This window comes from Malus domestica, chromosome 16, assembly GCF_042453785.1.
Source record: "Malus domestica chromosome 16, GDT2T_hap1".
Taxonomy (NCBI): domain Eukaryota; kingdom Viridiplantae; phylum Streptophyta; class Magnoliopsida; order Rosales; family Rosaceae; genus Malus; species Malus domestica.
Genome location: NC_091676.1, coordinates 19056099 through 19199007, shown reverse-complemented (window position 1 = coordinate 19199007; position 142909 = coordinate 19056099). Strand labels below are relative to the sequence as shown.

Here is a 142909-nt window from a genome sequence, read left to right as displayed (position 1 = left end):
GATCTTTTCCCTTAGAATGAGTTTTGACTAGAACAACAAAAACCTTGAACAGTGAGTTAACCAGTCAGTGAACAGTGAACAGCGCTGCTAGATATCAAGATATACTAGACTACTAAAATGAATAATGGCATTCAATGTATCCAAATTTCCGATAGCAGTGAGGAGAAGCATAATTCAGGACGTGGGAATAAAGGGTATAGAGTTTCCTTTTATGGTCAGAAGTTAGAAAGAACTGTAAACCAAAAATCCTAGGTTGAAATGAACTTCTTGTTGTTAGACAAGTCTTTTCCTAACCGGATAATGATTTTCCAATATCCTGAACATAAACATAGCTGACAATATGAAATATCTACAAAAAAAAAAAAGGAATTGAATCCTTTATACCACACAACCAACAACCGAGATTTAAACGCGTCAGACCAACCAACCAAACATCATTGCTTAGTATAGGATGTTAGCTACTCACTTTTGTACGATTTTGAGGACCCTTCTCATCTTTTGGAGGTAATGGTTCCAAGGCAGCCCTCTCAAGTAGCATCAGAACATCATCCACCAATACAAACATATCTTTCTCTGCACGAACAATTGGCGCTCGCACTTCTTCAGTATCCAATAGTTTCACCTTACTTTTCTTGGACTTAGTTTGGCCTTCAAGAGCCTTTAAACCACTATACAATGAGTCCATTACCAACGTAGATGTAACTTCTTTCTCAATAAAAAAGTGCTTAACAACTACTTTCAGGACTGCATCCATCTTCTCCCTTGACATACGACGCCTAGCATTTTGTTCAATTCCCACCCAGAAGGAGCAGAAGCTGCGACCACATCAAAGGAAATGTTATCAAGAAATGAATTACATGTAACCACTAACCAAGTAACCAGTAAGTGAATAAATGTACAAACATATGCAGACATACATGCGTCCAAGAACACACATGAACCCAAGTGACCATGTTACTAAAAATCCAGCAGATAGCAAAAATTTCATTAAAGTCCTACCAAGTCACATTTACAAGAACCATGAAGCACGGTAAAGGTAAGCTCAAAACATTATGTCTTCCAAAATAGGGAATTGTATAGTTAACTCAGTCATGATCATTCCAAACAGTAACATGATAGAAGTTCCAAAATCAAAGACATACCTTGACCATCTAGCTTTATCCTCTATCAACTTTCCAAGTTTACTTCTTTTCTCTTCCACAAAACGACGGCAAATTTGCTCTACATTTGTCAAGTATACCCTAACAAGTTCTCTCCTATATTGACAATCAAGGCAGCGAAAGGGCCGGTCTGCTTTCTCCCTACAAAACAAGAAGCAAAGAATAGGAACACTTACAAAGACGAATAAATTCCATGCAAATGAAAACACCGAAAGCAACATGATAAATTGCCAAAACAATATTCAGCCACCAAAGGTCAAAATGTGAGTTTAAATGGGGAGCTTTATAGTAAAGCTGGATTTAAAAACAAAATAGGACAACATAAGAGGATGCACTTCAATATCAAAACAGAGGAAACATTAACTTACAAAAAACTATAAATAAAAAGTAAAAACTAGATAAATAAAAATCCATAAGAAGTGGATTCCCTTCAATAGACAAGATATAGTGCATTCTTAGCTATAACGTATCCTTGAATTTGCAAAACAAGTGGTTATGTTGAGACCTAACTATGATACTCTTTTTCTGATTATAAGTCAAAAATACAAGATTGATTCTTCAATAAATCAAATTATAGCTTAAACAATCATAGAGCACCTGATGACTTGGACTTGCGCCTTTATTATAAGAGTGTCAGCATCAATAAACCCATCTAATACTTTTGACAGCTCCATGAATTTTTTCCATCCCCAGTCGTGCTCTTTCTTCCAAAAGCGATGTAATGTATCTACAAAAGTTTTATGCGCACTCAAACTTGGTAATGGATAAATTAAGAACCCACTGGAACAAACAAAAAAAAATTATTAACCAACCAACCAGAATATTTCGACTTCTTAGGGTCTTTATTTACCACAGCTATAGTAAACTGAGCAAAATGGCTCCAACCTGGTAGACAGACAAACAAGAAATTCCATAATTATACCCCAAACATAATTGATAATCAAGATAATTCAACAAAGGAAATAATAACACACCTGGAAGAAGTTTGTCATGATTAGCTACACAAAGAAACAAAGAGAGATGGTTGCAAACATCACAACCCTGGGGATAGATCAAGATATACCTGCCACAACAAAAATTTCAAAACTAACTCATCTTATGATGACTGTTTGCCCAAGCCACATGCATCTATCAGTAAATATGCGCCAAACTTTAGGGGTAACTATGTCTCGTGGACATATACATTTCTCACACTGCAGCACTTATGCAACCCTTCAGAAATGAGTTCAGGCTACATTCCCTTGGTGGGTACAAAAGGAATCCTGAAGATGTACCCCCAATATGTTTGCAAAATAACCACCCATGATTGGAGCATTACATGGTATGTCAAATACATTCACTGTTAAGCATAAGGAAGAGGAAAAGCAGTCTGTAATAGTTCCACTAATTACTTAACTAATTATTCGTGGGTAGAGTCTTTGCATGTGTTGTGTGGAAAAAGGAGGACTCAATGATTATCAATTCGCCGAAGCCAAAAATTAAAAATACAGTACATGTTAAATAGTTACACAAATCTTTCAAACAGCCATTCTCTGTCCTACAAGCATTCAAATCACAACTTTACAGCAGCATGTGCATGTAAGAATTTTGTTCAAGGGGCATATCCTTCCCCTACATAAATAAATATTAAACAACAACAACAACAAAGCCTTATCCCACCAAGTGGGGTCGGGATGATTTGGTTTTGCCCCAACAACAAAGAAAATAAAAACTAACTGATGTCTATGAAAGAATACATGTCTCACCACATACACGGTGAATATGAACAATCTAAACAAGCAAACTAAGGTGATAGCATTTTTGTATGCTCAACATGCACAGAAATTAAGCATATTCAGAATTCATACCACTTGTAGCCGCCAACCTCAAAAGCATTACTACGAAGTTCCCTTTTGTTAATTTGAGAAAACTTCTCTATCTTCCACGTATATTTTCCATATAACTCTGATGGCTTTGGCCCTATAAAGTAAGAGGTTTGTGAACATTTAACAAATCATCCAAATAAAATTTGAGAGCAGAAACACTCACTAATAAATGACATGGGAAATGTAGAGTTTCTTATTTCTTACAATAGAATAAAGGAAGACTAAATTTTCAATCCATGGCGGAGTGAAAGGGTAATTAGAAATGAAATATACCAAAAGATGAATTAAACCTTTATATCAAATCAGAAATTTGGGAGGAAATGACATTATAAAACTGATACCATGCAGAGATGTGCAGTCAAAAGTAAAGTAAAATTATGCAAGGGCAGGTTTAATAAGATTTTGGAAAAAAAGAAACTGACTGAAGCCTGTGAAAGTATACTATGTTATTTCACATTTTCAAGTAAAATACATAAATGTATTTGGAAATAACAATATCATCTGTATAGTAGCTATAAAACATTGGTATCTAGATTTGGTATCTTTTTGATCCATTGATTCAAAATTTCCACAAGCCTGGTATTATTGAAAAAAAAATGGAATACACATTCTAACACACTAGGCAATTAGCATATGTAGTGCATAAAACAATACCACCGTCGTCGTCGTCATCAGAGTCCCAATAAGGGGGCGAAGTAGATGGGGTTCCATTTTCCACCTGCTCAGAGGACCGCCATTCTGCTAAGGCTTCCCCAGAGAGACAACGCTGCCCACTTGAAATCCCCTCTGTAGACCTTCCTGGTCCAGACTCTTCACTAGAAATCCCAGCCATTTTCCACTCCAAAACTCCTGTCCTCACACTTTTCCAACCCTGCTCACATGATAGGAGAAAAACAACCAACAAAGAAATTTATTCACATTAGGATTTCAACCAAAATTGCACGAACAGAAGCATGTGCACACTACAAGCAACTTTTCTTTTACTCAATTACACAATAATGCTTAAAGAGCCAATAAATAAAACAACAGACATCACAACTTTTGAATTTCAGGGGAGAAATGTTAACCAAATTCAAATTTAACAAACTGAATCACCCTTTCTGTCCTGTCTGGTTGCTAGCAAATGTGAGAAGACCGTAAAATTTAAAAAAAGAAAATCAATTTAATTGGGGCCTGACAAAACAAAAATCTCAGCTCAACTGATGGCTAAGAGGATGACAGTTTTACAGCAATCAAGACTTTAGGCAACATAAACGCAATAAATATTAAACTTAATCATAAATTTCCATGATTTTCTATGCAACCAAACAGCTTATCAGTTACCATTCCCTAAACCAAAAACCCACGTCCGAAATACCAAAAACCAATAAACCCTAAAATCGAAATTGCAAATACTTAAAGAAACCAAACTGAATTGAAACCAAACAGATTGAAAGCATGAAATTGCTAATCAAAAACCCTAAAAAGTCAGAACCATTTTGATGAACCCAATTGCAGGAAACTCAACCCAATTAAAAACCCACAAAAAACCGAACCAATCAAACTAAGATCGTGGATAATCAATCCCCTTCGACCGCGATCAAATAGAAACCCTATGGACCCTAGAGCGACGAAATTCAAAATAAAAATTACAGAAGGAACAGAAAACGGAATCTCGGAAACGATATCCAATAGATCGAATAGTGGTACGAACCTGCAACGAAGACTAGAGCTTATTCACAATGGCCAACGGAAGCCCTGAGATTCTAGAGAGAGAGAGAGAGGAAGAAAGAGAGAAAAAGAGAGATGGGTCGAAGAGCAGGAGAGAGAGAGAGAGAGAGAGAGAGAGAGAATTGGGCAAGGGCGGAACCCGAAAAAGAAAATCTAATTTTATTTAATTTAGATTTTTGGATTTTTCTTTTTATTGAATTTTGATTAATTATTTTTCTTTTTTTGGAAATGGAAATTTTACTTTTCTTTTTTCCCTCTGTTAATATGATTTTTTTTGTTTGTTTTGAGGAATTAATTTTAATTATTGAAATGTGAAAAATTAAAGGAATATATAATTGAGAAAACTAAAATTGATGGGGGTACAAATAAAAAGAAGGGGATGCAGGGTTACATAGGGTCGGTGACAAATGTGGGGGAGCACAACAGAGACTAGTTTTATTGGCCTTGCACCTTGTGGGGCCCATTTTATTCTTAAGATAACGAGGCCGTCTTAGGTTTAATTGCAGCTCCGGGTTTAACAGCATGGACTTTCTGGACGGTGTCTTACAATCAGGGTTGATTTGGGGTTGATTCAATTTTTTCAAAAACAGCATTTTTTTTTTTTTAAATAGGAACTTAATTGTGTTTGGTAAATAAAAAAATATTCTTTTCTTCAAAATCATAGGTCCAAAACAGCTGAAAGGAAACAACTATACACATGCTTTTGAATAAAAGCAAACAATTATTGAAGGCAAGTCGAATACCAATTAATGAAACTTTCATATTAACAATCCTATTCTTTTTTTGCTAAAAACAATTTTAGCACTATAGTTAACCAAACATTTACATGCTTCTTTTCAATTTTGACAAAAAAAAACATAGCAGAAGTAGTTTTGAAAAAAAAAAAACATAGCAATTCCAAACTAGCCCTAAGTTTGAAAAATAATTAATTACTATTATTTTTATGATAATTAAAATAAATAAAAACTGTATTTCTATTGGGTCATAATCATCATAAGAATATTGAACCTTAGACGTAATATGAGCACTCTTTTTGCGAAGGCACTAGGCTCCTCCTTCCTCGACGAAATTCGAGGAACAGGTTGCGATGACGGCCTTGAGCCACCATTCATTTGCGCCTAACGTCGTAGATTATTACAACATCTCTACTCTACATGAAACCTAGATTTACAACGAAATCCATACATTCCAAAATGATCGTAGGCCATGACCCTACACCCCACGCCACCACTTAACCTAGCCCAATATTGGGCTTAAGGGTTTCCATCTCAAGGTGGAGTTTTGGGATTTTTTGCCGACCAACCCATAATGGCTCTAAAGAGTTAAATTTAACTTGAAATAGAGAACATGATTAGAGATGCTCTAATGAGTTAAGATTAGAATACGTTTAAAACATGATTTCAATGTAAAAAAATAGTGGTTAGATTTTTTTTTTTTCCAAATATTTCCTTATGAGTATTATGATAAAAGTATGAGGTCTCTCAATTCATGAAGGTTTAATTAAGCCTCTTCAATACAATAATATTAGAGTTATTGTTACAAAGATGGCCCATAGGCCTACCAATGCCACAAATTTTCCTAGAAATAGTTAGACTTTATTGGAGCACATGTATCATGTACATTGAACTGAGTCAATCAAAGGCCTATAGTAATTGAACTAATTAATTTACCTAGTTGTATTCCTATATATTGTAACCTTTGATATCAATCAAAGGCCTATAGTAAATTATCTTAAGTCTTATTCTCTCCTAAGTCTTTTACATGGTTTCATTGCCTTCTAAATCTTCCACTGAAGTCTTCAATCTTCTTAGTTTTCTATCATCCATGGCCTCATTTACTTCTGCCTCTTCTTCCCCTTCCCTCCCACACCTTCCCAATATTAATACTGCCCATTTTGAAAAACTTAACCACACCAACTATTTGCTTTAGCTTCGTTAAATGAAGTTGTTCCTCATCAGACATGGCTTATGGAAATTTGTGATTGGCACTTATCATCCCCTTATTTCCCTCCTTAATGTTCCTGCTGATAAGGATCAACTCATCACTAAAGTTATGAATCTCGTTCATGAACTTTGGGTTCAATATAACCAGCTCACTATTTCCTAGCTCACCACCATCTTTACCAAGGAAATCTTCTCCCTCATTGTTGGTTGCAAAACTATTGAAAACGTTTGGGAGGCTTTTACAATCCATTTTGCCCATAAATCCTTTGCTAATGAAGCTCACATTCGAATCCAACTTCAATGTTATTCCGGTTCGTCTCCATTTTTGTGAAACTATTCCTCAATCAAGGCAGCCGATAAGTCATGAAAGGGTTTGTGTGAATAATGGAATGGTAAGCATTACTTATTTTAAAGTGTCCCAAGAGATACATAAGGGGCACCAAATTGTTGAAGAGTTTCTCCACACTGCAAAGTCGTTTTCTTACTCCCTTGCCTCTATTGGTGAACCTATCTCATCCTCCAACAAAGATTTGGTCTTACCAGTCCTTCGCGGTCTTGATCGGGACTACATCATGTTACACACATCGATCCTCAACACTCATCATCTCCCTTACTTATCAGAACTTCGCATTTTTACCTTCAAGTCCACATTCCCTCATTTTTAACTCTCATCCAACCTACTCTCATCTCAAAAAAACTTTGTTGCTTTTGCTTTCCTCTTATCAGGCTTACGCATAACACAAACTAATGAGTCGTTCTATTCCTTGTGTCTTCATAAGTTATAACTTCTACCACAAGGCTATCATTGTCTTGATACATCTACTAGTTATGTCTATGTCTCACGTCATGTTTACTTAACGAAAATTATATTCCTTATAGTGATTTGTAGGTACATGCTTCTTCATCGATAGTCCCATTTAACATCACTCATTTATCTCATGCATCGACCCCCTAGGGCCTTTATCTGTCTCTGTTCTGGCCCAAGCCTATTCAAGCCCAGTCTTGGCTCTAACTCATGTCAACCGCCCAAACTCTGTAGCCTTATCTTTTACCACCTCAGTTGTTGTAACAGCATTTCTCAACATCTACATCACACTGGATTTTGTCCCTCATAACTCTAGATCCATCTCTTCTGCCTATTTGCCTCTACCTCTTAAATTAGGCTAGCGCAATCATTAGATCAACCCCCTATAACACATGCTCCTCCACAACTATCACCACTCACCCAATGGTCACACGCATTTAGGAAGGCATCACTCAACTAAAAATTTATTTTTATGGCACCGTGTGGTACCCTCTTCCTCGTGCTGTTCTTACCATACTTGATTCTGTTGAACAAACATATTTTTCGCAAGTCTCCAAGCATTTTGAATGACGTGCTACTATGACAGAAGAGATCAACGCCCTCCTAAAAATGGACATTATAGTCTTGTTCATTTATTCCGATCAGAATACAGTTGGTTGTAAATGGTTTTTCATTTTAAAAGAAAATATGACGACTCCATTGACTGCTACAAAGCTTGCCTTGTTGCTAAGAGTTTCTAGCAATGCCCTGGCATATTATGGTGAAACATTTAGCCTGGTTGTCGAATTGACCACCTTTTGCACCGTCTACCTCTCATGGTTAGTTTCTTCGTCAAATTGATATGAAGAATACCTTCATTCATGGCTACTTGATAAGCTCATATTTATATATATTTTACATCAAATTCACTTGTCTTTTCTTAGTTAGTTCCTTATATTTTTGAACTATTTACTTTGTTTTTGTGTTTTGTAGGATTTGTCAAGCAAATAAAAGAAAAATAGCACAAGTGGGATTTTAAGTAACAAATTCGTCAAAAAAAAAAAGAAAAAAAAAGTATACAAAGCAAATAAAAAGTTTTTTTTCAATTTAGGGGTGTGGTTGGAGGTATTAGTAGAGTGGTTGGAGAGCTTGAGTTCTTGTAAATCTCAACAAGAGAATTGCTTGCAATATAGCTTGGAACTTGTGTTTACCTATCATTTCATTTCTATAACCCTCTTCCTAAGCCTCATTACAACCAATAAAAGTCCTCTTGATTTAAGTTTTGCAATTATGATTGTAGAGATGAGATCTTTATGCAAGCTTATGGTAGATCTTTCACATCTGATTCTTTGAGCGAAACACGTTAAACTAAACATATGTGTGATTGAGTGTATGTCCCGTGAGAATATCACTAGTTAGCATGTGGTGTTTAAAAAAAAAAAAACTTGAAATTGCATTAGCATGGCTATTACACACACTACACTTCATGAATGATTAAAAAGTTACTGCTAACATTTGAATAAGGAAGATGAGCTTGGATTAGCTTGTTTGGTGCTAGCTAAGGTTCTTGATGATTTGTTTTCTTGAATGAAATTCTATGAGGGTCACATAGGAGGAAGCTATTGTTTTTCATGTTGCTACTTTTTCATATTTTCTTCGTTTTGCTCGAGGACTAGCAAAAGCTAAGTGTGGGGGTATTTGATAAGCTCATATTTATATATATTTTACATCAAATTCACTTGTCTTTTCTTAGTTAGTTCCTTATATTTTTGAGCTATTTACTTTGTTTTTGTGTTTTGTAGGATTTGTCAAGCAAATAAAAGAAAAATAGCACAAGTGGGATTTTAAGTAACAAATTCGTCAAAACTGCCTGTGCAGGTCAGCTGACTTTGGAAGCAAGTTGGGAACAACTCAGAATGAATTAGAGAATGAGCCTTATATTCATGGAAAGCTACGGATGTCTATTTTCTGGAGCATTTCACGGATTGTTAATATCGTTTTTCTAGGAGAAGTTATGGCCGTTTTAACACTGAAAGGTTTCCAAGACGCTGAGCAGTTTGTAACTGCATTGAAGGCAATATATCCAATAAAACTAGCAGCCAAAACTGATGCAGCCAAGAACAAGTCAGCTGACACCTCTTCAAATATCAGATGAAATGGAATTAAAGATGAGGATTAAGTGGGAGTAATTGGCATAAAGGTTGCCCAAAAAGTTACAATTGTTTTACCATTTCCTCTCCCTTATTGTCATCACTAAATGGCTGTTAGTGGGGTGAGTTATGGAGCAGAAATGGGGCAGCAAGCATGGGCATAAAGGCTGCAAGTTGCAGCAGCAAAAGAGAGTTCTTTAGAGGAAAAAAAATAGAAAAAAAGGAAGGAAAGGAAGGAAAAAAGGCAAGGCCGCTGCGTTGAGAAAGGAAGGAAAGGAAGGAGGAAATCTTGGCATTCTCTTCTCTCGGTTTTATCTTCTCAAACTCATGTTTTTCTTTTGGTTTATTTTGAGAACTATGTGCAACTAATTTTTTAGAAGTTAGGGGCTGTTTTGAAGCCCCGAATATGATTGCAATTTTGTTATGATATTTCGTTGAATTACTTTTATGAATGGATGAAACTTGATTCACTACTTGTCTCATTGATGAATTCTTTATTTGTTTTCTATGGATGCATACGTAGTAAGCATATCTAGGATTCTAATGCTATGAATATGTGTGTGCCTGCCCTTGTCGAATGAGGACCTACATATGTTCTAAAGTAGTACTTGTTAATTGCGATTAACATGTGAACCAATTTCTAGGATAAGTAAGACAACGCCAATACTTACGATGCCTTGTGATGACTCAAACTCTTTTCGTTCTTAATGATTTCTACTTGTTAAATCTATGAACACGCCATTCTAGATTGCATGCTAGGGACTAAGTTAAGTTGAAAACGCCATTTTCTTAACATACTACGCAAGAAAGAGTAATAGGTTGAGTTCTAACATTGAGCCAACCTGAGCATCTTCATCCAGAAATAAAATAAATTTGAATGAAACATAACATGTTTGCATGATTATTTGGTGGTGGATAGCAATACCCCTAACTCGTTTTTCTTAATTTGTGAACTACTTAAAATTTGTTTCTGTCCTGTTTTTGTTCGATTTAATTTAAATAGCAAATCAACTCCAAAAATCTCAAACATTTGTGTGAGTGTAGCTTTCTGTGTCTAGTATCTGCATATAAAATTTCGTAGACTTTAGATAAGTATAAGTCGGTTTAATAATTACTTTTCGGTGGCTGGTCAGTAGGGACAGCAACGCAGTTTTTGTGACATTTTAGATAGTTAGATAAAACAATCTTCTGCGGGAAAGACCCTTATTTTCATATGCTACAATTGACAAATCTTAGTGTTAATAAGGAAAATCAATAGGACATTTGTGTGCTACTTTGTGGTGTGCTTTTAATCCTATCAAATTTTTGGCGCCGTGTCGCGGGGTATTGTTATTTCTAATTACTTATTTTTCTGTTGTTTTCTTTTCTTGTCTCATTAGTGTTTTTGTTTTTGTTTTTATTTCAGGTACTCTTCGTAGTATATGCATACTCGAAGGTCCAAGAGCATTGATCTAGCTTCGTACGATCCTGAGCTTGAACGAACACTTCGAAAGCTTCAGAGAAAAATCAAGCTGAAGCGTGCATCGGTGTCCTTACCACCATCTTCTCCACTACAATTGAGTTCTGAAAAGGAGGAAGAACCACAAGAAGGCATGGCTGATAACTGTACTTTGAGGGAGTTGGCAATGCCGAATACGGATCAACAACCATTGTGCATCACCTATCCAAATGCAGACGGAGGATTTGAGCTCAAGTCCGGCATGATTCACTACTTGCCTAAATTCCATGGCTTCTCAATAGAGGATGCCAACAAGCATCTCATGGAGTTTCACGTGGTATGCGCGGGAATGAAACCAGCAAATGTGGATGAGGAGCAAGTCAAGTTGAGGGTATTCCCATTTACATTAGAAGCCAAGGCAAAGGAGTGGCTTTACAATTTACCTCCGGGATCAATGAACACATGAAACCAGGTGAAGCAAGCATTTTTGGAGCAATATTTTTCGGCCACAAAAGCTGCAAGCATAAGGAAGGACATATGTGCAATCCGACAACAACATGGAGAACCCTTTGGAAATTACTATGAGCGATTCATACATTTGGTTGCATCTTGTCCTAATCATCAAATTTCAGAGCATCTTTTAATACAATATTTTTATGAAGGATTGTGTGGTACTGATCGTGTAATGCTTGATGCAGCAAGTGGAGGAGCATTCATGGACAAGACACCAACTAATGCTAAGGCATTGCTAAAGAACATTGCTAGCAACACACGACAATTTGGAGGGAGAGATGAGCTACCTCTTAAGAAAGTTAACGAGGTAAGTGCTAACTCTAGTATTGAATTACAATTAGCTAACTTGACTAATCTTGTGCAACATGTTATGGTGGCTCCAAAACAGGTGTGCGGTGTATGTTCAATGATGGGACATGCCACGGACATGTGCCCTTCGTTGATAGATCAAGGTGGTCTTGAGCAAGCTAATGCGTTATGAGGATTTCAAGGGCAACAAAGGCAAAAGTATGATCTATATTCCAACAACTATAACGTAGGATGGCGCGATCATCCACACTTAAAGTGGAACAATCAAGACAATGGACAACAATCTGTTCCCAACAACTATAACCGTCCGTCTGGCTTCTTTCAAGCAAGACCGCATGCACCATTTCAGCCTCAACAACAACAAGCTCCAAGTAAGTCTCTTGAGGATTTAATTGCTTCTCTAGCTAACTCTACTCAATCTCATCAACAGAAAATAAACAAAGCAATTGAAAACCTTGAGCGCCAAATGAGTCAGTTAGCAAGTTTGATGGGGCAACAACACCAACCAAGAAGGTTGCCTAGCCAAACCGTGGTGAATCCAAATGCGGAGCAGATGAATGTTGTGACTTTAAGGAGTGGAAAAGAAGTTTTTGAGCAGTCGAGGATGCAAAAGAGGACTAGAAAATACACAATTGAACAAGGTGAGCTACAAACCAAGAATCTTGAGCAAGATGAGGCTTCAACAGAAACTGAAAAGTCTCCTAAAGATACAGAATTGAACAAAAAAGATTATGATAAGGTAAGTAAAGAAGTTCAAAATTCATTTAACTCATGTGTCTCTGTTCCTTTTCCTTATAGGTTTATGAAGTCTAAGAAAGAGCAAACTGATAAGGAAATCTTGGATACTTTTCAAAAAGTCCAAGTGAACTTACCTCTTTTAGATGCCATAAAACAAGTTCCCAAGTATGCAAAGTTCCTTAAAGAGCTTTGTACGAACAAGAGGAGATTCAATGATCAAGAAACTGTGGCATTGAGCGAGGAAGTATCAGCTGTTTTGCAGAGAAAGTTGCCACCGAAGTTGAAAGATGCCGGTAGCTTTACCATTCCATGTGTAATTGGAGGGAAAGAGTTTGGGAGAGCATTGTGTGATTTGGGGGCATCCATCAATCTGATGCCATATTCAGTGTATAGGTCATTGAACCTTGGAGACTTGAAGGAAACAAAGGTAGTAATCCAGTTGGCAGATCGTTCAAATAGATATCCCAAAGGCCTATTGGAGGATGTACTTGTGCAAGTGAATGAGCTCATTTTTCCCGCTGACTTTTTTGTTCTTGAGATGGAACACGACCCTATGCCTACTGCACTTCCTCTTATATTGGGAAGACCATTCCTTAGAACGGCACGTACGAAGATTGATGTCTACGATAGTACCTTAACCATGGAAATTGATGGGGAAAGCATCAAGTTCAGAATCTTCAATGCTATGAGGTATCCTAGTGAATTAGAATCTTGTTTATCTCTTGATGTGTTTGACTATTTTGTGCAGGATTGTTTTAATGAAGGTATGGGACAAGATAATTTAGAAAAGGCGTTAGTGCATAGCATTACACATGGAAATTTTAATTATTCAGAGCACATTGAAGAAGAATTAATCTAAACAGTGGCCTCTCTTGAGTCTTTTTCGCCAATTTGTGGTAAGTGTTCTTCCTATTTTATTTCTCTTCCTACTTCTAACGAAAAAACTCTTCCTTCTGTGATTCAGGCACCTAAATTGGAGCTTAAACCGATCCCTGAACATCTGAAGTATGCATTTTTTGGAGAGGATGAAACATTACCGGTTATCATATCATCACAACTCACAGTAGAAGAGGGGGATAAACTGATCCGGGTATTGAAGGATCACAAAACTGCCATAGCTTGGAGCATTGCAGATATCAAAGGTATAAATCCAGCTACATGTATGCATAGGATTCTGTTGGAGGAAGGTGCAAAACCAACAAGGGAAGCTCAACGTCGTTTGAACCCACTTATGATGGAGGTTGTCAAGAAAGAGGTTATCAAACTTCTTGATGTTGGCATCATATATCCTATTTCGGACAGCAAGTGGGTGAGCCCTATTCAAGTAGTTCCGAAGCGATCCGGAGTCACAATTGTTAAGAATGAAGCTAGTGAGCTAGTGCCTACACGTGTGCAAAATAGTTGGCGAGTCTGTATAGATTATCGGAAGATAAATAACACCACACGCAAGGATCACTTTCCAGTCCCATTCATAGATCAAATGTTAGAAAGGTTAGCTGATCATTCTCATTATTGCTTTCTTGATGGCTATTCTGGATATAATCAGATTGCAGTTGCTCCGGAGGATCAAGAAAAGACGACTTTCACATGTCCATTTGGCACATTTGCATACCGGAGGATGCCGTTTGGACTTTGCAACGCTCCCGCCACATTTCAAAGGTGTATGGTAAGTATATTTTCTGATATGATTGAGAAAATAATTGAAGTGTTCATGGATGATTTTTCAGTTTATGGTGATTCTTTTGATACATGTCTACATAATCTGTCCCTAGTTTTAAAACGTTGTCAAGAAACTAATCTGGTGTTAAATTGGGGAAAATGCCATTTCATGGTTTCGCATGGATTAGTTCTAGGGCATATCATATCTGAAAAGGGAATTGAAGTTGATAAATCTAAAGTATAACTTGTTAGTTCTTTACCCATCCCTACTACTGTTAGGGAGGTTTGTTCTTTTCTTGGACATACAGGTTTCTACCGTAGGTTTATGAAGGACTTCTCAATGATTTCTAGACCCTTGTGCTGTTTACTTCAAAAGGATGTAACATTTGATATGAATGAAGAGTGTGTGGTAGCATTCAACAAGCTTAAGGAGTTGTTATCCACGGCTCATGTGATCATGCCACCAGATTGGAGTTTACCTTTTGAGTTGATGTGTGATGCTTCAGACTATGCTGTTGGTGCAGTTCTAGGGCAGCGTGTCAACAAAGTGCCATATGTCATCTATTATGCATCTCGAACACTCAATGATGCACAATTGAATTATTCAACAACAGAGAAGGAGCTTCTAGCTGTTGTATTTGCTTTAGAAAAATTTAGATCTTATCTGATTGGGACTAAAGTTATTGTGTTTTCTGACCATGCAGCTTTGAAATATCTACTCACAAAAAAAGATGCAAAACCGCGACTTATTCGATGAATACTTCTGCTTCAAGAGTTTGACTTGGAGATCAAGGATAAAAAAGGGAGTGAGAATGTTGTAGCAAATCATCTTAGCCAACTTGTGCATTCAAACACAGAGGAATATCTCATCCCTTTACGTGAAAGTTTTCCAGATGAGCAACTGTTTTCATTAAAGATTACTGACCCTTGGTATGCAGATATTATCAATTACAAGGTCATCAAAAGGATTCCAGATGATTTTACACGTGCTCAAAAAGATAAACTTGTCAAAACCGCCAAATACTACGAGTGGGATGATCCTTATTTGTTGAAATATTGCACTGATCAATTGATTAGAAGGTGTGTCCCCGAATCTGAGTTTAAATCTATTCTAACTTTTTGTCATTCTTATACATGTGGTGGCCATTTTGGAGCAAAGAGGACAACTCTTAAGGTGTTAGAGAGTGGTTTTTATTGGCCTAGTTTGTTTAAGGATGCGTACGAGTTTTGTGCAACATGTGATCGTTGTCAACGAACGGGTAACTTGGGCCCAAGAAATCAATTGCCACAAACCCCTATTTTGGTTGTTGAGATCTTTGATGTGTGGGGCATTGATTTCATGGGACCTTTTCCATCTTTAAATGGTTTTCTTTACATTTTATTGGTTGTGATTATGTTTCTAAATGGGTGGAAGCGAAAGCCACCAAAACTAATGATTCAAAAGTTGTTTCAGATTTTATTAAGACTAACATCTTTGCAAGATTTGGAACACCTAAAGCAATCATCAGCGATGAAGGGAGTCACTTTTGCAATCGAACATTTGAAGCATTGCTTAGGAAGTACAATGTCACACATAAGGTGTCTACACCTTATCATCCGCAAACTAGTGGTCAAGCAGAAGTATCAAACCGTGAGGTGAAGCAAATTTTGGAGAAAATTGTGAGTCCCAGTAGGAAGGATTGGAGCATGCACTTAAACGATGCATTGTGGGCTTATAGGACTGCTTATAAGACTCCTATTGGAATGTCCCCATTTCGGTTAGTTTATGGGAAACCATGCCGTCTTCCAGTAGAGTTAGAACACAAAGCTTATTGGGCGATCAAAGCCTACAACATGGACATGAGTGTTGCCAGACAGCATAGAAAACTTCAATTGAATGAGTTAAATGAAATCTGGAATGATGCATACGAGTCTAGTCGAATATACAATGAGAAATCAAAGGCATTTCATGACAAGATGATATCAAGGAAGAGCTTTTCCATAGGACAAAAAGTTCTTCTATTTAATTCTCGCCTTCGATTATTTCCAGGTAAACTTCGTTCTCGATGGGTTGGTCCATTTGTTATAACTAATATTTTTCCTCATGGTGCAGTGGAAATCCAAAGTGCAAAGACCGAAAACATGTTCAAAGTGAATGGGCATAGACTCAAGCCATATTATGAGTCTTTTGCGGAGCATGATGTGGAGGTTGCACCCCTCCAAGAACCATCTCCCCTTGGATGATTACTCTTAGTACCGTCCGGCTGCGGACATAAAAGCAAGCGCTTATTGGGAGGCAACCCAATGTTTCTAATCATTGTCTTTTTATGTCATTTTCAATTTTTAGTTTGCTTTTTCTGAATTTTCTTGCGTGCTAAGCTGAATTATTTCTTTTCTTTGTAGGAAAATTTGATCGTGCCCACCATTGGAGTTGATTGTAGAATTGGAGTTTAGGGGTCACTGCTTGATTTTACTGCAAATTGGGGAAGTTTTCAGTCCAAATGCTTTATTTTGTTTATTATTATTTATTTTTATTTTTATTTTCATTTTCTGACATTGAGGACAATGTCAAGTTTAGGTTTGGGGGTAAGGATCTAAAAAATGACCAAATTGAAAATGTTCATCCCTTTGACTAAGAATTGGTTTGATTTGTTTCCTTGTTGTTGCTTTTTGTTTTCTTAATTGGTTTTGGTTACTCTAAAAAATAAACCCAAAAAAAAAAAATTTAAAAAAATGTGAAAATCAAAAAAATATTGTCTTATTTTCTTTATCGCTTTGAATTAGATTTTTGTTAGTTTCCCGACCCAATGATATAATTGGATTGAATTTGAACTACAGGGATCAAGAATTTAATAAGCATGTGTTGTGTGAAATTCCTTATTCTCTTGTTAGCCTTGTACATGTTTAATCATCTTTGAAAAACCAAATGCACATAGCCTTGTTGATGTGAAACTAAAGTATGACTTAAAACTTCGCATGTGAATATAGTGACCATTACAACCTATGTGAGTTTTTGAGCCTATTGAAAGTGTGTGCATTTTTCATACACTGATATTCTTTCATGTGTGATGAACTTATGTGACTTACATCTCTAGAACTTGCGTAACGATCTTTCGAAATGTTTGTCATTTGATTGCATGAACTTGAAAAGGATAGAGGCATTAGGTTTATCACCATGGCCCAAATAAGCATGTTTCCAAAAGAAAAATAATATCATTAGATTGCCAATTTGAGCCGTATATGTTGAGCCTTTTATTTCTTATCACCAAATATGTCTATCCTTATACCTTAAACATTTTTCCTTACCCTTTCCAAGCTAGCTAGTGAGCAATGTGAGATTGTCTTATGAGAAATGTTTGTGAAGTACTTTGAAGGAGTTTGGAAAAAGAATAAGTGGGGGGGTATTTCATGTTTGTATTTAGTTATGTGCAAAATTGGTTCAAAAAACTAAAAAAAGAAAAAGAAAAAAAAAAGTATACAAAGCAAATAAAAAGTTTTTTTTCAGTTTAGGGGTGTGCTTGGAGGTATTAGTAGAGTGGTTGGAGAGCTTGAGTTCTTGTAAATCTCAACAAGAGAATTGCTTGCAATATAGCTTGGAACTTGTGTTTACCTATCCTTTCATTTCTATAACCCTCTTCCTAAGCCTCATTACAACCAATAAAAGTCCTCTTGATTTAAGTTTTGCAATTATGATTGTAGAGATGAGATCTTTATGCAAGCTTATGGTAGATCTTTCACATCTGATTCTTTGAGCGAAACACGTTAAACTAAACATATGTATGATTGAGTGTATGTCCCGTGAGAAGATCACTAGTTAGCATGTGGTGTTTTTAAAAAAAAAAAAACTTGAAATTGCATTAGCATGACTATTACACACACTACACTTCATGGATGATTAAAAAGTTACTGCTAACATTTGAATTAGGAAGATGAGCTTGGATTAGCTTGTTTGGTGCTAGCTAAGGTTCTTGATGATTTGTTTTCTTGAATGAAATTCTATGAGGGTCACATAGGAGGAAGCTATTGTTTTTCATGTTGCTACTTTGTCATATTTTCTTCGTTTTGCTCGAGGACTAGCAAAAGCTAAGTGTGGGGGTATTTGATAAGCTCATATTTATATATATTTTACATCAAATTCACTTGTCTTTTCTTAGTTAAATCCTTATATTTTTGAGCTATTTACTTTGTTTTTGTGTTTTGTAGGATTTGTCAAGCAAATAAAAGAAAAATAGCACAAGTGGGATTTTAAGTAACAAATTCGTCAAAACTGCCTGTGCAGGTCAGCTGACTTTGGAAGCAAGTTGCGAACAGCTTAGAATGAATTAGAAAATGAGCCTTATATGCTTGGAAAGCTACGGATGTCCATTTTCTGGAGCATTTCGCGGATTGTTAATATCGTTTTTCTAGAAGAAGTTATGGCCGTTTTAACACTGAAAGGTTTTCAAGACGCTGAGCAGTTTGTAACTGCATTGAAGGCAATATATCCAATAAAACTAGCAGCCAAAACTGATGCAGCCAAGAACAAACCAGCTGACACCTCTTCAAATATCAGATGAAATGGAATTAAAGATGAGGATTAAGTGGGAGTAATTGGCAAAAGGTTGCCCAAAAAGTTACAATTGTTTTACCATTTCCTCTCACTTATTGTCATTACTAAATGGCTGTTAGTGGGGTGAGTTATGGAGCAGAAATGGGGCAGCAAGCATGGGCATAAAGGCTGCAGGTTGCAGCAGCAAAAGAGAGTTCTTTAGAGGAAAAAAAAATTGAAAAAAAAAGGCAAGGCTGCTGCGTTGAGAAAGGAAGGAAAGGAAGGAGGAAATCTTGGCATTCTCTTCTCTCGGTTTTATCTTCTCAAACTCATGTCTTTCTTTTGGTTTATATTGAGAACTATGTGTAACTAATTTTTTAGAAGTTAGGGGCTGTTTTGAAGCCCCGAATATGATTGCAATTTTGTTATGATATTTCATTGAATTACTTTTATGAATGGATGAAACTTGGTTTACTACTTGTCTCATTGATGAATTCTTTATTTGTTTTCTATGGATGCATACGTAGTAAGCATATCTAGGATTCTAATGCTATGAATATGTGTGTGTCTGCCCTTGTCGAATGAGGACCTACATATGTTCTAAAGTAGTACTTGTTAATTGCGATTAACATGTGAACCAATTTCTAGGATAAGTAAGACAACGCCAGTACTTACGATGCCTTGTGATGACTCAAACTCTTTTCGTTCTTAATGATTTCTACTTGTTAAATCTATGAACACGTCATTCTAGATTGCATGCTAGGGACTAAGTTAAGTTGAAAACGTCATTCTCTTAACATACTATGTAAGAAAGAGTAATAGGTTGAGTTCTAACATTGAGCCAACTTGAGCATCTTCATCCGGAAATAAAAGAAATTTGAATGAAACATAACATGTTTGCATGATTATTTGGTGGTAGATAGCAATACCCCTAACTCGTTTTTCTTAATTTGTGAACTACTTAAAATTTGTTTCTATTCTGTTTTTGTTCGATTTAATTTAAATAGCAAATCAACTCCAAAAATCTCAAACATTTGTGTGAGTGTAGCTTTCTGTGTCTAGTATCTGCATATAAAATTTCGTAGACTTTAGATAAGTATAAGTCAGTCTAATAATTATATTTTTGGTGGCTGGTCAGTAGGGACAGCAACCCAGTTTTTGTGACATTTTAGGTAGTTAGATAAAACAATCTTCTGCGGGAAAGACCCTTATTTTCATATGCTACAATTGACAAATCTTAGTGTTAATAAGGAAAATCAATAGGACATTTGTGTGCTACTTTGTGGTGTGCTTTTAATCCTATCACTACTTATAGGAAGATGTCTTTATGACTCAACCTCAAGTGTTCGTTGATTCGACTCGGCACATGTGCGTCATTTATGCAAGTCCCTCTATGTTCTTAAGCAAGCTCATCATGCATGGTTCACTCATATTAGCTTATTTCTTTTCTCTATTAGATTCCTTCAAAGCCAAGCTGACAATTTCCTATTTATTTTTCGACATGGCTCATAGTTGATTTATTTACTACTTTATGTAGATGACATTCTTATACTAGAATCTTCCTTACTTTCAACATTCATCAACATTTTGGGCAACACATTTGACATTAAGTACCTAGGACCACTCAGGTATATCTTTTGATTACAGGTGATTTGTGACTCTAATTGTCTATGTATAAATCAAGATAAATATGATCATGACTTTCTTGTGAAGCAGAACATGATTGACTACAAGCCTGAGTACACTCCTCTTAAGGCCAAAGTTGCCTTAACAGCCCAGGACAATTCCTTATTGGCCTCCCCCACTACTTATTATGAAATTGTCGGCTTCCTTAGTACCTCACTCTCACTAAACTAGATTTGTCCTTGGCCATCAACATTATTACACAATTCATCGTACTTCTCACATAATAGCTATCAAGTGTATTCTTTAGTATATCAAAGGCACCATCGATTATAAACCAACATTCCATCTTCATTCGGTTTCTCTCAGTCTCTCTACTATTTTGATGCTAAGGTACTAAGGAAGTGTATTCTTTAGTATATCAAAGGCACCATCGATTATAAACCAACATTCCATCTTGATTCGGTCACTTGTCACTCTACAAGTGGCTACCTTGTTTTCTTGGGTATTAACCTTGTATCTTGGTGTTCCAAGAAACAACCCACTGTTTCTCACTCCAATGCTGAATTCGAATATCGGTTCATGGCCTATGCATGTGCTCAAACGCAATGGTTGTGTTCCTTACTTCGTGAACTTGGTGTCCCTGTTCACTTTTCGATTCAGCTCAACTGTGATAATCTTAGTGCTACAAATATCTGGCTACAAATTTCGTTCTACATGCTCATACTCGTCACAATGAACTAAATTATCATTTTGTTCGCGAAAAGATGGTTGTGGGTACTCATTGTGTTTGTTATAATACTTATGTTGATCAACATGTTGTTTGCTCACGAAAGCTCTTTATAAACCATGGCATGATCTCCTCCGTTCCAAACTTGTCCGCTTAAGTCCGTCCAGTTTGCCAGGGATGGGAAGAGTTTAAGAGACACCCATAGCCCAACCAATGTCGTAGATCCTTCTAGAAATAGTTAGACTTTATTGGAGTACATGTATTGTATCATGTACATTGAATTGAGTACATCCTTGTACATTGAACTATATTAATTTACCCACTTCAATTAGGCTCTTGTATTCCTATATATTGTAACCTTTGATATCAATCAAAAGCATCCAGTAAAGTATCTCAAGTCTTATTATTTCCAAAGTCTTCTAGGTTTATTTCCTTAAAGTTGTCATAAGTCACACAATGAATCAATAATAATATCAACAACAAAGAAATCAACAATAATTTGATATCTGTATAAGAATAGAATTCTATATTGGGCATATGAAAAAAAATATATATAGTATTAATATATGAGAGATTTTAATTTATAAAGTATATTTTGATTAATAATTTTCTCCTAACATCATTGAGACATTTTATGATAAAACTTAACACCTTGTAATAGGTCATTAAGTTGGGATATATCGGTGATGTTTAGTGATGTTCTTTTGTTAAACTTTTAAGGCCTAGCATGGTTCACCGCCAACATCATCGATATTGTCCCACCATCAAAGTGAATATGGATGTGGCAAATTTCTTGGTTACAAATCCTAATTATCGAAGGCTCAAAGTGAAATTTGAGTTTAAAAACTAAAACATGAAAGAAATAAAGAGAATCCACAACGAAGTTGAGAACTTATGAGAAAAGATTTAGAAAAATAAAGTCAATGTTGGGCTATTCAAAGGGGAGTGCCAAGAGATTAGTGTGTTCGAAAATCGAAGTCACTCGGTGATGCAAAAAGACCGCTTCTTGTAAAATGTACACAAGCAACATGACCTCCCTCATCATTGCTAGCTACGCGCTATGATTCTCGAGGCTGCATGTTTGAATCTAAAACATCAAAGTTTATGAGGCTTAAAGCCAAAATGCCACGCGTTAAAAAAGCTAAAGCGGTATGTATTACGACTTGCTCCGAAAGGCATGGTCGTTGGATGACACAAGTCCTTTCAGAGACATAGGGTCATTTGTACAACCATGATTGTTCAAAGCCGGAGTAAGGCGGATCGGAATACAAATACCTCAGAAGTCCTATTATGGACTCAACAAGAGCTGAATAAAAAGAGCAGAGATGCCACCATCATCTTGTTTTGGAATTAGTGGGCAAAGTCCAAGGACTTTGCTGAGATTAACCACACTTGTTTCGCAAGATACAGAAACCTAATCTTACAAGGAACCAACATGTTTCCTAAATCTTGGAATCCTTACAATCTAATGATTGATGTGCGTCGCAAGTAATCACACTCCTAAGAGAGCGCAATATCTATTTTCTAGAGCAACTCCAAATGAGATGCCAAATTTTAAACATAAACTTTGAAATTGACAGCTTACGTGGCACTTTGACATTTTTTAAAGTTTTGCTCTCCACCTGATATGTCAAATTAAATTATTATTTTATTACACTTTTTTTATTTTCATAATTTCTATTATATATTTTAAATTTTACATATATAAATAATTGATAATGATCCTCACCGAATTATATCTACCATGATCCCTTGGAGATGAACTGAAAACAAAAATAAAATATTTTCGATAAAACATTGATAAGGATCCTCCCTCTCTCTATCATCCCACCACTTCTTCAGTCTTCTACAACTAAGTCTCTGATGTTAAACTCACTTCACAATTTGAGCTTCCATCAACTGCACTCATGTCTACCAGAGCTCCACCTCCCAATCGAATCACAGTTGTTGGTTTCTCCCAGGTTACTTCCTTACTCTTCTCTCTCTCTAGATTTCATAGATTACAAACTCAAATTTATGAATTATTGATTTTCCAATGACTAATGGAGAGACAATTGTCGAGGCTGAGATCGTGACGTTCGAGTGAGAGAGGTTGGTTTTTGGGTTTGGTTCTGAGAAACGGGAAGAAGAAGTCAGGTTTGAGTGAGATAAGAGATTTGTAGTTTTGATAAAAAAAATTAATACAAATGCATTTAATAATTGTTAAAAAATAATTGAAGTTGCTGTCAAATTTAACACAAAGGGAGAGATGCTATTTTATGTCATGCCACATCAGATTTGGCTTCTTGGTTGGAAAACATTGCTGTTGTTTTTTCTTACTGTTATTGCTGATGTGGATTTTTTTGACATCTCCTTTGGAGATGGTCCTAGATATTATTTGAGATTTTCCTTGTTTAATAAGGATTCTACTATCTTAGAAGGTCACATTCTTGACTGGTATAGATACACCATTCTAGAGTTCCATCTCTAGCAACGCAATTATGACATACTTATTCTCTTGTCCACCACTTGACTCTTATTTGCTATCTAACTTGTCTGTCAGAGAACCTTTGACCAACATAGCCTTGGTCTTTGGCTAGCTCATAGTTGTTTGTTCTTTTATAGGTTACTTGGATTTATGCATCTCCACTTCCTATGATAGTCGACGAATTTGGTTCCAAACATAGGCCTTTGAGCTTGAGAATGTTGTAAAAGTGAAACTGACGAATGAGAAGCCGTTGAACCTTGTGAACTAGAAGTTTGAGATTGCCTTAAAGCTTGTTGTTGTGGTTGTGGATTAAGGGCCATTGTGGGATTGCTCTATGTTTTTAAAAACTGCTTCTGATGTGCTTTAAGAATAATCAGCTACAAAATATAGTAGTTGAGTGTTTGATAAACTGTATTTCTATTAAATTTATGAGTATGAAAATCAATGTAAAAGCGTTTGGTAAATTTTAATGTAGAAGTGATATAATTGGTATATAATGATGAACATGGACATGATTTTGTGTTCAATTATAACGACAACGGTGGCGATGACAATGGTTGCGATGATAGTGACAATTGTGGTTGTGGTGGCGGGTATGGTTGTGGTAGTGGTTGTAGTCGTGGTGGGGGTGATGTGATTGTGGTGTGGTAGTGGTGGCAATAATGGTGGTGGTATATGGCAATGATGGTGTAAGAGATTTAGGTTTGTAGTGGTGATCACTTTGTTTTCCAAGGGTAATTCTAGGGGTGGATTGTTTTGCCAATTTACTGGGTCAACCAAAATGCCAATCGTACCATGCTGATTTTGTGCACAATTTTTTTGTGCCAATCGATAATGGCACGGTTGTGACAACCCGTCCCAAATTTTACGATTTTATAAATCTTAAAATGTGAATTCATGAGAATACCCTAGAGGCGAGGGTATTGATTTTCGTTGATCGCTAATTCATGACGCGTATGAACTATTGCCTTACCGTATTTCAAAAGTACTTGGCGGTGCGAATGTGTAAACACATGCAAAAATTGAATTCAGAACTACGACAGAGGTTCTACGGAACTATAAATTTGAAAGTACGTTGGTAAGGGTTGTTATTTATTATTCTACTTATGTCTTATAGTTATTGTTATTATTATTTATTATTTTGAAGTGATTAGAAAAAGGAAGGAGGAGAAGAGTTTCAAGAGGGAGGAAATGAGGGGCTCGGCCAAGGGGAAGAGGAGAAAGGAAGGTGACTGACCAATGGGGGAGGAAAGAAGGGAGAACATGAGGGAAACGAGTGAGGGAGGGGATTTGGACCCCACGACCCGATTGGCTCCTTAAACCCGCGTGCGCCGACCTAGTTTTGGGTGGAAAATTCGACGAAATTCCTACCTAATCCCGGCGATTTGAGGCGAGCCACCACCTAGAAATGATTCAACATTGTCCCACCTACCTTTCTCATCCAAAAATGGAGTTGATTGGGCTCAGTACTGGAAAAACCGAAGCCATCGGCTTTGAGGATACTCGACGACAATTCGTCGTTTTCTATAACTATTCTCGTCGATCTCCACCATCAAACAACTTCCCTTGACCTCAGGAACAATGCCCAATCATTAGTTGGAGCGTCAAAGTTGACTTGAGGACGAATCAAGGAACACCCAATTCTAGGGTTCTTGTGGATCAAGGCTAATTTCAGGCGTTTACCGACTGAATTGGACTTGGTCACAGGTATGAAAGTTGCTTTACTCACTGAGATATTCATTTCTGTGAAGTTTGAGAATTTTTAGAAATACTTGAATTTTCCATGAGTCGGGGCGGCCGACCGCCACCCTCGGCGGCGCGTGGCCAGTGGATTGAAGATGTCGTTCTAAGTCATTTTAGATGCCTGAGCTCATAGTTGATATCCATGTGATGTGAATGGATTATTCTGAACCTAGTTTGATTTAGGTATATCACTTGGTTTTTATATGAATCGACGATCCGACCGTTGGATCGTTACTAAACTTTAATATGTGATGACACATAATATTTGAAGATTATAGGAATTGACTGATCGAGAATTCAACTTGCGGATCTTCCCGAATTGGATTTGCAAGTTCATAAAATAAATGTTAACCGCCACCTTGTTTTTGGCAATTGACCGAGACCCAACCGTTGGATCATAATGAAATTTTAGGATAATGTGTTAGAAGCATAATGTGGATCTTTGGAAGTTTTTGATCGGAAATCTGAAGAGCGGATCTTCCGGATCGAGTTATGTAGAGTTATGGATCATACCGTTGATCATAGACCAACGGTTGACTTTTGATCAATTGGTATCAAATCATTCTAAAACATCTTTAGGGATGTGTTTTACTAAGTTACATGATCTATTGATAAGGATTCTGAGATGTGGTTTGAAAATTGTCCTAGGCGCCGTTCGTCCGGGACGCCTCGAGGTACATGCTAGGAAAATGGTAGGGCAAACTCTAGGTGAGTAGATCTCTTCCTTTTTATTGTATATATATACATGATTGATAATTTCAAAAATACTCTTAAATTGAATTAAGTAATTTGTGCCATGTTATATATATTTATATGTTCTAAAGTACTACGAGATTGACACACCCTGATCCGGAGGATCCAGGTGTGCTGGCCGTCACGTGGGCGTGACGTAACCATAAGCACGACACGGAAGCGTAATAACAACATATAACAACAGAAATTCAACCCAAACTCAACATAACCACATACGGACATAACCGGACGAGTTACAAGTAAACACATAAGTTCAGAGCATAGGTTAACTGCAGTCAAGTAGGACTAAAATAAGAATACATCACCCTCAGGTGAGTCCTACATGTCCCCAAATCTGTCAGAAAGCCGGAGAGGACCTCGTGAGCCAACCACCGCTAAACTAGAACCTGGAGGGGCGCAAAACAAAATGAGTGGGTCAGTAAAACAAATTAGTTTTCCAAAACATTTCATTAAAACAGTTATATCCCCTCGCCGTAAAAACCTGTATACTTTCCCAGAAATATATAACCATATAAAATCTCAACATTTAAATCTCAAATCTTTAACATTTTCAGGAAAACATGCCATGACATAAATAAAAATATAAATCAGGTGAATAAGGAATCAATCGGAGACCCTGCAGTTGGTCCTGTACGATTAATTCAATAGCTCAAATCCCACTAAGCCGGAGTCACCACAGTGACCTATACGGCCCTACTCTGCACATCACTCGGAACTACGTAAGGTAGTCTATACGATGAAAGGTGTAAAAATACGCTCTAGTGCTTCTCTCATCATATCATCAGCGCGCATAACTAAGGTCACCCACTAGTCGGAATCACGCCTAGTGATCTGTACGACTAGCATGTCGGAACCCTCACATGGTCTGTACGACATCCACCTACTTGGATCCAAGACGAGCGTGCGGTGTGGTGAATAATATAAGCACTAACACCTAGGGTGCAGATTATGAGCTCAACTCATCTCAACAACAACAATTCAATGAATAAATGAACTCACCTGACTTACCTGTGCCTCCACAGCACCATGCAACATGTATGCATCATATTTCAATCATATAGTTCATAAACCAATTCATGATTTTCAAATAATTCTATGCATGGCATATTCAAAACATATTTTCATATAAACATTTTTCTGGGAAAAACAGTAGTATATAGGTAATACGAAAACAAAACTGCCCACTCACTGATAAGTCGACGGGTCGTAACCCCCGTGGCGTCCCTGGATGCGGTCGTCCTCGGGATACGTCTCACCTATATGCGAAACAACTATAAAAACATTAATTTTAAGCACATCACCAATAATTTGAAATAACTTCTCATACGATGCTCAATTTTGGTATATTAATATACCACATCGACCTACTCGACGTCACGAGCGTCGAGAAATTTTTAGAAAAATTTTTGGAAGCCCCACGCGCCACACGTGGCACGGGTCCACGCGCTGGCCACGCGCAGCACGTGCAGCGCACGTGTCGTCTTCTTCGCAGGTCTCGCCGGACTGGTTCTCCGGTGGCCGGACTCCGGCCGAACTCCGGCCGATTTTCAAACTCACTATTCTCCTTCGTTTTTCACCCATTTTCTTCGTATTTTATACCAAATTGAAGCCCTAAGAGTGTACAATCACGTTGGACTTGTTTTAGGGTCTAAAAACTACGAAATCTCACCTTGCAAAAACCAAAGATTCGGCCAAACTTGAAACCTACGATCCCGACGTCCAAAACTCTCCAACGAACGTCCCCGAGCTTCCTTAGAACCTCCTAAAGCTCACCACAAGCTTGAAATCTCCTGAAACACAACATTTTACGTTCGCATGAACAGTACCTCAAAAATGGAGGTTCGGGATCTATGTGAAATCGAAGGTTTCACTTCCTAAAACTAGCACCAATGAACTCAGGACGACGAAAGGATGAAGATGCATACCTTATTTGCCTCGATCCGTCGAGTTTTGAAGGGTTTTGGGTGAAGGCCGTACGTATAGGGTGAGGGGAAAGAGAGAGATCGTGAGGGAGAGGGACAGAGAGAGCTACGGGAGGGAGAGAAGACAGGGAGTGCGTGTGTGTGTGATTGTGTGGTCCAACACAATCCTCACCATCCATCCAATTCCCTAACCACAAAAATTTCCAAATTCCAAAATTAAAATCCCAAAACTTACAAAATTAATTCAATAATGTCGCACACACACGTACCCGAATGTCCGTCAAGGGTAGTTACGTCAATTCACGCCCCCGATATAGAAATCCCGGGACGGGCTGTGACAATCTCCCCTCCTTATAGAATTTCGTCCCCGAAATTCCCACAATCAAATAACCACTTAGTACCCATAAAATAACCTTGGGTACATCTCTCTCATCCGATCTTCCGTCTCCCAGGTGGCTTCCTCTACAGAATGGTTCATCCACAATACCTTTACCAAACTCACCGTCTTGTTCCTCAGAACCTTATCTTTCCAATCCAAGATAGTGACCGGTTCCTCATCATACGTCAAATCCGGATTAATCTCTAACGGTTGAGGAGGGATCACATGAGAAGGATCAGAAATATAATGCCGAAGCATAGAGACATGGAACACATTATGGACCTTAGATAACTCCGGAGGCAGTTCCAACCGGTAGGCAACTTCACCAACTCTTTCAATGATCACATAAGGTCCAATATATCTCGGACTTAGCTTCCCTCTTTTCCCAAATCGTACTACACCTCTCCAAGGCGACAATTTCAAGAATACCCAATCACCCACATCATACACTCGATCAGTAGTATGCCGATCCGCTAAACTCTTATGTCGATCTTGGGCTGCTTTCAGGTTTGACTTAATTACCTGAACATTTTGAGTCGTCTCGTCCACGATCTCAGGGCCTTCTAATACCCGTTCACCAACCTCAGACCAACATAATGGCGTTCGACACGCCCTACCATAAAGTGCCTCGAATGGGGACATACCAATGCTCGAGTGAAAACTGTTATTATAAGCAAACTCCATTAAGTCCAGACGATCATGCCAAGAATCACCAAATTGCAGTACTGAAGATCTCAACATATCCTCCAACGTCTGAATGGTCCTCTCTGATTGCCCATCAGTTTGAGGATGATAAGCTGTGCTATACAGTAATTGAGTACCCAGAGCTTCCTGAAAAGCCACCCAAAATTTAGAAGTAAACCTCGGGTCTCGATCGGAGATAATATTTACTGGGACTCCATGGTACTTGACAATCTTCGAAATAAACAACTTAGCCAATTTATTCAGAGGGTATTTCTCCCTCACAGGAATGAAATGCGCAGACTTGGTGAGTCGATCCACAATCACCCAAATACCATCAAATCCATTTCGCGTACGAGGAAGTTTATACACGAAATCCATTGTTATATTTTCCCATTTCCACTGGGGAACAGGAAGGGGTTGCATTCGCCCAAAGGGCTTCTTCCTTTCTGCTTTCACTTGCTGGCAAATAATACACCTGCTCACATATTCTGCAATTTCTCTTTTCATACCCGGCCAATAATAAAATGGTCGAATGGTATGATACATTTTTGTTCCTCCCGGATGCATCGCATAAGCTGAACAATGTGCTTCATCCAGAATTTCCTTCTTCAATTCCTCATTATTCGGAACATACATTCTGTCTTCTTGCATGAGCATACCATCTGATTCCCGAATTCTGAGGTCTTTCTTTTTCCCTTCACTTCTTAACTGAACCAACTCCTGAACTTCCTCATTCACCATCTGAGCTGCAAGTATACGGTCCACCAAAACTGGCCTGACTTGAAAACTAGCAAGAAAAGCTCCATCTCGGTCTTCAATTTCCAACCTTACCCCCGTTGTCCTCAATTCAGCAAGAAGAGGAACACGACTCGCATATAAGGCATTAAGCCTACCTTGAGGTTTCCTACTCAGTGCATCCGCTACTACATTAGCACGACCTGGATGGTATTCAATAGAACAATCATAATCACTTAACAATTCCATCCACCTTCGCTGACGAAGATTAAGATCATGCTGAGTAAACAAATACTGAAGACTCTTGTGATCAGTGAAGATCTTACACTTCTCACCATACAAGTAATGCCTCCAAATTTTCAAAGCAAAAACAATTGCTGCCAATTCAAGATCGTGAGTAGGATAGTTCCTTTCATGATTTTTCAACTGCCTAGAAGCATAGGCAATCACCTTATTATGCTGCATCAAAACACATCCCAAACCATTTAATGAAGCATCACTATATATCTCAAAATTACCGCTATCGTCGGGAAGTACCAACACCGGTGCATGAGTGAGGCAATACTTCAATTGTTGAAAGCTCCGCTCACAATTCTCATCCCACTCAAATTTAACATCCTTCCTGGTCAACTTTGTCAACGGTAAAGCAATCATAGAGAAATCCTGAACGAACCGTCGATAATAACCTGCTAAGCCAAGAAAACTTCGTACCTCCGTGACGGTTCGAGGTTGCTCCCAATTCTCCACTGCTGCAATCTTTTGAGGATCAACTTGAATACCTTGAGCTGATACAACATGCCCCAAAAATGCCACTTCAGTCAACCAAAACTGACATTTACTGAACTTGGCATACAACTGATGCTCCCTTAACTTCCTTAACACCAAATTAAGGTGTCGGATATGATCTGCTTGGGACTTAGAGTATACCAGAATATCATCAATAAAAACAATAACAAATTTATCAAGATATTTCTGGAATACCTCATTCATTAATCTCATAAAAGCTGCAGGTGCATTAGTCAACCCAAACGGCATAACCGAAAATTCATAATGTCCATACCGAGTTCGGAAAGCCGTCTTAGGTACATCGTCTTCTTTAATCTTCAATTGATAATACCCGGATCTCAAATCAATCTTAGAAAATACACACGCACCTTTCAGCTGATCAAACAAATCATCAATGCGGGGCAATGGATAACGGTTTTTAATCGTTACCCGGTTCAATTGTCTATAATCAATACACAATCGAAGAGTTCCATCCTTCTTCTTCACAAATAATACTGGGGCACCCCAAGGTGAAGAACTAGGTTGAATAAAACCTTTATCAAGTAATTCTTGCAACTGGATTTTTAATTCCCTTAACTCAGCAGGAGCCATTCTATAAGGAGTCAGAGATATAGGGTCCGTACCTGGAAGCAAATCAATAGAGAATTCCACCTCTCTGTCTGGCGGCAATCCCGGCAAATCATCAGGGAAAACATCCGGATAATGTCTGACCACACCAACTTCTTCTATACTAGTAGGAGCAACATCATTTAATACCACATGTGCCAAATATCCCTGACAACCCTTCGATAATAATTTCCTCGCCCTTATGGCAGAAATAACTCCATGTCTCACCCCACTTCTCTCGCCCACAAAAATAACCTCGGGTAATCCAGGACGATAAAAAGTAACTGATTTACCATAACAATCAATATGGGCACGATTATGGTGTAACCAATCGGCCCCTAAAATCACATCAAAATCCACAATATCTAACGGAATAAGATCAGCGGACATAATCACGCCCTCAACCATCACTGGACACCCCAGATACACACTATCCACAATACATTTATCTCCTCTAGGCATGGCAAACTCTAAATCAAATCCTAGAGGTGAAGGGTGAGGTTGGGTTATTTGAGCAAACGTATGAGAAATCACAGAGTGCGTAGCACCACAATCAATCAAAACCTTAGCAAAATGACCAAGAACATTTAACGTACCCATTATCAAGTCTGGATGGTTCTGAGCCTCCTGCAGGGACATATGATTAACTCGCCCCTGAGCTTGCTGACGTCCACCTCGGCCTCTATTGCCCTGATTACCTCGTCCCTGAGGATTACGTCCCTGGCCTGGCTGACTAGGCTGCCTGGATGATCCTGCACCACCAGTAGCAACTTCCCCCTGACGGGGCTGGCCTCCCTGATGCCACTGCGATCCACCAGCTGGCATAGAGGAATAAGAAGAATAACCTCCAAAATCCTGAGAATACCCTGCCTGAGGATAAGGCTCCTGAGAATACTGATAAGGTCCGGAAGCATACGGAGCAGCATCCCCCTGATAGTGGTAGGCACCACCACGACTCGGCTGGCCATAACCACCCGGTCCAAAACTCTGCTGAACTGGTGCTGGAGGTGGCATATTAGTCTGCTGCGGTCTCTGCTGACCCTGGGGGCACTGAGAAGCCCGATGTCCCATCTGCCCACACGTAAAACAAGCACCAGAACCTCTCCTACACTCACCATGGTGACGGGAGTTACAACGGCGGCACCATGGAGCGCCAGATCCACCAGCATCCCTCTGACCCTGAAATCTGGGTCCACCAGAAAATCTTCCACCACCTCTCCTCGGGCCAGTAAAACTATATCCCCCACTAGAAGAACTCGAACTCGCTCCACTCTTCTTAAAACTCTGTGTCTGTCGAGGTCCAGGAATAGAAATACCCTTACCCTTATCATTCTTCTTCTGACCCTCATTCTTGTCCTCGTCATCCTCACTGTCAGGAAGATTATCAGAGTCCTCCATCCTAACCAAAATCTCGAAATACTCATGATAATCAGCGCAGGGAAGTGCATTGGCAAAAGTACGCCACTTCTTCTTAGATCCCAACTTGAAACGTCGAAGCATCTCTCCCTGATTACCAGCTATATCAGTGTCATAACGAGACAAATCAGTAAACTTTCTATAATATTCATGTGCCGACATATTTCTCTGTTTCAACCTGGTGAATTCCTGCTTCTTACGGTCAATATACTCAGGAGGAACGAATCTCTTCATAAAATGCTCCTTGAATACTTTCCAGTCGGCTGCCGTCTCAGGTGACATGTACCTAGCCTGATTTATCCACCATGCTGCTGGTTCACGACCCAGAAACCAAGTGGTGGTCTCCACCCACCTATTAGCAGGGAGATTCCCCTGACTCTGCATCACCTGAAAGGTTTTCTCAATATGATCAAGCCATTTCTCTGCCCCCTCATGACTTTCATTACCCATAAAACGATCTAACTTCAAGTTGTACATGGTCTCCAGAGGTGTCCTCGGAGGAGGGGGAGGACGAATCACATTCTGTAAAGCCTGGGCCATCGCTTCCCCTAACTGAGTAATATCCGGGAAATTAGGTTCAGGAGTACGGCGGGACTCCCTACGCTCTCTACGAGGCGGCATGATTCTGACAGAAAACATCAAAAGATCGTTAAGACATTAACAATTTTACAGGACTGCAACCTAAGCTCTGATACCAAACTGACACACCCTGATCCGGAGGATCCAGGTGTGCTGGCCGTCACGTGGGCGTGACGTAACCATAAGCACGACACGGAAGCGTAATAACAACATATAACAACAGAAATTCAACCCAAACTCAACATAACCACATACGGACATAACCGGACGAGTTACAAGTAAACACATAAGTTCAGAGCATAGGTTAACTGCAGTCAAGTAGGACTAAAATAAGAATACATCACCCTCAGGTGAGTCCTACATGTCCCCAAATCTGTCAGAAAGCCGGAGAGAACCTCGTGAGCCAACCACCGCTAAACTAGAACCTGGAGGGGCGCAAAACAAAATGAGTGGGTCAGTAAAACAAATTAGTTTTCCAAAACATTTCATTAAAACAGTTATATCCCCTCGCCGTAAAAACCTGTATACTTTCCCAGAAATATATAACCATATAAAATCTCAACATTTAAATCTCAAATCTTTAACATTTTCAGGAAAACATGCCATGACATAAATAAAAATATAAATCAGGTGAATAAGGAATCAATCGGAGACCCTGCAGTTGGTCCTGTACGATTAATTCAATAGCTCAAATCCCACTAAGCCGGAGTCACCACAGTGACCTATACGGCCCTACTCTGCACATCACTCGGAACTACGTAAGGTAGTCTATACGATGAAAGGTGTAAAAATACGCTCTAGTGCTTCTCTCATCATATCATCAGCGCGCATAACTAAGGTCACCCACTAGTCGGAATCACGCCTAGTGATCTGTACGACTAGCATGTCGGAACCCTCACATGGTCTGTACGACATCCACCTACTTGGATCCAAGACGAGCGTGCGGTGTGGTGAATAATATAAGCACTAACACCTAGGGTGCAGATTATGAGCTCAACTCATCTCAACAACAACAATTCAATGAATAAATGAACTCACCTGACTTACCTGTGCCTCCACAGCACCATGCAACATGTATGCATCATATTTCAATCATATAGTTCATAAACCAATTCATGATTTTCAAATAATTCTATGCATGGCATATTCAAAACATATTTTCATATAAACATTTTTCTGGGAAAAACAGTAGTATATAGGTAATACGAAAACAAAACTGCCCACTCACTGATAAGTCGACGGGTCGTAACCCCCGTGGCGTCCCTGGATGCGGTCGTCCTCGGGATACGTCTCACCTATATGCGAAACAACTATAAAAACATTAATTTTAAGCACATCACCAATAATTTGAAATAACTTCTCATACGATGCTCAATTTTGGTATATTAATATACCACATCGACCTACTCGACGTCACGAGCGTCGAGAAATTTTTAGAAAAATTTTTGGAAGCCCCACGCGCCACACGTGGCACGGGTCCACGCGCTGGCCACGCGCAGCACGTGCAGCGCACGTGTCGTCTTCTTCGCAGGTCTCGCCGGACTGGTTCTCCGGTGGCCGGACTCCGGCCGAACTCCGGCCGATTTTCAAACTCACTATTCTCCTTCGTTTTTCACCCATTTTCTTCGTATTTTATACCAAATTGAAGCCCTAAGAGTGTACAATCACGTTGGACTTGTTTTAGGGTCTAAAAACTACGAAATCTCACCTTGCAAAAACCAAAGATTCGGCCAAACTTGAAACCTACGATCCCGACGTCCAAAACTCTCCAACGAACGTCCCCGAGCTTCCTTAGAACCTCCTAAAGCTCACCACAAGCTTGAAATCTCCTGAAACACAACATTTTACGTTCGCATGAACAGTACCTCAAAAATGGAGGTTCGGGATCTATGTGAAATCGAAGGTTTCACTTCCTAAAACTAGCACCAATGAACTCAGGACGACGAAAGGATGAAGATGCATACCTTATTTGCCTCGATCCGTCGAGTTTTGAAGGGTTTTGGGTGAAGGCCGTACGTATAGGGTGAGGGGAAAGAGAGAGATCGTGAGGGAGAGGGACAGAGAGAGCTACGGGAGGGAGAGAAGACAGGGAGTGCGTGTGTGTGTGATTGTGTGGTCCAACACAATCCTCACCATCCATCCAATTCCCTAACCACAAAAATTTCCAAATTCCAAAATTAAAATCCCAAAACTTACAAAATTAATTCAATAATGTCGCACACACACGTACCCGAATGTCCGTCAAGGGTAGTTACGTCAATTCACGCCCCCGATATAGAAATCCCGGGACGGGCTGTGACAGAGATGGTGGAGTTTAGACTATGTCATGGTATATCCATATGCATGTTACCTACAAATAATTGATGCGAACTACGAATGGCTTGATCTCTGTTTAGGGTACGTAGGCAATCTAACGAAACGTTAGATGCAACCATACCATAAATGAGACTAAATAATTGAGATAATAGCCTTGTTTGGGAAATTGTGAAATGTAAGGGACATTGGTGGAAAATGTAAGATTTAACCTTATGATTTAATGATGGGATGTTGGTCATAAATTATTGTGTGAAGGATAGAGAAATTGAAGTAAAGAATTGTAAGTATTGATAGTTAGTTAAATTAATGTTTAGTTGAGTTTGTCACCGATAATTATTCCCGAAAACTAATAATTCGGGAGTAGGGCGTTATAGATTGTACATTTTATGCCACATTATTGATATATATATATATATATATATATATATATATGGAAACACTACGATATGGTTAAGTTTTGGATTGCATCAGGGCAAGTCCATAAGTATATTTTTGCGCATAATTATTGTGAATGCTTTAAAGTACGAAGATGAACGCAAGATGCACAGATAAGTTCAGGTGAGTATATGTTGTGAAATGTGGGATACATGGTTATAATTACATTTTAATTGGAACGATTGAATGATGGCATGACTATCTTTATGTTTTGAGCAACTCCGACATTGTCGTACAGGTTGTCTATAAGTTGTACATGCCATATTAAATGCATTTAAAGCTCATAACCCTGCACTCCGGTGTTAATGCTCTCGCCCGAGGACAGAGTATAGCCTTTACGTGATCGTTCACCTCTTGCACCACACGCTCACCTTGGATTCAAGGTAGGTGCCAGTCTGTCGTACAAACCATATTAGATGGTTCCAACTTGTAGGTGACTTGCAATACTTCGCCCAGCCTTCACGTGATTGTAGCACTTGAGCGTAATTATTTACACACAGCCTGTTGTGCAAACCACAATAGGTGATTCCAACTCATGTGCAGGGATATGTGATGAGCTATGGGTTCAGCCATACAGGCCACAAGAGGTGGATCTGGCTGACATATTACTGGGATATTGATTGATGAGATATTGATAAGTCGTACAAGTCACTATAGATGATTTCGACTTATGTGCTAGCCTTGATTGATGAGATATGAGGGAGTCATACAAGTCACTATATGTGACTCTGACTTGTGTGCTAATATAGATTATTGAGCTCATGATTATTTATATTACTGATGAATTGCTGTGTCGTAGTATATTTATGGAATTAATGTTGATATATTTTTTATTTCACATTGATACGTGATAGGGTTTTCTGGAAACTATACAAGTGTTGCATTGAGGGGTTATAACGTTTTAGAAGGTTTCTATTAAAAATTTTATTTCTAGGGCCACTCACCCTTGTTTTGTTTTCACCCTCCAAGTTTTATTAGCTGAGCTTTCTTATCGTCGAGGATTCGTGGCAAATCTTAGTATTGGAGATTTCTTTTGAGGGTATGATTCTTAATCCACTTTATTGTACTTACTTATGCTCTAACGTCATGTGTGAAGTGGGTTCCTTCCAGCTCAACAGCGCACTCTGGTATTTAGTCACTCTTAAGTTTAAATTTATTCACATTTTTCCACATCATCATACTTTACGGCTTCGTCATCTTCTAGGTGTCGGCCAGCACAACTCGATTCGAAGCCCTAGTGGACATCTCGGGTCGGGGTGTGTCACGGTATTGTACAAACCCGAAATTTTATGGTACAATACTAGTGTTCAATACCATTACCAATGATATTATCGTACTGTTCGAAAAATATAAATTATATAATAATATTATTTATATATAGATCTATATAATATTTTAGTAATATTAAATGGTATTTAACTTTAATTCTTGTACTAAATGCTACTAATATGTTTTCTTTGTTTGTAATGTAGGTTTGACACAAACTCAACCTCTATCTTCTATAAGTTCAATGCCTACTCCAAATGCTTCTACATCTAAAACTTGAAAATTTGATTAATTAATATTTATTTTTTGAAGTTTAGATCCACTTCCAATTTTTATTTGGTTTGAATTTTTAACTTCTATTTGGATTATAAACCTAACTTCTATTTGATTTAGTTTGTAACTTCTATTTGGATTGTAACCTTAATTTTCATCATGAATCTTGATGCATCATTTGATTTATTATATATATGTGAATTGTGAATGATTGATGAAGTTAGACTACAGTATATGTGATAAAGGTACAAAAAATGTCTTGCCCTTGAATTGGGTTAAAAAAAAAAGAAAAAGGTTTTGACCCAAAAAAGTGGTCCATGTAGGCAATTAGTATTACTAGACCATGCCAACCGCACTATTTGACATATTGAAATTTATTACATCTAAAGTTTGATGTGGTAATGGTAATAAATTTTACCAAATAAAAAATTTGGTATGATAATTGGTATGGGAGGTTTGGTAACCATACTAAAACCCAGCCCTAAGTAAAATGTGCCTAGAAGGATAAATAATGTTATTTTTAAAAAATTAATGAGTTAAAGATATTTATTTAAAGCTCAGCCTCGTTTTTAAAGTATCTTTTAAGAACAATCATATGCTACTTTAAAAACTGTTATCTGGAGATCATTACTTTTATTTTTATAAACATTTTTTTGTTGTTTAACTTGAAAGTGGAACTTTTGATAAAAAAAGAAGTACCAAAGTGGGCCTACAAGTATTAAATTAAACTTTTTTATATTATGTGGTGTGGTTCGGTTCCAGAGATAAAACATTGAAACCAAATCCTTTTTTTTGAACTTGCAGTTTGGTTCAAATCGAAACCTTTCCAGAATTGCATAAATTAAAAGAAAAACTAATAAAAAAGACTTGAAAACTTTAAGTTTTAATGATAAAGACAAAATAAAGGGTAAAGTGAATAGTACTAGGATTGATTTTTTAGTGTAAAAATGTGGTTTTTCGTTAAAGTAAACGGTACCGGAAACTTTTTGTTAAAGTTCCAAAAAATCAAACTGTTTAGTGCGGTCCAATTTAGTCCGTATTTCGATTTCGGTTTTCAGTTCCAACTTCCAAATGTCCACCCTTTCTCCAAAGTATAGATACGAAAATAATCGGTTTTGTATATGGTAGTACCCCAAAACGAAGAGACGACGCCGTATAGACTGAATAGAAAAATAGGGTTGCAGGCGGCTGGTCTTCTCCCTCGGCGAGGCACGCGCCTCTGCAACTCCTTGCGCAGAGCTCAGTGAAATACAGGTCAGATTTTTCCAGAAATTCAGGCCTTTTCACAACGATTTTCCCGATACTTCAGGTTATTGGCGATATTAGGTTTGATATTTCAGACTATGGGCGATGGAGGGTGAAGAAATAGGCTTCACCCCCTCTCCATGTCGTTCCCTCAGATTCTCGATATATCGCCGAAATTGCCCATTTTTTAGTACTACCGTAGTGAATCGTTCACTATTATGTTCGAATCATTGTGCATTTTCTTTTTCGCCAAAAAATTTGCATGCAAGTCAGAAATGTTCATGTCACAGGTATATTGTTGTTGACGGATCATCATGGGCATGAATGGCCTACCTTTTGAAGCTGGCCAAGAGGTTGAATGCAGGTCGTTTATCCCGGGTTATCGCGGTGCGTGGTTCCGATGTAAGGTAACGATCACAGTTAATAGTACTGGCAAATATCCATTGGTGATCAATTTTGTTTTGCTCCAAGCGTGTTTTGAACTCGAAGATTTTACTTCTTACAATTATGATTACTAGTTTTCGGTTTCTAGTATTCGTCTCTTCATTTTCAGTGTTGATAGTTGTAAAATGAATGCTAAGCAGTTAATTAGGAGTATGGAAAGAGTCATCCATGTTTTTTCGGAAACATTAAAGTCTGTTTATGGAAGAGAATAAAATAGATTGTAAAGGGACAAAACTGCAGTTTTGAAGATTGAATTTTGACAAGTTATGGCCTTTTACCAAGGTATTGGTTGTTGTATTAGTATATCACGCCTTTTCAGATTCAGAGTAAAAAAATCTTGGTACTATTTGTCAACTAGATAAGATCGTTGGGAGGCAAAGAAACCAACACAAACATATGACCAACCTGTTCTAGATAGATTCCTGCGACAACAACTATCGGCAGAGATTTCAAGAACCGCAATTTAAGGTGGAGATACCAGAATTTAGTAGAGAATAACTAGGGGAAGTTGGTTGGTTAAATAAACATGAAATAAATTTTAAATTCATTGTTCTTCCATGTCATGCGAATGAGAAGTTGGTAGCATTTTAGTTGAAAGGGTATGCTTCTCGTTGGTGGCAGCAAGTCCAAATGACTAAGACCCAAGTAGGAAACTAGCAAATATATACATGGTCTAAGATGTATAGGGTTCCATAAGAATTATTGTTTTTTTGGGTTAAGTATATCGAATCTTTTCCAGATTTATCCTTAAGATCAAAGCTCGAACAACATCGGAAGTCTGATTAGTTCTCAACTATATATGAGAGGGGCTCGTTTATTTTCTGTTTAACATCATACACGGAGAAGTTGCTGACCATTTAGGTAATTAAAGGCCTTGTTCTTTGCTTAGGCATTTGCTTTCTCATTAGAAAAGATTCTGATGTTGGAAAGTTTTATTAAACAAGGATTATTCCTTATGAATGAGTGCTGAATGTGTGACTAGTCGTTTTCTACACTATACATTTTCATATGCTTGTTGGCCCTTCGCTTTCTTTCTCCGTGAACACTTGAGTGTTGCATGCTCTATGGCCTAGATTCTGGTGGGATGGCATGGTATTTTTTTCAAGAAGGCTAGCAGAGCAGCTGGAGGAAACCACTCGTATTTTATGGTCTATATTTTGGATGAATCCAGGGTATCCCCCGCACGTAGGCGAGGACTATTCCCTCAAGCCGGGTCGGACCCCATTCGGGGGGCAAGCTTTCCCAATGATGGCTTCTCCATTCACATGGCTCGAACTCGAGACCTTGCTTAAGGGGAACAAGCTCCTTACCACTTGAACCACCCAGCATTGGTATTTTATGGTCTATATTCATTATCAGAGAGAAATGGTAGTTTATTTGAGGGGCGGGTACAAATTGGGATAATAGGGAGGAGGGTTAGTTGAGTTCACTGCAGTATAGATTTGTATTCTTTGCTCACTTTGGGCTTTACTCTATAAAGATTTTAATGTTGTACCTTAGTCAGATCTATCTGGATTGATTTGCTACTTGCTAAGTGTTGTCAAGGATTGTTAAGATTTGGGTGTGTGTTTGTTTTTTAGCTGTAATACTGTTGATGGAAGTTGAATCCATCTTGTTATGTATTTCTTTCTTCTTCAATAAAAGTGGTGTTTATTATAACTTTGTAAGTTGAAGAGAATTATTGTGGTTGGTATTTTTTCCCCGTTTCTTTAAGATTTTTTTTTTCTTTGTATGTAGATTTTGTGTTGTTTTTACTTAAGCCTTCTGTGCTTCCTTGCATATTTTTATTTTCATGAAATCTGTACGTCTTCCAGTAATGAAGAACAGATTACTTTGCAATGTTAGGTAGCATTTTTGCAATTACAACTAAGCCTTTAGATATATGTGTTGCATGATTTACTTTTCTCAACCTTGAATTATTCTACATATACATAGTTAGGTTTTACCAATACTACCATCAATCTCCTCTTACTTCTCTTACCATTAGATGCTTTGCTGAAACAATTGGGTGTATGATGTAACTTCCAATGACTTATGGTTTAAGGTGTCCATCTGCTTTTATAAAGCCCATATTTGCATTTATATGATGTTTTCAGCTTGAGATTGTTTCCATGCATTTGGTTGAGGTTGGTTCCATTGTTTATGCTTGGTATAAAAATCTTTGAGAAAATGATACCATGCTCTCTGATAATATTTTTATTATCATCCAGATAAAGGAATACGGCTTGAGACAAGCTCGATTGTCGTCTAGCATGGAGTATATTGACTTTCCTGATGAGAGTAAGTGATATCTGTGGTTATATTTCCTTTATGAGCATTTTTTTGTGGCTTAAGTTTGAAGGAACCGTAAAACCAATTGGCAACAGGGGGAGTGACCCTACTCCTTATAAACACATGCAAGGTCCGTTAACTTTCTGATGTGGGACAACTTCACATACTTACACACGCCTTCACATGTGTCAACACTCAAGCCAAACACATGTATGAGGGGCTTAAGTTTGAAGGAACCCTAAAACCAATTGGCAACAGGGGGAGTGACCCAACTCCTTGTAAACACATGCAAGGTCCGTTAACTTTCTGATGTGGGACAACACTTCACACTCACACGCGCCTTCATGTGTGGCAACACTCAAGCCAAACACATGGATAACACATATTGGGTGACGTGGAGCATGTGCGGCCTTTGAGCTTCATACGGATATGTGGACCTACCTGCTTCAATACCATGGATGAGAAATCAGAAAAACCTTCATTGTAGAAAGCACGAGCAAGCAACAACAAGAATCAGAATTTCATTACTAGTAAAATGATTACATAAAGCATCTCCGTACTGTAGTGAGTATGTTTATACTCAATGATTAATACAGCTGACTTAATCTTCAACTAAGTGGACTATTTAATCATTAGCTTAATTACAATGTAGTAATTAATCCTGGACAGCTCAAATACAGCCCTCAATCACATCAAAGACCATGGACCACATCAACATATTAATGCTAAATGTGGCAATATCATCAGCTAGCTCCGGTATTAAAGTTCACTATGTTTTGGGTCGTGGTGTCTCAAAACAGTTTGGGCTGGCAATATAAACAACAGACTCTTATTCTCTTATGTTCTATGTTTGTTGTGTTTATTAATCGACCTGTTCTTTTATAAAGAAAAAAGTATTAATAGACCTGTACATTATCAAGTGCACATTGACCAATTCTTTTAAAAAAAGTATTTTAAAGTAATTACAATGTAAGAATTCACATACCAAAACAATATGGTATGTGAAATGCATGTATGATTCCTCGTTACGAGAGTGTGCTACTTTTATTGTTACTTGTTTTGAATGGAAAACAAAGAGAGAATATTACGATGAGCACTGGTAGTCATTGCCTAGTTTCTATATATATCTCTGAAGAATTATTTTCCTCTTAGTTATCAAGTTAATAAATATTTTAGTGAGGCTGATGTTTTTTATTTCTGCATATTGTTGCTCTTATCTGCAGAAGTGAAGTGGACAAGAGTATATCAAAAAATCCCTGGTGTTAGTAAGAAGTCAAAGTCATTAAAACTGCAATTGATGTTGCGTCCTCGGTTTCCTCCCATCTATAATAGAAGTACAATACCTGATGCCAATACCAGAGCAGAAGTGGTGGTTATTGTCAACGATGATTGGAAAGTGGGAGATTTAGTTGATTGGTGGAAGGATGGTTGTTATTGGTCCGGAAGAATAACAGAAATATTGGGGAATGAGAGCCTTAAGGTGGGTTTTGTATCTCTCAACATATTAATGCTAACTCTAGTATGCTTGTTCTCAATGTGTTCATTGTATGAGGCGTTAAGCATTTTCCCCCCTTCAAATTGCACACTGTTAATAAATGTTATAACTCCAATAATCACATACCCTATTTTATGACCTCTCATTCGCTTAATTGCTCTACATTGTTTAAACTCAACCGAGTCATTTAATTCATTACAAATCTATGCCATACACGATGTTACCTGAGCTCCTGAGTTAACTTACATAAAAAACTCTTGCATCGGGAGTAGGCAATATGTTTGTTTAGTGCAACTGAGATGTAGCTGCATTTTCTTGGTTCAATTATAGTTACTTTGATGTGAAAGAGAGAGCTTCTATTTACTAATTGGTATTCTCCATGTTTTTCCAGTTTGATTTGCCACCTCCTCCAGATGGTGAAGGATATTCCTATGAAGTTTCTTCCAAGGAATTGCGCCCATCCTTGGATTGGTCTCCAGAGAATGGTTGGACAGTACCCACACCCATGGTACCTGCAGCCCATTCATATTTCTGTATCTTTTTTTTTTCCGTTTAAGAGGAATTATCAGATATTACTGCCAAACTTTAAATTGATTAATAACTGAGTTGTTTCAAATACTACCTTCAATCAGCTTGAACTGTCAGAAACTGACAAGGAGCCTCCACATTCCCATCACCTGATGATGATGACGTGTCACTTCAGGAATTGGCATTTAAAAATGAATGCCATGCATGAAATCAATTGTGAAGTTACAAAACTCTTTTCTTTTTGCTGACAACTCTCTCATTGTTAATTTGGTGTTGCACTTTGGGTATTAACCCTCTAGCATTCCTTTATTGAAAAAAATACGTCAAATTTTTGTTATATTTCTTCTTCATTGGGGTTGAAACAATACCTCATGTCTTTCTAAAAATGAATGCCAGGCCATCATCCTGATTCATGATAAATGCTGCAATCCTTTGGCTAAACAAGATTCCATTTTGTCACCGATGTTAGTAGTGTTAGGTCAATTTTGTATTGATATTTTAAAGCTACTTCTACCTTGTGTTTAGGTGGTTCTTCTACCATGCAGGTTTTGATGCTTTCTGTCCTAATAAGTAATGAAAAACAATTCTTTTATCCTTCAATTTCTGAATTATTTTGAAATGCCTTTTTGGTTGCAGGAGAGTGAATGTGTGCATCCTTGTGCTCGAGTAATGAAGCCTGGTAATCAATTACGAATACATATTTTCTCAACAACGTATATACATGCATGCATATTATTATTTTCTATTAGCCTTCTGACCTCAACATCTAGGGCTTGTGACAATTGACTGAGATAAAATAAAATTGGAGCCATTGGAGATGCATACTTGTACATCATGTTATTGAACTTTTTTTTCTTTGGTAGGACTGTTGGGGCAATGGTCTATTTCTTTTGCTCCTAATAGATGGATCCTAAGGGAAATGATATTTTCCATACGACTATGAGGTGGTGATTTGATCTTATTAGTTATAAACTTATAGCTGGCCAGTTTATAACCTGGTAAATAATTTTTTTGAGAAGAAACAATTTTATTAAAGAATAGAGAACAGCACAGAAGTGGGTAAGAAGTCCACTAACTGTATAACAAAGAAAAAACCATTAGGATTTGGCTGCAGCAGCCATTTCTAGACCTAGTTCACTTAACTACTGCTAACAAATCCCATAGTATTTGAGATAGAGAAATATTATTAAACTCTTTAGTGACCGAGGCCCAAAGAGCTGCCCAATATTTTACTCTCCCCCAAAGTTCTTCTGCCCCCACTCCAGTATAATCTTCAAAGATCCTCTTGTTGCGTTCCAGCCATATATTCCAGAAAATTGCCGATACCAGACAACCCCACAAAACTTTGGATTTTTTCCTTTTTCCAAGTGCCTTAAAGTTTGTGCTTAGTAGCTCGAAACACCCTTTAGGAATGACCCAACTTGCTTTAACCTCCTGTAACAATTTCCACCATAGTTGGATCGAGTAGGAGCAATGAAGAAAGATGTGATTTACACTCTCCTCCTTGTCTTTGCACAAGCTACACCAATGTGGTGATAAGCACATAAGAGGGTTTCTCCTTTGAATTCTGTCGCATGTGTTTAGATTCCCGTTGGCCACAAGCCATACAAGTATTTTAACCTTCGGAGGAACTTTTGATTTCCAAATCTGAGGGTAGGGTGGAAAATAGTGCACACTCCCATTGTTGCTCAGCAATGAACGATAAGATTTGCATGAAAACAAACCTGAAGCCTCCAGATTCCACCTTCTGATATCCATCTTTAATGGAGACAATCGAACCTCTTCCAGTTTCTGTAATAATGTGGCCACCTCTGCTATCTCCATCTCATTCAAGTTTCTCCTAAAATCAAAGTTCCAACTCAAAGGATTTGATGACGCTTCCACGAAGCTCGAGATGTTTTGATTATGCTTCCTCGATAGTAGGAATAGTCTGGGGAATTGCTCCTTCAGCGGTCCCCCTGTTAACCACCCATCCTCCCAAAACCTCACCCTCTCTCCGTTGCCCACCTCAAACGTGCAACAACTGAGAAACTGATGAGAACCACTCGAAATGTCTTTCCATGGGCTTCGACTTGAAACCCTCCTTTGAGGAAGTGCATCCCATCCATTAGCTTGTAGCCCATACTTACTTCTTATCACCTTGTGCCACAGAGACTGTGACTCCCTTGGGAGTCTCCACAACCACTTAGCCAATAATGCTTCATTCTGATTCCTCAAGTTCCCCACCCCTAGACCTCCTTCCTCCTTGTTTTTAGTAACTAATTCCCACTTGGCCAAATGTGTTTTCTTGCCCTCCTCCATGCCTTCCCATAGAAACCCCTTCATTAATTTTTCTAGACGTCCTCTTACCCCGCATGGAATTTTGAACAAGGACATATAGTAAATCGGCATGCTTCCCAGGACTGATTGAATTAGAGTTAATTTACCCCCTCTGGATAGGAAAGCCTTCTTCCAACTTTGAAGTCTTCTTTCCATTGTTTCGACCACCGGATCCCAAAACTTTATTGCTCTTGGCCTTCCTCCAAGGGGAAGCCCCAAATACTTTATCGGCCAGCATCCTACCTCGCACCCCCAAGAAACTGCCAACCTGTTTAGTTTCTCACTCTCTGAATTTATCCCAGCCAAAAAGCACTTAGCTTTGTTGATTTTCAATCCTGAGACCGAACAGAATAAATTAAGCACTTGGATTAGGTTGTTCCAGACTTCCTCGTCTTCCGTCAAGAAGAAAATGGTGTCATCGGCAAATTGAAGATGAGATATCTCCACCTTTTCTTGGCCGATACACAAGCCTTTGATGAGATCAGTTTCTTGTGCCTTCTCCATTAACCTGCTCAATACATCGACTACTAAGGTGAAAAGAAATGGTGACAGTGGATCGCCTTGTCTCAAACCTCTTGAAGCTTGAAATTTTCCCCTTGGCCTTCCATTGATCAAAACGGAGAAATTTGCAGAGCTTAAACATCCTTGCATCCATTTCCTCCATCTATTGCCAAAACCTTTTCTTTGAAGTACTTCTTCCAGAAATCTCCATTCAACATGATCATACGCTTTTTCAAAGTCGATCTTAAGCACCAATCCCTTCTCTTTTTTCTGCCTCACCTCTTCTACCACTTCATTTGCAATGAGGACAGCATCCAAAATTTGTCTATCCTTAACAAACGCCCCTTGATTCGGAGAGACAGTGGTATCCAAAGCCTCCTTCAATCTTGAAGCCAGTGTTTTTGCTATAATTTTGTACAATCCAGTTACTAAGCTTATTGGCCTATAGTCCGTCACTTTCAAAGAATCTGATTTCTTCGGGATCAGGCAAATAAAAGTCTCGTTCGTCACTGCATTTGACGAAGAAAGATTCAAATCAGATAATTAAACTCCAATTGACGAAGAAAGATTCAAATCAGATAGTACGGCTGGAAACAATTTTGTAATTCGATGGAATATGGTTGCTTCTGGAAACTTCAGAGTTTGCGACAGTCATACATCTTCTCAAGCCTTGTTGGTTTTGGGGATTGTCAATCCTGCTTGAAGGGTTTCAGATGCAACTCAATACGCCTCAAATTGGCGAAAACAGAGCTCCTTTTTGGATTAGCAATAAGAAGTTGATTAGTAAAATAGTAAAGACTGCTTTGAGAGTTATGAATGTGAAATATATATCCTCAGTATCAGGAAAATGAAGTTGAAAGAATGAGTTGGTAAGGGACTTCATATGCATTAAGATTTTGACCTTTTAGTGATCCAAGAGGTAGAACCCATACATAAATTGTAGTGAAAGCTGTAAGCTATACCAGTCTACCCACAATTGTGGTGTTGTCTTTTTAAGTTACTTGGCCAGCCGTAATTGACCACTGGATTTGTGCTGTATTAATGTTGTTGTAGGTTTATGTAATGTTTTTTCTTTTGACGGTATAGGCCATGTTGAACGCAAATTATGGGTTCTAAGTATCCAAGGAACAAACATTATATGTTTCTCGGTTCAATTCCCCCACAGTTAAGGCTGATGTGGAGAGGTGAAGTCAGATCTAAGTATGAAGCGTTTGAATAACCAATAAAATGGTGCCACATTAAGTAGTTGTAGAAGAAAAGCAGATCAAGGGCTATAAGAATGTTCTAGTGAAATTTTGGTTAGTTATCCATGATTTTGAAGAAGATGGAAGGGTACATATAATGTTACCCTAACTTCCTCTCTTGAATCTTGTCTTTCATTTTTCTTTCCAGCAGGATGGATCTGATTGAGAGGGGATTATTGTTGTTGCAGGGGAAGTTCCAAGCTCATTCCATGCTGTGGGTGATGAAAATAGGTGTCTCCAAGCTTTTGCTACAGCATCACATCGTTCACCTTCTTCTCACGTGTCTGCTAGCTCATTACAACCTCCCAAAGGATTAGAGGAAATGGCAAAGCAACCTCTAGGCACTATAAAAACTATGGAGAAACCACCACCAGATGTAAATGTTGGATCCGATATGGCAGATAGTGGGATTGCGAAGGCAAGTTGCTCAGATAGTGTTTCAAGTTCGCATGTTAAAAGTGAGCCAAAGGGGATGCGAAGAACTGCAGCCGGAGAAGATAGAGTTGACAACAATGGGTCGTTGAAGAAAATGAAAACGGATAGGAACATAGTTTTAAATTCGACGAAGTCTGATACATTAGAAGCTGCGATTCTAGACTTGGAGGAACTTGTAAGCCGGGTTAAATGGATGAAGGGCGTCTTAGAGATTGGAATGCCTTGGACAAGTGCCACGCGCCCCACTTGGAAGTTTCTGTGACATCATCCTTGTCCTCACCAAAACGAGAGGTTTCACTCCCAGTAAGTGTACGTATCATGAAATTTTTTTAGCGGCGTTTAGATTGTTACCAACTCATGCTCATCTGTTTTGACTGTTTTCTTTTTACAAACTTCTTTTGGGGTGAATGTGAAGCACATATTGAAAGGAATGAACTTTATGCATAACTTTCCGCACAAAACAAACACTTCTTGTAGTGACCATATAATCTTCTTACAAGAATGGCTTTGTGAGTTTCCGATTTTGAATTGGGAGCGGCAGAAGCAGATTGAGATGGGTGGAGGTTTTTTTGGGCCTAAAAGCGGGATTCCGGCTCAATGGTTTGGCCTAACTAGCTTGTTGTCATGATTAGGGATGGGCAAAATACCCATGGGTTTGGATAACTGTAGTTACCCATCTATTTAAAGTTCACGGTTACGATTATGGGTAACTGTTTTGACGAACAAACGGTTATGGGTATAACCGTTTATCCGTGAAATTTAAATGGGCGGTTATGGGTATTATCCGCGGTTATAATGGGTATTCATTTACCTATTTAATTTAATATATATAAAATTAAAAAAAAAAAAATTAAAAACCCTAAATTTTCAATCTCTCTGCCAGACCTGAGTCCCCGATATTTATATGAATAATGATACCTCATTGCATATGGCTAAGCTGTGCTTTCTCTCACTTCTCTCTCTCTCTCTCTGGCCTTTTTTGTAACGACTGAACGGTGGCCGTGCCTTATGGTGGTGCTCTAGCTAATCACCGAAAGTCTTTTCTTATCTTGGAGTTCCTGGGAAATTATTTGATCTGCAACCTGATTTGCAACCTGATTTGCAACTCGAGATTTTTGTTGAATTTTTCTGCTATCAAGTATATGTTTTGTCATTTATCTTACTGTGTGACTTGTTATCCTTATGTTTTTAATTTATTATCTTGTCAGTTTCTTCTTTTCCTAAGAATTTTTTACCTCTACAGATTAATGCCTGCAATGGCTTCTACTCTAGCAGAAAAATATCGGTCGTAAATTATTATTTCAATTATTGAAATTGTATGAGAACTTAAATGATTAAAATAGAGAATTGCATGTTAAAATGTATCTATAACAGTGTTTAATTGTCAGAAAACGAAAATTATGATTTCTTTTGTAATTTTCAAGTTGTTAAAAAAAAACATGTAGACTGGTGAAAAAAGGGTAAATGGGTAAAAAAAAGGATAAACGGGTTAAAAAACGGTTAAACGGCTAAATGGGTACACGGTTATGGGTATGGTTAACCGTTTATAAACGATTATGGGTATGAGTATAACCATTTATGCAATTTCCTAACGGGTAAATGGTTATGCAAGTATAAATATAAATGGTTATGGGTAAATAACCACGATTACCCGTATATCCGTTGCCCATCCCTAGTCATGACCGTAGCAAATTTTTACACATCCAGCGTCTGCTAGACCTCTAATTTAACTTCCAACTGCCGATATCCGGTGGTGACCACAAATGTTTTTTTTTAGCTTATTTTTAGCCACACCCATAGATTTTGATTTTGATCTTACTTACAATTGAAAAGACCCGTCACTTTACTTCATGAAATCTAAAATTCGTTTACTTTGACTTGTGGACTTTATTATTCTTGAAATTGAAAAATCGCCAAACATATGTTTGACCCACCACCTAATAAAACTATGCCACATGTGCTAATGAATTTGATTATAAATCTCTACTATGCGTTAATATTTAACAATAAAAAAAATATTAAGTTTAAAATAATAAATTAAGAATGTGGAATTTTTTTTTGTTGCTGTGCTTGAGTCGCAAAGATGGAAAAAAATAGAAAAAAAATTGATTAGTCTATTGCTTTCAAATCAAACTCACAAAATAGAATTAAAGCAATGTAGGGCAAATTTTGAGTTTTATAGAGTAAATTACGATTTTTGAATTTCAGGAGCAAAATGAGATTAAAATTGAGTTTCAAGAGACAAATTGAAACGAATTTTGAGTTTCAAAGAGTAAAGTTTTGACTTTTGAATTTGGCAAAGTAAGATTCAAATCGAATTCTAGAAGTGAGGACAAAAATGGAATTTAGCTTTGGATTATAAATTTAAGGAAGAGAGAAAGAAAAACCTCAAAATATTTGAAAGCATTTCTGCGTGCCTGTATTTCACTCTAAAAAGCATTTCAAAACTCAAAATTTTTTCCCTCCTTTCTTCCCTGCCAAATATGGAGCCTTCAGCTCTCAAACTGGTAATGGTTCAAGGTCCGCGGAAGGGCGAAACCCTAGAATTCGTACCCGGATCCAAGATCCGAATCGGCCGCGTTGTTCGGGGCAACAACCTCCCGATCAAAGAGTCCGGCATTTCCTCCAAGCACCTCTCCATCGAATCTGAATCGGGCAAATGGGTTCTCCGAGACCTCGACTCCTCAAATGGCACGGTTTTGAATGGGTTGGATATCCCCCCAAATACGCCCGTGGATCTCACCGACGGCGACGAAATCAAAATCGGTGAGTACACTTCCGTCGAGGTGAAGATCGCCGGCTACGAAGAGAGCCGGCTGAGACGGAACCCTAGGCGTGCGGCGGCCGCAGCGGAAGCTACTGCGGTGCCGGTTTTGGAAAGTCGGGGACGGAGAGGTAGGGTTGCGAAGGAGGGCGAGGAGAAAGCGGAGGTGGAAAGAGCGAACGTTGAGGAAATTGAGGTCGCAGGGAAACGAGGGAGGGGCCGACCGCCCAGAGCTAGGGTTTTGAAGAGTGAAGCTGCAGAGGAAGACTTGGCACGGCAGGTGAGTACGAGGCAAACTCGGAGCTCCAGGATTGAGGAATTGGGGAAGATTCCAGAGAACTCTGGTGTAGATAGTGAAGGAGTGAACGTTGAGCCGAAAAGGACCCATGTTGGTGCAAGGAGGAGGAAAAATGTACCGGAGGAGGTACCGGTGTGTGATAAGCTTGATGTTAAGGAGGAAGAGGCTTCGAAAGGGCTGAATTTGGAGGAAGAGAGACATGAAGAGTTAAATGTTAGAGGAGAGAGTGGCGAAAAGGGTAAATATGGAAGTGGGAGTGGTGAAAAGGGTGAGAAAGGAAGTGGAAGTGGTGAAATCGGTGTCAATGGAAGTGGGAGTGGCGTTAAGGGTGACAACGGTAGTGGGAGTGGTTCAGGTGTAAATGAGAGCTGTGACTTGGAGAAGATGACGCTTGGGGAGTGGTTTGATTTTTTGGAGAGGAATTTTCCACAACAGATCATTGATGAGACGGAGGAGGCAATTGCCGAAATGACAGAGAAAGCTAAGCGAATTGAGGAGTACATTGTGCAGGAGAAGGAGAAGGCGAAAGTGCTTGTGGGCTACACGGGGGGAGCTGGGACTTGTGTTTTCTGGTAATTTGCAGCTCAATTCTTCTTATTTTTTTGTAAATTACGTGGCGTATCAAATTTGTGTTGTTTTGTTTTGTTTTGTTTTATCGTGTTTACGTGATCTCTTACTTTGATAAAGTTACCCGGTCTTCAATTTAAAGTGTTGGATGTGAAATCGAAGTTGAATCCATTGAATCTTTAATATGGGACGAGATGAAACTATGTTTATTTATGTTGTGAGCATCGTTCATATTGAGGGGGCTGGAATAGCATTAGCATTTTCATTGAGTGTTCTGCATACCACATTATATATTGATAGCAAAATCAAGAATTTTCATGTTTTGGGTACGTTGGTTGTGTGTTGAACTCGCCTGCTTGATGTCAGCTTTTGCAAATCGTGTGTTACTGACAAGGAGTTCATAGATGTTACTATATCAAAGCAGTTGCTTCTGTTAACTTATCCGAAGAAAAAGGCGAGACTGTATATGATACGCTTCATTCTCTGTCAATTGCTTGTGTCTATGTTCATCGTGTTGGGAAAGAAATAACTGGGTTCTTTATCCCCAGAGAACTCTCTCTAAGTAAGGGAGGTGATGAGGTCTCATACATCTCTCCCCGGTTCCTCCCAATGAATTTAGCTGTTTAGCTTGGCAAGGCAACCAATTTATGCACTTCTCCTTTAGCGGCCTGCTTCTACATGTTTTGTTATAAATTCGTAGCTTTCAAAACAATGAGTCTTGGCTGACTGGTAGCTATGGAGAAATACGTACAAGAGGATGTAGATACACTTCTTGATAATGGAATCTGTGGACAACTAATGAGGGACGGTTATAAATCATAATAAGGTTTTGTGAGACTCTGCTTGATAATGGGATCCACGAACAAGTTGTTTTCAGATGTAATTGAAGGACAAGAGGGAATATTTCTTGAGGCTCTTTTTGGCAAACGGGGTGATTATACTGGGCGTACTGTCATTGGCGTAGGTCCCTCATTGTTGTATATATCTATTGTGCTGTGAATTTGTTAACTGTTGCATCTGGTTCAGTGTCAAATCTAGATTGCTGACATAATTTTGTCGGATAGGTCAATTGGGTTAGAGCACTTCCAACGTGTGCTCCAGCCCGAGGGACAGGCGCAGGAATAGGGCCAAAGAGCCCGAGTGATGAAGCCCAGCGCGTGTTGGCGAGCGAGCCTGAGCAGGCTCGAGGGTGAGGCACGACACGAGTCGTCGGCTCGAGCGCTCGAAGGGAATGTGACTTGGGCGGACGTTAGGACGATGGCAGCCATGTTTTTTATATTGTTTGCGCCAGGCACGTGGGCTTTAAGTGCACGTGGGCGCGTGTCATCCAACAGAATTTCAGGCCTGGGCTCGCAGCGCACTCGGAAATGTTACCGTTGGGGAGGCCATGTGGCTTCCCCATGTCTATTGGATTTCAACGACTATAATTTTTGGATCGTTGGATTTCTAACGGTAAAAAAATAAAAAAGCTTATTTAATATAAGCCATTGGATCTGAGATCAATGGTCCATGTTATTCGTCTTTATAAATAAAAAAAAAGTTAAAAAATAAAAAATCTTACTGTTGTGCCATGTGGCACAATTTGGAGTGTTGGAATTCAATTTTTTTTTTAAATCCAACGATAGAGATTAATTAGGTGAATAATTTTTTTTTAAAAATGTAAAAATTTAAATAAAATCCGAAAAAAAATTTGAAAATTTTTTAAAAAAGTGATTTTACTTTTCTATAAATACTTTTTCATTATCTTCTACCTTACACCATAATTTCATATTTTCTCAACTACTTGCAACCACATAACTATGCAGGTACGAATTGGACGCTTATTGAAAATGTTGCGTTGTGTACTAGCTGGGTTGAAGTTACTCATGATCCGATTACAGGTAATGAGATGCAGTTGCGAGAAATGTGGAGTCTTATTCATACCAATTAATTGGTGGGAAAATAACCAAGGAATCGATGTCTAGTCGTTGGAAATTACTTAAGCCAATCGTTTAGTACGTGGAAAGACGTCTTGGCACAAGCTAGTAGTAATCTTCGAAGTAGGGAAAATTTAGCAGATCAGGTAATAATATATTATTTATTTGTTTGTACTATACCCAAATTTACATTATAATTATTTGTTTGTATTATTTATTTGTTAGCTACTTTGATTATAATTATTTGTTTGTATTATTTATTTGTTACCTACTTTCATTATAATTATTTCTTCTCCCGCATTGTGTAGGAATTTCAAGCACAAGATTGGTATAATGCCAACACCAAAAGCAAAAACAAATCATTCAACCGGTGGGAATGTTGGAATATTGTCAAAGATTGTCCTAAATTCAGAGTTGTGCCCGTAAGTCTAGAAGTTTTCATGAACAGTTGCAGTTGTTGAGAGAAAATTTCAAGCTAATGAGAGAGAAAAAGAGCTACTTAGGCAAGAAAGGGAACATGTTAGAGAAGAAAGAATGGCTCAACGAGATCGTGACATTATGAACACACCTTTAGAAGGGAAGTCTCCAAATTCTAAATATTTTTGGAAGTCGAAGAAAGCGGAAGTGGTGCAAAGGAGGCGTGCAAGAGAAGCGTGAGCAAGAGGAGATGGTCCTAGCATGACAAGAAGATCATCCTATCACCACAAATTGGTTAAGTGATGATGAATAGAGTACTTTTTGTACTCGGAGCTCATAATTTTCCAATAACTTTGGGTTGTAATTTATTATTTATTGAATAGAGTATTTTATATTGTTTACAATTTATTCAATTTAGTACTTTATTTATACTAAGAGAATCTTTATTCAAATGACATAAACACACCAAATAAAATTACATAAACATACCAAATAATAAAAAACTCACTAAATGAACTAAAAGAAACACACCAAATAAAATTAAATAAACACACCAAATAAAAACAAACACACTAAATGAACTTAAGTATCTTGAGCTTGTTTCAATTTCCACTGGTGCTCTATCAAGTCAATTTGCCAGGCATTGTGCGTATATGGCCTTTGAAGTGCAGTATATCATTGAATGAGCCTTTCATTGTAACGTCCATCCATTTCTAATGGCTTGTGTTGCACGAGTTCTTCGGTGGCATCATGAGTACAATATATTTGTGTTATGGAATTGTTCATCGTGTCTGGCTCATATTCATCAATGACATCGTAATTGTACTCATCTTCTACATCAAACATTTTGGCAGCACCCCTAACAATCGTCCATCTAGCTTGGAGGATACCAAAACAACGCTCCAAATCCTTCCTGCACCCTTCTTGACAGCTTGCAAAGTGTTTTTCCTTTGCACTTCGCGGACGTGGCACTGTTTTGACAAACGATAACCACATTGGGTAAATGCTGTTTGCTAGGTAGTATGGCCTATCGTACTTATGTCCGTTGACCCAGTACGTGACTTTTGGTGCCTTTCCTTGCAGAACATCGTTGAACACTGGGGATTGGGTAAGGATATTGAGGTCATTTTGAGCTCCCGGAACCCTGAAAAATGCGTGCCAAATCCATGTATCAAAAGATGTCACCACCTCCAAAATGATACTTTTTGCTCTTTTTCTGTCCCCATAAGCGCCTTGCCATGCACTTGGACAGTTTTTCCAGGTCCAGTGCATACAGTCGATGCTTCTAATCATCCTAGGAAAACCTTTCATCTCGCCCTTCTTCAGAAGCCTTTGCAAGTCCATGTCAGTAGGTCTCCAGAGGAACTCTGCGGTGTAGATAGATTTGATTGCTCCACAAAACCTCATCAGGGACTCAAGAATGGTTGATTTCCCCATCCTCGTTATCTCATCTACTTGGTCTGTAGATACTCCATATGCAAGCATCCGCAAGGCAGCAGTATTTTTTTGCTCAGAAAGGAGATCCATAACACCAAAAGCATCATTCTTTTGCACAAAGTAAGAATCATGGTTGCAAACAGCAATCATGATTTTGTTGAACAAATGTCGTTCCATTCTAAAATGATGTCTAAAGTGCGTATCAGGGAATGAACTATTATGGACAAAATAATTGTCCAAGAGTTCCATACCTCGTTGTTGCTTGCTTCTATCAAGGTTTCCGGAACGGTTAGGCTTGCAAATCTGACCCACAACTTGGATGACTCGATGGGAATGTGAGGCTCTGCCCATTCTTGCTTCGTCATCTCTTCTTCTACGCTCCTCATCCTCTTCCCTCTCATTTTGGGCCACCTAGAGATTGAACATTCCTTCTGATTGGTTAAACAATTCTTCCTCTTGCTGATTGATTTCCCACATCATCCTTGAAGAAGAAGACATTGAAGGAAGCAAAAACTATGAATAATGATACAGATTTTGATTTTGGTGAAGAAGGAAGCAGAAACTATAAATAATGATAGAGATCTTCAAAAAATTGGTGTGATATGTATGAGGATGGATGGTGGATTATATGGAGGATTCATAAAAGATTAGATTGTAGATAATGCCACGTGGCATGCTGTCATTCGTTAAAAATTTGATTGAAATATATCCTTAAAGATTGTAAACAGATTGTGACACGTGGCGTGACGTGATTGGTTAAAAATCTTATCGGAAATCTATCCTCAACGATTCTGAAAAGGTAATGACACGTGGCATGACGGCATTGGATAAAAATCTTATCGAAATCCATCACCAATAATTGTCTTTTCGAATAATGACACTTGGTATAATGAGAACGATTAAAAATATTATCCGAAATTACAAATTAAATTATTTTGTATTATTTTATAAATAAAAAAAATACTAATATTTTATTGCCTATTAATAGGGCTATTTAGTGTAAGGGTGGAGATGCAAAAGACAGTTACTGTTCATTAAGGACAGTTAATGTTCATTGGGTAGATTAAATAGTGAATAGCCTGGAGGGGCCTTTCCCACCGAAGAACTGCTCTTACGTTGCTTGAATGACATTGTTTCTGATACATCTACAAATAAGTTCATTGGATTAAACCATTTATCCAAACATACATGTGCTTGGATTACCCATGTTTGTATAAAAGTTTGATGGTGCAAAGATCATTTAGGCACGAAAGAAATTATTTGAAATTTGATAATAGGGGTACATTTGCTATGCATTGAGCTTATAGCTCAAGTGATTAGATTTATTCAAACTCTTGGAATAAAACTCTTTAAAGTTCTAAACCTATTCCAACTTACTCCAACCTTTGGGCCAAATATGAGTTTTAACTAAAAATTCATTTTTGTTGGAGAGGCCAGAATTTTCCTATGGATTAGTGGGCTAACTTAACATATATACGTATTTTTTTTAGTTTTATATTTATAAATTCATTGAATTCAATGACTAATATTTAATATGATTAAATCCAATGGTAAAAAAAGAAGAGAAGATCTAATTGTCCAAATTTAAATCTGACGACTAAAATAATTAAAAAAAAATCTTTTAGGTGTTTCATATTTTTTTTGTAGTGTTTCATGAATTTCATGATGTCAGTTTAGTGATTTTTCAATATTTATTAGAATCTAAATATTTTTAGGTTAAAATGTTCATAAAATTAAATTGGGATAGTCTACATATTTTTTTTTTAAATTATCCTAAATTCATTGTTTAAGAATCTCAGACTAAAATTTTAACCTAGAAAGGTTGGAGTAGAAAAATTGTTTTTGGGTTAAAATCTAAACTATCTGGGTTAACAAATTTAGGTTTTAACCCAAGAGTTGGAGATGATCTTATAACAGTAACAAGTTGGAACATTAATTTTGGAGATCCAATTAGTGATATTTACTGATAAAAAATAAGAAAAACTAATGAAAAAGGTTTGAAAACTTTGAATGTTAACAAAAAACCATGTACTAACTTTATTTAATGATTAGGACAAAGACCAACATTAAATTAGTCCAATTAATATGGCCCAAACAATGAGTTTCCGATTTTGCCCCTAAAGGCATTCGTCCAATCTTATAGATCTCTCTGCTATGCTCTGTCTCCCTTTCTCTCCATGATTCTCTCCCTTCATATTCTCATCCCCTCCCCTCCCCCCTCTCAAGCATTGCTTTTTGTCTTACTATCTCTATAAAAAAATCAATATAAGATGTTGACATGGCTTAACTGTGACCGTTCAAATAGGAGGGGAGGAAAGGGGAGAGAGATTAGGAGGGGAGAAAATCCTCCTCCATGCATAGGCATGCATGTGATGGACACCTGATCTCTAACATTAAAAATGAAAATATTTTTAATCTACCAATGCTTTAGCTCATAAATTTAATAAACTAAATTTATTGGTTTAGTTTCATAAATCATATCTACTTACTAGTCCAGTTTCATAAATAGTGTATAGGAATTGATACAATTTCATAAATAGTGCCTAATTTTTTTGTCCAATTTCATAAATAGTATACAGTAATTGGTAAAGTTTCATAAATAATCTTTTTCTTGGTCCAGTTTCATACATAATGTTCACCTATTGGTTAAGTTTTCAATATAATGCCTAATGTTTTGTTTAGTTTCATAAATAATGTCTACCTACTGGTCCGATTTCATAAATAGTGTTTACTTATTGGTCTAGTTTCATAAACAATGCCTAGTTCTTGGTCCGCTTTCATAAATAATGGCCTAGTTCTTGGTCTAGTTTCATAAATAGTGGCATAGCTCTTGATCCAGTTTCATAAACAGTGCCTAGTTCTTGGTCAACTTTCATAAATAGTGACCTAGTTCTTGGTCAAGGTTCATAAATAGTGTTTAGTTCTTGGTCAAATTTCATAAATTATGTATAGTAATTGGTACAGTTTTATAAATAGTGTTTATTGCTTGGTTTAGTTTCATAAATAGTGTTTCTTTCTTGATCTAGTTTCAATATGTTCCTCCAGAATACATATTATTGCAAGTTCTTACACACCTCATTTTTCTTTCAGAAAAGAAAATGGCAAACTTGGCTGATTTTGTTGACTTGGATATTACTAGGAGAATTACCTTACCTGGGTAATGGATGCCAAGATTCATCTAGACGCAGCGAATCTTGGAGAAACTATTAAGGAGGATAACAGTGCATCCTCTCAAAATTGAGCGAATGCCATGATCTTTATCTGTTGCCACCTTGATGAGGGATTGAAGAGCTAGTACCTCAAGGTTGAAGATCCACTAACCCTCTGGAAAGCGCTGAAAAATAGATACAATCACCAGAAAACGGTGATTCTTCCGAGGGCTCGTTATGAGTGGGCTTACCTAAGGATCTAGGATTTTAAGACGGTGGCTGAGTACAATTCTTCTATGTTCAGAATTACCTCCCAGTTGAAGCTCTATGGAGAAACCATTACTGCGAAAGACATGCTGGAAAAGACTTTCAGCACTTTCCATACCTCCAATGTACTTCTGCAGTAGCAGTATAGAGAGTGATGCTTTACTCAGTACAACCAGTTGACATTTGTGCTCCTTGTAGCTGAGCAAAACAATGAGCTTCTGATGAAGAATCATCAGTCTCGGCCTACTGGATCAGCACCATTCCCAGAAGTGAATGCTGCTTCCCTTGAAAGGAATACCACATCCTCTCATGGCAATAATTATAAACGAGGATGTGGCCATAAGCGAGGCCGAAAGGGCAAGAACCATGGTGTCTAGTTTCACAACCAGATTCCAAGGCATAATACAAGCCCGAGCTTTAAAAATGCAAATTGCTAGAAAGGCAAAGCTCATATGAACACTTTTAGAAATCCTGAAGGAGTTTGCCATAGGTGTGGTGGCAATGGGCATTGGGCACGTACCTGTCGTACCCCAAAAACATCTGGTGGATCTGTATCAAGCCTTCCTCAAGGAGAAGGGTGTCGAGACCAATTTTCTCGACCAGGCTAAACAGATGGATATACCTGATCCAGTGTTCGATTTATCAGGACAATTGAACACAACCCACCTAGATGTTTCAGACTTCATTATTGAAAGAGGGAATGAAGTGTTTGGGTCTGATTAAATCATTTATATTTGATGTACTCTTGTTATTTGTACTTGTGATTTAATGCTTGCATTTTCAATTCAATAAAAGTAATATTCCAATATGAATAAACTGCTTTTAACTGTAATTTCCATTACTCAGAGAGCATGGATAAAAATTATGGTTGTTCTCAAAACAAGAGCAATGGTGGAGATTTTTGTCTTGCAGACAGCGCAACTACGCATACAATACTTCAAGATCGAAAATGTTTCTCGAACTTGATACTTGCAAAAGTAAAGGATTCCAATATGAATAAACTGCTTTTAACTGTAATTTCCATTACTCAGAGAGCATGGATAAAAATTATGGTTGTTATCAAAACAAGAGCAATGGTGGAGATTTTTGTCTTGCAGACAGTGCAATTATGCATACAATACTTCGAGATCGAAAGTATTTCTCGAACTTGATACTTGCAAAAGTAAAGGTAACAACAATATCAGGGCAATCAGATGTAATTGAAGGCTTAGGAAAAGCCCAGATCATGTTGCCAAATGGAACAATATTGTTCATACAAAATGTGTTGTACGCTACTCGATCCATTTGAAATTTGTTGAGTTTTAAAGATATACGTCTAAATGGATACCACATTGAAATGAAAAGTGCAGAAAATGTGGAATATCTATGCATTACCTCCAATGATACCTAGAAGCGTATATTGGAGAAGTTGCATGGTTTATCGAGTGGATGATATTATACATACATAAAGACAATTGAGGCACATACTGTCATAAACTAGAAGTTCATTGATTCAAAAGTTTATATGCTTTGGCATGATCGTCTGGGTCATCCAGGATCCACCATGATGCGTAGGATCATTACCAACTCTAATGGACATCCATTATTGAGCAGACACATTGATGTCTCAAATTATAACCCTTGCAAGGCTTGTTCCCAAGGGAAGTTGGTAATTAAACCATCACAACTAAAGGTTGATGCTGAATCCCCATCATTTTTGCAAAGAATTCAAGGTGATATCTGTGGGCCTATTCAACCACCTTGTGGACCATTTTGATATTTTATGGTTTTAGTTGATGCATCTACCCGATGGTCACATGGTTGCCTGTTGTCTACTTGAAATGTAGTGTTTGCAAGACTTCTCGTTCAGATAATTAAGTTGTGAGCATAATTCCCAGATCATCCCATTAAGTCAATCTGACTTGATAACGCTGGTGAATTTACATCTCAAACCTTTGATGATTATTGCATGACACTGGGCATTGAAGTTGAAAACTCTATTCCTCATGTCCATACTCAAAATGGCTTAGCAGAGGCATTTATCAAGCAGCTTCAATTAATAGCTCGCACTTTACTCATGAAAACAAAATTGCCAGTCTCTTCATGGGGACATGCCATCTTACATGCTGCATCATTGGTTCGGTTGAGACCCATAGCCAACCACCAATACTCATCAATACAACTCGTGTGTGGGCATCAACCAAACATTTCACATTTACGAGTTTTTGGTTGTGCTGTTTATGTGCTTATTGCACCACCACAACGCACTAAAATAGGACCTCAGCGCAGACTGGGAATTTATATGGGTTTTGATTCACCATCTATCATTAGATATTTAGAACCCTTAACATGTGATATGTTTACAACTCGTTTTGCTGATTGTCACTTTGATGAGATAGTTTTCCTGTCGTTAGGGGGAGAAAAAACCGTTACAGAAGAACAGCAAGAGCTGACATGGGTTATTCCCACCCTATCTCATTTTTATCCACGAAGTACTCAATGTGAAGATGAAGGGAAAATGATCGTTCATCTTCAAAGTATTGCTAATCAAACGCCAGATACATTTAATGATGCTTCGAAAGTGACAAAGTCACATATACTAGCTGCAAATGCACCTGTAAAAATTGATGTCCTTATTGGACAAAATAAAGTGGTAGCAAATGATTCATTTGGTGCACGCCTGAAGCGTGGTAGACCACCACGTTCAAAAGATTCAGCCCCTTGAAAGAGAAAGATGAGGGCACAGCTGAATCCAAATGAAATTATTTAGGAAAGCGAATGATACATCCACAATTCATGATTCTAAATTTTCTGAAAAAGATTCTAAATTTTCTGAAAAAGAAAATGTCCTTGATGAGACACATGTCGCTGAAGAGACAGAAGTACATGAAAGCAAAGAAATCTCCATAAATTATGCATGTACTAATGAATTGTAGGATCAAAATGAAATAATCATCGACGATATGTTCGCTTTCACAGTAGCCACTGAAATCATATTAAGCAATGACATTGAGCCCCGCTCTGTTGATGAATGCAAACAAAGACATGATTGGCCTAAGTGGAAAGATGCAATTCAGGCAGAATTAAATTCCTTGGAAAGGCAAAGTGTTTTTGGACCAATAGTCCAAACCTTACCTGGTGTGAACCTCGTAGGTTACAAATGGGTATTCACAAGGAAATACAACGAGAAAAACGAGATTGCAAGATACAAAGCAAGGCTCGTTGCACAAGGTTTTTCACAAAGACCTGGAATTGATTATGAAGAGACGTACTCTCCTGTAATGGATGCAATTACGTTCCGTTACTTAATAAGTTTAGTGGTTTCAGGGAAACTTGATATGCGACTTATGGATGCCATCATTGCGTATATATATGGAGAATTAGATACTGATATATATATGAAAGTTCCAGAAGGACTTAAGTTGCATGAAACGACTAACAAACCACGAGGTATGTTCTCAATCAAATTAAGGTGATCATTATATGGGCTGAAACAATCTGGGCGAATGAGGTATAATCGTCTCAATGAGTATTTGATCAAAGAAGGATATGCCAACAATGTCATCTGCCCTTGTATGTTCATTAAGAAATCATATATTGGTTTCATTATAGTGGCAGTGTATCTTGATGATATGAACCTAATTGGAACCCCTGAAGAGCTAAATAAAACTGCTGATTATTTGAAAAGCGAATTTGAAATGAAAGACCTTGGGAAGACAAAATATTGTCTTGGCCTGCAGATCGAGCATTGTGCTAATGGAATTTTGGTCCATCTATCAGCTTACATTGAAAAAAATACTGAAGTGATTTGGCATAGACAAGGCTTATCCACTTAGCACCCCAATGGTCGTTCGTTATTTGGACATTAAGAAAGATCCATTCCGTCAAAAGAAGATGATAAATTGGTTCTTGGTCCAGAAGTACCATATTTGAGTACAATAGGTGCTTTATTGTATTTAGCACAATGTACTAGACCAGATATAGCTTTTTCAGTAAACTTGTTAGTCAGGTATAGCTCTGTTCCAACAATTCGTCATTGAAAGGGAGTCAAAGATGTTCTACGATACTTTCGTGGGACAACAGACATGGGTCTCTTCTACTCAGACAAGTCCACAAATGACCAGATTCTTGTTGGATACGCAGATGCTAGTTTTCTCTCCGATCCGCATAAAGCCCGTTCACAAACTGGATATGTGTTCACTAATGGAGATGCTGCAATTTCATGGCGCTCAACAAAGCAAACATTAGTTGCTACATCTTCCAATCACTCGGAAATAATTGCTTTACATGAAGCAAGTCGTGAGTGTTCTTGGTTAAGATCAATGATCCATCACATTCGAAATTCATGTGGTCTACCTTCAAAGACAAACACTCCAACTGTCATTCATGAAGATAATGCAACCTTTGTTGCCCAGATGAATGAATGATTCATCAAGGGTGATAAGACTAAGCATATATCTCCAAGGTTTTTTAGTGCACATGAGCTTCAGAAGGCTAAAGTTATTGAAGTCAGATAAATCCGTTCCAATGAAAATTTGGCAGACTTGTTCACCAAATCTCTACCAAAGTGCACATTTCAGAAGTTAGTACAAGGAATCGGATTACATCAGCTTACAAATTTGAAGAATGCGAAATCAGGGGGAGATACAATTCAGGGGGAACATCCATGATACATGCATGTTGTACTTTTTTTTCCTTCGATTAGGATTTTTCCCACTGGGTTTTTCCTATCAAGGTTTTAGCGAGGCAACATAAGTATGCTTAATACCATATCAACAATCTGGGTAAAGTTGTACTCTTTTTCCTTCGCTATGGTTTTTTCCCACTGGGTTTTTCCAAGCAAGGTTTTAACGAGGCAACTGATGTGTATATGTGGGCATCCAAGAGGGAGTGTTGTAAATAGTGGGTATGTATGCCAACATGCATACAATAAACATTTCATATGATTAATAGTGTAATTTGTTTGTTTCCAAGGTACTTGCTCTATAAATAGAGTATTACGAGTGTTAAACAATAACAAGAACAAGAAAAGAAAGAAAGCTAGAATAGTTTCAGTATCCTCCTATTTCTCTCTTATCTGCAATCATTTTATAATATTTTACTATAGCCTCGCTCCTGTCTCTAGCAAATGTTATCTCTCTAACTTTTCCCTATTTATAACAGTCTCCACACAATTCATATCATTAACTTTGTCAACATCAGGCTTGCTATAAGAATTCAACCACAAAAGAACCTAATATTCTTGTTAGGAAAGACAAATATTGTTTTAATTATATACAAATTCATCCTAAGAACCATGTCTGGAATTTTGGCAGGTAATACAAGAAACGTCCAGTGATGATGCTGATGCAATTCAAGCAAATGAAGCCAAAAATATGCCTCTTCTTATTTATGTTTCTCGTGAAAAAATACCTTCTCAACCTCATCATTTCAAGGTCGGAGCACTCAATGTTCTTGTATGCATGCATCTCTCTCTTTTTGTAAATTTTCCTCTATTTATGTGTTGATTGATGTTAAGTAATATTCTCTTACCATATATGTGTATTACTTACTTATATATTGTCAAGCTAGCTGTCAATTAACTACTATGTTTTAAAAAATAATTCGTTCAATTAATTGATAACGCAGGTTGACAGTTTGACATAATTACCTGCATAATATACTATTTGATAAGTAACGTTGACGCTGTTTTGATCAGCTACGTGTGTCGGGAGTTATAAGCAATTCACCTTACACATTAGGTTTAGAATGTGACATGCATTGCAATGATGCAAGTTCGGCTTGGCAAGCAATGTGTTTCCACCTTGACCCAAAGATATCACCCTCTCTAGCATTTGTTCAATTCCCTAAAAAATTTCACAACATCAGTAACAACGATATCTATGACAATTAGATGAGATCAGCACTTAAGGTACATAAGAACTCAAGGACCAAACTTTACATTAATCAATTATATGTCATATGTACAAATGCATATAATAATCTTTGACTAGAATTGGCCTTGACAACTTGTATATAAATAGGTGCTATGGAAAGGTTATGATGGGCTTGGAGGGCCATGCGTGTGTGGTACTGGCTACTACATCAAGAGGGTATCTTTATGTGAAAGTTCCATTAGTGAAGGTAAATACAAATTCACTTAATGAAATACCTTAATTTGGTTTAATAAGCATATATATTAAAATTATGAACTTGTCTGTAATATATGCGTTCATACGTTTTTTAGGTCACTAAATTAGTTTCACTATTGAATGATCAGCCGGGGATGCAATGAAACTTAGACAATGTTTTGGTCCATCCAATGAGTTCATCAAATCCCTCCGCCAAATCAACAAGCCTGATCATATGTTCATCCAGAGAAATAATGCACAGCCAAATGAAACCCAACTACTAGCCTCTTGTGCTTATGAAGATGGCACCAAATGGGGTAAAGAGGCCAGTACAATTAATCTATTGAAACCTTACTTATTCCGAAAAAAGGAATTATGCCAAGCTTAGTCAATTGTGAGAAGTTGATACGTGTCAGTCGTACAATGTATCAAGAGCTTGTAGTAACTGGCTTGGGAGGTGACTGAGCCTAGTATTCCTCCAACTTTATGCTAATGGTGATCTTCTTTTATTTGTGGCATGCAGGTTGGTTTCTTATACGGTTCAGTTGTGGAAGATTACTTCACAGGGTTTCATTTGCATGGCAAAGGTTGGATTTCAGTGTATTGTAATCCAAAAAGGCCACAGTTCTTGGGCAGTGGCACCACCAATTTGGATGAGTTTTTGGTCCAAGGGACAAGATGGTCCTCTGGCTTGGTTGATGTTGCTATCTCCAAGTTTAGTACTCTTATATATGGCCCTTTCAAAACGCCCACTTTTCTTCACAGCATGTGTTATGCAGAACTTACTCTTTTTCCCATTTTCTATTTCTTGTCGCTCTGGGGCTTTGCTACCATTCCTCAACTCTGCCTACTCAATGGCATTCCTTTATACCCTCAGGTAATTTTCTCTCATTATATTTATACCAAGTTTCTTTAAAAAATCTTTTGTATAAATTATTCAAAATATATAGTTACTTTCACTATCAAGGGAAATGTTCACTTGCTTTATGTTCTTAAGACTAAAACTGAACTATTTACTATGGTTGATTATGAACACATTTGTGGTTAAAAATTCAAACTCACAATCTGACGATATAAATATTTGTATAGTATATAAGAAAGCATTACCCTCTTTATTATTTGTTATACAACTTTAGTAGTATGATTTTGACATGATAGTATGTCAGTCTTGTTCTTTGCAGGTCTTAGATACATATTTCATTGTATTTTCGTTCATATTCCTATCATCCCATTCTAAACATTTATACGAGGTGCTCGCAATGGGATCAACATTTCAACAGTGGGTAAATGAGCAGAGGATATGGATGATGAAGTCAGTCACATCCCATTTATATGGTAGTGTGGATGCTTTCATGAAGAAACTTGGTATGAGAGAAGCCAGTTTTTTTCCAACGAATAAAGTCAATGACGTTGAACAACTCAAGCGTTACAATTGGGGAGTATTTGATTTCCAAACATCACTACTATTTCTTGCTCCAATGGTTGCCCTAGTCATCTTGAACATGGCATCGTTTGCTGTGGGTATTGCTAGAGGGATCTTTGTGGGGGAGTTGGACAAGATGTTCATACAACTTTTCGTACCCTTCTATGTCATAGTAATGAACTACCCTATCATTGAATGAATGCTTATTAGGAAAGACAAAGGAAGCATTCCACTATCTGTTACCCTACTATCTGCCTTAGTTTCCCCCATTTTCTATTTTTTTGGTTCTATTATTTTCATGTAGCAAGGCCATGGCCTATATATGTGTCCGTTATATACATACATTTTTACTATTAAATGTAGGGGTGTCTAAAAGATGTACTCTGTTTTTTATTGTCTAAGAATTCTATTACTTGGCACTTAATGCTACGGTTTAGTGATATTTTTTTTTACTTATAAGTGAGAGGTCTTAGGTTCAATTCTCGCCAAAGATGAATTTGAATTAAATTATTGCTAGCTCATTACGAGGTTGTCCGTTTACCATTAGTGTAATATTATTTGTTAATGCACGAGTGGAGCCATAATTTGGAAGAAAGAAATGTCACCATTAAATTCACCATAAACTAAGCCCAATAAGTTTCGGCTGCAACATTGACAAGTAAGAACATGTATCTCCATAGTCCAAGTCCACAATAGTTCTGGACCTCTCATGTTGAGCTACTTTTTCCAAACCACCCCGATGCCCTAGTAAGTTTAAAGAAATAGTAATTAAACACTCTTTTTAACTTCTTTCACACCTATGTTTAGTCTTATTTTTTGTTTCCATTTAATTTATGCAATATGACAATCATAAAGAAAGTGGGTGTGTGAAAAAAAATAAAAAGAATGTGTAAAAATCACCTCTTCAAATTTAACTAGGGATATAAATGTTGCGAATTTCATCATGTTTAAGATGAGTATGTTAAAATTTTATAAGAGCTCAACTTGGTTGGCTCGTTTATTTTCGAGCCGATCTCAAGCGGGGTAAAAAAGAAAAGTCAAACACGAGCTAATTTACAACAATGAGAGTCTGCTTGTATAACATTTTCAAGCTTCTTATTAACGAGCTACTCGCGTGCTTTATGATTTGGGCATGTCTAAATCAAGCGTGGCTTGTTTCTTAAACAAGTTGAACGCTTAATATAGCAAGAGAAGATAACATGTTTTAAGTTTTAGTCATTGTCTTCATAACCTAGTGATGCATTATCTCTCCTGGTGTTAAAATTCATAACAGTGGCGGATTCAGAATTTGAATCACGCAAAAAAATTTCAGTTTATTCACTAAGGCATTTATTAGAACAATTGTCGTCAGATGAACCATGTTGCGCACATGTCAACATATATCGACATATGCCAAAGCAATCTGATGAGTGCTATCGAGAGAATTTGTCGAGTGCTCTTGATGCAACCTGCTAAGTGCTGCCGAGATATGCCTAGCATGCATTACATCAAACACTTGTTGGGCACAAAAGGGACCCATACCAAACATTCGAATAGTTCTCGAAAACCCTTCACATGTATATTTTCCGGACTCTGGGTGGTCTTGGGATCACTTTGGTCCCAACGTCCATCCACCACTAATTCATAGTAATACTTTTTACCACTACTCACTTTTCAAGGTACTTTATATCAGCTCCAATATAATTTTTTTATTATTAAAAAATGTTAGATCGAACTTAAAATATGGGTGACACAAAATTTAATCACAACTTTGATCAGCTCACCCAATGACGCTAAGACTACTCTTTATCCCTTAGTATCCAACACTCCAAAGATTTGCATCTCAAAACAAATTATGGTCAAGATTGTTTTTGAGAAAAAGAAAATTGTTTTTTTTTTGGTTCAAATAGAAAAAGAAAATTGTTAAGATTATCAAATGCCTTTGTTCCCAAGAAAATGCTGAGATGGCAAACTACTAAACAGACCAACCGTATTATCTTAACAAACTATACCCATGTAGACATGTAAATTTCATTGCATGCAAATGATGCATCACAAAACTCCACGTGGCATATGACTCATCACAAATGAACAAGTCATCAATGACATGTGGCACAAGTCAAGCAAAGGAAGCTCAAAAGCATTCCCAAAATTCAGCCAAAGGGGGGAAATACCCCTTAAAATCGGCAAGGGGTCCAAATTGCTCTCAAATCTGGAAAGAAAGCTAAAGCATCTTCACAAAAACAAGCAAGAATTGAAGATTGCTCACAAAATAGGCAAGAAAGCCCAATAGATTTTGGCCAAGCAAGGGAAAGTGGCTGAAAACAAGACACAAAACATGCCTAAATTCTCCCATGGACGAATCAAGACACAAATCAAAGCCAAATCCACCCAAAGGCATGGCTTTGGAAGTTTATAAATGCAAGGTCCCAAGACAAGCATAAGGTCGACAATTTATACATTCAAAGGCCGAAATTCTCACATTGAGAAGAACCTTTGCCAAATCTTTGAAGACTAATACGCTGCCAAAGCTCTCTTCAAAGAACGCACAACCAAAGCGGAAGCTTTCTTTCGACCAAAGTCGAAGAATTCCCTTGAAGAATCAACAAGCACTTGTGCCGATTCCTTCAAGACTTTGTTGCTAGCTTAAAACTTGAAACGATGTTCGATTCAAGATCAAGTCATCAAGACCCTTGAATCAACGAAATCTTACATCAACACTACCTTTGCCACAACTTTGAGGTGAAGACTATCCACGCATTGTTTCAAGCTCAAAACTTGAAGCAATCGTTCAATTGTTCGTCCAAGATCAAGTCATTGCGACCCTTGGATCAACAACCTATGCATCTACATCAAATTTGAAGATTGAATCAGAGGAAAATTATAAACAGAGATTGTAACTTTACAAATTCATCAATACAAATCTACTTTGTACACGTGCTCTCCATCAAAACCCACTTCCCAAAAACTCACTTTGAACCTTCATGATTTCATTATTTTCGTCTCCAATGGCAACTTCCTCCTTGTCTTGCCAAGAAAACCCAGAAACTAAAAAGGTCCAATTTCTGTTGGACCTTGCCTCTTACTAAATCATTGCTGAAATAGAATACGGAAGACTTTGTCTCTTCTTTTCTACCCTAAAAATCTTTCTATGCATTGATCATTCACCGTAGACCACCATCTTTGGTTGATTATGATGTTCATGTCCGCGAACTCTCTACAATCCATAATCTTGTTTGCTTTACCAAAAGGATTACCAGAGCCCTACATTTCTATCGTTCTAAGAGACGTGAAACACCATATCATATCTTCATAATCAAGCCACCTCCACAGAGACATCAAGGCCGAAAATATATTGATTGAATCTAATGGGTCTATCTAACTCGTCGATTTCGAGGTCTCTACTTCTGTTTACAAGGCTAATTCAAATTGCGGGGTCATTTACTCGCCTAACGGACATTGCTTGCACGCTGAACTGGATGACACTTGGGGTGATACACTCGCACTATGAGAATGGAAACAATGCGAATATCGTTTGAGATCACGACATTGGAATTGACTCGTGGCGGTCCTCCTTTGTCTAAGCTTCTACCCTTAAAGTATTTGCTTCTCAAGATAACTAAAAGTTTCGATTTTTAGATTACGAAACCCAGAACAAAGCTTTCAAGAACAAGAAGTTCTCTAAGTCTTTTAAGGAGTTGGTGCGCTTTTGCCTCGATCAGGAATAGGTGAAGAGGCTGATTGCGAAGAGGCTGCTGAAGCACTCATTTTTAAAGAGCTACAGGGGAGGATATTATCTGATGAAGAATTTGCTTTTGGGTTTGCCGAGCGTTGAGGAGAGGTTCAAGAAAATTAAGGATTTAGGTCGCTTTATGAGCAAGAAAGAGGAAAAGGAAGAGGAAGATGATGAGGGGAGTCGGTGAGGTTGAGGGTTAGGGACAAGAGGATTAGCGGGTGGAAATTTAATGAGGATGAGTTTGATATCGACCCAATTTTTCCAACTGAATCTTTGTGCAACGATTTGGTTTTTTGGACTGAGTCATTCGACGATTTATTTGTGAAAATGGTAAGGTTTGGTGGGGAGGAATCGTCACTCAACTGAGTTCACCAAGTGGAGATTGGGAGGACGAGGGCCATATGGGTGCTTGTAATGGGAGTGTGGGTGAGCCGAGTAATATCAACAAAGGAGCAGTTGAAGGGGAAGCTTTACCCATGGTGGGTGAGGAGAGTGAGACTGGGGGTGATATAGGATGAGTGATGCTTGGTGGTGTTGAGAGTGGGGAAGCCATATTGGGTGGCGTTTGTGGTAAGGTGGGTGGGATAGGAGGACTTGAAAAGGAAATGATGGTGGTGGGATTGGTGACATTGAAAATGAGCTTGGAAGAGCAAAGGCAGAATGTGATGAATTTGAATTGGGTGTTGGGAGAAGGGCATGAGGAGGTTGGGAGGTGAACAGAGAGGAGCAAATGAGCCAGGAGATTGAAAGGCTAAGGACGGAGATGGACAATGAGAGGGAAAAGGTTTTCTGGTTGGAAATGGAATTGGGGTTTATCAGGATTCAAATTTCTGTTGAAAACAATAATGTCACTACTACTGATAATTGTTCTTTTTCGTATATGGATTAGAAATTACTTCATACTCAAGAATATTTTCTTAAAAAAATAGGAAAATACTAGTAATACATTCTTGAAATGAAATATGGAAATTGTTATTAGCACTCCAAAAATCTCATTTGACACTCCAAACTTTCTATAATTAAAAAGAAAAATACACTTATGAAAAGTGTATAATGAGATTTTTAGAGTGCTAATAACAGTTCGCATGAAATATATGCTACATAAGCCATCAATTTTACATAAAAATAAAAGGAGAAACTAGGTTCTCATCATTCCTTTTGCTACTCCATTGATTAAAATCCTATTCCTTTTTAATTTTTGATCAAGGTCCTTGGGTATTAATAACATCATTAATTATTTCAATAATAAAATATTTTTTTTATTTCGAAATATATTCATTTAATGTTAAAATGTTACAATTAGTATATTTATATTTATGACTAATTTTTTTATCATATATTTTTAGTTTTAGTTTGTACCCATATATTAATTTCTTTTTGTACCCATATTTTTTAAAGTTTATTTGTATTTGTACCCATATATTTTTTTTGTATTTGTACTTTTTATTTTGCTAAATGTACCCATGTAATTATATGTACCCATTCATGTAAAACTTTTTAATCTTAAAATGTACTCATTCTTAAATATAGCAATTTGTTATATGTAAAATGTACCTTTTTTTTATATAAAATCTATTCAATTTTTTTCTAATCCATTTTTAAACTTATATGAGTACATTCTTTTTTCTTTGATTTTAAAATGTATCCATGTCAAGTTTAATCGAAGAAATTTACTAATGTTATTAAGCCTAATATTTTTTTTTTTTGATTTTGAAGAATGTACCCATGTTTATATATATACACTCACAATAATATATTTATATAAAATCTCATTTATATAAGAAATTATCACATTAATATAAACAACTAAAATTTCTAAAATTTCATTTATGGTTTTTTATTTAAATTTATATAAACAACTAAAATTTCTAATTTAAAAAATATAGTAACGTACATAGAAATAAATTATCATATTAATTTCAGGGACCTAGATTAAAAATTAAAAACCAACAAAGTTTCAATCAAACAATATTCACAACTAAATACCGCATCCAAAGTCTCCCAAAATAAAACTAATATAACTGAGTGATATAAGTACGATTGGATCAAAACTCCTTTAAGTGAATCAAGTTTTTATTTTTTACCTGCTCCAGAAAAGAATTTTTTTATTTGGCCCAAGGAAAGGTGGTATTTGCTTAAGTCCGAGCATCTGTATACTGCCGACTAGGCGGATGGAATATTGTAACTCTGCACAAAATTGCCAAGAAAACTATCTTAGATCTTTTCCAGAAAACTATCTCATACTTTCTTGGCATCTTGTGAAGTTTAAATGAATGACTAAGGTTAATACATACAACAATATTATTTATAGTAAGATGGAGGATTGGGTGAAGTAACACAATAATGTTGTATAGAACTTGCACAAGAGCTAAACTTAAAATCTCACACTTGTAAATGAAAAAAAATATCACTAAACTATTGTACTAAACGACTATATATTTTAATATTGTACAACCTAACAAATTCTGACCTAGAAGGCTAGAAAGTTATTCCGTATCATGGGAAAGGATCCTCTCTAGAAACGGATCCTCTGCATCCTTCTTTAAGAGCCGAGTTGGCATCGTGGCTTCCCCGGAGTAGGCGTTGTGCTTCCTCAGAGTCCGCGTCGTGGCCTTCCCGGAGTTAGTTATCAGCAACGTCATAATAGTCGTCGACGACTCGTGGATCTGAAGTTTCCCTAAAAACATACAAAATGGTGAAGAAGAAGACTTAGAATTAAAGAAGAAAGGATTATTGAAGAAGAATAATTGAAGGAGACGAGGAAGCAGAAGAAAAACTGCAGAGAAAACAGAAGGAGGATCCGGAGGATACGGAGGGATTGGGACCGGAGAGGATCCTCTTCCCCGTATCATCTTTTGAAATACTAATTAACAAAACGACTATGGCGCCCAAGGTTTACGTAGGCTCAATACAAATCCACGTCATGCCCAACCCTGCCAAAAAATGAAGATGTATTTTTTTCCAGGAAATCGTTTAGGAGACTAATCTTTGATACTTGAGACTCAAGATTGCAGCCAAGAAGTCGTGGTTGCAAAAGCAATTCCGAGATGAATTGATGTATGCCACTAGAATAATGCTCCACTTGTATGTGTTGGTCAGATTCAATGTAGAAGTGTAATTGCATTTGCATGATTTAATTGTCTTTCTGCTATGTAGTGTGGCCTAAACCTAAAAACAGAAAACAGACAAAGATTTCTGTACTTGGCCAATTTTGAAACGTAAACTCGATTAATACTATTTCATATATGACAAGTCCCTTGAATTAAACAAAAGAGAAAAGACAAACATATGACAAGTCCAATGAACAAAAGAGAAAACAGAATAAGATTTTTGTATGCCACTAGAATGATGCTCCACTTGTACGTGTTGGTCAGATTCAATGAAGAAGTGTAATTGCATTTGCATGATTTAATTGTCTTTCTTCTTTATAGTGTGGCCTAAACCAAAAAACAGAATAAGGTTTGCAAAATGGTGGCTTCCATTTTGTAAGAGGTATGGAATCAAGTGTACGGCTCCGGAGGCTTATTTCTCTGCAGGAGAGGATGATGGCGATGAGGATGGTGGTTTTGGGGGCAGTGAGTTCGTACAAGAGAAAGAGCATATGAAGGTTAATTATAATTCCTTTATTTTTTTTTGTACGTATTTGTGCATCAATTAAGGTTTTAAAAGATGCTAGATGTTTTGTCAGGTAGCGGATTGGGGTTTAGCGCCTAGGCGGCTAGGTGGGGGCTTAGGCGGATACATAAATTATAAAATAAAATGACTTATAAATTATAAAGTATATAATGAGTGTTTATCCAATTATTCAACAAGTCTCTTATATTTTCCTAAAAAGCTAAAATGCAAAATGAAAGTCATCAATTTCCTGTCTAAGTTAGAGTAAGCGGGTCTAGATGCATTTTCTTAATTTTCAAACTCCTAGAGGCTAATCGGATCAGTTGTCAGTTGCCTAGTGCCTAGGTGGGACCTAGGCAGAGATTTTTAGAACAATGGTGTCAATCAACACCAAAATTCCCTCTTACATTTTCTCACTAGTTGAACGTGAGAGAACATACACAATTTGTGTATTCTGAATGATAATTAATTTTAGTATTCAATTGAGCATTTCTTATGTACCAATTTTTTAATAGAGGTCGAGTCTATGTATTTGAGGCTCATTATTTTTTAGAAGATACATAAAATGGTCTGTTATAATGACAAAAAGAACAATAGCCGGAATGAGTTCAGGATGACTTTTTTTTTGTTATTTCTCAAAACAAATTCCTTATGTTTATAGATATAATTATTAATGATATTTCTCAGCAACAAAGCTTATGGCGAAGATTTGATTGCAGGAGAAATACGAGGTGTTTAAGAAAAGAGTAACAGAAAATGCAAGGATTTGGGACATTAGGAGCAACAGTCGTCGAGATCACTCTGCAGTCGTCGAGGTATTAATGTTGTCCATTGTTTGTTGATTAGTACTTTAGCTTTGGTACATTTTCATCAATACAAAAGACAGATTTATTCAGACCAATAAAGGGAACTTTAACGAAAAGTTTCTGCTACTGTTTAATTTAACGAAAAATCATATTTTTACACTAAAAAGTCAATTCTGGTACTATTCACTTTACTATTTATTTCGTCCTTATCGTTAAAACTCAATGTTTTCAAGCAATTTTCATTAGTTTTCCTTAGAATAAAGGCATTACCAATGTTGAGCTTTTAAGGCTCGGTGACGAGAAGTACTTACATATAAAGAATTTGCTGTCACTATAGTGTTATAGTGTAATAATACAACGTTATGTGTAAATATATTATTACGTGATGTTGTATTATTGAACCGAAATATCATATGATGTCAAATCTGTTTTTTTGGTGACACCTTCCAGTCTTATGAAGTTCTGATTTATTAGTGCTAAAATTATGATTTCATTGCATATTAACATATAATTAGTATTTTCCTAGTGATATATAGTAACGTTGATAAGCCTTGCCTCATCATCAGGCTTGCTATAAGAATTCAACCACAAAAGAACATAATATTGTAAGGAAAGATAAATATTGCTTAGATATATATACAAATTCATCGTTAGATCCATATATGGAATTTTGGCAGGTAATACAAGAAACGTCCAGTGATGATGAGGATGCAACTCAAGCAAATGAAGCCAAAAATGTACCACTTCTTATTTACGTTTCTCGTGAAAAAAGACTTTCTCAACCTCACCATTTCAAGGCCGGAGCTCTCAATGTTCTTGTATGCATGCATCTCTCTCTTTTTGTAAATTTTCCTCAATTTATGTGTCGATTTTAAGAAAGTTTCTAAAAGACATTAGATGTTAGTCAGGCAGCGGGTTGGGACATGGCTAGGCGGATGTAAGTGAATTTATTATATATTGTGTAAATAAGTGCCTATTTATACTTAAACAAACACAAAATTTTATTGGGATACATAAATTATAAAATAAAATGACATATAAGTTATGAAGTATTAGAACAATTGAAAACATGGGGAACAAGCATATAATGATGTTCATCTAAGTAATCAACAAGTCTCTTACATTTTATTGAAAAAACAAACTGCAAATGAAAGTTAACGATTTTTTGTCTAAGTGAGAGTCGCAACTTAGACGGATGTCTAGGCGAGCTAGCCAAATGCCTAAGTTGGTCTAGACGTACTTTCTTAATTTTCAAGCGCCGTTAGGCAGGAATATTTAGAACTTTTAAGTAATATTCTCTTACCATATATGTGTATTACTTACTTATATATTGTCTAGTTAGCTGTCAATTAACCACTATGTCTTAAAACATAGTTTGTTCAATTAATTGATAATTCAGATTGACAGTTTGATATAATTACCTACATAGTAGACTATTTGATAAGTAACGTTCCTGTTGTTTTGATCAGCTATGTGTGTCGAGAGTTATAAGCAATTCGCCTTATATATTAGGTTTAGATTGTGACATGCATTGCAATGATGCAAGTTTGGCTCGGCAAGCAATGTGTTTCCATCTTGACACGAAGATATCACCCTCTCTAGCATTGGTTCAATTCCCTCAAATTTTTCACAACATCAGTAACAACGATATCTATAACAGTCAGTTAAGATCAACATTTAAGGTACGTACGAACTCAAGGACCAAACTTTACATTAAGTAATTATATGTCATATTTACAAAGGGAAGTGTTATTGGCACTCCAAAAATCTCATTCTACACTCCTCACAAGTGTATTGTTCTTTCCTAATATAGAAAGTTTGGAGTGTAGAATGAGATTTTTGAAGTGCTAACAATAATTCCCTTTACATATGCATATAATAATCTTTAAATATAATTGATATTGACAACTTGTATATGTATATAGGTGCTATGGAAAGGTGATGATGGGCTCGGAGGGCCATGTGTGTCGGGCACTGGCTACTACATCAAGAGGGTGTCGTTATGTGGAAGTTCCATTAGTGAAGGTAAATATAAATTCACTTAATTAAATCACCTTAATTTGGTTTAATGACCATATGTATTAAAATTATGAACTTGTCTGAAATATATGCTTTCTTACGTTTTTTAGGTCACTAATTAGTTTCAATTATTGAATGATCAGCCGGGGATGCAATGACAGTTGACAATGTTTTGGTCCATCCAATGAGTTCATCAAATCCCTCCGCCAAATCAACAAGCCTGATCCTATATTCATGCAGAGAAATAATGCACAGCCAGATGAAACCCAACTACTAGCCTCTTGTGCTTATGAAGATGGCACCGAATGGGGCAAAGAGGCGCGAGTACAATTAAACTATTGAAACCTTACTTATTTTGAAAAAAAAAAAATTATGTAAAGCTTAGTCAATTGTGAGGAGTTGACACGTGTTAGTGGTACAATATATCAGGCGCTCATAGTAACCCGTTCAGGAGGTGACTGAGCCTAGCATTCCTCCAATTTTATGCTAATGGTGATCTTCTTTTATTTGTGGCATGCAGGTTGGTTTCTTATAGGGTTCAGTGGTGGAAGATTACTTCACAGGGTTTCATTTGCATTGCAAAGGTTGGATTTCAGTGTACAATCCAAAAAGGCCACAATTCTTGGGCAGTGGCACCACCGATTTGGATGAGTTTTTGGTCCAAGGGACAAGATGGTCCTCTGGCTTGGTTGATGTTGCTATCTCCAAGTTTAGTCCTCTTATATATGGCCCTTTCAAAACGCCCACTTTTCTTCACAGCATGTGTTATGCAGAACTTGCCATTTTCCTGATTTTCTATTTCTTGTCACTCTGGGGCTTTGCTACCATTCCTCAACTCTGCCTACTCAATGGCATTCCTTTATACCCTCAGGTAATTTTTGTTGGAAGTTTTGAGACTCTTGTTCTACATTGGGGAAAACAAGATTTTCAAGAACCTTTATATAGATTTAGTGCTTTAGTCTAGTAATTAGAACATGGACCATTTGGAAATGGATTGAAGGCTTGAGTCTTATGGTTGTGTGGATTAGGCTTGTATAATATAGCCTAAAAATAATTAATATTAATTAATCAAGACAAGGGCCTTGGGCCTTAGAGTTAATTTGATTTATTAATTTTAATTTTCGGATTAAGTTTTTAATTAATTTATTAATTAAAAACATTTTGATTAAAAGACACAGCTCTTGGAAAGAGTTGTGTACTTTCAAATACACTGAACAAGTATTTGAAAGGGCGTGAAATAACCTATATATTTGCAATCACATTATCCAAGTGGGATCATCATTTCATACTCTTTTTCTTCCGTACGATTTTTCTAGAGAGTAAACACATAAAGCAAATTCGCTAGAATTCTAGAATCCAGTGCAGGTTGTAGAATTAGGTAGTTGAATCCTGGTCAAGCAGACGTTGTAGAACCAGAAGCACAAGAGTGGGATGAAAATATTGTTCGAAGGACATAACTTTTACGCTAGCCTCTACCTTCTGTCAAGTTAGTAACATTGATATTCTTATATTAATTTCTGTATTCATTGTGGAATTTCATTTTGCACAGCAAGTATTTTTGGTTAATAAAATATTAGAATTTCAAGTTTTGTTTATTTCTGAATTGTTCTCCAACAATTTTCTCTCATTATATTTATACCTATATTTTTTTACCAAGTTTCTTTAAAAATTCTTTTGTATAAATGATTCAAAATGTAAAATTACTTTCACTATCAAGGGAAATGTTCACTTGCTTTATGTTCTTAAGACTGAAACTGAACCATTTACTATGGTTGATTATGAACACATTTGTGGTTAAAAATTCAAACTCACAGTCTATCGATAAAAGTATTTGTATAGTATATAAGAAAACATTACCCTCTTAATTAGTTGTTATACAACTTTAGTAGTATGATTTTGACATGATAGTATGATGGTCTTGTTCTTTGCAGGTCTCAAATACTTATTTCATTGCATTTTCGTTCATATTTCTATCATCCCATTCTAAACATTTATATGAGGTGCTCGCAACGGGGTCAACATTTCGACATTGGGTAAATGAGCAGAGGATATGGATGATGAAGTCAGTCACATCCCACTCATATGGTAGTGTGGATGCTGTCATGGAGAAACTTGGTATGAGAGAAGCCAGGTTTTTTCCAACGAATAAAGTTGACGACGTCAAACAACTCAAGCGCTGCAATGTTTTTTCTTGTCTAAAAGATGTACTATGTTTTTTCTTGTTTAAAAATTATATTACTTGCTACTTAGTGCTACAGTTTAGTGATATTTCTTTTTACTTGTAAGTAAAATATCTTAGGTTCGATTCTCGCTAAAGGTGAATTTGAATCAAATTATTGTTAACTCATTACGAGACTAAATCCACCCGTTTTCCATTAGTGTAATATTATTTGTTAATGCATGAGCGGATCAATAATTTGGAAGAAAGAAATGTCACCATTAAATTCACCATAAACTAAGCCCAATAAGTCTCGGCTGCAACATTGATAAGTAAGAAAATATATCTCCCTAGTCTAAGTCCACAATAGTTCTGGACCTCTCATTTTGAGCTACTTTTTCCAAACCACCCCTGATGCCCTAGCAAGTTTAAAGAAATAGTAACTAAACATTCTTTTTAACTTCTTTCACACCTATGTTTAGTCTTATTTTTTGTTTCCATTTAATTTATGCAATATGACGATCATAAATAAAGTGGGTGTGTGAAAAAAAATAAAAAGGTTGTGTAAAAATCACCTCTTCAAATTTAACTAGGGATATAAATGTTGCGAATTTCATCATGTTTAAGATGGGTATGTTAAAATTTTATAAGAGCTCAACTTGGTTGGCTCGTTTATTTTCGAGCCGATCTCAAGTAAAAAAGAAAAGTCAAACACGAGCTAATTTACAACAATGAGAGGGTTTGCTTGTATAACATTTTCAAGCTTGTTATTAACGAGCTACTCACGTGCTTTTTGATTTGAGCATGTCCAAGTCAAGCTTGGCTTGTTTCTTAAACAAGTTGAACGCTCAATATAACAAGAGAAGATAACATGTTTTAAGTTTTAGTCATTGTCTTCATAACCTAGTGATGCATTACCTTTCTTGGCATTCAAATTCATAACAGTGGCAGATTCAGGATTTGAATCAGGCAAAAAAATTTCAGTTTATTCACTAAGACATTTCTTCGAACAATTGTCGTCAGCTGAACCATGTTGCGCACATGTTAACATATATTGACATATGCCAAAGCAATCTCATGAGTGCTATCGAAAGAATTTGTCGAGTGCTCTTGACGCAACATGCTAAGTGCTACCGAGATATACTTAACATGCATTACATCAAACACTTGTTGGGCACAAAAGGGACCCATAACATTCGAATAGTTATCGGAAAACCTTTACATGTATATTTTCTGGACTCTAGGTGGTCTTGGGACCACCTTGGTCCCAACGTCCATCCACCACTAATTTATAGTAATACTTTTTACCACTACTCACTTTTCAAGGTACTTTATACTGGCTCCAATATAATTTTTTTATTACTGAAAAATGTTAGATCTAACTTAAAATATGGGTGACACAAAATTTAATCACAACTTTGATTAGCTCACCCAATGACGCTAAGACTCTACTCTTGATGCCTTAGTATCCAACACTCCAAAGAGTTGCATTACAAAATAAATTACGGTCAAGATTGTTTTTGAGAAAAAGAAAAACAAAATTTGTTCAAATAGATAAAGAAAATTGTTAAGATTATCAAATGCCTTTGTTCCCAAGAAAATGCTAAGATGGCAAACTACTAGACAGACCAACTGTATTATCTTAACAAACTGTACCCATGTAGACATGTAAATTTCGTTGTATGCAAATGATGCATCACAAAACTCCACGTGGCATATGACTCATCACAAATGAACAAGTCATCAATGACATGTGGCACAAGTCAAGCAAAGGAAGCTCAAAAGCATTCCCAAAATTCAGCCAAAAGGGGGAAATACCCCTTAAAATTAGCAAGGGGTCCAAATTGCTTCCAAATCCGGAAAGAAAGCTAAAGCATCTTCACAAAACAAGCAAGAATTGAAGATTGTTCGCAAAATAGGTAAGAAAGCCCCATAGATTTAGGCCAAGTAAGGGAAAGTGGCTGAAAACAAGATACAAAACATGCCTAAATTCTCCCATGGATGAATCAAGACACAAATCAAAGCCAAATCCACCCAATGACATGGCTTTGGAAGTCTACAAATACAAGGTCCCAAGACAAGCATAAGTTTGACAATTTCTACATTCAAAGGCCGAAATTCTCACAGTGAGAAGAACATTTGCCAAATCTTTGAAGACTAATACGTTGCCAAAGCTCTCTTCAAAGAACGCACAACTAAAGCCGAAACTTTCTTTCAACCAAAGCCGAAGAATTCCCTTGAAGAATCAACAAGCACTTGTGCCGATTCCTTCAAGACTTTGTTGCAAGCTCAAAACTTGCAACGACATTTGATTCAAGATCAAGTCGTCAAGACCCCTGAATCAACAAAATCTTACATCAACACTACCTTTGCTGCAACTTTGAGGTGAAGACTATCCACACATTGTTTCAAGCTTAAAACTTGAAGCAATCGTTCAATTGTTCGTCCAAGATCAAGTCATCGCGACCATTGGATCAACAACCTACATATATACATCAAATTTGAAGACTAAATCAGAGGAAAATTGTAAACAAAGATTGTAACCCTACAAATTCATCAATACAAATCTATTTTTGCACGTGTTCTTGTTTCATTCGTTATAGAATTTTCGTGTTTACAACCCAATCCTAATTCCCAAAATCCCCTCTCACAATCGAATCAAGATTATGCTTAAGTAACAAAATCACCCCCAACTGCAATAGGAAAACCCTAAAAAACAGAGAGTAGTAGACACTCACATGCCTTGTCTCAAAGCCACTCACTGCCTCACCATCGAACCTTTCACAAGACTGCTCTTTAAATATCAACTTTTCTAGTGTTATGATCGGCTGCCCAGTCTAAATCAGAGAATGTAGTAATTGACTGGTCTAAGGATGCAGAATATGTAAGACCACAATTGATAGTACCTTGGACATATCGAAAAATCCGTTTCACTAGAGCATAATGAACATCAGTAGGACTGTTCATATATTGACATGCTACATTGACTGAATAAGAGAGATCAAATCTGGTGAAGGTCAAATATTGGAGAGCACCCACCAAGCTTCTATAGGCAGTATGATCAGCTAAAAGTGTACCTTTAGATGCCAAGAGTTGAGTAGTTGGCTTACAAGGTGTTGGTGCAGGTTTGCAGGTGTCTATACCAGCTTTATGGATCAAGTCTCGTGCATACTTAGATTGGTTGATAAACATATCACCATTATCTTTATATTAAAGCTGCAACCCCAAGAAATAAGAGAGCTTACCCATATCTTTCAATTCAAACACATCTTCTAACTCTTGAATAACATCTTAAACTTTGCTCTCATTTGAACTAGTCAAGATTATATCATCAACATAAAGTAAAAGAGCCACAACATAAACTCCATCATGTTTAACAAAGAGACTAGTATCAGACTGAGACATCTGAAATCCCATGGTTGGTAAATAACCTGTAAATTTAGCATTCCAGGCACAAGGTGCCTATTTCAAACCATTTAGACATTTGACTAATTTACAAACAAAATCTGGGTGATGTGGATCCACAAAATATTGTGGTTGCTTCATATACACTTTTTCCTCCAACTCTCCAAGCAGAAATGCATTCTTAATGTCAAGCTGTCTTAAATCCCATTTGTATTGAGCACCAAGATAAATGATTAGTCTCACAGTAATATGCCTCACAACTGGGCTAAAAGTCTCAAAATAATCCAACCCAGCTCTTGATTATATCATTGGCTACTAATTGTGCCTTATATCATGAAATAGACCCTTCATGATTCTTTTTAAGTTTGAACACCCATTTACTACTCATAAAAGAAAAGCCACTAGGACATTGAGCATGAGAATCTAATTGCAAAGTTTGTAACTCTAGTAAGGCAGCAAGAAAAGTAGCATAGTTCTTCCTAGAAATAGTACCAGTTTGCAATCTTGTTTACATTCTTGACACAGCAGAGGAATCATGACTGTCATTATGTAAAACAGAAAAGGAAGAATCAAGAGGAAAAATTACCTCCATCTGTGCAGATCAAGGACATGTAACACCAAAGTTGTTGAAGAAAAGGAAGGAGTTGTTTCAGATGGTGATGTAGACACATTGTAATCTAAATCCCTTGAAGTAGTACCAGATGTATCAGAAACATTAGAAGCAGAAAAATCAATACTAGGATGTTCTTCAATACCCTATGAAGATGTAGACACATTTGGAACCAAGCTTGGTGGAATCAGAACTTGAAACAAAACTAAAGAATGTGAGGATTGAGATTCAGTGACCTGAATAGAAGAACAATGTTGTGTAGAAGGGACAGTCTTGTATGGAAACAAACTTTCATTATGAATAACGTGCCTGAAAATAATGAACTTCCTAGTTTGGGGATGAAAACATATAACACCTTTATAGCCGAGTGCTTATCCAATAAAAACACATAATAAAGCTCTAGGTTGTAATTTGTTGGTATTAAAAGGTTTGATGTATGGATAAACCGCAGAACCAAACACTTTGAGACCTTGCAATTGAGGAGTTGCATTGTATAATTTCTGATATGGAGATTGCATACTTAAAATTGTACAAGGCATTCTATTTATTAAGAAGACAAAGTAAACACATGCATGATACCCCAGATCTTGAGGCAACTTAGCAACAATCATAAGAGTTATAGCTGTTTCCACAATATGTTGATGTTTCATCTCAACAATTCCATTTTGCTGATGGGTATATGGACAAGAAACCATATGCATAATGCCCTTGTATTTTAGAAAGTCCTCAAACCTGTTACTAACATATTCACCACCACCATCAGTTTGTAAACATTGAATTCCAACATTGAATTGAGTCAAGTTATAACTATAGAACTTTTGAAACATGTTAATGCATAAAATCAGTGAGGACTTTGGCACAACATAAAGTGTTAAGTTTGTGACCTTCGCTAGATTGCTCCGGTCACTAGTGTGGATAAGTATGTAAATGGATAGACACAGGGAAGCAAACACAAGATGTACGTGGTTCACCCAGATTGGCTATGTCCACGGAGTAGATGAGTTCTCATTAATTGTGAAGGGTTTACACAAGTACATATGTTCAAGCTCTCCTTTTGTGAGTACTAGTGAATGACTTAGTACAAATGACATTAGAAAATATTGTGAGAGAATGATCTCTATTTATAGAAGAAAGTTTCTAGTTTCATTCTGACATTGACACGTGTCGTGTTGTGATTGGCTTCTGATGTTGACACGTGTCACGATATGATTGGCTTCTGATGTCGACATGTGTCGTGCTGTGATTGGCCTCCTGGTTGAAGGGAAACTCTTCTGGGTCCTTGATGGTATAACGTTGACCGGTTCTCAGTGGTTTCGGGATTGGTTAAGTATGGTACAAACATTGCTCCCCTAAGTTCCCAAGTGAGGGAAGCTCATCGGTTGGGGACTTGCAAGATCTAAGCCATTGAGTAATCACGAAACTTCTAAGTACCGAAGTGTGGTATCATTTTCACTTGCCTTATCTATCTCATATGTAGATGTGGCATCTTCTCTGGAAGTACTTTTCCTCCATCCAGAGGTGGTATCTTTAACCGATGAAGATGCACAAGGTAATGTATCAATTTCACTTGAAGCTTACTTGTTGTTTCAGGCTTGGTCAAGTGCGATACAAACCCTACAGTAGGAGTCCCCCAAGTCGTCGAGTTAGGAGATTTGCTGAAGGAGGTAACATACAAGGTAAGCAATCAGACTTCCAAGTAAGCAACCTGGATTGGAGGTTCGACTTCGGCTTTCGGTTGATTGTTCTTCTTCTCCTTATGTCGTAAACAGCAACAAGGATAAGGAGAAGCAAATGGAGAAGAGATGATATGAGATACTTTTGCTTTTGAAGAAGTAACTTTCCACAGACTTATTCTTGAACTGGGCTGGAGGGTTTTTTGGTTTCCTCCAGAGTATAAGGCCGACTCAAGAATTTGAGGGTCAAAACAAGTCCATCAAATCTAGAGTACGTTCGACCCTGATGATATGTGATACTTTTGCTGTTGACAAAGTAGTGGATGTATTGGCACGTGTTCTGTTACGCTTGTCTCCACATGCTTCCTTGTATCATTCTCACTTGCCTTGTCTGTTCCTCAGGCAGATGTGGTATCTTCTCTAGAAGCATAAAATGTTGAAGATGAGTACTTGAGAGCAATGCCAGATAAGTAATCAGGTAAGAGGTTCCAGGCAGTCAGTTCCTGACTGGAAGCTTGATTCTAAGTGCTGACTGATTGATCTCTTTCTCCTTGTCTTGCAGGTAAGAACAAGGCCAAAGGAAAAGACAGGGAAAAAGCATGATATGGGATACTCATACTTTTAACCCTGATGATATGAGATACTCTTACTCTGGTGTGGCTTGTTTGCAGAGGTATTATCGGGAGGAAAAGAAGCTGAGTATTTCGAGAGACTCTGCTGAGAGTGCCCTCTCGGATGTGAAGAAAAGTTGAGCATTTTTTTTATTTGCAGGTCTGCCTAGCTATGGAGGATGGATGTCGACATATATAGGAGTCTCCCTAACAACAAGTAGTAGTGCTATTCTTTTACCTTTCTTGGTCATAACAATGTAGTGGGAGCTGCAAGCTTCACGTGTTTTAACTTTGTCAGAGCACTTTGAAAAAGTGGTCTGTTGTATCTGGAAAGCTGATGTTGTGTGTGAAGATTGCAGACAAGCTTTATCCAAGGAAATCTAGCTCTCGAAGTTCGGAAAGCGGTGTATCTTCGGTTTTCGAACAAGCAATCCTGTCTGGGATCTGGCTCTCGAGATTCAAAGAACGATGCCTTTTCGATTTTTGAGAAAGCAATCCTGTTGGGAGTCTGACTCTTGAGATTCGAAGAACAGTGTCTCTTCGATTTTTGAGAAAGTAATCTTGTTGGGAGTCTGGCTCTTGAGATTTAGAGGGCGGTGCCTCTTCGATTTTTGAGCACGTAATCCTATTGGGAGTTTGGCTCTCGAGATTCGGAGAGCAGTGTCTCTTTGATTTTTGAGAAAGTAATCTTGGTGGGAGTCTGGCTCTCGAGATTCGGAGGGCGGTGCCTCTTTGATTTTTGAGTACGTAATCCTGTTGGGAGTATGGCTCTCGAGATTTGGAGAGCGGTGCCTCTTCGATTTTTTAGCAAGAAATCTTGTTGGGAGTGTTTTCTCGAATGTAAGTAAAGATTGGGCATTTTTGCCAGTCTGCCTTGCCACGGAGCGCGAAGGTTGACACACATTGGGACTTTCTAGTTATCAAGCGGTGGTGCTGTTCATTTACCCTTGTGGGTAATAGTAGGGTAGTTGGACCTTCAAAATTTATGTGTCTAAACTTTGTTAGAGATCTTTGGCAAAGTTATCTGTGGTACCCGAGAAGCTGATGTTGGTGTGGAAAGTGGTGCCTCTTCAATTTTTGAACCAACGACTCTGTTGCCTTTTCTTTTACAATTGTGTGCAAGAAGTACATTCAGAGAGTTATTGCTTGTAGGAAATTTCCCCTTACTTCAGAGATTTATTGCACCTTATTTCTTTTTCATCATTTTTGAGAATGTCTGGCCCATCCGACCGTCGTTTTGACTTGAACTTTGGTGAAGAGGCAAACATGCCTTCTCAAGACAACATATGGTGCCCATCCTTCTTATCCCATACTAGTCCTCTTACTGCTGGGGACTCTGTGATGAAGAATGGTATGACTGCTGCGGTGGTGGCCATGAACCTTCTCATTCCCAAAGATAATAGACTACTTTCCAAAAGGTCTGATGAGTTCGCTGTTAAGGATTCTCTGGCTCTCAGTGTTCAATGTACAGGTTCTGTGTTTAATATGGCCCAACGCCTATTTGCTCGAACCCGCCAAGTTGAATCATTGGCGGTTGAAGTGATAAGTCTCAAACAGGAGATAAGAGGGCTTAAGCATGAGAATAAACAGTTGCATAGGCTTGCACATGACTATGCTACAAACATGAAGAGGAAGCTCGACCAGCTGCAAGAATCTGATGGTCAGATTTTACTTGATCATCAGAGGTTTGTGGGTTTATTCTAAAGACATTTATTGCCTTCGTCTTCTGGGGCTGTACCGCATAATGAAGCTTCAAATGATCAACCTTCGGTGCCTCCTCCTTCTGGGGTTCTGCGTAGTACTAAGGCTCCGAATAATCACCTTCTGGTGCCTCCTCTTTCTGGGGCTTTGCCGACTGCTAAGACTTCTCCTGAGCAACCTTTGTGAATGCTCCCTCTTGTTTGTTTATTTTGATTCATGTATATGTACATATTTGTAACTTATCGGAGATATCAATAAACAAGTTTTGCTTCATTTCAATGTATTGTGTTAAATACACCAAGGCCTTCTTCACTATGTTCTTTGAATTTTTCCTTTTGTCGAAGCTTGTATGTTGAAGCCTTGTGAGTGAAGCATGTAGGTTGAGGTAGTGCTTCCTTAATTTCCTGAGTGAGGAAAACTTCTCGTTTGGAGACTTGAAAAATCCAAGTCACTGAGTAGTCGTGAGACTTCCGAGTATCAAAGTGCAGTAGCATATGGTAGGAGTCCCCCAAGTCTCCGGTCGAGGGAGTTGACGAAGGAGGTGTCTTGCTAGTAGCCAAGTTTCCAAAGTAACAAAACTTCACCATTTTCCTTTCTAAGTGGTAGCCTAAAACTCCTCATTCATATATATTTGTTATGAAAGTTGTTAGGCCCAAAGAAGAGGAGGCCTAAGCAATTTTTTTTTTGAATTTTCAAATTTTCGATTTTCTGAATTTCTGAAATTTCGAAATTTCGAATTTTTGAATTTCCAATATATATATATATATATATATATATATATATATTTTAAGCTTTATAGGTGAAGCTTTGTAGGTGAAGCTTTGAGGTTGAAGCTTTGTTGGGTACCCGTGAATTGATTTTGCTTCACACTATCTTGATCAAGATAGTGTGAAGTTTTTGTAGGTGAAGCTTTTGTGTTGAAGTTTTTGTGGTTGAAGCTTTTGTGGTGGGTGAAGCTTTTGTGGGTGAAACTTTTGTGGTGGGTAAAGCTTTTGTTGGTGAAGCTTTTGTGGTGGGTGAAGCTTTTGTGGTGGGGGAATCTTTTGTAGGTGAAGCTTTGGAGTTGAAGCTTTGTAGGTGAAGCTTTGGAGTTGAAGCTTTTGTAGGTAAAGCTTTAGAGTTGAAGCTTTTGTTGGGTACCATGAATTGATTTTGCTTCACACTATCTCGATCAAGATAGTGTGAAGCTTTTGAAAATTTGTAGTTGTCCTCCATTGATGAAGCTTTTGTTGGTGAAGCTTTGGAGTTGAAGCTTTTGTTGGTGAAGCAATTATGGGTGAAGCTTTTGTGGGGTACCATGAATTGATTTTCCTTCACACTATCTTGATTAAGATAGTGTGAAGCTTTTGAGAATTTTTAGTTGTCCTTCATTGATGAAGCTTTTGCTGGTGAAGTTTTGGAGTTGAAGCTTTTCTTGGGTACCATGAATTGATTTTGCTTCACACTATCTTGATCAAGATAGTGTGAAGCTTTTGAAAATTTGTAGTTGTCCTCCATTGATGGTGAAGCTTTGGAGTTGAAGCTTTTGTTGGTGAAGCTTTTATGGGTGAAGCTTTTGTTGGTGAAGCTATTGTGGGTGAAGCTTTTGTTGGGTACCATGAATTGATTTTCCTTCACACTATCTTGATTAAGGTAGTGTGAAGCTTTTGAGAATTTTTAGTTGTCCTTCATTGATGAAGCTTTTGCTGGTGAAGTTTTGGAGTTGAAGCTTTTCTTGGGTACCATAAATTGATTTTGCTTCACACTATCTTGATCAAGATAGTGTGAAGCTTTTGAAAATTTTTAGTTGTCCTCCATTGATGGAGCTTTTGTTGGTGAAGCTTTGGAGTTGAAGCTTTTGTTGGTGAAGCTTTTATGGTTGAAGCTTTTGTTGGTGAAGCTATTGTGGGTGAAGCTTTTGTAGGTGAAGCTTTGGAGTTGAAGTTTTGTAGGTGAAGCATTGGAGTTGAAGCTTTGTAGGTGAAGCTTTAGAGTTGAAGCTTTGTGGGTGAAGCTTTGGAGTTGAAGCTTTTGTAGGTGAAGCTTTGGAGTTGAAGCTTTTGTTGGGTACCATGAATTGATTTTGCTCACACTATCTCGATCAAGATAGTGTGAAGCTTTTGACAATTTGTAGTTGTCTTCCATTGATGAAGCTTTTGTTGGTGAAACTTTAGAGTTGAAGCTTTTATTGGTGAAGCTTTTATGGGTGAAGCTTTTGTTGGGTACCATGAATTGATTTTGCTTCACACTATCTTGATCAAGATAGTGTGAAGCTTTTGAAAATTTGTAGTTGTCCTCCATTGATGAAGCTTTTGTTGGTGAAGCTGTAGAGTTGAAGCTTTTGTTGGTGAAGCTTTTATGGGTGAAGGTTTTGTTTGGTACCATGAATTGATTCTGCTTCACACTATCTTGATCAAGATAATGTGAAGCTTTTGAGAATTTGTAGTTATCCTTCATTGATATAACTTTTGTTGGTGAAGTTTTGGAGTTGAAGCTTTTGTTAGGTACCATGAATTGATTTTGCTTCACACTATCTTGATCAAGATAGTGTGAAGCTTTTGAAAATTTGTAATTATCATCTATTGATGAAGCTTTTGTTGGTGAAGCTTTGGTGTTGAAGCTTTTGTTGGTGAAGCTTTTATGGGTGAAGCTTTTGTTTGTGAAGCTATTGTGGGTGAAGCTTTTGTAGGTGAAGCTTTGGAGTTGAAGCTTTGGAGTTGAAGCTTTTGTTGTGTACCCTGAATTGATTTTGCTGATCAAGATAGTGTGAAGCTTTTGAAAATTTGTAGTTGTCCTCCATCGATGAAGCTTTTGTTGGTGAAGCTTTGGAGTTGAAGCTTTTATTGGTGAAGCTTTTATGGGTGAAGCTTTTGTTGGGTACCATGAATAGATTTTGCTTCACACTATCTTGATCAAGATAGTGTGAAGCTTTTGTTGGTGAAGTTTTGGAGTTGAAGCTATTCTTGGGTACCATGAATTGATTTTGCTTCACACTATCTTGATCAAGATAGTGTGAAGCTTTTGAGAATTTGTATTTGTCATCCATTGATGAATCTTTTATGGTGAAGCTTTGTTGGGTACCACGAATTGATTTTACTTCACACTATCTTGATCAATATAGTGTGAAGCTTTTGAGAATTTGTAGTTGTCCTCCATTGATGAAGCTTTGTTGAATTTCGCATTTTTTTATTTTTTTATTTTTTTTGGGAAACTAGAAATTTGAAAATGTGGGGGAGGCAACATATACAAATTTTGCTTCCACACTGTTGAGAAAGAGATTGTGATGAAAGCCACACCTTGTAGTAGTCGAAGGTTTGGATGAACCATATAAATTGAATTTGCTTCGAACAGTCTTGAATTTGTTTCGAAGGTTTGAGAATTGTAGTTGCCCTCCATTGATGAAGCTTTTGTTGACACCATAAATTGGTTTTGCTTGATACTGTCTTGATCAAGAGTGTGTGAAGCTTTTGAGAATTGTGGTTGAATTCCTTTGATGAAACTTTTGTTGGCACCATAAATTGGTTTTGCTTCACACTGTCTTGATCAAAAGTGTGTGAAGCTTTTGAGAATTGTGGTTGCCCTCCATTGATGAAGCTCTTGTTGGCACCATAAATTGGTTTTGCTTCACACTGTCTTGATCAAGAGTGTGTGAAGCTTTTGAGAATTGTGGTTGAACTCCTTTGATGAAGCTCTTGTTGGCACCATAAATTGGTTTTGCTTCACACTGTCTTGATCAAGCGTGTGTGATGTTTTTGAGAATTGTGGTTGAACTCCTTTGATGAAGCTCTTGTTGGCACCATGAATTGATTTTGCTTCACACTATCTTGATCAAGAGTGTATGAAGCTTTTGAGAATTGTGGTTGCCCTCCATTGATGAAGCTCTTGTTGGCACCATAAATTGGTTTTGCTTCACACTGTCTTGATAAAAAATGTGTGAAGCTTTTGAGAATTATGGTTGAACTCCTTTGATGAAGCTCTTATTGGCACCATAAATTGGTTTTGCTTCACACTGTCTTGATCAAGAGTGTGTGAAGCTTTCTACGAGTTGTAGTGTTTGCATTGTTACAGAGGGGAAATGTTTGAAGCAGATGTAAGAGGGCTGAATAGCTTGATCTTCGTATGCCATGCACATAAGTTGTTGTTGGCTTGCAATAAGACTTTGTTGGTGACTATAACTCTTGTTGGGCATAAGTGCTCCCTTAGTTGAGTTGTCAAGCTTGAGGGTTTTTGATTATTTGTGAATGTTAGGAGTTCACATGTACAAGTTGTACCACTCGTCTTCTGGTAGGTGAAATGAATGGTGAGTTGCTTTCATCACTTGGTTGGTGGCATGAAGATGAGTTCCTTCTTCACCTAGTTGGTGGCATGAGTGGCAAGTTGCCAAATGATATTAGAGTACGGGTTGTACATTTCATCATTTGGTTGGTGGCATGAAGGAGAGTACAAGTTGTACATTTCATCACCTGGTTGGTGGCATGAATATGAGTTCCTTCTTCACCTGGTTAGTGGCATGAATGCCAAGTTGCCAAATGATATTAGAGTACGGGTTGTAACTTTCATCACCTGGTTGGTGGCATGAAAGAGAGTACAGGTTGTGCATTTCATCACCTGGTTGGTGGCATGAAGATGAGTTCCTTCTTGACCTGGTTGGTGGCATGAGTGGCAAGTTGACAAATGATATTAGAGTACGGGTTGTACATTTCATCACCTGGTTGGTGGCATGAATGAGAGTACAGGTTGTACATTTCATCACCTGGTTGGTGGCATGAAGATGAGTTCCTTTTTCACTTGGTTGGTGGCATGAATGGCAAGTTGCCAAATGATATTAGAGTATGGGTTGTACCTTTCATCACCTGGTTGGTGGCACGAAGATGAGTTCCTTCTTCACCTGGTTGGTGGCATGAGTGGCAATTTAACAAATGATATTAGAGTACGGGTTGTACATTTCATCACCTGGTTGGTGGCATGAAGGAGAGTGCAAGTTGTACATTTCATCACCTGGTTGGTGGCATGAAGATGAGTTCCTTCTTCACCTGGTTGGTGGCATGAGTGGCAAGTTGCCAAATGATATTAGAGTACGGGTTGTACATTTCATCACCTGGTTGGTGGCATGCAGGAGAGTACGGGTTGTACATTTCATCACCTAGTTTGTGGCGTGATGATGAGTTCCTTCTTCACATTTCATCACCTGGTTGGTGAGAATAAGGGCAAGGTGTCGAGACACATTGTAGCAAGTGTCGAAAACATAAAGTATGTTGAACCTTTTCGAAGCACAGTTGGCTTATGTATGGATATGTTAGAATGTATGATGTTTATGTATGAATGTGTTGGAATGTATGATGTTTATGTATGAATGTGTTGGAATGTATAATGTTTATTGTGATTGATATGAGTGATGCTTATGAATGTTTTGCTATACATGAAGGGATCCATGTTTTTTATATGTGAACCATGTTGGTTGTAACACTTAGTATCACATACTTTGTGTCAAAGTATGCATATTGAAGCTCTGAGTTAGAGTATAAGGGTAGATCAGTGTAGACCAAGTGTTCCAGTGAACGCAAAAGACTCAGAAGAAGTTGTCTGAATTCCCTCTTCTTATATTTACCGAATGGCTTGTGTGACAAAAAATCTCAAACGGTTGAGGATCAAAACATTTGTAATGTGTATGCCTTCTTATAATAGCATTTTCTTCAGTACTTAGTCCTCAACTTTGAAAGAGTGAGGCTTAGCCCCATAGTCATAATAGTTGACGGTACATTCACCCCTAGTTGTCTTGATACGAACTTTTATCCCTCTTGTTGTAATGGGCTTGCTGAGAGTGATGTAAGTATCTCTAGTAAGAATCACCATTCATATAGTTGAATATTCTCTAGGTAAACCAGAAAATGTAGCCACTACAAAATCATTTTCAGAAACAGACTCATTAGCAGCAATTAATTGATCCTTAATATTTCTTAGCTTAGACAGATACTAATTGATTGAATCACCACCTTTTTGTATTGTATGAAACTCAGTTTTTAAAGTGGCTTATTGGGTGGGGGCAACTGGAAAGGGACAACACGGGGCAAAGGGCAGAGCTTCGAGTGACTTGATTCTTTGCTCTTTAACAGGCAGATGTTCCCAAAATGCACCCAGTGTTTACTCCCGTTGGAGCTTTCACGAGCAAGAACAAGATTGCAAAAAACTTACTTTAAAAGAGAATTTCGGCAAGAGCGAGCAGCCACACATGAACCGCGATGAACAATGTCATGATAGGCTTTCCATAACCATCTTTCCAGTTGGTATCTTAATGCATGCATTTCATGTAGCGCAGTTCCGCCCATCTTTCCCATGCTGAGTCACAAGCAGCGCCTCAAAAAGCCAAAGCTGGAGCCAAGCTAGCACACCAGGCGAGGAATCCCTTACTTGTTCGGCTGGCAGTTTTTAAAGTATTCACCCTGGCCTCTTAAAGTGAAGCATAACGATCTTGAAGATTAGACCAAGCTTTATGGGCAATCTTACATCCCAATACATGTTCAATAGATTCATCAGACAAAGTAGCTATCAACAAACTCAAAAGAGCTAAATCAACAGACTCCCATTCAAGAAATGCCTCAGTAATCACATTGGTAACTCCACGCTCTGTATCAATTATGAACTTGGGAGGACATACTACAGTGCCATCAAAATGATCAAACATTTTATACCATTTCATGACAAACATGAATTGAAAAACCTATTTCGAAATATTCTTATCAGTCAATTTTATCGTAAGCATATTGAAAAGACCTTTAATTCTAACACCATTAGATGCCATTTCAACACAACTATGTAGACTTCAATAGAGAAAAGATTCAAATATTCAAGAACAACAGAAAAATTCTCAGATGGCTTCGTGCCCAAACAAACAATCTTGAAAAATGGCTTCGTGCCTAAAAAAAACACTTCAACATTACAAACAAACTACTCTCCAAGAAGATAAAACTTCATATGGTTGCAAGAAATTGAAAATATATCACCTAATTCGTCAAATTGTATCGAAGGAGTGAAGAACCTAGATGCACCGACACATAATTGTGTTGAAGAAGTGAAGAACCCAGATGCACCAATACAAAATCTCCAGATTAGCCCAAAAAATCCAAACTTAGAAATCACCCTCAAACAATTTCCAAACCACAGTAGAATCACTGGCTCTCGATACCATATTAACTATTGTATATATCAATGTTTTGATCAAGAAAGCAAAGAGAATGAAGGAAGAAAGAAGAACTTAGAGAGAGAAATGAAGAACTCAAAAATAGCTATTCATTCAATATGATATGTTATTACAACAATCTTACATTTAAAGGCAACTAACAACTTTCTTAATGACTAAGAAATCCGTTATCCAATCTAACCAAATCTAAACAAATCCAATCTTAACAAATCTTATCCAAAATATCTAATCTTTAACAAATCCCAACTGGTTTGCTGACATGGCATATATTTCATACAATGTTGCCATGTGTCCTCACTTGTTAGTATAGAACTTGGAGATAGCTACACTTAAAATCTCATACTTGTAAATGAAGAAAAATACCACTAAACTATTGTACAAAACGACTATATATTTTAATATTGTACAACCTAACAAATTCTGACCTAGAAGGCTAGAAAGTTATTCCGTATCATGGGAAAGGATCCTTTTCGGACCCAATCCCAATGGATCCTCGGATCCTTCTTCTTTAAGAGTCGAGTTGGCATCATGGCTTCCCCAAAGTTGGCATCATGCTTCCTCAGAGTCTGCATCGTGGCCTGATAGGGATTTTACTACACACTCAAACGAGCTAAAAACTCCTATAATACTTGCAAGAATGACAAGGTTATTGTAGTATAAACGGATCTTGCAAGGTCATTCTCCACATGGATTATTAAATAATTCGAAACAAACCAAATTCCAACTAATTATTGTAAAATAGATATTTGAGATAATTGATTTTTATGACCTAATTTAATAAAACGAATTTAATTAATAAAAATAAAACAATTTGCAATATTAAAGCTGAAAGAAAAGGAAAAGTTTTGGAGAAATCAAATTAAGAAAGCACTAGGGTTCCACCATCACCTAGCAATCATATGAACTTTTATCAATTACTTATGATCTACACATGCCACTTTGAAGGTTAGGTTTTACTAATTTATATTCTACTTGGAACCTCCAACATAGAATGTATATCTAACATGTAACCCGTCCGGACATTCGGATCAAATCTGAACATAAGAGACTCATTAAGCTTTATGAAAACCCTTTGAAAAACCATGCAACCCTTAAGACGCGGTGTTCATTTTAAGTGAAATTACAATTATTAACCACATGAAGCCAACGTCAATTTCAGGAAACCTTCTGACCAAAATTGCATCAAATTACTTTTCTAAAGATCCTAATGGTGATCAGACATTAAGACAATTAGATAGTTTTGATCACAGTGATTAATAATTCAGAGTGTGCAAGCGATCAATCATAAACAATTAAATAAAAATTACATATTCATGCTAAGGCTCAAGGCTTTGCCCTAGCAAGAGGAATTAGTTACGCATATTCATAATTAAAATTATAGAAAATATTATTAAGAAAAGGATTGAAAACTCCTTAAAGTAGAAAATCTCCAAGAATCCTAGCAATTCTCTATGTCTCCAAAATTGCATAAAAGGAAGCGTTCCTAAAAACGAAGAATGGCAAAGCAATATATCCTGCTATGCCATCGCACAATCCCTAAAAACCAGGTCCTTTATTCCAACTAGGAAACTAAGAATAATAATAAAATATCTTAGAAAATAAAATCCTAATTAAGCTAGGATAATCTGCCAAGTACTTGTCCAACAACGTTTTAGACTCAAATATCCTCCAAATCCGGCCCATGAGAGGTTGTTTCGAAGATCGGAACGTTCTGAACACATCTCTAGAAGGCCACGAGCCCGTCCAAGATCATCTTAGGCTCCAAAAATGCAAGTCAAGCCCAAAACGTCAATTATTTCAGCACTGCGTATTTCTCCTTTATTTTATTGCTAGAAAATCATCGCTTGGTAGAAAAATCGATCAAGCTAAGTGACTCACAAACGTCCTCCAACTAGAATTACTCCAAAATTCATCCATTTGACCATGTTTTGTTCTAAAGGAAGTCGAAAGTCCTATTTTGAAAATACAATTCAAAGTATTAAAATTCTCCCAAAATATTAACCAAAATATACTAAGAATAAGGTTAAATATATAATATAAAATCTACTCATCATGGCCTTCTTAGAATTAGTTATCGACAACGTCACAATAGTCGTTGGTGACTCGTGGTTCTGAAGTTTCCCTAAAATCAAACAAAATGGTGAAGAAGCAGACTTAGATTGAAGGAGACGAGGAAGCAGAAGAAAAACTGCAGAGACACAGAAGGAGGATCCGGAGGATACGGAGGGATTGGGTCCGGAAAGGATACTCTCCCCCGTATCATCATCTTTTGAAATACTAATTAACAAAACGACAATGGAGTCCAAGGTTTGCGTAGGCTCAATACCCATGCCAAAAAATGAATATGTATTTTTTTTTCCAGGAAATCGTTTAGGAGACTAATCTTTGATACTTGAGACTCAAGATTGCAGCCAGGAAGTCGTGGTTGCATAAACAATTCCTACATGAATTGATGTATGCCACTAGATTAATGCTCCACTGGTACGTGTTGGTCAGATTCAATGTAGAAGTGTAATAATTGCATTTGCATGATTTAATTGTCTTTCTTCTTTACAGTGTGGCCTAAACCAAAAAACAGAAAACGGAATAAGATTTCTATACTTGGCAATTTTGAAACGTCAACTTGATTACTACTATTTCATATATGACAAGTCCTATAACAAAAGAGAAAAGACAACACATGATTACAAGTCAAAGGAATCACTAATTTATTATAATTAGAAGGTGATTAGCTATAGACCTGTGGATTAGGTTTGATTAGGGTTTCGGACACAAATTCACACACTTAAATTATTTTGCTCTATTGCTACAGCCGTTTAGTAATGTTTTTGTCGAAACCCTTATCTACATAAGGGCTTTTAGTCGAAAATATTTCTTAGAACTTACAACTTAATTAGTTCATCGGCAAAAGTCAAAATTTGTTAGCAAAGATCCTTTCCCAATTGAAAATTTTATTGGCCATTTTTGTCACTTAAAGCATGTCAAGTAAGAGTTTTTCCTATGAATTTTGATACTTCGTCAGCTAAGGTTGAACTTTTCCTGATAAACTCTTTTTTGTCGACATTTCTATTGTACCCGACAAACTCTACATAAGGGCTTTTGGTCGAAAATTTTCATAGAACTTACAACTTAATTATAACCAGAACTTCTTATGTGCTTTAAATTATCTAAAAGCAACCAAACGAACTTTTAATCAAGTTCAAGATGTTAATTTTATATTTTTTTTATATCATTCAAAATTAATATGGTCAATGTTCATTTTATTTTTTCTGACAATAGGCAGTATATCTTACGTATAGAAGTGAAAATTATTCCTTCAAGAAATTGCCCATTTGTAATAATCCAGAGGAAAAGTCAATGTTGAGGTAAAATTTCATATCAAAGGTTAGTGAAATACTCTATATATATTGTATAAAAGTATGGTCTATTAATATTGTGGAGCAAAATAAAATTAAAAAAATCTTAGAACAGACAAGTGGATTTTCATCAGGAAAAGTTGGTGGAGTACTCTATATATATTGTATAAACGTATGATTTATTTCTGTTATAACATGTGAATTGTTGTTATTATGTGATGATATTTAAATATCGTATAAATGTGTGAATATAATTGCTAGCGAATGTGTAGATTGTTAAACGTATATAAAGTAACACATTCGTCCTCATTACATTAATATTAAATCACACAAGTCAGCAACCAGCGGCCACCGTAATGATCAAGAAAAATAGAAAATACTCTTATTTCGTTTAAAAAAAAAGAAAGAAAAAAAAGAAAGCAAATCAGGCATACTAATCATTCTCATTGAATAAATCCTTAACAGCATGCATAATTCAGCATCAATCATTCTAATTGAATAAATCCTCAGTTACATCCAAGGTATTAAATATCGATAATATCGGAAATATCGGTAGTCTAAAAACACGGAAATATCGATGGAAATATCGGGATATTATCGATATCGATAAAAATAATATGGAAACCGCGGAAATTGTAAGAAAAACTTTGAAATTTTTATTGAAACTTTGCAGGATGTTTATTTAGTCAATTATCTATTAGTTTATCACAAAAAATTGAAAGGAAATGCATTGCATGATGGATTTAACTGATTTAAGTTGATTATATAGCGAACTGGCAAACATGATGGATTTAAAGGATGCTTATTTAACTGATTTGAGGTGACCCAACCACACACACACAAAGACACGCCACCACACACGCACACATGTTCTGATTAGATTACACACGCACGCACATAGAGACTCCTCAGTCTCTCTCTCTCGATCCTTCTTCTCTCTTCTCTCCCTTCTCCCTAGATTACACACGTACACAACACACGCACGCAGACAGAGACTCCTCAATCTCTCTCTCTTGATCCTTCTTCTCTCTTCTCTCCCTTCTCCCACACACACGCACAGAGATCTGTCGATCTCTCTTCTCCTTTAGCCTCGTCGGCGCCGTCTCTTAAAACTCTCCTTTCTCTCTGCACCGAGCCCGAGACCCACATACACACACGCACACCATCGCACCTGCTTCAGGAAGACACCTATTGTCATTAGCAACCTCGTTTTTCTCCCTCTCTTTCTCGTCTCTGCAACTCAGCGAACGCAAGAACTTCGACGAGTTTCTTGAATTTATCCGGTTAGGTAAGCTTCGGTTTACCTCTTTCTGTTCCACATTGAAGCTTATATGTGAAATTTAAGTTCAAAATCATGTTTTTGCAAGGTTTTTGGGACGAAATCAGCTCGAGTTCGCACAGATCCATCTTCGGCGTTCTTCTCCGATTAGCACAGATCTAAGATATCGCGATAATTTTGGAAATATTGCGATATTATTGATATTATTGATAATATCGTGATATTTTGACGAAATCTTATTAGATAAGCATTAAAATATCGTTAACCCGAAAAACCGATATTATCGACAAATTATCGCCGATAATATCGGCATTTGAGACCATGGTTACATCCAATGTAAAAAATTTAAAACTTTTACAGCTATTTTCCACTAATTTTATTAATTAAATTATTTTGTAGACAGTGTTCTTGTCCTTTAAAAGGAGGTGGAGGATGTTGCTTGTTGATGCTCGAGTGCAAGAACACATATAATTGCCACATAAGAAGCTATGGAGAATTCTAAGCTCATTCTCCATCTCTGCCACATCCACAAGCTTTCAAACTTAATCAATTGAACACATATCCTCATCCATTTGATCGCTCCAGCCTTGTTGTTTTACTATAGAGCCTCTTTCTTTTTCCAACACCCCAAAACCAAAGCCACAACCCTACCATGGCTTCTTGTCTTTGCCTCGGAAGTCCTCCTTGCCTTCGAATGGCTCCTCATCCAATCACTTCGATGGCGGCGTTGAATATATCACTGCCAGCTCATCAAAATAGTTGTAAAGGATTGGATGATGTAATAGTTAGTTGAAAGAGTTAGTTCTCTAGTCAGCTATATATAGCTATTGTAAACAAATAGTAAAGTTAGTTCATTGAGTTTAATACAAAAGCTTCATTCATTTCGTTCTCACATTTCTCTTCTCTTTGTAAACCTTCATTTCTTGATTTCATAATTGTTCATCTCTGCTACTTCTTCAATGTAGTTAACATGGTATCAGAGCCACCAGGCTTACGCTGTGGATTCTGGTGGTTCCATTTCTTAATAGTTTGCATTTTTTTTTCCTTCTCTAGTTAAGTTTCTCCTTAAATTTTCATTAGATTTTCCAAGCTTCCGCGATTGTTCTTGGGTTGATTTTTCTGGGATATGAATTGAGATTTTACATCTCGATGAATCTGACACATGCGTCGGCTTTAAGCGAACAATCAAAGATTTCGAAGAAACCCAAACTCTCCCGCAACGCTCTGATTCTCCGACTGCAATTCTAGAACAAGATAGCCACTCGTTTGAAACAAGACACATACTTCATCGAAAAGAGCTCTCTTTGTTTGGTCTCCGAGTCCTCCAAGAAGGTGAAGAGTTCACCTCATGGCCAAGTCTCTGAGACCAATCTTGAAGAACTTCAAGAATTTTCCAATTCTGCGAATGAAAAGCTCGTATCTTTGGATTTAATTTATGGGTTTCCTGCATCTGATGGAGTAGCCCAAGATTTCATGGGAAATTGCAAGGTGGGTCTTGTTTCTGATGGTGAATTCGTGACAACTAAGACTACAAGGACTCTGGATGATGAAAAGAAGGGTTAAGGCGAAGTGGGTTTCTCTGGGATTCAAAACTCAATGCTTTTGGAGTTTGCAGACCACCACCAACGAATACTTCATCTCAATGTAGTCAAGTACATTCTCATACAAACCCAAAAGCCAAGATTGTTCTTTCTCTACGTATGCTTGTTTTTTGATTTACACTCTGTTTTTGCTTTTTATGATATTTTAGTGGAACTGGTTGTGAAACAATTTGGGTATTGCAAATTTTTTGGTGATTGTTTGTTCAAGATTGCAAATCTTGGGAGTTCTTCAGGTTATGATTATGTGCACTCCAACTGTTTGAAGGAATGGGTCAGTGAATTCTTTGATCTCTACTCTGTTCTCTGGTATGGAAGAAAGATTAGACATGGGTGCAGTCAAGATGTTTGTCGAAATGCCCAACTCAAAAGTTTCATGTGAAGGTTATGTTTTCAGTCATTTTCTCCAAATTCTTGAACAATTAGAATGAATCTTTTCTGGGTTTTTGGTGGTTGTTAACGGTTTCGTGAGCAGCTGGTATGCCTATCTCGACATCAGGTTCATCATTTTCACAAACCATCTTGAAAAATTCTTGTTTCTTTGATAGGGTTTCTTGTATGTCAGTTTATCTGTTAAAGCCGATAGCCATTTTCTACGAGCTTGTTGAAGGAATACAAAGGCCGATAGCCATTCCTTTTTTGTTGCGTGATTAGTTCTTGGTTGTTTGCGATTTGTGCACTCGAAAAAGGCCGATTGTCAAGAGTGTGTTGAATGCAATTTGTTTCCTCCATAAGGCCGATAGCATGAGTGAAAAGTTCCGTCTCAGATATTGTGTGTTACTTCTTAAAGGCCGATAGCCTGAGTAACGTTCTTGAAAAGTTTTGTTTGTTCTTATTGTGTGCAACTCCATTAAGGCCGATTGCCGGAGTGCAGTTCTTGTTCCCTTTCTTCATTGAAGGCCGATTGCCGAAGAGGGTTGTGTTTCTTAATTTCTGTGATTGTAAAGCTTGTTGCCTGTGAAATATTGGAAACCTTATCGCAAAAGCTACAATGGTGTAGAAATCAGTTTGAGAGGCTGAAATTCTTTGGGAAGTTGGTTGATAAGTATGAAATGACACTTTTAAACACCAAGAACAGAGGATTCATTGCTAATAGGAGCAGGGCTAGGAGTACATCGACAAGAAGGATTTCATTATCCTGCATTTCTCAAGAGAATCCAATCTTAAAGCGTTGTGGAATTGGGAGGAAATTTGTTGCAAGCTTTGATCAAGTTGGGATGAGACCAAATAACTTCTACTATCAATTGACTTGAGAACATGTGCTTCCCCGATGGATGATGACAAGACAGAATCAGGCGGTGCCCCTTGGTTAATTTGGACATCTAAATAGTCTTGATGAAGAGATTGCCCATTTCTCAAGCACTCATACAATCTCAAACTGGAAATCCCAATTGAGATTGAGGGGGGATGTTGAATATATCACTGCCAACTCATCAAAACAGTTGTAAAGGATTGGATGATGTAATAGTTAGTTGAAAGAGTTAGTTCTCTAGTCAGCTATATATAGCTATTGTAAACAAATAGTAAAGTTAGTTAATTGAGTTTAATACAAAAGCTTCATTCATTTCGCTCTCACATTTCTCTTCTCTCTGTAAACCTTCATTTCTTGATTTCATAATTGTTCATCTCTGCTACTTCTTCAATGTAGTTAACAGACATTTTCGCGAACCGTGTTCCCAGAGAGGCTTCCGGATGATGACAAGCTTCTGCCGATTAACATGTTTATTTGCACCGCGGATCCGGAGAAGGAGCCAACCGTGGGGGTGATGAACATGGTGTTATCTGCTATGGCAATGGGTTATCCACCGGAAAAGCTTCACGTGTATCTCTCTGATGACGCCGGTGCTGGCGTGATTTTGAATGGGATGAGAGAGGCTGGGAGGTTTGCAAAATGGTGGCTTCCGTTTTGTAAGAGGTGTGGAATCGAGTGTACGGCTTCGGAGGCTTATTTCTCTGCAGGAGAGGATGATGGCGATGGAGATGGTGGTTTTGGGGGCAATGAGTTCGTACAAGAGAAAGAGCATATGAAGGTTAATTATAATTCCTTTTTTTCCCCCCCAAAAAAAAAAAAATCCTTTACTGTTTTTGTATGTATTTGTGTATCAATCAAAATTTTAAAAGATGCTAGGCGTTTTGTAGGATGGCGGGTTGGGGTCTAGTTCCTAGGCGGCTAGGTACATAAATTACAAAATAAAATGACTTATAAATTATAAAGTATTAGAACATATTGAAAATATGAGGAACAAGTATATAATGCATGTTCATCCACGTACTCAACAAGTCTCTTACATTTTACTGAAAAACTAAAATATAAAATAAAAGTCATCAATTTCCTATCTAAGTCAGAGTTACGAGCTAGGCAAATGCCTAAGCGGGTCTAGGTGCATTTCTTAATTTTCAAACGCCAAGAGGCTAATCGGAGCAGTGGTCAGTTGTCTAGTGCCCAGGCGAGACCTAGACAGGGATTTTTAGAACAATGATGTCAATCAACACCAAAATTCCCTCTTACATTTTCTCACTAGTTGAATGTGAGAGAACATAAGAAATTTGTGTATTCTGAATGATAATTAATTGAGTCTATGTGTTCGAGGCTCATTATTTCTGAGAAGATACATAAAATGGTCAGTTAAAATGACAAAAACAGCAATAGCCGTAATGAGTGCAGGATGACTTTTTTTTGTTACTTCTCAAAACAAATAGTGTTATAGTGTAATAATACAACGTTATGTGTAAATATATTATTACGTGATGTTGTATTATTGAACTGAAATATCATATGATGTCAAATCCGTTTTTTGGTGATACCATCCACTCTTATGAAGTTTTGATTTATCAGTGCTAAAATTATGATTTCATTACATATTAACATGTAATTAGTATTTTCCTAGTGATATATAGTAACGTTGATAAGCCTTGCCTCATCATCAGGCTTGCTATAAGAATTCAACCACAAAAGGACATAATATTGTAAGGAAAGACAAATATTGTTTAGATATATATACAAATTCATCGTAAGATCCATACTTGGAATTTTGGCAGGTAATACAAGAAACGTCCAGTGATGATGAGGATGCAACTCAAGCAAATGAAGCGAAAAAATATACCTCTTCTTATTTATGTTTCTTGTGAAAAAAGACCTTCTCAACCTCACCATTTCAAGGCCGGAGTGCTCAATGTTCTTGTATGCATGCATCTCTCTCTTTTTGTAAATTTTCCTCAATTTATGTGTCGATTTTAAGCAAAGTTTTAAAAGACGTTGGGCACAAGCCGGGTGGCGGGTTGGGACGTGACTAGGCGGAGCCTAGGCGGATGTACGTAAATTTATTATATATTGTGTAAATAAATGCCTATTTATACTTCAACAAACACAAAATTTTATTGGGATACCTAAATTATAAAATAAAATGGCATTCAAAATATAAAGTATTAGGACATATTGAAAACATGGGGAACAAACATATAATGATGTTCATCTAAGTAATCAACAAGTCTCTTACATTTTATTGAAAAAACAAAATGCAAATGAAAGTTAACGATTTTCTGTCTAAGTGAGAGCCGCAACTTAGACGGATGCGTAGGCGGGGGTGTCTTGGCGGGCTAGCCAGATTCCTAAGTTGGTCTAGACGTACTTTCTTAATTTTCAAACGCCTAGAAACTAATCGGAATAGTGACCAATAGCCTAGTGCCTAGGCAGAGCCTAGCAGCGCTAGGCGGGGATATTTAGAACAATGATTTTAAGTAATATTCTCTTGCCATATATGTGTATTACTTACGTTATGTATTGTCAAGTTAGCTGCCAATTAATTACTATGTCTTAAAAAATAGTTCATTCAATTAATTGATAATTCAGATTGACAGTTTGACATAATTCAGATTGTGTTTCCACCTTGACCCCAAGATATCACCCTCTCTAGCATTTATTAAATTCCCTCAAAATTTTCACAACATCAGTAACAACAACGATATCTATGACAATCAGTTGAGATAAGCACTTAAGGTAAGTAAGAACTTACGGCGCGTTTACTAATCCTTAATCAAATTGAAGGGAATTGAATTGAGGGGGAATTAGAATGAGCTGGAATCAGAATTAGATTCCTGTTGAAGTTGTTTACCAAAATTGTCTGGAATCGGAGTAGAAATGACATTGATCTATATAAACTGTTTACTAATTCATATGAATCGAAATAAAATTTAATATAATTACTAAAGTACCCCTGCTTAACTAATCTATTTTATTTGCTAATTATTTTTAGTAAAACTTTTACTCTTTCATTTTTTTTTTCAGAGAGAATTTTTCTTTAGTAAAATTGTTACATTTTTTTTTAGAGTAGAAATGACCTTCCATCTTCACAAGGTCATTTCATCGAACACTTGGAGAGCACATTCTGCATTTCAACTCCTTCCACCACCAAAAATTTCAGCTAACAGCTTCCAATTTTTCTGATTTTTTACAGTTCCATTTCATGTCGAAAAGTCGAAAGCTTCACAACCTGATCACAGAGCAAGAGACGAACCCATCAAACCCCTACTAGCAAGTTGACACCAACAAAATCGAAGAAGTCCAGTGCCAAATATCCCTCTCGGACTTCCCCGGAGGTTCCGAGACCTTAGAGATCGTCGCCAAGTTTTGCTACGGCGTCAAGATCGACCTGAGCTCCTCCAACGTCGTGCCGTTACGTTGCGCCGGAGAGTATTTGGAGATGATGGAGGAGTACTCGGAGGACAACCTCATTTCGAAAACTGAGAGGTTTCTCTCCCAGTCAGTGCTGAAAATTTTCAAGGAGTCGCTCAGAGCTCTCAAGTCATGTGAGCGAGTTGCGCCTCTGGCGGAGAATTTGGGGTTCTTCTTGGTTTGTGGTTTGATCTACTTTTGTGGTTTAATTGTTGTGGAAGATGATGGTGGTCGGGTCTGTGTCCTGGGGAGGGCAAGGGATGTGCGACGGTGGTGAGGGAGGGCACAATGGGTAAGAAAAATGGAATCCTCACTTCCTAAATCCTCCGGAATCCAAATACCATCTAATTGTTACGAGTCCAATTCCTCCAAATTTCGGAATTGGATTCCAAAATTGGTGTGGGACCCACTAAATTTTGATTACCTCAAATTTGGTAAACACCAGAGTATTCCGTAATCAGAATTCAAATCCGTTTTGTGATGCCGATTACCCTTACGTAAACGTGCCATTAAGGACCAAACTTTACATTAATCAATTATATGTCATATGTACAAATGCATATAATAATCTTTGACTAGAATTGGTCTTGACAACTTGTATATAAATAGGTGCTATGGAAAGGTTATGATGGGCTTGGAGGGCCATGCGTGTCTGGTACTGGCTACTACATCAAGAGGGTGTCCTTATGTGAAAGTTCCATTAGTGAAGGTAAATACAAATTCACTTAATGAAATACCTTAATTTGGTTTAATAAGCATATATATTAAAATTATGAACTTGTCTGTAATATATGCGTTCATACGTTCACTAAATTAGTTTCACTATTGAATGATCAGCCGGGGAAGCAATGAAACTTAGACAATGTTATGGTCCATCCAATGAGTTCATCAAATCCCTCCGCCAAATCAACAAGCCTGATCATATGTTCATCCAGAGAAATAATGCACAGCCAAATGAAACCTAACTACTAGCCTCTTGTGCTTATGAAGATGGCACCAAATGGGGTAAAGAGGCGAGTACAATTAATCTATTGAAACCTTAATTATTTCGAAAAAATGAACTATGCCAATGTCAGTCAATTGTGAGAAGTTGATACGTGTCAGTCCTACAATGTATCAAGAGCTTGTAGTAACCGGCATGGGAGGTGACTGAGCCTAGCATTCCTCCAACTTTATGCTAATGGTGATCTTCTTTTATTTGTGGCATGCAAAGCTTGGATTTCATTTACATTGCGAAGGTTGGATTTCAGTATATTGTGATCCAAAAAGGCCACAATTCTTGGGCAGTGGCACCACCAATTTGGATGAGTTTTTGGTCCAAGGGACAAGATGGTCCTCTGGCTTGGTTGATGTTGCTATCTCCAAGTTTAGTCCTCTTATATATGGCCCTCTCAAAACGCCCACTTTTCTTCACAGCATGTGTTATGCAGAACTTGCCCTTTTCCCAATTTTCTATTTCTTGTCGCTCTGGGGCTTTGCTACCATTCCTCAACTCTGCCTACCCTCAGGTAATTTTCTCTCATTATACCTATATTTTTTTTACAAGTTTCTTTAAAAATTCTTTTGTATAAATTATTCAAAATATATAATTACTTCCACTATCGAGGGAAATGTTCACTTGCTTTATGTTCTTAAGATTGAAACTGAGCCATTTACTATGGTTGATCATGAACACATGTGTGGTAAAAAATTCAAACTCACAGTATGTCGATAATATAAGTATTTGTATAGTATATAAGAAAGCATTACCCACTTAATTTGTTGTTATACAACTTTAGTAGAAGGATTTTGACATGATAGTATGACGGTCTTGTTCTTTGCAGGTCTCAAATACTTATTTCATTGTATTTTCGTTCATATTCCTATCATCTCATTCTAAACATTTATACGAGGTGCTAGCAACGGGGTCAACATTTCGACATTGGGTAAATGAGCAGAGGATATGGATGATGAAGTCAGTCACATCCCATTTATATGGTAGCGTGGATGCTTTCATGAAGAAACTTGGTATGAGAGCAGCCGGTTTTTTTCCAACGAATAAAGTGGACGACGTCGAACAACTCAAGCATTACAATATGGGAGTATTTGATTTCCAAACATCACTACTATTTCTTGCTCCAATGGTTGCCCTAGTCATCTTGAACATGGCATCGTTTGCTGTGGGGATTGCTAGAGGGATCTTTGTGGGGGAGTAGGACAAGATGTTCTTACAACATTTCATACCCTTATATGTCATAGTAATGAACTACCCTACCATTGAAGGAATGCTTATGAGGAAAGACAAAAGAAGCATTCCACTATCTGTTACCCTACTATGTGCCCTCATTTTCTATTTTTTTGGTTCTATTATTTTCATGTAGCAAGGACATGGCCTATATATGTATCCATTATATACATACATTTTTACTATTAAATGTAGGGGTGTGTAAAAGATGTACTCTTATTTTTTGTTGTCTAAAAATTCTACTATTTACCACTTGATATTATAGTCTAGTGGTATTCCTCTTCACTTGTAAGTGAGAGATCTTCGATTCAATTCTCGCCAAAGGTGAATTTGAATGAAATTATTGTTAGCTCATTATGAGGTTAAGTCCATCCATTATCCTTCACCCTCCAAAAGAATAGGAATGCACGAGTGGAGCCATAATTTGGAAGAAAGAAATGTCACCATTAAATTCTTTGATAGTGATCGAAGCAACGTTACCCTAAACTAAGCCCTAAACTAAGCCCAATAAGTTTCGGCTGCAACATTAATAAGTAAGAAGATGTACCTCCATGGTCCAAGTCCACAATACTTCTGGACCTCTCATGTTGAGCTACCACCTATGTGTATTCTTATTTGCTTTTTATTTATTTATTTATTTTTAATTTACGCAATTTGATGATCATAAATAAAGTGGGTTTGTGAAAAAATTAAAAAGGTATGTGAAATCACATCTCCAAATTTAAAGAGGGCTAAATGTTGTGAATTTCATCATGTTTAAGTTGGCTTTGTTACAATTTTATAAGAGCTCAACTTGGTTGGCTCGTTTATTTTTTAGCCGATCTCAAGTGGGGTAAAAATGAAAAGTCAAACACGAGCTAATTTACAACATTGAGATGGTCTTCTTGTATTACATTTTCATCAAGCTTCTTATTAACGAGCGACTCACATGCTTTACGAGTTGTGCATGTCTAAGTCAAGCTTGGCTTGTTTCTTAAACAAGTTGAATGCTAAATATAGAAAGAAAAGTTAACGTGTTTAAGTTTTAATCATTGTCTTCATAATCTAGTATGCATTACCTCTCTTGATGTTCAAATCATAACAGTTGCAGATTTATGATTTGAAGATTGGTGGTTGCAGTGTTAAAGATCTAAGTCTTTTATTAGAAATAGAGCTCGAAGCATGCAAATTTTTTTTCAGTTTATTCATTAAGGCATTTCATTGAACAATTGTCGTCAGCCATACCATTTTATGCACATGTCAACAAATATCAACATATGCCAAATCAATATGATGAGTGCTATCGATAGAATTTGTCGAGTGCTCTCGACTCAACCTGCTGAGTGCTGCCAAAATATGCTTGGAATGCATTACTTCAAACACTTGTTGGGCACAAACGGGACCCATACCAAGCATTTGAAAAGTTCTTGAAAGACCTTCACATGCGTATTTTCAGGACTCTAGGTGGTCTTAAGACCACCTTGGTTCCAATGTGCATCTGTCACTGATTCATAGTAATACTTTTTACCACTTAATCACTTTTCTAGTTGTACTTCTTTCTACCGACTCCAAAAATAATTTTTTTACTACTGAAAAATATATGAGATCGAACTTAGAATATGGGTGACACAAAATTTAATCACAACTTTAATCAACTCACCCAATGACGCTAAGACTCCACTCTTGATGCCTTAGTATCCAACACTTCAAATATTTGCATCACAAAATAAAGGTCAAGATTGTTTTTGAGAAGAAGAAAATTGTTAAGATTGTCAATTGCCTTTGTTCCCATGAAAATGTTGAGATGGCAAACTACTAAATGGACCAATCTTAATTACCATAAACCCCTCTAACAACATAATCAAGATTATATTTAAGTAACAAAATTATAGGGCGATTTGATAATTTCACCCCCAACTGCAATAGAAAAGTCCCAAAAAAGCAGATAGCAGTAGACACTTACATGCATCATCCCAAAGCTACATTCACCAACAAACCTTTCACAAGATTACTCCTTAAAACCCAACTTTTCTTTCTCCCTCAGAATACATTCATCTTTACCATCAAAACCCACTTCCCAAAAATCCCAAAAGCTCATTTTCGATCCTTTAAGATTTCATTATTTTCGTCTCCAATGGCAACTTCCTCCTCTTCCCGCCAAAGAAACCCCAAAAACCAAAAAGGTCTAATTTTTATTAGACCCTGCATCCTACTAAATCATTGCTGAAATTGGATATGGAAGTAGCTTTGTCGTCCACAAGGCCGTCTCCACCGCCATGAATTCTATTATCGTCGCCATCAAGTCCATCTCGACCAATCCTGGGCCCATTTTGCCTGTACTAAGACTCCATTTCTTCTTTCCCACCCCAAAATTCTTTCTATGCATTGATCATTAACCATCGACCACCGTCTTTGGATGGTTAAGTCGTCCATATCCGTTAGTTCTCTACAATCCATAATCTTTTCTGCTTTACCAGAAAGATTACTAGAGCCCTACATTGCTATCGTTCTCAAAAAACGTTAAACGTCATGTCGTATCTTCAAAATTAGGGCCATTTCCACATAGACATCAAGACCAAAAATTTATTGATTGATTCTGATGGGTCCGTGTAGCTCGCCGATTTTGGGGTCTCTGCTTTTGGTTACGAGGCCAATTCAATTGCAGAGTCGTCTACTTGGCTAACTGACATCGCTAGAACACTATACTAGATGGAATTTGAGGTGATATATTTGCACAATGGGAATCAAAACAATGAGGATATTTGGTGTTTAGGATCACGGCGCTGGAATTGCCTTGTGGCAGCCTTCCGCTGTCTAACCTTCTGCCGTCAAAGTCTCTACTTTTGAAGATAACTAAAAGGTTCTGGTTTTCAGATTATGAAACCCATAACAAAGCTTTCAAGAACAAGAAGTTTTCTGAGGCTTTCAAAGACTTGGTGGGTTCTTGCCTCAATCAAGACCAGGGGAAGAGATCGATGGCAGAGAGATTGCTGAGGAACTTGTTTTTCATAAACTGCAGGGGAGGAGATTCTTTAATGATGAATGTGCTTCTGGGTTTGCCGAGTGTTGAAGAGAGGTTCAAGAAGAAGATGAAGATGATGAAGGGGAGCTGGTGAGGCTAAGGGCTAGGGATATGAGAATTAGCAGGGGAAAGTTCAATGAGGATGAGTTTGATATTGACTCGGTTTTTCCAACTGAATCTTCCTGCAGCGATTTGTTTTTTTTTCTTTTCGCTTGAGTCATTCAGCGGTTCAATTGTGAAAATGGTAAGATTTGGTGGGGAAACCGTCACTCAACCGAGTTCACCAAGTGGAGCTTGGGAGGACAAGGGCTATATGGGTGTTGATAGTGAGAGTGTGGGTGAGTCGAGCAATATTATCAAATGAGTTGTTGAATGGAAGCTTTAGCCATGATGGGTGGGGAGAGTGAGACTTGGGGGTGAGATAGGAGGAGTTGAGAGTGGGGAAGCCAGATTGGGTGATCTTTGTGGTAATGTTGGTGGGATATGAGGACTTGAAAGGGAAATGATGGTGCTATGATTGGTGACATTGAAAATGAGCTTAGGAGAGCAGAGGCAGAATTTGATGAATTTGGTTAGGGTGTTGGGAAGAGGGTAGGAAGGAGGTTGGGAGGTGAGCAGAGAGGAGCAAATGAGGCAAGAGATTCCTGCAGCGATTTGTTTTTTTTTTTTCGCTTGAGTCATTCAACGGTTCAGTTGTGAAAATGGTAAGATTTGGTGGGGAAATTGTCACTCAACCGAGTTCACCAAGTGGAGCTTGGGAGGACAAGGGCTATATGGGTGTTGATAGTGAGAGTGTGGGTGAGTCGAGCAATGTCATCAAATGAGTTGTTGAAGGGAAGCTTTAGCCATGATGGGTGGGGAGAGTGAGACTTGGGTGTGAGATAGGAGGAGTTGAAAGTGGGGAAGCCACATTGGGTGATCTTTGTGGTAATGTTGGTGGGATATGAGGACTTGAAAGGGAAATGATGGTGCTATGATTGGTGACATTGAAAATGAGCTTAGGAGAGCAGAGGCAGAATTTGATGAATCTGGTTAGGGTGTTGGGAAGAGGGTAGGAAGGAGGATGGGAGGTGAGCAGAGAGGAGCAAATGAGGCAAGAGATTGATAGGCTGAGGACAGAGATGGACAATGAGAGGGAAAATAATTTCCGTTGGAAATGGAATTGGGATTTTTCATGATTCAAATTTCTACTGAAAACATTGATGTCACTGCTACTAAAATTGTTCTTTTTGTATATGGATTAGAAATTGCTTCATGCTCAAGAATGTTTTCTTAAAAAATACAGAAATATATATATATATATATATATATATAATTTTTATTTTTTTTCACAAACGATATCATCTACACTACGGGAGAGAAGGTATGCTTAGCCTTACAATGAGCTAGCCATAATGTGGTTCAAGTTCGCCTTTGGCGAGAATCGAACCTAAGACCTTTCACTTACAAGTGAAGAGGAATACGACTAGACTGTAGTACTGAGTGGCATAGGGAAATATTAGTAATATGTTCTTGAAACGAAATATATGCTACATAAGTCATGATTTTCATAATTGGTTTAAGGCTTGGTGTTATTTCTTAAATTCTATTTTGTTTTGCAAGATATGATAGTTAATATTTTAGAAAATTTGGTTTAGGTAAATAAATAATTTCATATTCGGGCATATGTCGATGATAACATGTGTTTTGTTGTGTTTAGGAATTTAGTTTTAATTAGCACAAGTGAAACTAGCTTTGGGTTGAAGCTTGGATCCTCTGTTTTCTCCTTGTTATTACTTTAGGTTGTAAATGAAACAACTTTGTTTTTTGGCCTTCTAGTGGAACTAACTAGAGAAACAAGGAGAAGAAAAATGCCAAATGGATCAATTGACTGGGTTGGTGCCATAAGTGAGCCTTTTGACACTCAATGACTTTTGTCTATATGACTATGAACTTCATATGCAATTGAGCCAGTCGAAAAGAAAACTCTAAGTCGATTTATTTTGGGGTGTGATATCCACACACCCTTTTTTACTTATTCCACACCTTTTTAGTTTTCGGCCGTCGGATCGGAAGAATTGAAAAAGATCAATGGACATAAATTAACAAAGGGTGTGTGAGAAGTAAAAAGAGGTGTGTGGATAGCACACCCCTTTATTTTCTCAACAAGAACATGGTAAAAAATTTAACTTTATAGCCACAACAATTTTTTTTTACAAACTTTTGTTTTGTTATTTTGTTTTGTTTTCTTGTCGAGCATTGAATCTTAAACAAATTGACACTAAAATGCCCAAGATTTCACTATTTGACATGAAATCCACACAACAATCTTACTTATATTATGTGTGACATTTTTTTGCGAGTAACACATGGAAAATTTTTGATGGAAACAAAGGAGAGAAAGCATGATATCATACTCTTAGAGCAATTTCACCTAGGGGTGGGCAAACGGGTCTAGGACCCGCGGGGTGGGGCGGGTATAGGCAGGTCCGAATTTAGTAGAAAAGAAACGGGATGGGGTGGGGTGGGTCCAAAATTTTAGTATCTCGAAGCCCCGGACCGATCCGTTTATAACATACCAAAAGGCATATTTAAGCTTCAGCATCCACCATTTCTCTCAATCCCTCCCTTATTTCTACAACTCTCTCCTTCCTTCAAACTTTCTCACACATGCCACAGACCTTTGCACTCAAGACCTTCAAATTTCACTTGGACCCGACCCCCAAAGGTAAATTTTAGTCTCATCCTTCTTCGATTTTGTTTCTAATGTTTAGATTAAGAAAAAAAATTGAAGGACAATGTCTCTTGCATGTTGTTATCTGTGTAGGGATCTTGCAATCGAAGGTATAAACCCAGATCCCTTTTGTTGATTTTGAAAAGGAACTAGAGACAAAGTGGAACCCATTGATTTTGAGTCTAATATTGAAATGGTATAAACCTAGATCCCTCTGTTGATTTTGGATAAATGGTGCCATGATTTTATATGTATGGATCCACGGGTCCAGAAATTTGTTGTCTCAAAAAATTTGTTGAATCAAATGATGCCTGAATCATTTTGGTCCCCAAAAGCTTTGTTCTCTATCTTATCGGTGAGTCCATGATTTTATGTGCATGCATCCATAACTCTACAGATTTATTGATATGCCTTGCAGTAGCAGTGAGGTTCGTCGTGGTGGTTTGCCTCAGTGCTTAAGTGCAACAAAGCAGAGAGAAGGAGGTCAAGAAAGTTCAAATTTTGCCCTTGTTTCTGGTCCAACAAATGAGTGGTGGTGGATGGATGGTGTTGAACCTCGCGTTGGGATGGTAAAAATTCAGATTTTTTTTTCCAAAAAAAAAAAAGAAAGACCCGTGGACTCGGCTTGAACCGGCCCGTTTCAAACGGGCCATGTTAGGTCAAGTTCCTGTATTAAAATTTGTTGTACCTCCCTCCCGGCCCAGTCCTTTTCGTTTAAACCCGGGTCCGGTCTGGTCCCTTTAAATTTTGGCCTGGCCTAGCCCGTGCCCAACCCTAATTTCACCCATTGCCAAAGGACAAGGGCAAGGGATTCTCAATTTCCCTTTAACCTAAAAACTTCCTCAAGTGACCAAAATGTGTGAGGGTAAGTGGTGGCCAGGCCAAGTGCGACCCAATGCTCATGCAAGAATTGTCCGGTCTTCCGCTTGCTTGCAAGAATTGCCCAACCAAATGACCTTAGCCACATTTGCTATTTTTTTGTGTCTGGTGCGCGTAGAGAGAGTAGGTCATCATTTGTTGTCGTGGGCCCCAACTTGTAAAAGAAACCTAGTCCCCCCAACGGCTATGCACGTAACATTCAAAGGGACCATTAGATTTGAAACGTTTATAAGATTCAATGGCCGAATTTAAATCAAGTTAAAATTTAAAAATTTAAAAAATTTGAATAAAAGTTTTTAAAAATGAGAAAAAAATAAAGAAAATTCAGAAGAAAAAAAATTCAAAAACATATTTCTAAAAGCACAAAAAAATGCTTTGCAATTTCACAGTTTATTTGACGTTCATTGAAAAGAGTTTACAAAAATTATTAAATAACTTTTAGGGTTGTAATACATTTAATAATGCATTAAAAAGAAAAATTTATTTTTTGATTAGTGATCATCCTTGTTCTTACCCAACAAGTGGAGTTGTACAAAGGCAATTACTTTTCAAAGTGAATAATAAAGGCAACCAATGCCATTGCCCTTACCTTTGCCCTTTCCCAACTGGTGTAATTGCTCTAATAGCATGCTAGCTAAAATGTTAAAAATCCAAGCCAAACCAATTAGCAAACATTTAGTACTACGGTCTAGGTATTCCTCTTCACTTGTAAGTGAGAGGTTTTAGGTTCGATTCTCATCAAATGTGAATTTGAATTACATTATTGCTAACCCATTGTGAGTCTAAGTCCACCATCCCTCCTCCTCAGTGTAGATAATATCGATTGTTCAAAAAAAAAAAAAAAAAAAAAACCAAACCAATTAGCAACGGGTGGAGATGCCCATAATCTTTTAAGCTCTTCTGCCAAACTTTCCTTTTTTGACATAAGATAATAATCATGCTAGACTTCTATATTTCGATGTGGAAAACTCTCGAAACATAATAACACTAGTACATTCTGAAAAAAAAATTAAAACAAGGCACTCTTTACCGGTTTATCCCACCTTTAAATTGTAGGATAGAAAGGCTTTCCTCCCTTCTATAAAACGTCCTCGCCTCCATTAAAAATGATTCATCTTTTACGACCATTTTACCTTACGCAAAAGCTTTGTAAAATGTGGTTTCCGTTGGTTATCGGAAAAGTATGCACAACCGAATTGAAAATTATTCTTAACCAAGTTCAAATTAACTAAAGCAATAAATGTATGATTTACTTGTGTTAATTGGGAACCATGGTTCATCAATTTTCTTGTTTATTTAACAAATTTTCCTAGATATATCACAGTTTTGACACACACACACGAGAAATTTTTCAGTGTGACCGGTACACGGGGTGGTACACCACGTGTCACTACAAATAGTGGGATATTGTGTTAAAAAGTTAATAACTTAAAAAATAAAATTTCCACCACTTATATAAAAACACGTGATATACTTCTGTGTTCCGGTCACAATGAAAAATTTCTCCACACAGATCGTGTGATGGGAGGTTTTCTTTTTCCTGGTTTTTCTTGGCTTTATTGAGACAAGAGAGGCCGGTCCAAGGATTTCAACTTTGATGAGACAGCAATCAATGGAGAACCCTGTAATTTGATGACTGACAAATATATCATTAAGCTCCAATAGGCCTCTATATTTATAGTCATCGTTTCGTCTGTTTCTCATTGTCCCTAATGCATAAACATGGTAATTATCAATAACAAAATCCCCATTAGTTATTGCAGCAGACAAAGATTTCATCGGCTATGCTGCTTGCACGGTACAAATATTAATATATTTGTACTGTTTCAAGAAAAAAATAAAACTATGAGTGGAACAGACGGCACCAGTGTGCACACTGCGGGTAAACCCTGCCACTCAGGCTCTAGAACCTTAGAACAATCACAAACCGTGTTTAGCATTCAATGGACTCACCTAATTGGCCAATGGGTATTTTACTAAATCTCTGAATTTTTGGTAGGATCTTTTGGCTGTGTGGGTTTTCTGATAAAACTTTCACTCCTTTTTTACCACAAAATGCAAAGACGCAATCTGCGTACACTCAGATTTCTTTTCTTTTGAGACATTGAGAGTGTGTAAACCAATGCATTCACTTATCTTTGAAAACACACACACACACACACACATATATATATATATTATACTTAAAAGTATCCGGTAACGACATATAAAGCAGTTTAGCAACTCGACCTACTACTTATCAGCCATATGCAATGTAACATGCGCGCGTAATTGGAAAATAAAACAAGAGTTCAAGAAAATATGGAAGGTATATATATAGAAGTGGAAAGAAACCTTAATTTATTTTCCGATTGAAAGAAATTTTATCTGGCACTAGTAATACGACAAACTAATGATATTCTTGTGTAGTTGTAAATGAGATGTTTAAGACTAGACTCATCTGAAGGTGAATTCAATACAAGATTATTATGATTGACTAATTGTGTATCTTCTTGACAGTACTAAGATTATACAGAATGTGTAGAAGATCTCAAGGAAGAAGAAAAATATACATGAAGAAAACTTAGATAAGAAGAAGGAGAATCCTGTATATTCCATTCATGAATGGTTAATTTGTTACAAAATGAGCTCAATCCACTCTTTTATACGAGCATAACTGCCTCTCTTACACTCTGAGCTAAACTAACCAATTTTATCCAATACTAGTAAGGACATCGCAATCTTAATACAATCTCACCTATATTAATGATGACATGGCACTCCTTATCAGTCAATGTAGGTCAACATTAGCCAAAATTTCCCGTCCCTTGGTGTAGAATATTATTACATATATGGTTTTTTTTACGAAAAAAAGTTAAAAATTCTTCTCAAGCTATTATGCATAAATAAATAGCACGAAGGAATGAAACTACAATGTTCCATTAAATTTAGACGAAATTAGGTTTTCATCCTTCCTTTTGCTACTTCACTGATTAAAATCATATTTCTTTTCAATTTTTGATCAAGGTCCTTGGGTATTAATAACATCATTAATTATTTTAATAATAATGTATATTTTTTATTTCTAAATATATTCATTTAATTTTAAAAATGTTACAATTAGTATATTTATTTTTATGACTAAAATTTTTATCATATATTTTTAGTTTTAGTTTGTACCCATTTTTAATTTGTAATTTTTTTTTATTTTTACCAATTTTCTTTTCAATTTTAATTTGTACCCATATATTCATTTCTTTTTGTGCCCATATTTTTTTAAAGTTTATTAGTATTTGTACACATATATTTTTTTTATTTGTACTTTTTATTTTGCTAAATGTACCCATGCTAATTATATGTACCCATTCATGTAAAACTTTTTAATCTTAAAATGTACTCATTCTTAAATATACCTATTTGTTATATGTAAAATGTACCATTTTTTTATATGAAATCTATTCATTTTTTTTCTAATCCATTTTTAAACTTATATGGGTACATTCTTTTTTCTTTGATTTTAAAATGTATCAATGTCAAGTTTAATCGAAGAAATTTACTAATGTTATTAAGCCTAATATCTTTTTTTTTTTTTTTGTGATTTTGAAGAATGTACCCAACACACACACACACACACACAATAGTATATTTATATTTTAATATTTTTGATCCCACAAATTATGGCTTTTTATTTAAAATCTCATTTATATAAACAACTAAAATTTCTAATTTTTAATTTAAAAAATATAGTAATGTACATAGAAATAAATTAGCACATTAATTTCAGGGACCTCGATAAAAAATTAAAAATCAACAAGGTTTCAATCAAAGAATATTCATAATTAAGGATCACATCCAAAGTTTCCCTTAAATTTACGAGTGATGTTAAAGGTACCACACTTTTTACGCACATTTTTAGTGAATCGTTTCATAAGATAAGTGACACACCCCGTCCCGAAGGAGGGCATGCTGGCCGTCACGTTTAAGGTTATTTTCGTACTTTCACGTCCTCGGAATTTATAATTCCGGGACGGGCTGTGACAATAAGTATGGTATGTATGTGTTAAATGATTGGGAAATTCTACAATTCTCTTCGAAAAAGGGTACTACTCTTTGTTTTAATAAAATTACATTATAATCGTTCAAGTTTAATTACTATCCAAAGCATAATAATGGTAATCTTATAGAATGATATTGTTTACGACACTGGTGACAAATTATTACACCATGAACATCTTGTTACAATACAGACATAAGTTATTGTTAATGGATGTCATGAAACTACCTATCAGGCCCGGCCCAAGCCCAGTGCTAGCAGGGCGACCGTTCGGGGCCCAAAATAATTGGGGGCACCAAAATTATTAGGGTGGTATATTTATATATGTTTTCATAAGAGTATGATTTATAAATTTGGTTCAATGACAAAGAAAGTTTAACTAGAACAGGTGGTTTTGTTGTTTGAAATTAATGAGGAGGTCTTGGGTTCAAAACACTATTTGTGATTATTTACCTTTTAATTTTTACAAATTTATTTTCATAAGAGTATAAATATATAAAATTTGGCTAAATGATGAAGAAGTTTAATTAGAATCAATGGTTTTTGTTGTTTAAAATTAACGAGAGTCCCTAAGTTCGAAATGCTAAGTGCATGTTTATTCTTTTCAATTTTTGTGAATTTTTGTTTGGTTGTTAATTTATTTTTAATTAGTAGCTAGTAGCTATGTGGGTTGTTATTTTTAAACATTTGTTCCAATTCAAGTCTAATCTTCAACAAAGAGTAATGTGTTGAACAAATTTTTAGATCAAATTTGCAAATCATATGATATGTTATCAAAAAGTTTAATTTAGTACCCATTTATTACTTCTACATATCAATTAAAGACTCAAAAACATCATTATTTTTTTAATCCTATATTGACAAGGTTAGTAAATAAGACAAAACAACTCACGATTTATACAAAAACACTTCAAAATTTCAGATGGAAAATAAACTCATATCTATCTACTTGTAAACTAGGAGTTTTTTTTGTTTCCTTCTCACAATATATACAAAATAAATTAGTTTTTCTGTGTTTCTTAATTATTAAGTTTGAAGTGATTTTCAAAGTATAATTTTATCGATGTCTTACATGTGAAAACAAATAATTTTCTTATATAAAGTGATGGCACATTTTTTAGCGTCGCCCTGAGCCTAAAAAATCTCTAGACCGGCCGTGCTACCTATTATCATTATTCACTTTTGAGCTCCATACCTCTAGATATAACGGTGCTATAACAAGATGTTGATATTCAACATCTGAACTACAATAAATTTAAGTTATTGTTAGTGAATGAATCATATTATGGGAGAAGTACAGTACCTATGTGCTTAATGATGGTAAGGTAAATAATAACACAGAATAACATTACTGTTACTGTAGTAAGGTTTGCTTTTTCCTTGTTTTTTATGTTATAGACGTCATATTACACTATCAAGATAAGATATTATTTTTCATGAACGTAATCACTTACAAACACATCGTTGGATTAAAGTGCACCGATATTTTGTTTAGAGGGTACCATAAACTATCGTCTAATCTAATGAATAACATTAAAGAAAGGGATGTGATATCCACACACCCCTTTTTACTTCTCTCACACCTTTTTAATTTTCGGCCGTCGGATCGGATGAATTGAAGAAGATCAAATGACAGAAATTAACAAGGGTGTGGGAGAAGTAAAAAGGGGTGTGTGGATAGCACACCCCTAAAGAAATACCTTAACCGCACAAAGCATGCATGCAAATTATGGGAGTTAATTAAGAAACGTCTTAATAAAACAAGTAGTGAATGAGTCTCATAAATGACTAATGATGAATATTGGCTGAAAATTCATGCTTGTGAAATTAATGAGATCACACTTGTACACTCGTCCATTTCAACAAATTTTATACATATAACTGGAAATATGACATTTGCTTTTGTGGAAAATAGTGCATCTACCCTAGTTTCCCTGGATATATATATGCAAGGATGACCTAACATAATAAATTTAAGGGTAATGTTAAGGACACAAAATTTTTTAAACCAAATTCACAAATCAAATGATGTGGTTGTAGATGGTTGGATTATTAATTAAGTATTTATTAACATACTTGTTTCTTATTGATGACACATTATTTGATTTAAAAAATTTGATTTCTCTAGAATTATCCTAAATTTAAACTTCACCAATAATTAGAAGGTTCAGCTGATGATCAAAGATCAGTTTACCAATCTAATTATATTGTGCAATTTCTTTAGAGCTAATGCTCACAAATATCGAAGCTTGGGAATACGTTAATTAATGATATATTAATACACGATTATTATAATTAGAGTTTCTCAGCTACTGGCAAGTTACAATGAGACATGTACTGAAGCTCACGTACAAAGCCGATATATATGATAGTTGGATGCAAATGAATGGCATCCACAAAAACTGAGAGCTAGATTTGGCGAAAAGGTATAACCCTAGCAGACCGAGGTTCGACGTATAGTAAGTAGTGACCTAACATATGGGACACATTCAGGGGTACCCTCCAATCGGATTTTCAGTCTTTCGTTTACAAATTTGACGGCCTTTTATTCACACAAAAACTTTAATCACTGTTCTCTCTCTCTCTCTCTCTCTCTCTATGAGAGACTCAAACCCCAGTACTTCATGATAAGTTTTTTTTCTCAGGTAAATCACCTCCCTTTAATTTATTCTTCTTTTTATGTTTCAGTTTCTCTCTATTTTTCCATGAACGAACTTTCTGAGAGATTTTGTTTGGTCATCATGCTTTTTAACTTGATATGATTTGTGCTAGCTTGTTAGGTCTGACCGATTAATCAAAGGATACGCATGGAGAAAAAGAATTTGGTGAGCAACAGCTTGAAAGATCATGCTGGTATTGTCACCAGAACCATTAGGAGCAGCAAGACTACCTATGAAGAAGAAGATTACAATATTGATGGGTTTTCATGGCCCCCAAGGTTGTACACTTGTAGCTTCTGCAAGAGAGAATTTAGATCTGCTCAAGCTCTTGGTGGGCATATGAATGTTCACCGAAGAGACCGAGCCAGGCTCAAAGGCTCACCCCCAAGAGACGGTCAGTACACTAGCACTATTCTTAACCTTAGCCTCAACAAAGTGCCATACCCTAACCCTAATTTTTCATCAACATCATCACCAACCTCACCATCCTCCTTGATTTCACCATTTAGTAGCACATTACCCTCTTTGATATCACCATCAGCTCCTCCTTCACCTACTTTTTTGGTGCCATCTAGCGAAAATATGAAATGGGTTGTGGGAGACACCATTTTTAATCACCCTCGAAACCTCGAAGGCTCGGATCTTGGCACTAAAGTTAAGAAGAGTGAAAAATCATTTTGTGAAGTAGGAGATCGTCAACGTGATGGTTTCATTGGGGAAGAAGAACATGGGTGCATAAAGACTTTCAAGGCAGCTGATCATCCTCATCATCCGATTCTTAGGTTGGACTTGGAGATTGGTCTGCCTGGTGACTCAAATAAGGAGAACTTAGATTTGGAACTTCGATTGGGATACTCCTAGCTTTGATTTGGAGAACAAGATGAAAAAGGCACAACAATTAGAAGAGACGCTATTTGAATTTGAGATTATTATCAGTCCAGGCAGATTTGATGGAATTAATGTATGAATTTATGATGTTATCCCCGGGTGACTTAATTTATATAACTTATATTTTTATGTATTTGGCATGTAATTTTCTATTTTATTATTAGTACATCATATTCTAGATGAATTATTTATCAAATAAGCATAGTTTTCGTTAATATCTTGATTCAGAGGGGAAAATTAGCCTACCAGACAGAGAGTTTAATTGCAGTTGATGACTGAATTATATATGAGGTTTGACTACTGATGTCCCTTTCTTTTCCCTTTAGAAGGAAGGGGCAGTGAGTCATGAGTGAGGGAGTGAGAGAGATAGAGTCATCTAAGAATCTATGTTCTTTCTTCCTTATTTAAATTTTTTTGGTGATTTATAAATATATATAATTGTTGTTGGTTTGTGACACTTGTTAGGTTAACTGTAACTTAACAAGTGACAACACAACAGTTGGTTTAGTTGGGTTTAGTTGAATATCAGAGTGCGCAACGAATAAAACTAACAAAATAATAGGAATATTATTAAATAAAGGAGAATGCCGAAACAGCTACAAAACCCTAAGAAGCTACATTGTGACTAACTTACTCTATAGAGTTACAAAGTATCATATATATAGAAAACTAATATAACCCTAATAGGTAAGGAAACGAAACCCTAATACTAATGGGTAAGCCCAAAATACCAAACAATAAAATAAATCTAAATAATAATATTTTCCAACAGGTTTAACTATGTATGGGAAAGTAAAATGGTTCAGCTGAGGGCTTATCTTGGGATTATATATATTCTACTCCTGATGTTTTAATTATTTAAGAAAACGTACCTATAGAAGTACTCTTGAGGGATGTAAGACGTGGTTGTCATATACCCAACCTAGGTCACTTACAATCAATCTAACCACTTGCAACATTCCACACGATTACTAGAGAGAGAGAGAGGTGAACTAAAACATCATCTATCAGCTATACAAAGCATCACAATTACAGGTTTAATTGGTCTACCACTAATTTATATATGAAGAAGACTTGGAACTAAAACTTCACCTATCAGCTACGAATTAAGCACACTAATTTATTGCTACCCACGCATGATGTAAAATGGCATTGTTAAATAATTCTTGGGTTTTTTCTAATCTGACTCATCATGTTGAGCTTATGTGAAATGCTGGTTAAAGTGTTTAATTTGAAAATATACAATTCTAGCTTGAGTTTTCACTAAAATATGTTATCACATTTTAGCTAAAATCAACTTCTCTATTTTTCCTACCCCTTCTCTTTTTTTATTTATTTATAAATATTATCATTAAGGAGAGGGAGGAAGTTTTGAAACTATACATCGTACTCCACTCTCTAAAATCGGTATCTTGGATCTTCCAGCTTAGACCTTGTTGCTCAACTAGTTTGTTAGCCAGAAACCCAGCTCGAGATCCTCGGACCTACCTTAGGACTACCAACATAATATTCATACAAAAATGATCCTCACTTTAAAATTTTCAATGCTAAAATATGCTATTTGACTGCTCTTACATTCTATATATGTCCTCAATTTTGCAATTTGACCTCAAGAAGAATTTCATTTTTGAAGTCCCAAATAAAATGAAAACTTAAAACTTAAACCAGTTAGCAAAAAACTTTTAAACAGATTTTAGACAAGTATCTTGCATGTTTTTCAACTTTTTTTTTATTTTTTAAATAAAACAAAATTTTTAAATGGTTATCAAACGAGTCTCAACACTCCACCCAATTGGTATTGTGGAGCCAAAAATAATCACAAGGTGACACGTGGATTTTTAGTAGAAAATGACGAAACTACCATTGAGACACATTGGGATTCCTACATGCGAGCAGCAGAAAAAATGCTCCAAAAAAAGGTAACAATTCAAGATTCATCTCATCAAATCCCCTTTTGCAAGGTAACCTCCAAAATATTTACTCCAAAATTATGTTAATTGGTTAATTAATGGATTAATCCATTAAATATCAATTAATCATCCAATTAACCACAAAATACATCCACTTTAACCCCAAAGCTAGTTAAAGGCCGGCCATCCCCTTTGCTCTTTACCTTTTTTTATCTTTTCCCACTTTATTACCCAAATTCAGTTAGTCAATTAATTCTATAACCCCCCCCCCCATTTATTTCTTTCATGTTTAATTAAACCAAAAATTCAACCAAAAACCCATCAATTGGCTGGCCACTTCCTTTCTAAAGTGGACTAACCTAGCCCTATAAATAGGCTCTTATTTTCATCAAATACTCATTCCAATCCTCTTGCAAAAAATCCTAAATACTCTAAACACTCTTTCTCTCTAAAATTCTAATTTTGGCATCGGAGGTTCTTCGGCCAAAGCCCCCCCCCATTCATCGTGGGCGCGTGAGGCTTTTGGCTTTAACCTAAGGTGCTAATTGTTTTGTAGGTGCAAAATCGTCCAAGACCGAGGAGGAGAAAATTTGCATCCACAGGTATAATAACAAAGTTAGTTATTAATTCACATAGTTATTTTGTAGTCTATTCTAGCTAGTCCATATTAACACTATGCTTATAGAGTTAGAAGATGATAATAATGCAATCATATCCCCAGAAACTTTTTTACATTAATCTCTACAAGTTAACTGAGAAGCTGCAACAAAACATAGTACAAAGAATAGGAAAATACCCGAATGCATCTATCTATTTATAATGAACATATTAATTGAAGTAAAACCTTGGCTGAAAGAGTATAAACAAAACAACACGTCAATGCACTTGTACCAAACAGAAAAATTAATATCAATATTGTTTGAATGCGAGGGACGATCACAATAGACTGATTTTTTTTTTTTTTTTTAACTAAAACGTGATAGGCTGATAGCTAATAGTACAAAAACAAAAACAAGTAAGAAAAATTTGATCGATGGAAAAGTTCGATGAGAATTATATATACATGGTAGGATCTCTATCAAATTATCGGTATTCATGTCTTGGATTTGTATTTTTATATATTACAGAATGACTTGCCATGTCAATGCATGATATGTGATATTTGTGTGTGTGTGTGGGGTAGGTCATCGGGTGCTTTTCCCAAAACCTAATCGATTGCATGTTCCCGACAATGTCAGGGTTTCAAATGGTATGATGGCCTTTGCCTTACATGGAATGAAATTTTAGGGTAGTTCAAACAATTGCAGAGAACCAAGACACCCCAAACTCTTAGCCAAACATAGAACTCATCAGCCAGGACACTCACTTAGTTACAAACTCCTCCCCCACCCATAACTCCCAAAAAACAAAAAAGTTAGTACTAAAGGACTCATTGTCAAATTATAGCTTAACGTTAATTCTTGTGCCAATATTATATATAAAAATTGTGCAAAAAACAGAAGGTGGCAGAGAGTCTTACTTTTGAGAGAATCCCCTTAGCATTTCTCAATTATTATTTAATGTCCGCGATGATTGCCAATAAGGTACCATTTTGAATTTATGAGCTTGGTTTTCAATAGTTGATGATTTATTACACAACAAAAACTAAAAGACAAAATAAATTATTTGCTAATTAAGTTTTGAATTTTTTTTAAACAAATGATATTATCTATATACTAATAAGGAGGGGGCTTGACTTAGTCTCACAATAGGCTAGCAATAATGTGGTTCAAATCTGTATTTGACAATAATCGAACCTAAAACCTCTCACTTACATGTAAAAATGAATACCATTAAACTGTAGTACTAAATGATAATTAAGTTCAAACCATAGACTTAATTGCAATTTTATTTAACGATTATCACACTATTCCTCCCCAAGAACTAATCCCAAGACGTTTCACCACTCCAAATTTTAATAATTATTATGGTACAATTGTCGAATGGTTTATGTTGGAAAAATAGGTGTAAAATTGCTGTATTGATATTGAGTCTTTATCAAATGGTCATTGAAATTGAAAATTCATCAATGTAGTCTTTGAAAATAGGTGTCGCAAATCAATGTGGTCATTCCATCACAATTCTGTAAAAAATTCTGTTATATGCTTGTGGATGCAAATTTCCGCCTTCTTCTCCTTTGATGAAAATGCACCTGCAAAACAATTAACACCTAAGATCAAGGCCAAGAGCCTTACGCACCCATATGATGAATTGGAGAATGAGCTTTGGCCGAAGAATATCCGATGATAAAGTTAGAATTTGAGAGAGAAAGTATTTAGGGAATTTTAGAGAAATATTTGGCTTGCATTTTGGTGTGAAGATGGGGCTATATATAGGGGTGTGGTGTGCCCTATTTGAAGAAATAGGGACTGGCCACTTATGGTAGTATTTTGAATATAATTGCAATATATTATGTCAAATATTATCTTCCAGTTAATTTAGTAATTAATCCCAATTTGAAAAAAATAATTGGGAGTTACCTTGTGGGTGAGGATTTGATGAGGAGTGATGACAGGGTTTTGAATAAATACCATTTTGATCACCTTTGACCTTGATTAAGCCGTTATTGTTTGTTGCATGTGTGTGGGAATCCCAGTGTGCCTCAAAGGTAATTTTGTCTTTTTTACCCAAAAGTCCACGTGTCGCCTCCATAAGTTTCTTGATTATTTTTGGCTTCACAAATGCCCCTACACCTGTTAGGTTGTTCGTAGGAAAGGGTAGCAGTTGTAGAGATTTTCTCTTGCTTTGGATAACATATAATTGCCCCCACACTTGACGTGGGCTAGGCTGGACATTGAGAGAAATAAGGAGGTTGTAGGTCTTATGGACTGCTGGAATGCTGGGCATGCAGGCCTCTTGCCTGTTGGTCTGAGAGAAAAATTGAAGGAAAAACTAGCATGGGTTGAGCTTCCATGCTGAGTACTATGAATAGTGTTGGTTGCTTAGTCCTCTTTGCCAGGAGAAAGATAGGTTGCTTCTGAGAGAGGAGATGAAGAGGATCAAGGCATATGCATTAGCTTGTCCGATTGCTGTCGTGGAGCATATTATGAATGAAGGTGGAGTGAAGAGGTATTCCCCGCCTACTCAAGAGATGCCGGTTGAGAAAAAACTGAAGACTTCATCCGCTGGTCATGAGGGTTTGCCTGCTACCAAGAGGCCTGTGATTGACTTGACTTCTTCCGATTGGAAGAAAAATTAGGTCGCTAAATCTGAGCCTATGACGTTTGCCTTGCCGAAAATGACTAGTACAATTACCAATAAGATTGCTCAACGTAGAGGTTCTATTATGGCCTTAGTGTCGAAGCCTGTACTTAGACATCCGTTGGGAGCTAAGTCCAGTTTACCTTCAGAGAGGCTTGCCACTATGAAGAGCGACGAGGTTGACTCCTCTGCTAAAGTAGCGCCAAAGCCTATTCCCCTTATTGCTGAGACTAATTTACCTAATGAGAAAAAGGAGACTGCTCGTGTGGACAATTACGAGAAATCCACTAAGTTTTTTTCTGGGGAGGCTGCTGAGATCTGTGCGTTTTTTAAGCCTGATCTGCTTGAAGATATGGACGTGTGTGCCAAACTTGTTGATGGCGTCAAATGGGTTGTTTACCTAAGTTCCTTTGTGAAGCATACAACCTAATATAGAATGAATATTCTGCTTGCTATGATGCAGAAAACGGCGATTCTGGCAGCCGAGTCTATGCTCCTTGACCAAGAAGATACCAAGGCCGCTAAGGAGATGGCAAAAACTATGACAGCTGAAGCTTATTCTTTTGTTGAGAAGATCATAAAGTTGGAGTTTGAGATCGTCGCTTTGAAGGGGTTCAATATCTCTACCCCCACTTCTCTACAGCTTAAGACCGCTTGCCAGGAGATCGTTGACTTAAAGATAAGGCTTGACGTGATCAAGTTAAGTATGAAAGTGCAGAGAAAGAGATTGGCTGTTACATACGTCAGATTCAAGATCTTGAGTGTGCCGTTTCTGAGCTTAATTTTGTTGCTTACAAAAAGGATGAAGAGTTAATTGCTGCTTATAATCAAGTGATCAATTTCAAGAAGATCATTGATATTTTTGAACCCCAAGTGTTGGAACTCCAAGGTGCACTAAAGATCAATGAAAGTATGAAGAAGGAAATGGATAAGCTGCAGCGCGTCCGTGTTAGTCTGCTCAAGAAGAACAAACAGCTAAAGGGTGAGAAAGCTAGGCTTGAGGCTTCACTTGTTCAGAGTCAGGCCGATTTCTACAAGCTGGGTTATGAAGATCATCTCTTTGGTAGGCCGTCTGACTTTGAGTTCGCTGGGAAAGACTTCGAGACCTTATCTATTTCTCCGGAAGACTTGCTTACCTTTACTTTTAAGGTTTCCATTAGTGAAGTACTTAGAGAAGTTGGTGCCCAGGTTGGGGCAGCCGAGGATGAAGCGTTGGATGCTGCCTTAGCTAAGAGTGTCGTGGCTACTGAAGGTGTGACGACTAAGTAGTCGTGGGATGTTTAAGCTGCTGAAGAGTAGTCTTCTATGTAGCCTTTAGGATTTTTTTTGTTTTTGTTGTTGCTTTTTGCTTTGCTTGAACTCCTTCGGCCCTTACTATTTGTTTATCAATTTTGCTAGAAAATTTAATGAACTTGCTTCATTTGCTTTTCTTCATCTTCGCTTCTTTTCTTTACGCTCAACCTTTGACTTTTAGGCTAGCGGCAGACGTGTTGCTTTTTTATAAGCAGACAAACCTGCTTAGCTTATGCAATTATAGATGTTAGTGTAGAACTTTTGCAAAGTTGATAGCTATAGGGTCAGCAGCGAGACGCCTTACTTACAGAAGTAGACGAGTTTGCATGACCATTTGGCTGTTAACCTTGGCTTTCTTCAATCCTTTGAGCTGTGTAGCCTGCATCACAACATACTAAAGATTTTTGGATTATGAAATTCACTAACCTTTCGTATCAAAAGTATGTGGTTGTATGGAATTTCGTAAGCAAATGTCCAAGAGAACTCCTTGCTTTTCATGTAACCAATTATGTGAGTTGTGCATCAAGTATCACAACACTTAGGAATTAGTGTAGATCTAAATGATCATTCTGTGCTTGGCAGAGGTGAAGCTTACCAACTGCATAGCATGTCGGTAGTGGATAAAGCTTCGTATATACACGTTAACTTATTTAACCTGTCACAAAAATGTGCGATTATATAAGTTTAGCGTGACTTACTGCTCGAAGGGCAAGCCGTAGGCAGTCTTTGGAAACTGTAGGCTACCTTAGTGCACTCGATAGCAGCTTTAGGGTTCTAGGGCAGCCGTCCATAGAACGTACTACGTAATATGCCTCATCCGTCTCTGAGGCTTAGTTCCCCACAGATTAGGCCAAGAGACCCAAAGTCCTCCAGTTAGCTAAGCCTTGAAAAAGACCATTGTGGCTACTTCTAGGAATCCTGGTGCAAGCCATCGTGCACCTAGTTACACTAGGGCAGCCCGACTTGTCCACGTCTGGATATTCGGAGTGTAAAGTTTATCCTCCCGCATTAGAGAGCAAACCCATATGGGTGTCGGGGAATTGGTTTACCCTCTCACACTAGAGAGCATGGTTGGTCCCTAAGAGGGTGCAATTCCTGCAATAAGTCTCTAAGAAGAGCGCAATCTTCCTTTAAAATGCAGGAATGATTATATGTTATAAGCATCCAGCTAAGCCAAGTTGTAGATTACTTCTAAATTCCTCATTGAAAACCGAGTGAAACGAACAAAAACTTAGTTCTAAGATAGAAACTGCATAACAACTGGATAGTCTTTGGCTTGCGAGGTGGTGCCCTTTGTGCTTCTTGAGTCTTCAGGCTTTGATGTAGCGAGAGGTCACGCATGGTACTTCCTTAGATTGTAGGTGTTCCACTGCTTTTCGACCTCTTTGTCTTTCCGGGTAGCGAGTGTGTAACTTCCTTTGCTACCTACTCTGTTGATCTTGTACAGACCTTACTAGATGGGATCCATCTTTTTGGAGCATTCTTTGCGGGTAGTGATGAAGGATTTTTTTAGGACTAGATATCTAGGCCCTTTTGTTATAGCTGGAGAGGAGCTGCTGCTGGTAGGCTGCGATGCGGTGATGACATTCTTGCATTTCTCCTCTGCCAAATCTAAGTTTGTGGCCATTTCCTTTTTGTTCTGTTCGATGCTTAGCAGTAGAGTGCTGATACTTGGCATGATGACATTGGGAGGAATGATTGCTTCTGAACCAAATGCTAAAGAGAAAAGAGTCTTACCGGTTGCTCGTCATTTGGTTGTGTGACACACCCATAGACATCCGGGAAGTTCGTCTTGCCATTTTCCCTTCTTGTCGGAAAAGGATTTCTTGAAGTAGTCGAGAATCGTCTTGTTGAATACTTCGGCCTGCCCATTACCTTGGGGATACCTCGGCGTGGACATGTCTGCTTGATGCCATATTTCTGGAAGAACTTCACCAATCTTTGCCTACGAATTGTGGGTTATTTGTGATGATAGACTAAGGGATGCTAAATTGAAAAATGATGTTCCTCCATATGAAGCGCTCTATGTCCGTCTCAGTTGTGGCTGTCATGGGCTCTGCTTCCACCTACTTGGTGAAATAGTTAGTTGCCACAATCATCATGCTTCTGCTGCCAGTAACGTGTGGTATTGGCCCTACCAAGTTGATTGCCTACTGCATTAACAGCCAATGACTCATCTGCTGGTGTAGTTCGCTGACAGGAAGTGCTGGTACCAGTTTGTAGTGTTGGCAGTGGTTGCACTTTTATAATAATTCCTTAGCGTCTTGATGTATAGTAGGCTAGTATTAGCTTATGTTTAGAGCATTATATGCTAAGGATCAGCCTCTAGAGTGATTTCCACAAATGCCTTTGTGAATTGAGCTTAGAACCTTTAGGTCGTCGGGAAACACTAGGCAGTGGAGATATAGTCCAGTGTTGGATTTTCAGACGAGAATGCTATTCCACATGTAGTAGCGTGCTGCCTTTATTTGGAGCTTTCTAGACTCCAATCTTTTCATGGGAAGTGTGCCATTGACCAATTAGTCTATAATGGAATCTTGCCAGTTTGGAGTTGTACTAACCTGTGACACCTCGGATGCTATCACGCCTCTATGCTTGGCTTGTCTAGATACTCAATCGGAATAGAGAGTTTGAGTTGATGGTTAAGGGAAGAGCCTAGGCCAGCTAGCTCGTCCGCGTGGGTGTTGTCTGCCAATGGAACTTGAGTGAGAGTATAAGTTTAAAACGCCTTAAGTTACTTTCGTACCTTTTTTAGGTATTGCGTCATCTTCAGATGTTTTGCCATGTACTCCCCACTAGTTTGGTTGGTGATTAGTTGGGAATCAAACTGAATTACATGCTTTTTCATCGCCAATTCTTTTGTCATTTGAAGGCCTAATAGTAAGGCATTGTTGTTGGATGCTTTGAAGCCTAGAGTGATTGCCTGCTCAAGCATCGAACTGTCTGGGGTGATAAGGACCACACCTGCTCTCGAGCCCTTGTAGCTGGATGCGTCGTCGACGTGCAAATGCCAGAAGTCTCCATTGGGTGAAGCAAGCATGGCTAGGGTGTGTTTGGTTGCATCCAAGATGTTATTGGGTTGCTCTGTTGCTTCGCCTATGTTAGGCGTGAAGGCGTGGTAGAGAGCCGGGGAGTTGGGGCTATGTTACACACACCAGAAGATGCTTATCTGCTGGTATTAGGCCACTCTAGAGCTAAATTATGGAGCAAAGGTCAGTTGGAGTCGTGTGACGTGCAGCAGGAGGTGGTGCTCAATAGCCGGTACATGTTGCTCCTATGTAGAATCTTTTAGGGCGACGAGGATAAAACTTGCTTTCAAGCGTGTCATTCTAGTGTTCATCTACCTTTGGCGCGCTTATAAGCTGAGTTGTTACGTTCGTCAAAAAACTTTGCATCCGCTAGTGTCTGCATCTTCATCGTTGCATGTTTGGATTGGGCGGAATAGTGCGTTATGAGGATGACTGCATGTGTTTGACGGTATAACTTGAGCTTTCGAGTTGCAACAATTGTCGCAAAAGTTAGCATTTGAATTTCTGGTAGTGTTTCCGTATCGATGAAAGCTTTTGAACTGTGGAATACAGGTAGTCGGGCCCTCAGCTCTTCTCATATGAAGGTAAAGCTTATGGCTGCTTTAGATAAGGCTACTCATCTGGTCAGACCTTGAATCTCCTTCAAAGTAGTGGGGGACTTCATACTCAAGATCAATCGAATTTTCCTTGAATGTGCATCATTCAACCTCATCCCAAAGTGTTTGCTTCTCTGGTAGAGCGAAAGAGTCTGCCAGAGTTAGATCTTCTATTATGATTAATCCTCCGAACAGCGGTTGGTCTGCTGAGAGTCCTTTTTAGAAGGCTACATTAGCTATCGAGTCGTTGCATTAGACTATCTTTGCCTTATCTGCTTTAAACCTCTTCACATAGTCATGAAGCGATTTATTTGGGTTTTTCTTGAGGTTAAACAAATGATCGGACTTCTTTTTGATCGAGTGATAAGATGAATATTCTTTGGTGAAAACCAAAAAAAGATAATTGAAACTCTGGATGGATTGTGGCGGCAGGGTATGGACCCAATCTTGCGCCTTGCCTTGTAAAATGATGGCGAATATCTTGCACATAAGAGCATCGTTGTTCCGATAAAAGATCATTATGCTTCAGTAGTACTTCAAGTGTCTCCCCAGGTTTCCATCTCCTTTGAAGGATGTGAAATGTGACATGTTGAACTTGCGTGAAGGCTCTGCCTGCTCGATCTCATCCGTGAAGGATGATCGACTTATGTTGGTCATATCCCGACGTAATGCCTCGTTAGTGACCTCGTTGCGTTGGAAGTCGCGCAATCACTCGGTTAGGAGCCTCTCTACTTCTTCCTGAATTTGCCTTTGTTGGGGGTGGCGGAGCTCTCGACTGCTCCTAGTCGTGACCTGCTAGTCTAGGCAGCTCTTCTATATGCTCAGCACGTCTATGCTGTGACTATGGTGCATGTGGTACGTTCCTAACAAGCAAGCGAATTTCTCGCAGGCTGCCAGTTGAACTTCAGCCAGATTGAGTAACTTCTTCTCTCCGTCCGTCGTGCTGCCTACTTCGATTTGAGGTAGAGGATGCTCATTGCGATCCTAGCCGTGAATGAACACTTCGCTTGGAAGGTTGCTCATGTTGATTATCAGAGTATGGCCCTAATAATGAGTGTATACTTGTCCATGAGCCTAACTGTGAGTGCATGCTCCAACGTGCGCTAAGACGGGAGTATACATTATCTCAGGGGCCTAGTTGGAAGTGTACACTACCCGAATACTCGGTTCGTAGCTAGTCGAGGGGTTGTTTACCGGGATGCTGTTGGAGAGGTTTGTCGTCTACCTTTGTTTTACTTTGAGACACCTTGTCTGGGGCACGTTGCATCTCGGTGCGCTACAAAAGTTGATTCACCAAGGTCATCTGATATGCAAGGGCCCTTGTCAACTCTATGACTTGTCGAGACAAGTGTTGTTCGCCATTTGGGTTGGAAGAGCTTGGATGGTATGTGTCTCCTTGAGTAATGAAAGTGTAATGGACTTCGGGCGTGAGATTTGAGTTGGGATATATCAAATTTACCAAGAAACAAGGTGAAAATATCCCCGGTTTAGTCGTATGTTTAGAAATCCGGAGCCGGGACAGTTAAACCAATCTTGGACTGGTTTTGATTACTTGGAAGGCCACAGGGGTAGGCCAGACCTTGGGTTGAACCACTGGTACAAGTTTGGCCGTTGAAGTGCAAGGGTGGTAGGTTCTCCTCAGTGCGGCTTAGGCCTGCGAGTCTTGGGCTTAGCTTTGGAGCGCACTGGGCTAGAGTTGGCCTTGGGCTCGTGAATGCTAGGCTGCTCCAATTGCTGTAGCTGCTTGGGTGACAACTGCCATTGTAGTATTGTGGGCTTGAATGTGGGCTGCCTTGTGGCACAAGCCTGGGCCTGCTGTTGCGAGGTGGCCTGCTCATCATGACCAGTGGGCTCGTCGAGGGTCGCTGCCGTGGTTGCTACCAGTGGGCGTGGTGCCGCTCCACTCGTCATTGCGTTGAGCCTCATGGATCGTAGTGGTCCAAATCCTTAAACGTTCGAAGTTCCATGGTTGCTATCATTGGGCGTGGTGCCGCTCCACTCGTCATGGCGTTGAGCTTCATGGATCGTCGTGGTCCAAATCCTTAAACATTGGAAGTTCCGTTCATTGTGGTTTTCGAATTTCTAGTCATTGTACTTTTCTTTTACGCTTATTCAAAGAATTTTTTATAAAAAATTTTAGGAATAAGAACATATAAAAAATCTACAAATGAACAAGAAATGAGAAACTTTGAATGCGAGAGTCTTCTTTGAGCATGCAAATCAAGACTCTTAATGAAAGCACCAATTTGTGGATGCAAATTTCCGCCTTCTTCTTGTTTGACGAAAATGCACCTGCAAAACAATTAACACCTAAGATCAAGGCCAAGAGCCTCACGCGCCCACGATGAATGGGGATGGGTTTTGGCCGAAGAATCTCCGATGCCAAAGTTAGAATTTGAGAGATAAAGTATTTAAGGAATTGTAGAGAAAGATTGGACTTGCATTTTGGTGTGAAGATGAGGCTATATATAGGGGTGTGGCCGGCCCTATTTGGAGAAATGGGGACTGGCCACTTATGGTGGTATTGTGAATATAATTGCAAGATATTATGTCAAATAATATCTTGCAATTAATTTGGTAATTAATCCTAATTTAAAAAGAATAATTAAAAGTTACCTTGTACGTGATGATTTGATAAGTAATGATGATAGGGTTTTGAATAAATACTATTTTGATCATTTTTGACATTGATGGACCCGTTATTGTTGGTATATCACGTTCATACAGCACATCACGTCATGTTGATATCATTGCCTCAATTGTAGCTCTCCAAAAATTTAGACTCTTTGATTTGCCTGCCTTTGACAAACGGACCCGAAAGGTTGGGCCGAAAAAAGGCTTGGCCCATCAAATAAGTCCGTCAAAACCGTCATTTTTTCTCTAGGTATGCATGCGTCATCAAGAGAAAGGGTAGTCCGAAGTCGAACACGGGATCTTAAGTACACAGGTGAATATTTTTACTGATATTCAAAACCCTTGCACTATATAGTATCACAAGCAGAAACTAAAACTAACGTAGTTCAATAAACATACAATTAAACTCTAAATTAATGCGTGTTATAAAAAAGAAACTCTAAACTAATGTAAGGCAACCATGCACTCAACCCTGCAATTATATGTACAAGATCAAAGAGAAAGAAAAAGAGCAGAAGCTAACCCTTAACAAATTTGTTGACTTCATCGTTTTGTTTGTTATTACATTAAGAGCTTTTTGCGTCTATGGATGGATTTCGTATTACATTTAATCGCTTAATTAGGTTGATCATCACTTGGTTTCTGTCTTTAATTTTTTTATTTTATGAGACTTGATCACTTCACTCCATCATTTGAACTTGGTTTTAAACTTCGTAACAGTCTTTTCATATTGTGGTAATTAATCAACCCACTTTGTCCTTTAGGGATCACATGACAAAGATTAATATCATCACTAAGATATCCCAGAGAAAAGAGAGCAATTATAACAAGTAATACTATATTAGGATCATTAGGAGTTGCCAGGGATTAGCTTAACCCTAACTAGCAAATTATTGTATGCCGTAATTAAATAAAAACCAAAACCACAAAGGAAAGGGAGATATGATGGAAATTTTAGTACATTTAGAAGGGTCCCCACCCGTCGTAGCTTGAACGAAAGGGAGACAAATAGGATTATGAAGAGGCTGCAAAGGTGGTTGTTTTAGTGAAAGTGAAGAGGAGGAATAGGTAGTCGGCGCACATCAACATCTTAATCTTCTCATTTTTCTTCTGCATTGTTTTCAATAAGATATAGGCTCCGCTAAATATCACATGCATGTACTAATCATGTACATTAACTTGTGAGTGTGAGAGTGAGAGAGGTTGAAGATCATGTATTGCCTTAAAAGAAAATCTAGGATATTTTGTTGAAAAACAATTGTATTTAGGTTATTTGCTCAAAAAATTAGTATTTAGGTTATTATTTGGGTTTTATTGTAAGTTTAGTTTTGGGCCTAGTGTGTTAGTGTTAGGGGTTAGGTTTGTTCTCTACAAATATAATGCTTTGTAACTCTGTAGAAAATAAGATCAGTCAAGATGTAGTCTTTTAGTTTGTAGCCGCCTTGGCATATCGTTTATTTGTTTTCTGTAATAATATTTGTAGCTTCTTTGTTCGTCCGTTTGATACTTTGATTTTCAATTTGGTATCAGAGCAAGTTTGATCATTCAGGATTTGATACACTTTTTATAAGTTTGTTTGTTTGTTTGTTTGTCCAGCATCAGTTTTTTGTCTTTAGTTAGGGTTTTGTTGTTAAAAAAGGAAAAAGATCCTTGCTGGATCATTTTCTTGGGGATCCTAGGGATCCCGTGATTGTGATCCTTCATCGTACATCGTGCGGTCAATTTTTGTTAGGTACTATTTATATTTAATTTTAAAATTTAAATTTTGAAATGATTTCTGACCGTAGCATGTATGATGAACGATCATGATCACGAAATCCCTAGGATCCCTAAGTGAGGATCCTTTTCCATTAAAAAAATAGGCCTAATCGGATTATTAGTCCCTGTGGTGATATGGTAGTTGAAAGATAGTCCAAGTGGTTAAAAAAAACTAGGATTTAAGCCCTTGTGTTGAAGTCTGTTAGGATTTATGCCCAAAATTGTAAATTCAGTAAACTCTCCATTAATTATTAGTATATTAGGCTAAAACGGAACTCTTCGTTAATTGTTAGAACATAGGGCATACATGTGAGGCTAGCTTTATCTTTTTAATCTCACAAGTAAGCCCCATGTGCTAATAATGAATGGAAAGTTGACGAAATTTTCAATTTTGGCTTAAACCCTAGCAAACTTCACCACATGGGCTTAAATCCTAATTTTGTTTTTACTACAGGGGCTATCTTTTAACTATCTTATCACCACAACGACTATTAATCCAATTAAGCCAAAAAAATATTGAAATTCTGCTAATGCTGTGTTGAGAATCACACAGCATAACAAACCCGCCTGACCCGATCCGATCTTGTTAAGTTTGCGTTGCAATCTACACGATTTGATTTTCTTGCATCAAACCTGCCGTCCATATTTAAACCCACATTGCGCCACCATTCCACCACTAACTTACCACACCACTATCAGACAACACATGCATTTGCAGCGCTACTCTGACTTGAACTACCATGCCCAACATCCATAATTCATCATCACACTGCCGTCGCACCATTTTGTCGTCCTGCATCGCACTCGACTTGAGATTCGACGACCCACAAACCATTACCCCTCATCTTACTACCCGACACCGCACTAGACCCACCTAGTCAATGACCTACAACAGTACCAAGCCCACACCACACCACTGCTCACCTGCCCCCCGCTATGCATTAGTGCACTCCCGAATTGTCTGAACTAGACAATTCAAGAATTAGCTAGATCGCGAAGACATATATTGTGTCTACACGCACATCTAAGAGACTCTTAAATGATCTAAGATTTTTTCGAATTTATTGTACGAAGTTAATCGATACAATAAAATTCATATAAACAGTTATGAAATTTTAAACCATGATTTCCCTAGGCTAATGTTGCACAAGTTAAATTCACCTAAGCTGCTTATGTTTCAATAACACACAAACTCAAAATTTCAAAATTTCATATAACCCACAATTTCAACATACATATATATCACAATTAAATAGATTAAAACTTACTAGAAATAATAAATTAAGAGATAAACATTTTCTTGTGTAGGCATAATTTACTGAACAGTTATGGAGGCCATAGAGAGAGAGGTGCGGCAATAGTAGAGAGAAGAGAGAGATGTGTAATTGTGAGGTGTGTTTCACCCCATTATGCCTTTATTTATAGTAGTTGGGAAGGTTAATTCCTTGCCCTTTTAGGATTACAACTCCAAGAAATCCCTACATATACTAGGATTTACACAAACACATTTCTAATCTAATAGGACTGCAACACTCCCCCTTGATTACGTAAATACTCAAACAAATGGTGCATCAAGTCTTCCGTGATGAAGTACAATTGATGAAGTCATTGGCACAATGAGTGAATATGAGTCTCAAATTAACGAAAAAATGCATAAAAAGGTAAAATTCACAAAACCTCGCTATGGTAAAACCCAAGGTGGGAGAAAAACCCATAGACTAAGGAGAAAAGTGAGAAGTTGCATTAAGTTTGAGAAGTTGCATTGAGTCATGCAAGCCATGTATGGGATCGGCTTGCATGACTTCAATCTCCTGATGCTTTGTTGATGTGATGTAGACTCAATATGTCTTGGCATTAACTTCGTTGATGTATCATGTCTTGATCGGGTTGATACAAGCCACATAGTCTTCATGAATCATTGTTGGGACTCAACGATGGATGAAAACATCAAGTACTTCGAATATTCTCAACAAGAACTTCTAACCATGTCTCACTTATGGTGTAGTGAAGTGGGGTGAGTCCTGAAACGATTACAAGATTTTGCAAGTACGATCATATCGTGGACCTCCAAGATATTGCGATATCCCTTAATGGTAAAGACATAACCATTCGGGGATTTTGCCTTGTACAAGTTTGATAAGTAACCAGCGTCAGCATAACAACAAAGCAAGCATCATTTCAAGCCGCTCGAGATGCATTGGGATTTGCCCAAATTCGTATTACCTTCAGGGTATGTTTGTAATACCAATTTAGTGGTTGCATGTAGGTACGATGTTGTATCTTTACCAATAGATCAACAGTGAATGAGATGTCCTGTCTAATACAATGAGCTAAGTACAACGAAGCGCAAAGTTGAACTTAGATATGCAATTTCGGATTCCATAACGTCTTCAAGGGTCTCATTTGCATATAACGTATGGACGATCATAGGTATACCTCAAAACACCCTCGCATCATATTGCACTATTTCTGTCATCTCAATACGCTTCATTTCCTACTTGTAACACAACTGGGTTACCTTGGGCAATGTAAGATCGATAGGTCCAAAACACACTTGGATTGTAATTTTGGTTGTCCAATCAGTTATACGTTGTCACTTAATCAACGAAACAAGGTTTGATGTCATCGCTTTTCATTTATGTTGATAGCTACCATATAAGTAAAAACAACATCAATGGTAATCTCATTTCAATTAAATTATCATATTCAAACCAGTAACTGGACCAAGAACTGCAAGTCTTAGGAGTAATTTGGATTAATCTCATGAGATGGAAATGATTTGAGACAACGATCAAGTATGGATTCGTTGTTGCGCTGTGATCTTCCTTTTCTAGGGAAGTGAATCCTACGAACCAAGTGATTTTTGGTGCTTTAAGGCAAAACAGATTGATTGACTATCTGCCAGCATACCGAATTGACCAACAGAGGTGGCACACCCTTCGAGGATGTTAACTTAATGTCAGTTAAGTATGTCTATCCTTGCAGGCATGTTTACAGCTGGTATATGATCTCGTCACTTTAGCTAGATCAAAGGAATGGGCCTGGAGCAACATTCTAAAAGCTAGAATACATCACACTTAACGGCGGGAAGATTGTCTCATTGAATTGACTACTTGCAAATTAGCGGTAAAGTAATTGCATGCAAGGGCTCTAAGAGAGCTAACGTGAAGGAGAGTCATAATCAATAAAGATTCACATCCTTTTTTGGGGACCCATGTTGGTACGTTGTGGCGGCTCAACTTGGCACATTGAATGCACACCCAAATGCGTAAATACAAAAAACGTCAGGTTCGTACCTAGTAACCAACTATAACGTTGAAATGGTTGGGTGGTAATGGGCCTCAAAGTGAACCAACATAGTTGCGTACAAACATAACCCTCGGTAGAAATCGAAAACTTGGTGCGTTCACCAAGGTCCGGGCGATCAATTAAATTGCACTTTATGATCACTATGCGAGGCTGTTTTGGGGTAACCATGAGAATTCGATGTCTAATTATAAACCCAAGAAACATGCAATACTTTATTGAAAAACCGTCGATATAAACTCTCCGGCATTATCCAGTTTCCAAAACTTTATGGGATAAGTAGGGTGGTGAACCCTTAAAATTGACCAGGAAGTTTAGCAGGAATGTGTGTGGACAAACATATGGTCAGTTTATCGATTCATTAACCAAAACCATAAGTACTTATATGGTCCGCATTTTGGTTGGATTAGTCCACATATATTCTCTTGAATCCACTGTGAAAAGGGGGTTCGTTTCGTATTTTTGCTAGAAATGATTTAGAAAATCAAATTCCCACAACAGGTAGGCTTGCAATGTATGTTTGTAAGCACAATATCCTTATTTCGGGTAAGGAGATACGGTGTGGCATCATTGTTGGACCTAAGTGTCCTAAATGGTCGTGCCAAAACAAGTAAACTGCTCAATCACCAGGCTTTAAGCTGGCCACATGTGGCATGTTCCTAGTTGGGAGATAACCCATTGGCCCCAAATCATAGCTTCATGCTCATTTTTGAAGGTGGTGTAAAGATATTTCACTATATTTTCTTTAGTGGTTTCTTTCATGATCATTGTTCTCTCAAATATCCTTAAAAAAACTCAACGACATTCTTCCGGAAGGGATATAGTATAAGGTATCTAACATGGTAATTCAGTACCATTCATACAACGAGGAGTGTGACAATGCTCTTAATCAGGAGCGTGCCAACGAGGAGTGTGATTTAGGTGTAAAGTTAGTGTGCGTAGTATCGCATTCATCCAAACAACTAGTTTTCCCACATTCCTACGTAATCACTGTTTAATTGAATTCGGTCACATGTATACAAGAAACATGATTCAATTAACTCATATTCGAGAACAATATCAATAAGGTTATCCATAACGAAAACAATCACCAAATGGGAATCCAAGAGCATAGAAAAATGTTCACAAAGTAAACCAAAGTTATTTGGGTGGATTCGGCCAACAAGGCCATTCATGTCAAAATTTTTCTTTTCCAACGGTGTTTGATGGAGCAAAATTAGTCTCACATATTGACTATTGGAATGGTACTCCTCAACAACATTAGTTGGGGCACAAATAGGTGCATAACCAATGATATCATTGAGACAAAAGTAGATTATGCAGGGTTGAGGTTCGGGAATACTATACATTATTTTTGAAGTTTTAGGTTTTAGGTACCAAGGATTACGCTTCGGGCATGGTGCCACACCTTGGCAGGCCTTGATTCTACCATATGATGTAAAAACAAAACTCGAAATTGGATTGTGGGAGGGACAGACCTAGACGTGGGTTCGGTAGGCTCCAGCCAAAGCTAGAGGGGTTTGTTCGGTAGGTCACTACCGAATTAGAGCACTACCGTTCGGTGCATTTCTGTCGAAGTAGGGCATGCCCTTCGGTGCATCCTTGCCGAAGCAGGGCATCACCATTCAGTAGGCTTTGACCGAACTGGGTTGCACCATTCGGTAAACTCCAACCGAACTAGGTCTATACGACTTCAGTCGAAGCTGAGTCTATTCCTTTATCTCATGTTTGTGGTAGTAATGAGATCCAAGAATTTGGTAAACTACTGTTCCCTACACTGCTGCCTCATGAGGGAGTTAGAAACATGGGAGGACGAGAAAAAGTATTCTCCAATCAAAATTCTATCGAATTTATAAACTTCAGAATCGTACTCATTCATAGACATAATCATTGTGTGCTTCAGGCAATATCTCGCATGATCAGACGGTTCATAGGAGTGAGCCAAAGAACCATGGAATCCTTGTCCGGGAGGTGCTTCCGTTTGTAATGTTTCGGGCATAAGCCTTCGAATGAAGATCATGGCAGAAGCTTATTTAACTCTTCCTTGCCATTGTTGGATTCAATGATTTCTCAGCTTCTTGATAGTCAAGTGGAGATTCACGTCTTGTACCCCATATAAAATGGTTTCTATTAGAAACGTCCAAATCAGGAAAATCAAACTTGGGACGGTTCGACAATCCACTAAATTGGTGGGAACAAGCCACACAAGAAAAATAAGGCTCAAATTGGGCTCGGGTTATTACATTGGGCAGTCTAATAACAAGCAAAGCAAGCTGCATGCTTGCTGTGATGTCGTGGGCCAAAACATAAAGTAGCCTAAGTGGGCTGGTAGGAAAAATTAGCCCAGTTTTAGGCTGGCTACAGGCCGAGAGGGCAACGGGCCTAGGAAATAAAGAAAAGAAAACATGAAGCCCAAGTGGGCTAAGCCTGGACAAGGCCCAAAATGGGTGGGTTTGATTCAGGACACCTTAGCTACACTGGGTGTGTGGTATCGCCAGGGAAAAAGGTGGCACCATCTCGGTGGCGACGATATCAGTCCAAAACCAAGGTCAAAATCCATAGAACATCGACAGGAAATGATCGCGATGTCGGAGAAGTAAAAAAAACTCAGAGATTCTTTGGGAAATCTCAAATCTATTTGAAAAAATCTACCCACGAAGACGATTGCGAGTCGTCGAGTTTTGCAAAAATAATCCGTCGGCATCTAGATTTCCACTTGGAAATATGGTGAATCCGGTGATGCAGGTGACAAAACACCAGAAAAAGGCGCCGTTTCGAACCAGGAAGTGGTTTTGGGCAGAGCTGGCTTGGCTTCAGGCTGCTTAGGTGCGAACGCGGCTACAAGCCACGTCGCAGCCGAGGTTTCCCCTTTTTTTTAGAATTTAATTTTTTTTTCTTTTTTCGATTTCTAGGGTTTAAAAAAACCCTAATTGCTTCTAATTTTTTTTCGATTCTTTGACTCACATATGCCACATAGCAAAAATTGCTCTTTAGCTCAGCGTTAAGAGCGTGCTGATAATGTGTTGTAGGCATAATTTATTGAACAATTACGAAGGCCATAGAGAGAGGGGTGCAACAATAGTAGAGATAAGAGAGAGATGTGTAATTGTGAGGTGTGTTCTATTCCAACCCATTGTGCCTTTATTTATAGTAGTAGAGAAGGTTAATTCCTTACCCTTTTAGGATTACAACTCTAATAAAATAATATCTAATCCTAGGGAATATCCTAAGATACCCCTAGATACACTAGGATTTACACAATCACATTCGTAATCTAATAGGACTCCAACATTTCTTTAATATTTTTTTTCAATCTAGTCATAAACTTACAACAAACAAAATTAATTAATCCCACAATTAACCAAACAATATTTAACAAATAAAAAAATAACATTAAATCAATTAGTTGAGAGAGAGGGGAGATATGGGTGATGAAGTGGGTGAGAGAGAGAGAGAGAGTTTTGCATGAGGAGAGAGCAGCACGGCTCTGGGGAGGAAGAATAAAAGAAAGGAGAAGGAGAAAGAGAAGGCACATACCTTTTTAATGAATATGGTTTTATCCAACAAAATGATTTGTTGGGCAAAACTAAGAACGCGTCGAGTAAACAAAGTGTCAGAGGTTTTGACAAGTCATTGTGGAGCTTTGCCCAATGGTTAACATATGTGGCCCAATGAAATGGTTCAGCGGGCAAAGTTCCTTAAGCCGACGAGCTAAAATTTCATCGGGCCAATGCTAACACAATACGATCCAATATTTCTCCTCTGAGCCAATACATTGCCTGGCGAATAATATTTTGCCTTGCAAAATTCTGCGGTAGTGCAGAGCCTTTGATAACACTCGAAATGTTGACCAGATTTACCTGATCACTTTTTTTTAATCATTTGGTAAAGTTTCTTGACCCGATGGAAAATGGTTCGTCCAACAAATATCCGTCAAGTATATGTCACCAACTTGAGGGAGTGAGGAGTAAGAGGGAAGATTTATTCTTAATATAAAAAAACTTTATAAAGAAATACATGGTTGGATTGGACCCATGTGATAAGTTGGTTGG

The 142909-nt window shown here is 37.5% G+C and overlaps 10 protein-coding genes, 3 long non-coding RNA genes and 1 pseudogene across 20 annotated transcripts in view; 9 read left to right on the top strand and 5 right to left on the bottom strand.

Moving 5' to 3' along the window:
- The window catches only part of LOC103453430 (TNF receptor-associated factor homolog 1a-like), a 9716-nt gene extending 4621 nt beyond the window's left edge, over window positions 1–5095 (bottom strand). The window contains exons 1-8 of the mRNA XM_029096117.2: window positions 4719–5095; window positions 3680–3896; window positions 3008–3119; window positions 2135–2223; window positions 1977–2045; window positions 1758–1887; window positions 1143–1301; window positions 467–815 (exon numbers count right to left, since the gene is read on the bottom strand). Coding sequence (XP_028951950.2) covers window positions 467–815; window positions 1143–1301; window positions 1758–1887; window positions 1977–2045; window positions 2135–2223; window positions 3008–3119; window positions 3680–3857 — 1086 coding nt within the window. The 5' untranslated portion in view covers window positions 3858–3896; window positions 4719–5095. The remainder of the gene's footprint in view (window positions 1–466; window positions 816–1142; window positions 1302–1757; window positions 1888–1976; window positions 2046–2134; window positions 2224–3007; window positions 3120–3679; window positions 3897–4718) is intronic.
- Window positions 5096–11735: 6640 nt separating this feature from the next.
- Window positions 11736–16492, top strand: LOC114825431 (uncharacterized). The gene is made up of 8 exons (XM_070815995.1): window positions 11736–11870; window positions 12303–13300; window positions 13359–13374; window positions 13575–14507; window positions 14646–14903; window positions 15063–15349; window positions 15751–16298; window positions 16362–16492. Exons 1-8 carry the CDS (start codon window positions 11736–11738, stop codon window positions 16490–16492), a joined length of 3306 nt encoding a protein of 1101 aa, XP_070672096.1.
- A 9756-nt stretch (window positions 16493–26248) lies between these two features.
- LOC139192938 (uncharacterized) lies at window positions 26249–35491 on the bottom strand. Of its 3 annotated transcripts, XM_070815850.1 has the most exons (6): window positions 35164–35491; window positions 34908–35028; window positions 34428–34494; window positions 31801–33624; window positions 27282–27348; window positions 26249–26478 (listed from the first exon to the last, which is right to left on the bottom strand). In XM_070815850.1, exons 4-6 carry the CDS (start codon window positions 33257–33259, stop codon window positions 26472–26474), a joined length of 1533 nt encoding a protein of 510 aa, XP_070671951.1. In that variant the 5' UTR covers window positions 33260–33624; window positions 34428–34494; window positions 34908–35028; window positions 35164–35491; the 3' UTR covers window positions 26249–26471. The 3 variants fall into 3 exon arrangements, 1 of the variants encoding a protein (XP_070671951.1); XR_011577502.1 differs by lacking the exons at window positions 31801–33624; window positions 34428–34494; window positions 34908–35028; window positions 35164–35491 and adding exons at window positions 27762–27882; window positions 28018–28201; window positions 28284–29289; XR_011577501.1 differs by lacking the exons at window positions 31801–33624; window positions 34428–34494; window positions 34908–35028; window positions 35164–35491 and adding exons at window positions 27762–27882; window positions 28018–29289.
- A 3036-nt stretch (window positions 35492–38527) lies between these two features.
- Window positions 38528–48436, top strand: LOC103420010 (uncharacterized). Of its 2 annotated transcripts, XM_008358086.4 has the most exons (7): window positions 38528–38743; window positions 39025–39141; window positions 41389–41458; window positions 42673–42929; window positions 43336–43452; window positions 44109–44151; window positions 47725–48436. In XM_008358086.4, the coding sequence occupies exons 2-7, from the start codon at window positions 39049–39051 to the stop codon at window positions 48231–48233; spliced, it is 1089 nt and encodes a 362-aa protein (XP_008356308.3). In that variant the 5' UTR covers window positions 38528–38743; window positions 39025–39048; the 3' UTR covers window positions 48234–48436. The 2 variants fall into 2 exon arrangements, with proteins under 2 accessions (XP_008356308.3, XP_070671377.1); XM_070815276.1 differs by lacking the exon at window positions 38528–38743 and having other exon boundaries at window positions 38911–39141.
- A 1923-nt stretch (window positions 48437–50359) lies between these two features.
- On the top strand, window positions 50360–54315 carry LOC103420009 (FHA domain-containing protein At4g14490-like). Of its 3 annotated transcripts, XR_011577037.1 has the most exons (3): window positions 50361–51605; window positions 53406–53662; window positions 53825–54315. XR_011577037.1 is itself a non-coding variant. In XM_008358085.4 (2 exons), exons 1-2 carry the CDS (start codon window positions 50455–50457, stop codon window positions 53940–53942), a joined length of 1269 nt encoding a protein of 422 aa, XP_008356307.3. In that variant the 5' UTR covers window positions 50360–50454; the 3' UTR covers window positions 53943–54123. The 3 variants fall into 3 exon arrangements, 2 of the variants coding, with proteins under 2 accessions (XP_008356307.3, XP_028952213.2); XM_008358085.4 differs by lacking the exon at window positions 53406–53662 and having other exon boundaries at window positions 50360–51605; window positions 53825–54123; XM_029096380.2 differs by lacking the exons at window positions 53406–53662; window positions 53825–54315 and adding an exon at window positions 52665–53155.
- A 293-nt stretch (window positions 54316–54608) lies between these two features.
- Window positions 54609–55771, bottom strand: LOC139193036 (uncharacterized). The gene is made up of 2 exons (XM_070815994.1): window positions 55622–55771; window positions 54609–55478 (listed from the first exon to the last, which is right to left on the bottom strand). Exons 1-2 carry the CDS (start codon window positions 55769–55771, stop codon window positions 54609–54611), a joined length of 1020 nt encoding a protein of 339 aa, XP_070672095.1.
- An 8594-nt stretch (window positions 55772–64365) lies between these two features.
- Window positions 64366–73147, bottom strand: LOC139192636 (uncharacterized). Of its 2 annotated transcripts, none has more exons than XR_011576855.1 (3): window positions 72484–73147; window positions 72098–72200; window positions 64366–64611 (listed from the first exon to the last, which is right to left on the bottom strand). It is a non-coding gene; the product is annotated as an uncharacterized lncRNA (long non-coding RNA). The 2 variants fall into 2 exon arrangements; XR_011576854.1 differs by lacking the exon at window positions 64366–64611 and adding an exon at window positions 66883–67042.
- On the top strand, window positions 64487–66497 carry LOC139192737 (cellulose synthase-like protein E1). Its single transcript, XM_070815386.1, has 5 exons — window positions 64487–64676; window positions 64789–64888; window positions 65025–65200; window positions 65399–65752; window positions 66057–66497. The coding sequence occupies exons 1-5, from the start codon at window positions 64659–64661 to the stop codon at window positions 66495–66497; spliced, it is 1089 nt and encodes a 362-aa protein (XP_070671487.1). The 5' UTR covers window positions 64487–64658.
- Window positions 73148–73447: 300 nt separating the features above from the next.
- On the top strand, window positions 73448–76130 carry LOC139193219 (uncharacterized). The gene is made up of 3 exons (XR_011577632.1): window positions 73448–73620; window positions 74348–74443; window positions 75112–76130. It is a non-coding gene; the product is annotated as an uncharacterized lncRNA (long non-coding RNA).
- A 557-nt stretch (window positions 76131–76687) lies between these two features.
- LOC139193035 (cellulose synthase-like protein E1) lies at window positions 76688–78813 on the top strand. Its single transcript, XM_070815993.1, has 3 exons — window positions 76688–76777; window positions 76989–77324; window positions 78385–78813. Exons 1-3 carry the CDS (start codon window positions 76688–76690, stop codon window positions 78736–78738), a joined length of 780 nt encoding a protein of 259 aa, XP_070672094.1. The 3' UTR covers window positions 78739–78813.
- Window positions 78814–92423: 13610 nt separating this feature from the next.
- Window positions 92424–93973, bottom strand: LOC139192780 (uncharacterized). The gene is made up of 2 exons (XR_011577112.1): window positions 92584–93973; window positions 92424–92487 (listed from the first exon to the last, which is right to left on the bottom strand). It is a non-coding gene; the product is annotated as an uncharacterized lncRNA (long non-coding RNA).
- A 4938-nt stretch (window positions 93974–98911) lies between these two features.
- On the top strand, window positions 98912–103360 carry LOC139187580 (cellulose synthase-like protein E1; annotated as a pseudogene).
- Window positions 103361–104724: 1364 nt separating this feature from the next.
- On the top strand, window positions 104725–106939 carry LOC103409289 (cellulose synthase-like protein G2). Its single transcript, XM_070815992.1, has 5 exons — window positions 104725–104871; window positions 104915–104985; window positions 105303–105402; window positions 105907–106204; window positions 106500–106939. The coding sequence occupies exons 1-5, from the start codon at window positions 104725–104727 to the stop codon at window positions 106886–106888; spliced, it is 1005 nt and encodes a 334-aa protein (XP_070672093.1). The 3' UTR covers window positions 106889–106939.
- Window positions 106940–119955: 13016 nt separating this feature from the next.
- Window positions 119956–121306, top strand: LOC103436145 (transcriptional regulator SUPERMAN-like). 2 transcript variants are annotated; one of them, XM_008374571.4, is made up of 2 exons: window positions 119956–120188; window positions 120316–121306. In XM_008374571.4, exon 2 carries the CDS (start codon window positions 120351–120353, stop codon window positions 121062–121064), a length of 714 nt encoding a protein of 237 aa, XP_008372793.3. In that variant the 5' UTR covers window positions 119956–120188; window positions 120316–120350; the 3' UTR covers window positions 121065–121306. The 2 variants fall into 2 exon arrangements, with proteins under 2 accessions (XP_008372793.3, NP_001315869.1); NM_001328940.1 differs by lacking the exon at window positions 119956–120188 and having other exon boundaries at window positions 120351–121064.
- Window positions 121307–142909: the final 21603 nt, after the last annotated feature.

Excerpts from the sequence above, each read along its gene's own strand:
- LOC139193035 (XM_070815993.1), top strand. The coding sequence starts at position 76,688 with ATGCAGAGAAATAATGCACAGCCAGATGAAACCCAACTACTAGCCTCT. Across the intron at positions 76,778-76,988 it reads AATGGGGCAAAGAGGCGCGA|GGTTCAGTGGTGGAAGATTA; the intron begins GTACAATTAAAC and ends GGTTTCTTATAG. Across the intron at positions 77,325-78,384 it reads GCATTCCTTTATACCCTCAG|GTCTCAAATACTTATTTCAT; the intron begins GTAATTTTTGTT and ends TGTTCTTTGCAG.
- LOC139193036 (XM_070815994.1), bottom strand. The coding sequence starts at position 55,771 with ATGAGAGGGAAGAGGATGAGGAGCGTAGAAGAAGAGATGACGAAGCAA. Across the intron at positions 55,479-55,621 it reads TAGAAGCAAGCAACAACGAG|AATGATGCTTTTGGTGTTAT; the intron begins GTATGGAACTCT and ends TTTGTGCAAAAG.
- LOC114825431 (XM_070815995.1), top strand. The coding sequence starts at position 11,736 with ATGCTTGATGCAGCAAGTGGAGGAGCATTCATGGACAAGACACCAACT. Across the intron at positions 14,508-14,645 it reads TTGAAGTTGATAAATCTAAA|GATGTAACATTTGATATGAA; the intron begins GTATAACTTGTT and ends TTACTTCAAAAG. Across the intron at positions 14,904-15,062 it reads AGAAGGAGCTTCTAGCTGTT|GATAAAAAAGGGAGTGAGAA; the intron begins GTATTTGCTTTA and ends TTGGAGATCAAG.
- LOC139192938 (XM_070815850.1), bottom strand. The coding sequence starts at position 33,259 with ATGTTTTCTGTCAGAATCATGCCGCCTCGTAGAGAGCGTAGGGAGTCC. Across the intron at positions 27,349-31,800 it reads CCATCCAGACTTGATAATGG|GTGAGACGTATCCCGAGGAC; the intron begins GTACGTTAAATG and ends TTTCGCATATAG.
- LOC103436145 (XM_008374571.4), top strand. The coding sequence starts at position 120,351 with ATGGAGAAAAAGAATTTGGTGAGCAACAGCTTGAAAGATCATGCTGGT.
- LOC139192737 (XM_070815386.1), top strand. Across the intron at positions 64,889-65,024 it reads TGAAAGTTCCATTAGTGAAG|CCGGGGATGCAATGAAACTT; the intron begins GTAAATACAAAT and ends TTGAATGATCAG. Across the intron at positions 65,753-66,056 it reads GCATTCCTTTATACCCTCAG|GTCTTAGATACATATTTCAT; the intron begins GTAATTTTCTCT and ends TGTTCTTTGCAG.
- LOC103420009 (XM_008358085.4), top strand. The coding sequence starts at position 50,455 with ATGGAGCCTTCAGCTCTCAAACTGGTAATGGTTCAAGGTCCGCGGAAG. Across the intron at positions 51,606-53,824 it reads GCTGGGACTTGTGTTTTCTG|GAATTTCAAGCACAAGATTG; the intron begins GTAATTTGCAGC and ends CGCATTGTGTAG.
- LOC103409289 (XM_070815992.1), top strand. The coding sequence starts at position 104,725 with ATGGAGGAGTACTCGGAGGACAACCTCATTTCGAAAACTGAGAGGTTT. Across the intron at positions 104,986-105,302 it reads GGTGAGGGAGGGCACAATGG|GTGCTATGGAAAGGTTATGA; the intron begins GTAAGAAAAATG and ends GTATATAAATAG. Across the intron at positions 106,205-106,499 it reads ACTCTGCCTACCCTCAGGTA|GGTCTTGTTCTTTGCAGGTC; the intron begins ATTTTCTCTCAT and ends TGATAGTATGAC.
- LOC103420010 (XM_008358086.4), top strand. The coding sequence starts at position 39,049 with ATGGGCATGAATGGCCTACCTTTTGAAGCTGGCCAAGAGGTTGAATGC. Across the intron at positions 42,930-43,335 it reads TGGGGAATGAGAGCCTTAAG|TTTGATTTGCCACCTCCTCC; the intron begins GTGGGTTTTGTA and ends ATGTTTTTCCAG. Across the intron at positions 43,453-44,108 it reads GGACAGTACCCACACCCATG|GAGAGTGAATGTGTGCATCC; the intron begins GTACCTGCAGCC and ends TTTTGGTTGCAG.